The following is a 107,028-nucleotide window of genomic DNA, read 5'->3' on the forward strand; positions in this document are numbered from 1 at the left end:
AACACTCCACGTACCTTGGATATTCTGACAAGATCCCCCTGTTTAAACATTGTCACTGAGTCCCTGCAATATCTGTTGGAGGTAACATCGTATAGATTCTGAAACACTTGAAAGGCATTTTCTGAGGTCACTTCCATTGGGCTCATCTTAATGCTGGTGTGGTAGCTGTGGTTGTAGCTCCTAGTTAAATTTTGCAGGACGTCAATGTACCGCCGGGTGTTGTTAGCAGTAAAATATCTCCACATCCTTGTTTTTAACGTACGGTTAAACCTCTCAACCACAGAGGCTTTTGCTTCACTTGCTGTGGCAAAATGTTCAATACCGTGTTTCTCCATTAGAAGCTTAAAGTTCTTGTTAAAAAATTATTTCCCTGCATCAGTCTGAAGTTTTTTTGGGACCTGACTTTCTTTAAAAATTTATTCAAAAGCCTTTAGCACCTCTGCAGCAGTTTTCCTCTTCAAAACACGTACATACGCCCTCTTTGAAAAGATGTCAATGACTGTTAATAAATAATTGTAACCGTCATTTTCCTTGGCCAGAGCTTGCATGTCACAGAGATCGGCTTGGGACTGTCTCAATGGACTGGTGACAAAAACTCTGTTTCTCGGGAACATTATTCTTGCAGGTTTATGTAGAGTATAGGTATCTTCTCCTGATAAAAAATCTTTAACTTTTTCAACCGCTACCTTCTTCCCCGTTTCATCTTGTATAACCCTCCTCAACCTTTCTAAACCCCCTAAACTTCCAGGATTTGATACGTTGTAATATAAATTTTTCATGATCCTTCTTTCAGACATCCCAGTTTTATGCTCACTCTGACGACTACTTGTTAAATAATGAATAAAACAAACACCTGAGGGTATATTTATACTTCTTTTTTTATTTTATACCCATATTTAATAGAGAAACAGAAAAAAAACCACATTCAGATAATAAAGATCAATTCAAACATTGCAATCTTTAAAAACAAAACCAAAACTGTTATATATGTATACCAGTAGTAAGCTGAGTGAGAATACAGAAAAGACAAAACAAGTCATCAATCATCTGAGATCGGATCGTAGCACTCTGAGACAGAGTTAAGCTGCTTGAGACAATCATTACCGCTCATCTTATCGTACATATCAGTGATTGCACTATGGAAGCCTTGTACCGATTTCAGTTCATATAAAACCGTCTCAGCAATCGTTTTCACTCTGAAGTCATCTGCTTGTATGCATCGAAGTGTCAGAAGTTTCCGAATAGCAGGAAGGAGCTTGGGGTTTACGAGTCGTCGCACGATGCGTTGAAAGTTGACTTGGTAATACTCCTCCTCCAATATCTCCAGGCACTGATGATGTCGTTGGCTCGGGTGGTTCGTAATGCACCCATAACAGGTTTCTTTGACATAGTTCAAACAGGTTATGTTGAATAAATGAAGTATTGCTGTTTTCACCGTATTGATGAGAGCGCTTGAGATCCAGCTGTCAATTTCATCACCCTGATTACTCTCCTCCTCCTCTGGTGAAGGCTGAGGGGCAGGTATCGGGTCTGGAGTTTGTGGGGAGGGTGAGTAGCTGATGGTTGCCTCGTCCTCCACGATCACCCTCTTGTCTTCAGGTTGGATATCTGTGTGTACAGACTCAGCCACGCATAGTGGTGAATAGAGGCCGGGTGAAGGCGGATGATATGATGGATGATATATCCTGTCGGTGTCCCTGAACTGAATAGGGACTCAAAGAGCTGCGACGATGAGGCGGCTGGTGAGTAGAGGTCTGGAGAAGGTGGATGATACGGCCCGGTGTTGAAGCTTTTATCATCATGATCAGGAGAGAAGACGGTCTCTTCTTGCTGGCTGTAGAGGTCCCAGTATGGTGTTTTCCCGTATGCTCCATACATTCTCAAGGTCTGCCGCCCGCCGTTATGAAGAAGAAGAGTCTGTGAGCTCGCAGTTAGACCCTGATATATAGCGCAGGAAGGTGGGAGGGTCCTCAAGAAGGGGAGTGGGTCCTCAAAAGAGGGTGGGTCCTCAAAAGAGGGTGGGCTTTAGATCCACAGCAGGGAACGTCAGGATTATTTTCACTGACATAACATCAATCCAGCAGCGTGAGTTTTCGAAAAGGTTGGAAAGACGCTGTCCAATTTCATTCATCTTCTCAACCCAAGCATCATACGGTAGAGCCAGCACAGTCTTGAATACACTGCAGTTCTGATTGAATGCCTCCAACACAAACAGATCTGAGGGGGTCGTCTGGTTATTCTTGCGTTTGCTTGCCTGAAAAGACCAGCGGCCATTTGCTGTGGTTTTTGACCCCCACACTGCACTAAAGAGAGGTTCTCTCGCAGCTATTTCAACATCGGAAGGACACATTCTCATCCTTTTTGCTGGTCGAGGAGAGCTTTCATCTTCATCCTCCCTTTCGTACACTGAGACTGATTCAGGGTTATCGTTAAGGTGTGGGATTGCCAGCCGTAACACAGCCCAGTCGTTGTGGGTGAGAGTACACAGAGCCAATGTTCCATTAAATACCTCGTCTTGATCCAATTGATACAGGCAGAGCTCTCCTATTTCGTACATGAAAATATACCCCCAGCTACCGCTCAGTCCATATGGTTCCAAAGACCACTCTTCCTGCAGAGTGTCGAACGGAGGCCTTTGTACCTTGCATAGGTAATATGTTGATTTCTTCGGGGCATCCATTTCACGGCGCGTATGCCTGTAGACGGTTACTGGGGTTTCACACAGAAGAGATGTATGTATTAGCTGACCTGAGGCCTGTTTTTCATCCATTGTTGTTGGTGAAGTTGAATCATCATCTGCAGAGTATGTTACGATAGGAATTCCGATAGGTATCTCAGACGAGGAAATAGATGATGTAGATGGTTGTTCATCATCTTGGCACATCTTGCTTTTCTCCCCGGTTTGATGAAAAACTCTCTTAACTCTAACCATTGTTCAACAAGCGTTCTTTTCCAGCGAATGCTGCACGTAAATTGTTGCGTTTTCCGCTAGTATTTAAAACAAACAATGAAGAACGCCCCTCTGTTTTTTAATTTGTTGATTCTAGATTCGCCCCCTAATGACAAAATCCTATTAGCGCGCTTAGTTACGCCCCTTGGCCATACCCCCCGAGACACCTCAGCAACAGCGCAGACGCGTTAATTCATTAAACAGTAGATGTGTATTGTCAGACAATGCTCCAGACTTATAGCCAGGAAAGTGCTATTTTCCTCTTAATTACTTTGTGACTACAGTTGGTGTGAAGACTGTCTGAGACAATGCACACCTGTGGATGTTTAGAGGTCTGCCCATCTATTCATTAAACAGTGGATGTGTATTGTCAGACAATGCTCCAGACTTATAGCCAGGAAAGTGCTATTTTCCTCTTGATTATTTTTGACTACAGTTGGTGTGAAGACTGTCTGAGACAATACACAAGTTGTCTGCTTTAATTCAATAAACAGTGACATGTCTGAGGATTTTATAACCTTTATTTTTTATTTTTTCAGTTTCTTGTTACGTTTTACATAGACATACTGGTTACAACCTCTGGCTCCCACGTGAAATGAGGAGAAAACAGTTTTCTCTAAATCATCAATAACTATTGCTCTAAGATGAAAAAAAAAAAATATATATATATATATATATATATATATATATATATATATATTTATATATATATATTTTATATATATATATGTGTATAAATATATATATATATATATACACACACACATATATATATTTGTGGTGTGGCATGGTTGTTTGTCCTATATGTCTCTGTGTTGCCCTGCAATGGACAGACGACCTGTTCAGGATGTACCAGCTTACCCGTGACTCACTATGGAATAAGCGGTATAGAAAATAAATGAAGGAATATATATACATATCTGTTTGTACAGTTTGTCCTGTGCAACTGTAGTTTTCATTTATATTCAATATTAAAGGACTTTTTTTTACCCCCATCTCTGCATTTAATTTCCTTCACAAGTGCACTCTTACTAGGGATTGGTACCGAATTCGGTAATTTTATAGGTACCGACTGAATTCTGTCTGTACTATCGAGTATTGTTCCATGTTAAATCAAATGGTACCATGTTTTAGTACCTAAACGCATCATTGTGACACTGACAGAGTGGAAGCGTGGGCGATTTTCCATGTTGGACATGAACGCAGCATTGCACGCACAAGGGCGTAATGACGTCAGTAGCTGCCGGTACCGTCAACAAAGCATGGCTGATAGAAAGCGCTCGCCAGTATGGCTCCACTTTTCAAAATACGGTGGAGATTACGTTCGCTGCAATATTTGTAACGCGTGCAAGGCCAGCAGTGGTAATACTTCTAATCTGAGGAAGCACCTAGTTAAGCACAAGATTTTTCTCAAGGCAGTGCATAATCTTCATCAGCCTCAGATCATTGGCTACAACCCCTGCATTCTATGAGGGGTCAAAGTAACAAAAATTAATTTGAAATTAATTGAAGGTGTGAAATGCTGAACATGGTTCATTCAGTGTCGTAAAACCCAGTCAGTCAGTCATTTTCTATAAAGCCTCTTCCATAGTGGGTCGCGGGGAAGCTGGTGCCTATCTCCAGCAGTTTATGGGTGGGAGATAGGGTACACTCTGGACCGGTCACCAGTCCATCACAGAGCAACACACAAACAACCATGCACACACTCATTCACACACCTAATGGCAATTTAGAGTGACCAATTAACCTAACAGGCATGTCTTTGGACTGTGGAAGGAAGCTGGAGTACCCGGTGAGAACCCACGCCTGCACGGGGAGAACATGCAAACTCCATGCATGGAGTCAAACCCAGGACCTTTTTGCTGCAAGGCAACAGTGCTACCAACTGCGCCACCGTGCATTAAATATCAATGTTATAAATATTAAGGTTATCAAATTTAACATTGCCTGTTTGTCAATTTTACCATGTTTAGTACTTCACACCTTCAATTCATTTCAAGTTAATTTTTGTTACTTTGACCCCTCATAGCATTTAGCACTGATAGCATGCCTGCATTTGTTAGCGGCTCGTCATCTGCAGGCTGCAACGTGGGAGAAGAATACAATACAAACAGCTGGATGTTGTTTAGATATGTTTAGTAAAGTTTATATATTGATAAACAAATATGTTAAATTAAAAAAATATATATTTTATTATTAAACAAATTAACATTTATTACCACATTAATACACACAAGAGTACCGAAAACTGGTACCGTTGAGTACCGGTGAAAAGGTGAAAGGTACCCATCCTTAACTATGACAACTTCAGATTTTTTTCAAACAACTTTCAATGATTAATCAAAATACTTGACTATCAAGAAAAAGAAATAGATTTGAATTGGTTTAAGTTTATGGGTATAAAGTGGTTTGTGTACAAGCACAAATTAGAAACAGAAATGGATCAAATAGGAACATGTAGGTACAAAATGGAGTCATGAATTGACCAGGAGCCTTCTTTTGGATGTGGTGCTTTGTTTTGTAATATAGACTATACATTAACAGAAATATCATCTCAGTTTTTTGTTTTTTTTTCCAGAATCATTTGCTATATTTGACCTTGAAATTGTCTGTGGCATCCTGTGGGAATGTTTGTTTCAGAGTGGGTAATTTGCTACTGGCTGACAGAGATCAGGAGTTGATGTGTTTTAAGTTTGCATGTGTGTATTTCTTAGCTGTCAGACTAGATCTGTCTAATTTGTGCTGCTGTCAGGGTAAGGGTAAGCCACCTGTCAATAACCAAGGTTCAATATCAGGAAGCAAAGTCACTTGATTTTGGCGAAATAAAATTGGATGTGGAGCGCAGCGAAGGTTACCACTGTGGGAGCAAGAGTCAGATAATTTAGGATAAAAACTAAATGGACATGGAAATTACATAGAAGGAAAACCTGTACAGTGATACAGTCCTCCAATTCGGGAATGTGATAGAAACCTATCTCAGGCTGAAGCTGTTCCTCTTGAGGAGACAGTCTGCTTCTCCATCCCCAATCTGACCCCCCCCACCCGTAATTGCCCCACCCCCACTGTTTCAGTGTGTCAGTGAAAATGATTTAAGCCTCCTTTTTAAGGGGACATTTCTGTAAAATATCACAATTGTAGTCTTTGCGCTGTTTCCCGTCTTCCCCCCTCATTTTCATCCCTTTTCTAAGCAAGCTCTTTCATACACATCACAGCCTCCCTCATCCTTGTCTCCCCCGTGCCCCCCCACAACACACCACCCCCTATCTCTCTTTTTCTCTCTCTTTCTCATGAATGTCACCTCTGTCACACACACTCACACATACTCTCGGAAGCGCTCGCTGACTTTGAATGGGAGGGTGGAGAAAGGAAAAGAAGGAGGCGAGGGTAGGGAGGGGGGACTCAGTGAGGACTGTGGGAAAAGAGCGTGCCATCCAGAGGCAGAAGAGGAGTCTCCTGTCTGTCTGTGTCCATGTCTCCGCTTTGTTCTGACAAAGACCCCCAGTGTCCCGCCTGCTGCTCTTCTTCCACATCTGGATTTAAATCGGCCGGAATACCACTGGGACTCTCCGCTCATCATTTTGTGCTGCCACGTTTGGATGGGAGGCAAAGTTGGACCTCTGTGGACTGTACGATGGGTGACAAACACTTTGGTTTTTCTTGCGCTTTTAAGAGTTTCCTAGCATTCAGGATGACCTTACTTTTCTTCAGTAAAAGAGTTTTTATATGTAACATAAATTGAGCTTCTTATCTTTGCTTTTCTGTTAAAAGTAGGTTATCTATTTGGGAATACAACATTTCGAACTTGGCTGGTAAGGCATTTCTTGATGTGAAAGATGAGTGGGGAAGAGGGTTAGAAATATTTTCCCATCTTCCCCTTTCAGAAGTTAGTTCTAACCTTGGTCTGAAAATGTGACTGTAGCCAATTTTTTGTGCACTTCAATACGTTTATATTTTTATTTTTGTCCTTGACTGGACTTTTTACAGTGGACTACATCTGATCTTACAGATCTTCCCTCTCCAAGGGAATCATCAAACTAAACTCTTTGCTGTTAACCCACTTAGTTGCCCAATCTCCCCTTTGGGGGCTTCCTTAAAACATCTGTCCTGCTCTAGTTTTCTTGAGGAAAGCAAAAAGACAACCAGCAAAGGGAGCGCAGGGAAGGAAGAGACCCCCCTCCCAAAGGTGTGAGGGGGGCAGAAGATGGCAGCTCTCGCCAGCTCTCTCATCAGACAGAAACGGGCAGTAAAGGATGACCAAGCCAACCGACCGGTCGCCAACAAACGCAAGCCCTGTCCCAAGAGCAACAAGTCCTTGTGCCAGAAGCAGATCCTGGTGTTGATATCCAAGGTTCGACTATGCGGGGGTCGAAAAGGTCGCATCGACAAAAGACCAGGTGAGTTGCTCACGTTGTTTTTTTCTTTCTTGCTAATTGCTTTTCAAATTTGGAGATACTGTATTAATCATTTTAGCTTTAATATGTTATTTTTAATTAGTTTCAAAGTTGCTTTCCAAATATTTGTTCATAAGCCTGCCTGTGGGGATGACTGCATCACTAGTTTAAAAAGAGACATTTGCACTCTCCTTATGCATACAATTAATAATTTTTAGCCACTCAAATGTCATTTTGTCATTAAAATCCCCATACTGCTTTTTGTGTTGATAAAATACTATAATAGACACAAATGTGTAAAAAATACAATGATATTATGTTGCAGTCATTTTTCTTAGATGTGTATAAGTATAAGCACGCTGCATCTGTTTTAGTCCAACTCAAAAATCCATGGCTTTCAGAAAACTGTCTGTTTACATAATCATACCAGATGTTGGCTGGCATTGCAGTGCCAATAGAGGCGGGGTAGGGTGGGGTAAAGAGGGGGGTTCTGTGAACATGAATCAAATGCCTCTAAGCTCACACAGAGTTACTACATTATAGTTATGCTTCCATGAAAATATAAACATCTCCTGGGATGTCCTGTTCCCGTTGTTAGCTGCTGGGGCTATGAGGTGAAAGATATACTGAGAAATACTTGGAGTGGATTTGGATTCCTAGTTGTGTATGGGATAAAAGATGACAAAGAGCTTAGTACACTATGTTGTGGCATTTGCTCATGCGTCAACTATCTGAATTGCATTTCACATTTTATTTTGCTGTTCGGAACAATTGGAAGGAAAATGAAGGCTATAGAAGGCTGCTTAATAAATGCTACTGGATTTAAATGATGACAATTTTTCACAAATGTATTTTATCATGTAATATTAAAAATGATCACATGCTGAATTATTGATTTATGGCATTGCAAAGTTACCTAGTTTTGCAACTTCCCTGAAATAGTTCACTATTTCACTTTTTATAAACTGTTTTAGTAAACTAGGTTTCAGGCACTTGATGTGTTTATTTTTGAAAGATTTAACTTTTCTTCTTAGTTTTCTTTTATTTATCCATATATCCCTATTTGGTAGTAGGTTTTTCTGTCTTCATCTTTAAAAAAAAACAGTGAAATAAAAAATTTATTGTACGATCAATGACACATCCTTTGACAGTAGAAAATATAGTTACTGTATTTTATTTGATATACGTAGATTTATAAATATCTATATCTATCATATATACTATATATATATATATATGTATATATATATATATATATATAGTATATATATAGATATATATCTATATATATGGTAGCCAGGCTACTACGTGATACTGGTGGAGGAAAACGTTTCCTGACTCGCTCCTCCAAAACACCCCAAAGTGTCTCAATAATATTTAGATCTGGTGACTGTGCAGACCATGGGAGATGTTCAACTTCACTTTCATGTTCATCAAACCAATCTTTCACCAGTCTTGCTGCGTGTATTGGTGCATTGTCATCCTGATACACGGCACCGCCTTCAGGATACAATGTTTGAACCATTGGATGCACATGGTCCTCAAGAATGGTTCGGTAGTCCTTGGCCCATCTAGCACAAGTATTGGGCCAAGGGAATGCCATAATATGGCAGCCCAAACCATCACTGATCCACCCCCATGCATCACTCTGGGCATGCAACAGTCTGGGTGGTACGCTTCTTTGGGGCTTCTCCACACCGTAACTCTCCCGGATGTGGGGAAAACAGTAAAGGTGGACTCATCAGAGAACAATATATGTTTCACATTGTCCACAGCCCAAGATTTGCACTCCTTGCACCATTGAAACCGACGTTTGGCATTGGCATGAGTGACCAAAGGTTTGGCTATAGCAGCCCGGCCGTGTATATTGACCCTGTGGAGCTCCCAACGGACAGTTCTGGTGGAAACAGGAGAGTTGAGGTGCACATTTAATTCTGCTGTGATTTGGGCAGCCGTGGTTTTTTTTTTTTTTGATACAATCCGGGTTAGCACCCGAACATCCCTTTCAGACAGCTTCCTCTTGCGTCCACAGTTAATCTTGATGGATGTGGTTCGTCCTTTTTGGTGGTATGCTGACATTACCCTGGATACCGTGGCTCTTGATACATCACAAAGACTTGCTGTCTTGGTCATAGATGCACCAGCAAGACGTGCACCAACAATTTGTCCTCTTTTGAACTCTGGTATGTCACCCATAATGTTGTGTGCATTTCAATATTTTGAGCAAAACTGTGTTCTTACCCTGCTAATTGAACCTTCACACTCTGCTCTTACTGGTGCAATGTGCAATCAATGAAGACTGGCTACCAGACTGGTCCAATTTAGCCATGAAACCTCCTGCACTAAAATGACAGGTGTTCCAGTTTCATTGTCCAACCCCTGTATATACACAATACAACTTACAAAGTAAAGAGCACCATTTTGTACAACCCAAGGAATTTTTGATGATAGGTCTTTGCACATTTTTTTCAGATCATCCCAGTCCACCTCCTGTGCTCTCTTCTCTTCAGCTCATCCGCAGGTTTATCTGTCAGATTTGGGTCTGGGGACTGTGGTGGCCATAGGAAATACACATTAGTTTCAGTTTTCTGAGTCCACCCAATCTTCATTTAAAATCTCTTGGTATTTCAAGGCCTTGGGAAGAAAAAAAAGCCCACAGCTTCACATATCCACCGTTATGCTCAACATTGGGCATGAGGTGCTTAATGGTGTGACATTATGGCCCTGCAAAAAAGTTCCTTTTATTCACACTACTGGTTTTTTAATCTTTAGTAAGAATGCCAATATACCTGGGGGCTAGGAATCAGGCCCCTGCATAGGGTTAACGTGGTATGAAACATTATTTCATGAAAGAAAGCTTGAAACTATACACAGGGTAAAATAAAAACAGATTAGAGATTAGAGAATATTTTTCTTCTCTATACAAGTATCTTCTTACAGTTTGCCATTTGCAAAAGTAATGCATTGACAAGAGGAAATATGATAATATTTTTCTCAAAGCACAGCAAACAACTTACAGGGTTCTACATTTTAAGTAGCAGTTTCACCTGTCATATTAGTGTCCCATCAGAAAGGTGCTCTACTGATAGTTTAAAAGAAATTTGTCCCATATATTTATTATTACCATAATGTGAAAAGCTTCCATAACAGTGAGGACAACCATAAAATCTGCTGCACGTATTCGTGTGTGGCACAAATATGTGATGGGGTGAAATCAGTGACAAAGCACAACACCAGCCTTGTTTTAGATGCTTCTGTCCTCCTCATCAACCTCCACCAGGAGTCCTCTACAATCTCTGTACTTTACAAGGGACCTTTTCAAGGAGTGGCCCTTTCACTGTAAGTGATCTGCAGTGTTGCCCTCTTTTGAGATCAATTCAGCTCATTAATGTATAGTGATTAATCAATAACCCACCTTTTAGTTTGCTCAAGGTGGAATCTGTCTTGTAAAGGGGGGGCATATTGAACTACCTGCACATCTGTATTACCCTCAGTAGCTTCCTTTAGGTGAACACAGTTTATTTACACAAAAATATGTTTGCATTAAAACATCCAACAGTGTCAAAACCTCAAAAAGGCAAAAAACTGTTAGCCGAGTCATTAGAAACCAAAGCAGGCAAACATTGTGCAAACCTAGAAATCTTGCAGCATTGGATGTGCTGTTTGACATGGAGAGGTGCACTAGTATGCCGTAGGAGTAAGCATCCAAGGGTCCAGTCGACAGTTGGAACACAAACATAGGCCCTGCCTGGCGGGCAGCAGACCGGGTTACAAGGAGACATCCAGCAGGGGATAGGATTAAGCTGACCCCAAGAGATCAGGCTGGCAAACTCGCTTACTCAGCAACACCTGATCAGACAATGCAGTGTTATGTAGCTTCCCATCAGAACTTTACTGTCTGTGGCAAGGGTCAGAGAAATAAAATGGGGGACAGGGAGAGAGACACAAAAAGGGACACAAATCTGTGAGGGGTAAAAAAAGCCTAAAGATAATTTTTTTAGAGCAGTCCTCATCCAAAAGTACAGATGGGTTGCAAGGCATCGGATGAGGCAAGTAAGGAGCTTATCAAACCCAGAAAGAGAAGTAGAAGAGGACAGATCTACAGTGCCTTGCAAAAGCAAAAATACCCTTTGACCTTTTTCAGATTATTTCATGTTACAGCCACAAACATGTGTATGTTTTATGGGAAAGTTTTATAATAAACTAACAAAATGGTACATAACTTTAAAATGGAAGGATAATGAATTCAATTCAATTCAATTCAAAAATACTTTATTAATCCCAAAGGGAAATTAAACCTGGTTATTGAATTTTTTTTACCTAATGAAAATACTTTAAGGAACGACTTTTTACTGCTATGACACCTATGAGTATTTAGGTGTTACTTGCTATCATCTTTACATGTCTAGAAACTAAAATGTTCGTCTTTTTTCTTTACAAAATAGCTGAAATTGAGTCCAGTTAGATTAGGAATGTCGGACTGTGACTGGACCTCTAATAGATTTTCTTCCAGGATTTCCCTATATTTCATGTAAAGATCCATTAGTCTCCCATCAACACTGACCAGTTTTCATGTCCTTCAGAATTTTCTGACTTTTATTTGTAAAAAAAAAACATTTTAAAAATATGTATCAAAGCTTGGAGTCTGTAACATTTCATTTGCAGAAAGGGTGCAAATGAAATGTTACAGATTTTTCCCACTGAAAATGTGTTTAAACTAAGGGTTGGATTAAAAAAAAAAACTTTTTGCCTCAGATTATGCTCCTGCAATCAAAGACAAATTTTTTTAAGCAGCTTTATATTCAAAAATAAAAAATCTAAACATTGTATCATTTTCATTTTATTGTATAATTGTGCAAATCTTAGTTGGTATTGTTCATAAAATCCCTATGAGAAACATTCCATTACATTTTGCAAAGCAACATTAATGTATTATAGCTTCAGTTTTTGTGGTAACAATTCACTTTATTCTTACATTGTTGCTCAGACTAATCTGATGCATATTAATAAGTGCAAAGAGCTTTAATATTTCTCTTATATCCCTGTTTAATAATAATTACATTTGTTTAGTGTTAAAATCGCTGATTAACCCCTGCATAACTTCTTCTCATCAAATCTGAAGAAGTACATAAACATCTAGACAAACAAAAGATTAGCACTTGATTGTTGTTATACTCATGCCACCAGCTTCTTAGGAGTTTCCAGCTTTAAGCAACCCTTCACTCACCATGGGGATCCAAACAGTCAGGAAACAGTTGATATAGATGCACACGTTCACGGTGACAAGCAGATGGTGTAGCTCATCACCTAATTTTCTCTCTTAGATGCACCAATCATATTAAATTCACATTGACACCTAAACTTATTTTAATCCTTTGGTGTTCTTTCACATAAGTAAAACCCATGAGAGATGAACAGACTTCTCCATACAGTTGAATGTTTCCACAGCTGGATACCTATGGTTTTCTCATCTGGAGCCAACTGGAAACAGGAGTTGAGCTGTGAACTTTCATCTGTTGACGAAAACGGGTCCCAGTCAAAGCAATCCGGGCATGAGGGATGTGCATAAAATGGACACGATGTTTTCTTATCCTCCCAAAGGTCCCACCGTAACCTCCAACTAATACCCACTAAATTAGATTTGTTGATTCTTTCATTATGGCTGACAAAGTTGTTTGCACTTGATTAACTGATCTTTATTGCTGCTGATGCACATAAGTTATAGGACAATTTCTGATCAAGTTAATCAATCTACAATGGGTGTATTGAGATCTCGAGTCACATGACATCGTGATACTAAAACACCACAATCATTTTATCTATCTAAAGTCATTTTCAGGAAGAATTATCCAGTTGGAGGCCAGCTCCATGCAGAGCTCTAAAATAATTGCCCTGAGCAATCTAAACCGGTCAATAAGCCATGCATCATGTGCCAGCAGGTCACTATGATCTCTGAATAAAAACACTCCCTCTGACGTCTTTCATCCTCCAGCTTTGCCAAAGCCATCATTCCACAGTTACGCACAACTTTATGCAGATATTTATGGACATGTGTGATTGTCTACAACTTGTCCACCATAGGAATCATCAAACTTGGCTTGTATGGAATTAATCTGCTGATCCAACACTATTTTTTTTTTTCAGTGAGAATGAAAGTGCCCCTTAGATTATTCACTTGCATTTTATGCTTCTCAGCGCACAGACCGAGCATTTCCATCTACAGGTGACAGAAACAGAGGAAGTTTCACAGTTTACATCCGACTGAGGTTATTTCCATCAGGTGTGTTACGTTATTGTATGAGGCCAAATGTAATTCAGTTTCATCACTGGTTTAAATCATTAAAGCTCAGACTCATTAAAAAAGCATCACATTTGATGGTCCATGAATTAAATAAAGCTGAATGGAGTCATATTTCAGTGGATTTAGGTAAGTTTTAGTTTTCTGTAGTTTATTATTGTCGCTTAAAAAAGTTTGTGTGGCTTCTGCACATTTTCATGGAAGGTTAAAAGCTTGTGTAGATTTACGCACACTTTCACGCAACGTTCATTTCTGTACATGACAAATTGTGCGCCAAACATTGTGCGGCAAGATATTTGTGCGTAAGCATGCTTCGTACAATGGGTCCCAGGTGAATGAAGTGTAAGCTGTTATTAGAGCCCGTTTAGGAAAGTGTCTGCTTTAAGCTTGATACCATGGTGCCTCTATTGTTAAGATTCTTATTTAAAAATTATTTAAAAATTAAGAACATAACCCTTTCTTGAGTTGGTCTGCTGGGTTACATTCATGCTGGCATAGTTACAAGTCAAATAAAGGTTTGATTTAGGTGGAAAATAAATATTTCTGTCTCTCAATAAACATGATAACTATAGACTTTGGTTTAAATAGTACACAGAAACCACAAAACCTTTAGCACAATATTTTAATAGACAACTGTTACCATGGGGCTGTATGATGTAGCTGATGGATTCGTATTGTTTTGCAGCCATGAGATCCGACTGACTCAAAGTCACTGAGTTTGGCACCAGCTAAACCACTTCGGATATTCTTTAAAATATCTTTTCCCTGGTGTTTGAAAATGTTTTAAGTCTATATGGGCAATTTCATAAAAAAATGCTCCATGCCATACCAGGAGGTGGTGATAAGGTCAGCATCAGTTAAGGTAAAATTCACCTTCATCATTTCATATGGTTTTAAGAAATCTGTGCAATATCCAGTTGACAAGTATGGAGCTTTTAAAAAATCTGGGGTTTTTTTGCTAAAATTCCTGTGTGGACAATGGACATAAATGCAGGTGAACATATCTGGTTTTGCAAATTATCTGCGTTAGTGTGGACCGAAACTTTATCCCCAATGGTGGAAAGACTGAGGCATGGCTGAAATTTGTATCATGCAACAGGACAGTAATCCTAAACAAAAATGTAAAAAGCAAAGGAAAAAAGAAAAACAATGGACCCAGTCAAAGTCAGCCTAACAGAGCTATTTGCTGGGACTTTAAAGCTCTATCTACACTAATGTGGATATTTAGGCTAAAAAAGCTAATGACTCAGAAAAAAGAGTTACCAGAGTCAGATAAAACCCGAACTATATTGTTTTGGCATAATCCAAAGCCTAGCATTGTCACGGTGTGTGTTTTTGGTTTGGTATTTGTTTACGTTTAGTCAGGTGTTTTCTGTTACAAGTGTGACTTATTTCTTGAGTCCTTGTTTCTGCTACCTTATTTGTTAGTTGTTCTAGGTTCTATTCTATTAGTTTTATTCTCAGATCTGTGTTCTGGTTTCCTTGGGTTTGTTTACAGTTTGTCTTGTCTGGCTCCTCATGTTCTCGTCCCTCCCTAATAAGGTTCACCTGCCCCTCTGTCTTCCTGCACACCTTATCCACGCCTGTGTCTGTTTTCCCTGATTACCTGCCCCATTGTTTCATGTCCACCTTCGTCTGTATTTAAGTTGGTCCTTGTCCTTTGTTCCACGTGGTGTCGTTAGTCTTATTTAGCCTGTCTTGTTTAGCGTCATTGAAGTTTGTGCTGTGATCCAGAAACTAGGACTTTTTCATAAACTTTGTTACCTGGATCTCCTGTTAAGCCTGCACCGGCACTTGTAAGTTGGCTTACCTCATTAAAGAGTGATCATCTCACCAGCTGTCTCTGCTTGTCCTGCACCTCTGGTCCACCATCAAACTGAAAGCCATGATTAGGATCTTCTTCTTTTGAAGATTGATATTTCCGTTACAGTTTTTGGTAACTGCTGACGCAACACAGGTATCAGAGAGTTCTAGATTATTGTCCCACAGACCCTGTAGACACAGAACAGTTTTTTGTTTTTAACTATCAATAAATATTATTTACAAAAACATCTGGGGCCTGAAGATTGTGTTGCTCTTCCAGGGAGAAGTTGTTTTTGATTGAGTGATTAAATCATAACAAATACAGGTCCTTCTCAAAAAATTAGCATATTGTGATAAAGTTCATTATTTTCCATAATGTCATGATGAAAATTTAACATTCATATATTTTAGATTCATTGCACACTAACTGAAATATTTCAGGTCTTTTATTGTCTTAATACGGATGATTTTGGCATACAGCTCATGAAAACCCAAAATTCCTATCTCACAAAATTAGCATATCATTAAAAGGGTCTCTAAACGAGCTATGAACCTAATCATCTGAATCAATGAGTTAACTCTAAACACCTGCAAAAGATTCCTGAGGCCTTTAAAACTCCCAGCCTGGTTCATCACTCAAAACCCCAATCATGGGTAAGCCTGCCGACCTGACTGCTGTCCAGAAGGCCACTATTGACACCCTCAAGCAAGAGGGTAAGACACAGAAAGAAATTTCTGAACGAATAGGCTGTTCCCAGAGTGCTGTATCAAGGCACCTCAGTGGGAAGTCTGTGGGAAGGAAAAAGTGTGGCAGAAAACGCTGCACAACGAGAAGAGGTGACCGGACCCTGAGGAAGATTGTGGAGAAGGGCCGATTTCAGACCTTGGGGGACCTGCGGAAGCAGTGGACTGAGTCTGGAGTAGAAACATCCAGAGCCACCGTGCACAGGCGTGTGCAGGAAATGGGCTACAGGTGCCGCATTCCCCAGGTCAAGCCACTTTTGAACCAGAAACAGCGGCAGAAGCTCCCAAAGTACTTTTTTCAGATGAAAGCAAATTCTGCATGTCATTCGGAAATCAAGGTGCCAGAGTCTGGAGGAAGACTGGGGAGAAGGAAATGCTAAAATGCCCGAAGTCCAGTGTCAAGTACCCACAGTCAGTGATGGCCTGGGGTGCCGTGTCAGTTGCTGGTGTTGGTCCACTGTGTTTTATCAAGGGCAGGGTCAATGCAGCTAGCTATCAGGAGATTTTGGAGCACTTCATGCTTCCATCTGCTGAAAAGCTTTATGGAGATGAAGATTTCATTTTTCAGCACGACCTGGCACCTGCTCACAGTGCCAAAACCACTGGTAAATGGTTTACTGACCATGGTATCACTGTGCTCAATTGACCTGCCAACTCTCCTGACCTGAACCCCATAGAGAATCTGTGGGATATTGTGAAGAGAACGTTGAGAGACTCAAGACCCAACACTCTGGATGAGCTAAAGGCTGCTATCGAAGCATCCTGGGCCTCCATAAGACCTCAGCAGTGCCACAGGCTGATTGCCTCCATGCCACGCCACATTGAAGCAGTCATTTCTGCAAAAGGATTCCCGACCAAGTATTGAGTGCATAACTGTACATGATTATTTGAAGGTTGACGTTTTTTGTATTAAAAACACTTTTCTTTTTTTGGTCGGATGAAATATGCTAATTTTGTGAGATAGGAATTTTGGGTTTTCATGAGCTGTATGCCACAATCATCCGTATTAAGACAATAAAAGACCTGAAATATTTCAGTTAGTGTGCAATGAATCTAAAATATATGAATGTTAAATTTTCATCATGACATTATGGAAAATAATGAACTTTATCACAATATGCTAATATTTTGAGAAGGACCTGTACTTTGTGGTCTGTCAGTGTGTTGAGTTTGCTGCTGTGATCATCACACTTTCTGACAGAGGTCTGAAGCCCTTAGCACTGCTGAGGATACCTCTGTTTGTTGGTTCTGCATACATTAAAGGCCCTATTTATGTCCTTGCTGGAGGCTCCGTGAAAGAAAGGGATATGTAAGGGTAGAGGCTGGGCGGACAGGTTCTTGTGCTTCTGTTATATGTATTTTACATGAAAGAAAGTAGATTTTAAAGCGAACACATAAAGGTTGTTCAATTATTTTTTACAATGTGCCAATCACACCTATTTTTGTAAAGCTCTGACCTCCTGATATGGATTTTAACTGCCAATTCCCCCAAAAAACCTATTAGAAGATGAACATACATTTTTCTATCGACTAGAAAACATCATTATTTATGTTCGGAAAGGTCACATGACGATGTGTGTGTGAGAGAGCAGAGAAGATTAAAACAGGGTTTCACAGTTGCTTTGAAAAAGAAATTCTAAATCCTATATTATCAATAAACATAGTGCAGTTATTTTGACAGTGTATCATCACTAAAATATCAGTATCCACGTGCATATTATAATAATTGCTGATGCTTGCCTTAACTGTGAGATTTCCAAAAGAAATCAACATTTCCAAATCCACCATGTGCAATCATAGAGAGACATTTGAAGCTCAAAAGGATTAAAAAGAGAAACCTTGCTGTAACATTCAGCCTTCGTTTTGCTGAAAGTTCTGCTCTCTCTCTCTCACTCCCTCCATGAACCACAGACGTATCTTCCCTCAATAACAGTTTCAACACATAGGAATACTTGACCAGCAAACATTCAGTATGGTGCCGAGATGAAAATATTTGATTTCTGAGTTTTTACCTGGTTAGACTAATAATCTTCACCAAGATGGGTTTGAAAGTCTAGTGCAGTGCTGGTTTGAGCATTTTGCTAAATGTCACTGATATGGTCCTGTCATAATGCTAATGAAGCACATATGTGATTACTGAATGTGTGTCAGCAAATCAGTGTGAGTCCTATTTGCTGTTTGACATGCTCTTGTCAGCACCATTAATAAGGTGCATTAACTCTGACCCAAGTTTGAGAACTGCTACCACTCTCATATTAAATGATTCACGAGGCCTTGAATTCATATTGGGAGGTCATTGATGAAGCCCCTATCTAATCCATTCATATTCTTTCTTTAACCTAACCGAATCCCATTATCCCTCCTCTTCTCCCTGCATCATTTTCTGCCCTCCTTTAAAAATTGTCACAGTGTGTGTCTTTATACCACTCTGGAAATCCATCTTTGCCCTTTATCCTTCCTCCTTCTGTCATTCTCTTTTTTATTGCAGGACAAACACAGAGCATTCCTCAAAGATGTTTGCTAGCTTCGTTCCTATCATGCTGTATCTTCCCATGAGGTTGATAATTACCAGCAGCAGAGAAGAACTTGTGGCCCAGTTTAGAAAAGAGAAAAAAAAGAGAGAGAAACCAGATTCTCATTTTATTTGACACAGAATCAAACATGACACAAGAGACGCAGTCCTTTCATGCACCATGCAGTACAAGTGAACATATGTACATACATGCACCCGATTAAGTTGTCTCTGTGCATGCATGCAGCTAAAAGAGAAGCAACAACAAGAACATAGAGGGAGAGTCCGGGAGTCCTGAAAACACAAACCGAGGAAAACCCCTGTTGTTTGGTTCGGTCGAAGTAAGAGAAGAAAAAATGTCCTTGGCTGCTCAGTCATGCAGCCCCCACCTCCCAGTAATTACCCCTTACCTTATGAGGGGGACCTCAGTTTAGCCAGAAAAAAAAAAATTTGCTCAAATCAAGGAAGAAAAATACCTTAGTGAGACAATAACCAACACAGAGCCATACACTATGCTGATCAGTGGTAAAAACTCTGCTTCTACTTATTTTTCCAGCACAATTACATTGCAGAGACGAGTCTGAATGTCCTTGATGGCAGCCATGAGGCACACGGTGATTAGATCGAGTTCTAATGTGCTTTGACCTCATTTAAACAGAGACACACATAATTGGTGTGTAAAACGGTCATACAGGAAGGCGAGGCACCGTCCCTGCCCCCACAAGGATGCCATTTTGCCCAGTCTCCTTCTTATTGTTAAATTTTGAACATTGACCTAAGGCATGTGAGGCCTGGAGCCCTTTAAATGTTGTCCTGAGCTCTTTTGTGACATCCAGAATGAGTCATTACAGCACTCTTGTACTGATTGTGGAAGGCCAGGCAGTGAGGTTCCCCACTGTTCCAAGTTTTTTATATTTGTGAATAATTACTCTCAGTGTGATTTGTTGGACTCCCAAAGCCTTAGAAATGGGATTGCAAACCTTTTCACACTAATAGATGTTAATAACTTCTCATTTGTTGATGAATTTATTTCCATTAGATCATGATATGTTGGATTTTGAGATCTTTTAGCCTACTTCATATTGTCAGACCGGTTCTATTAAAGTGATTTCTTGATTCTACAGATCTGGCTGAAATCATTCCTGGATTTACCTGGTGAAGTTAAACTTAGCGTTGTGGTTAATCACAGGTAATGCATGATTTATCAAAGGGAGTAATTACTTTCAAGATAATGGCAGGTTGGTTTCAATAGCTGTTTCCCTAATAAACGAAATAATAATTTGAAAACTACATTTTGTATTTATACTTGTTTTTCATCTGTATTATAATTTGTTTGATGATGTCAAACATTAAAATGTGATGAAAAGGCAAAATCAAATAAATTTGCAAGGGGCAAATACTTTTTCATGACATTAAATCTTAGCACTTGTAACAACATACCTGTACATTGCAGCATTTTTGAACAAATATCAATTTTATTGTTAGGTGTGAAAGAAAATTTGCTGAACAATTCACACCTCTTTCAGAGGTTACATAACTTACTGCAAGAGACCACACTCTTTTCTGCATGTAAGCTGCAAATCCCATTTGCCTCTTGTGGGAAGAGGTCACTTGGATACAAGCCCACTGATGAGTCAACATGTTGTCGGAAGTGGCGACAACACCTGCGTGCAAATGCACATAAACAGACGTTGAGCTCTCTTTGACCCACTCTCTGCTACCCTGGATAAGTGAATGCTTTCTGTTACTCATCCCACACTCGTGTCCCCGAAATGATGAATGTAGAGAAATGTATCTCCTCTGCAAGGTAAATACAGAGCCTACACACTGGGTTTCTGGCAAAGCTTTTACACATAGGTTGGGTGTTCATGAAGGGAATAATAATCAGATGGATATATTACCTAGTGTTCAGTTGAGCAACATCACCCAACCGGTCCATATTTCAAGTATTAACATAATGATGGATTTTTGAAAGAATACATTTTAGCATTAACTATAAACCTTTCATAACTCTAACCAAGTGGTTTAATTGCATTAAAACAATCCGAAAGTGATAAAAATGTTAAACTAAAACCAAAAAAAAAAACATTAGTTATGGACAGTTATATAGTCTGGCATATTGATCAATAACATTTTATATTGTCATTTGCATTTTGGATTTTGATCCAAACTTGACTGACTTGACTGTTCTTCTCTTTTAGAGTAAAAAATTATATTAGCTGGTTTATTGGTCAAGCTATCAGCTCAGTTAGCCAGTCTGCAGCCACTTGTAGTTTACTTTCTTCTATTAAACATTTAAGTATAATGAATCATTTGGTGATTTTGAAAGTGTTACTTTCTGAAATACTGGTCTGCCTTAATACCAATTTCTGGCCAATTTCTAGTGTCTAATGACATGTTGGCAGCTTTGGATAGACATAATACATTTTAGATGTTTTTTTTTTTTGTAAATCTAACCGCACACTTGTATTACCTCAACTAATAAGCACGTAATTAAATTGTATGTGTAACTGGATGTTCTTGTATTCCATTACTATAAGCTGCTAACTATCTATTGCTGTTTTGTCAGAGGCTTAGTACCCCCTTGTAGGTCATGTGAAAGGGTATAACCAGGCAGCCTGTGAGAGCAAATAAAATGGACAACCTGTTGTTCTCCATATTTAAAACATTTCCTGAAGCCAGATATTTTTGTGAACTGTTTGGTTCACACCAGAGCTTCACAACACATCAGATTGCAATCAAATATAAGTATGTGTAAAACTGCAGTTGCATTATTTTCAAAGACCATGTATTCATGCTCTTCATGGCAACAATAAATTGATCATTTAAATGACCTGTCTTGATTCTTGATCTACAAACCTAATATAGATTTTACTGTATATGCATATATATATATATATATATATATATATATATATACACTAAGAGTAAGTTAATTATGAATTAAACATAATCAGTATTGTCATTGCGATTTTCAATGTCGCAATTGTGTGCTCAAAGCATGGGTCCTTAACCTTGATCTGATTTTGCTAAATTTAAAACCTATTGCATAGAAAACATGGTTTTGATGCATTTACAGACCGAAAAAAGTGGAGCTATTGTGTTTGAAGCATTAAGAAACAGGGAGAAAAACAAAGAAATTTGGGTGTTTTTGATCACGAGCTAATTGGTTGGTGAACCACTAGCTAAAACATTTCTATCATAAAAAAGCAGTCTCTTGGTTCCTGGTATTGCCTATGCACCGTTCAATTTAGCATGGAGTACTATTCCTTCACTAAATTTTACTACTTCCCTGTTAAATTATTTTTGAAAATGGTTATTTAAACATTAAGATGAGTATGACATGTTCACGTGCTAAGCATCTGAGAAATCCTGCTAAAACCACTGTAAGAGGCACACAAAAAGTTTAGGAAAATACTCTGCTGTATACTTCATGTTTCGTCAATATGCATGTAGTGAGTATGTTCTGTACGGGTAAATCTGAGGAACATGTAGCAGAGATTGAAAACAAAAGGAGAATGACCTTTTTCAAGTATAGGTTTATTAGCTGAGAGCAAATACTATTCAAGCTCAGGTTGGTAAAACTGATGTTAATTCGTTATCCCAAACCCATATACGTTTTGACCCCATTTATGACAAAAAAACCTTAAATAGGCATATGAGACACTTCTATACATAAAAATAAGCAAAGTACCAAAGCATGGGAGGCTGGCATTCAATGTATTGACAGTGTAAATGTGTTTTCTTTGCAATCAGTGTTTCTTATGTCTTGTACAGAAACATGCAGTGTATTTCCTATAGCTTTACCACTGGATCTGCCTCTAGCCAATAGCCACTTATAGCCTAGAACAAATAATGAACCATTTTTGTTACAGCTTAAAGTGCTTAAAGATGTGGTGAAAATGAATTCAGATGCTACAAAAGGATCAAGAAATGCATGTAGAAAATAAAATCATTATCTAAATGAAACAAATTCATTTCTATTATATATTAAAGTCCACAATGAATGTGGAAGATGTCTTGCAGATTTTACTAAATCAGATAAAGATTGTCTACTTAGATAAACTTGGAGTTTCTGAAAACTATTGAGTATTAGTTATTGCAGGTAAGTTTAGTGCTGTTTTGATTAATTTTTGTAGGTTTAAAAGTCCAATATCGCTAATCATTTCCCCCTTGTAGTATACAACATTCTCCACCTTTGAGAAACCATTTTCATTACCAGCTCTGATTCCACTCATGGAGCAAACTGCATGGTTTTTGCTTATGTAAACAACTGTGTGTGTTTCCTAATCCATGCAAGTTAGACTGCTGTCAGAGTGTGTCACTATCTGACAGTTTGCTCCTAAAGTGTGCATAATGAGGAAAAAAACTGACTTGCTAAATAAATTGCTTTTTTTCTACTTGGGGTTGGACGTTTGGAAAAGTTTTACTTCATGCTTAACACAGACAATTACATTTACATGTAGCAAGGAGCGCAACCCAGCTATAGAGCCATTGCTCCCACAGGGATTAAGGAGGGAAGGATCTGAGTTTTTGTATTATCAGAAATGTATGTTTTTAATTTTTATTGATCTATTTTTGTGAAAGAGGCAAACCTGGGGGTAAAACTATAATTAAATATGAATAAGTAATTATGAATGTTTATGTGGGCACTGAGAAACAGTGATTTTGAAGCTAAATGAAAGCTAAACAAAATCCAAATACAGCAGTAAAAAATGCCAAAGATAATCTGTTTAACAAAAGGTCCAAAATAGCAGCAAGATCCTAACACAATCTTGCAAAAGTATTTGAACCTTTTGATGTTGCAGCAACACACTTTAAATCGTTTAATTAATGGAGATGTTTTGTGATAGACCAAAGCAAAGAATTACATAATTGGGAAAGAGAAGGTAAAGCATACATATAAAAATCTGAAAAGAGCAGGGAATTTGTAATAAAAGTAAACACTTTGTAGAACCAACTTTAGCTACAATTACAATTTAATGTACAGTGGGGAGAACAAGTATTTGATACATTGCAGATTTTGCAGGTTTTCCCACTAGCAAAACATGGAGAAGTCTTTAATTTGTATCATAGGTACTCTTCAACTGTGAGTGATGGAATCTAAAACAAAAATCCAGAAAATCACATTGTTTGATTTTTAAGTAATTAATTTGCATTTTATTTGATATTTGATGAAGCAGAAAAACATAACTTCATATTTGGTACAGAAACCATGTTTGCAATTCCAGATATCAGATGTTTCCTGTAGTTCTTGACGAGGTTTGCACACACTGCAGCAGGGATTCTGGACCACTCCTCCATATAGATCTTCTCCAGATCCTTCAGGTTTCAGCGCTGTCACTGGGCAACACAGACTTTCAGCTCCCTCCAAAGATTTTCGATTGGGTTCAGGTCTGGAGACTGGCTAGGCCACTTCAGGACCTTGAGATACTTCTTATGGAGCCCCTCCCTAGTTGTCCTGGCTGTGTGCTTCGGGTCATTGTCATGCTGGAAGACCCAGCCACGACCCATCTTCAGTGCCCTTACTGAGGGAAGGAGGTTGTTGGCTAAGATCTCCAGATACATGACCCCATCCATCCTCCCCTCAATACGGTGCAGTCATCCTGTCCCCTTTGCAGAAAAGGTTCCCCAAAGAATGATGTTTCCACCTCCATGCTTCAAGGTAGGGATGGTGTTCTTGAAGTTGTACTCATCCATCTTCTTCTTCCAAATGCGGCAAGTGGACTTTAGACCAAAAAGCTCTAATTTTGTGTCATCAGACCACATGACCTTCTCCCATTACCCCTCTTGATCATCCAAATGGTCACTGGCAAACTTCAGACAGGCCTGGACATGCGCTGACCCGAGCACTGGGACCTTGCGAGCAGGTCTACTATTTTATCCCTGATGTCCTCACACAGCACTCTGGGTCTTAGCCATTGTGGAGAGGTTGGAGTTTGATTGATTGAGTGTGTGGACAGGTGTCTTTTATACAAATAATTAGTTCAAACAGGTGCAGTTAATACAGGTAATGAGTGGAGAACAAGAGGGCTTCTTAAAGAAAAACTAACAGGCCTGTGAGAGCCGGGATTCTTACTGGTTGTTAGGTGATCAAATACTGATGTCATGGAATAAAATTAAAATAAATTTCTTAAAAATCACACAATGTGAATTTCTAGATTTTTGTTTTAGATTCCGTCACTCACAGTTGAAGAGAACCTATGATAAAAATTAAAGACTTCTACATGCTTTCCAAGTGGGAAAACCTGCAAAATCGGCAGTGTATCAAATACTTATTTTTCCCACTTTATATTTTAAGTGTTTCTATTAGGTCTCTGCGATATTAGGTAATCTTGCAATAGCTGTAATACTGGTAAATATTACAAGGAAAATAACAGGTGGAATACATGCCTATTTTTTTCTTTCCTCTTCTTCTTATGTGTTTCCATCCCTGTGTGACCTTTAGCCTTTTGGGCAATGTCATTTGTGTCCAGTATGAGCATCTACTCCTGTGAGACTCTGTCCAACTGGCTAATATTACATTAGCATGTAATACGCAAGTTCACAAGACTTGGAATATATTAGCCAATGATTATTGTGCTCCAAACAGACCTTTGGCTAATAATATTGCACAGACTGTTAATACAATGATGATAAATCAGTCATGTATTGTGCAGCCTTAGTTCCAACCAGCTTTGCACTTATTGTCCTGTATTTAACTTGATCTATCTGTATATTAATGCCAACCAGCTTCCCTCTCTCCGCTGAAGAAACGCATCCACACAGCATGATGCTGCCACCGCCCTTTTTTATTGTGGTCTTAGGCTATTGTTTAATCACTTAGTCCAGCTTTAAACTTCTCCACAGCTTTATCGCTGACCTGCCTGCAGCGTTCCTCGATCTTCATGATGCTGATTGTTCATGAATGTTCTCTAACAAAGCTCTGAGGCTTTTACAGCACACTTGTGTTTATACTGAGATTAAATTACACACGGGTGGACCCTATTCACCTCTGAGAGCAAATGTTTTCACAAAATTTTATCAAGGGATATTAAAGTGTTTGTAAAGTGTGAAGGTTGTGTTGCTTTCTGTTCCAGTGTAAAAATGAAAATGTAGTTTCATTTATCAGTCTGCCTGTTGTATTTGTTTCAATCATTGTACTTTTTTATATTTCTGTGCCCCACTTTCTACTTTCCTCTAAAGTGACTAAATTGGAGTTTTTCCTGAGATCATGTTTTAATAATTGGCTTCCACAGAAATGTACTATGCTGTGAGAGAAGACCTGTCCTGTTCAGAGAAACACCTGGTTTGGTACCCCTAATCTAACCGTACTGTAGGCTGTCAATTAAATTTCCAACAAATGTTTAACATCTTATACCCTTGCACATTCATCCACCACTCTTAATGACAGTACAATCTCTTTCTCTCTCCCCTCTGCCCTGATCCTCTCATTCCTCTTTCTGTCTCACTCTCTTATCTCTCTTTCGTGCCTCTGTGGGGACGAGTAATGAAAGACGTTCGAGCTCTAAATGGATGATGTATTTTGTTATTAAGTGAGATGAAAAAGAACATAACTCAAAGGTTATGGACTAAAAAAGCCGAGTGCGACCAGGAAAGGGAGAAATCAGTGACAATATTTTGACACGCACTTTTAAAAGAAATAGGATGAGGGGAGCTGCAGAAGCACGCACGTAACAATGGGAGTAGGTCACACTTTCACTGATGTTTCAACCCTGGCACTGTTCCTCTGAGAAATAGTGCTACAGATCTCATCATTTCCTCCCCTGCCACTCGTACCCTCCATGTGCTAGTCCAAGGAAGACTGGTAGATTGAGCTGTGCCCTGTAGGTATTTCTTCTGGGAGTGTGTGTGAGGGCATGGGAGGTGTTTAATTGAGGGGAAACTCCTGGATGACTCACTGCAATGCAGAGTGGAGTGTCCACACTAAACCTCCTCTCCATGTTTACACTCCTTGTTAAAGCAGCAGTAAAATATGACTCGTCTCTTCATTTGTTGGACTAAATGAAATTGTGCTGAGTTGTGTCAGAGCTCAAGCAGGATTCTTCATTGCTTGCAGATGATGACGTTGTTTACCACTTGGTTGCAGGGGCCTCCATCCTGCCGTTCAGCACCCAAATCCCTGCATCATGTATTTTTTATTTATTTAACTTTTTCACATTACTTCATTATTTCATTGTATCTGTGTTATGTGTTTCTGAGTGTTTGAATTCAAGGCATTTGGTCTGCCTTCTGATTCTTTAAGATATTTCCTTCTCACTTCATAATTAATCTTACAATCAAAAACACACATATATATAATTGCTTTTTTTCAGTAACTAAGATATTCCCCAAGATATTCCTGTCAGCACATTTGTATTGGTAATGTTGGAATTGTTTATCCAACTTAGTTACTCACTCTGTTGAGTAAATAACATATTGTTTTCTAAATCATCTTTAGAAGAAATATCCTTACCTTATCTGTAGGATTTCTAAAAGATTTCAACATTTCCAAGTTCAGGGGATTCAAACAGACAACATTTGCTGTTTTCTGTTCAGCCTTCCTGTTATCTCCTTTAAGTTTTGCTTTAAAATAACAAATGTGTCTTGACATAAAGAAGGAAATCCAGTTTCCCTTTTAATTTGTTTCTGATATGTCTGTGCTTCTTCTGGCTTCATTTTTAGACACCTCAATGATGCTGATACTGATTGTTGTTAGCGTGACCTGGTAGTACTGGATGTTCGAAAAAAAGATTGGATTTTTAGGTTTCTGTCCAGTTGGTCACCTGTCAAGGCTGTTCAATGTAAAGATAGGCCATTTCTAGTTAACAGCAGATCTCTAATTTTTAGTAACTGCAGCTTTTGGTATAGAGTACAAATTTGCCTCAGTTTCAAGAAAAACTACTTTTGCATAGATGTGTTCTTGTTTGAGGGCCACTTTTACTACCATCTTGAAACCAGTGTGTCTATGCATATGAAAAGTTGCCTGCTTGTTTAATCTGTTTTATGATGTGTTTATTGATTTGCTTGAAATCACAATTTCTCTGTCAGGGGACAAGATTTACATTAAAGCTTCTTTAAACTTACTTAAAACCTGGGTTCTAATCCAGTTAAGCCTATTCCTTCAAACACCCTCTGAAAACACCAATTTACATTAGACAAAATTAAAATGTTTCTACACATGTGCATGCTACAGTGTATAAAATTTTCAATACTTAACCACACGCCACTACAGATATTTGCATTTGAACTGTCCTTGTAACCTGTTGAGTGGTCCCTCTTTTGAAAAATCCATAATAATCGTCTGTTTTGAATGAGCTTGACCAAAAGAAGATAGCAATATTGCTGAACCATGTTTCTAGATATGCTTTTTAGTGGATACCTTAGCTTTATCCTGAGTTGTAAAAGCTGGAAGGAACAACCTTCACAGACATGGCTTTCTTAACATGTTCTTGAGGCAGTGCCGTAACTTTTCTAGCTGAATCAAGCCTGGTTTTAATGTGTTGCTGCCTGACAGCCAGCAGATGCTGAGATTTGGCTATTGATTTGCTGCTTTGTCCATTGTGAGCAGAATTTCTTAGACTTTATTGACATTCAACTGCATATTTACAGTGTATATTTGAGCAAAGCTCTGAATAAAAACAGAAAACAAGTACAAGAAAGACAGTATAAATATAGGTATATTCAATATAAAACATCCAAAAGAAACAGAACAACAGGAATGTGGCGGCAGGCAGAAATATGACAGCAGACAAAACAAAAATAAAACAAAATATGTACACAAGTATATGTAAGACACTATGAATAGTGCAAGTATCTGTAACAGCAGGATGTATTGTAACAGAGTTCACACTGCCCATGTAAAGTGACTAGTGTTGTATGTATAGGAAGGGGGCATTATTGGGAATTTCTCTGGATGTGCTCTGAAGTACATACCCGTTTTATATGACGTTAATGCAATCACCAAATTATCTGAAAATGAGTGTTTAATGGTACATTACTTTGTAAAATCAAACTGTACCAATCTTTTGATACAAACTGAGACATTTAGATCACCACTTCCTTTATTTAGGGTTGTGTTTTATGTATTTTTATGAATGGGTTACGTTCTGTCAACATGTGTCTGCAGCATCTGTCTAATGTGTTGGTTTATTTTGTATATTTGCAGACCCTCAACTAAAAGGCATTGTCACTCGCCTGTACAGCCAGCATGGATTTTACCTGCAGATGCAGCCTGATGGCACCTTGGGCAGCACAAAGGATGAAAGCAGCGCATTTTGTAAGTGTGTTGGATTTCTGTTTCTGTTTAGTTTAGTCATTTGCACCAGATACAAGAACTAAACGTGAACACAACACCAGATGCAGGAAGCTGCCTTTTTTGCCTATCATATAATTGAAGAAGGGAACAGCTAATGCTCTCATTTGGAGCCTGCTTCACTGTGTGCATAAAACTAAACATAGCCACAGCAGCTGCCTGGTTGTGCAATAGGGGCCTTAAGGCTAAAGAGCTATGGAAAAACTTTGGATTTTCACAGCTCAACTGACAAACGTGTTTAAATTAATACTGTTATTTTTGTCTTTGTATGAGAATGGAATATCTTGCCAAAGTGGCTGTCAAACTTTGACGGTTTACTGTTACCTTACTCCGAAAGGCATGGATCACAGACAGTGAATCTCAATGGCTCTGAATTTCTCTTTCTGAAGGTTATTACCAATAAAAGGCAACGGCATTGTCACTGTCAAGATTAACAGAGCACAGATCCTGACCTTTTGCAAAGAAAATTTGGTTTACAGACCAAAAATTGTTCAGCATTCTTTTCATGTCAGCTTTAATCAATTTGCTGACCTCCAGGACTTACAACTGAAACCAAACATTTACATATAGTGTATAAAAACACATACCCTTTTTTTCTCTTTTTTCATTGATGCAGGGTCTTTTAAAATACATGCAGACAAATTTAAATCTTCTTAAAATGAAACATGAAGTATTAATCTTATTATGCACGAGTTTTTTTTTTTGTTTGTTTGTTGTTTTTTTTGTTGGAGAGGAGAGAATTTTCCTGTTGCTGAGAATACACCAAACATATCTAGATGAAAATAATAGAAAACCATCAACCTCCAAACTTATGGAAATTGTATCCTGTTTTTTTTTTTCTTATGTTTTAACAGGGAAAACAGGCTAAATCTTTTTCTTGTTAATTTTCCCTTTGGTGTAATAAGTCACCTTCCCTCAGTCTGCCTGCAACCTGGTTCCACACCTGTTTCATGTTTTGTCTGATTACTTGTTTCCCTTTCTCATTGGTTCATACTCCTTTACCCTCTGTTTAAAAGACTTACTGGTTTCATTGTGCTTCGCTCGGTCCTCCTGTTAACTTCTCTGCTGTTTCCTGTTCCATATGGCTGTCTATGTTTTTGGAGATTCGTGTAAGTTCCGCCATCTTTGTTACTAAAGAAGAGTGATTCTTAAACTTACCATGCTGCTTCCAAGCATCTTTCTGCACTCCGGCTCCGTTCAACCACCCTTTATGACAACTGGTCTATGGAACTGAAATCAGGGCTTTGTGATGGCCACTCCAAAACATGGACTTTTTTGTCCTCAAGTAATTTTGTAACTAATTTGGCAGTATGCCTAGGGTCGTTATCCATCTTGAAGACCAATTTATGTCCAAACATTAACATATTGTCTTTTGTTGTGAGATGTTGTTTCAATATTTCCACATGATGTTCTATCCTCATGATGTCATCTATTTTATCAAGTCCACCAATCCTTTCTGCAGCAAAACAACCCCACACCATGAAGCTGCTCCCCTCATACTTCACATTTGGGATGGTGTCCTCCAGTCTGCAAGCTTTCTCTTTTTCCTCCAAGTGTAATGATGATCGCTGTGGTCAAACACTTTCATTTTCATTTCATCACACTACAGGGCATACATTGTATTTCTGCAAAGAAAAGCAGGCCAAAATTCCTCTAAATTGATGTACAGGACCTATTGCCAGTTCCAACACTTCATAGCATGTGTTGCCACCAAGGGTGGCACAACCAGTTATTAGGTTTGGTTGACAATTACTTTTTCAAATAGGGACAGCTTGCTTTTGATAGTTTTGTATTCCTTTAATAAATGAAATTCTCATTTGAAAACAGTGCTACTCAGGTTATAAATCTGTAAAGAAGAAATACTTTCACATACCTTATATTTATGATCAGAGATATCTTGTTATTGGGTAATATCTGTTCAACTACTGCTACTGTAACTGTACACATTTACTGTGTTTGCTGTTTTTTTTAGTTGATGCTATTTTAGTTATTCTTCCAGGTTTAGAGGATGTGAAAAACACAATGAAGGTCACATGGTGTATGGTTTCCATACACATGAACTCTGAAAGGTTGCAGCTTTTGGGCTTATGAGAGATGCAGCATAGAGCAGTGACACTGGAGCCTTTCAGCGTCCAACAAAGAACACATAATGTGTTGCTACATGGTACTGCAGTTTGTGTTCACGATCCTCTGACTTTCTCTTATTTCTCTTTGTCATGCTCTCTCTCTGTTTCATACTTTATTCCCTAATTTAGCACAGTTCAACTTAATTCCGGTGGGACTGCGGATTGTGGCAATTCAGGGGACGAAAACAGGGTTGTACCTCGCCATGAACGGGGAAGGATACCTCTATACCTCGGTAAGCAGACTCTAGTCATCTTTAACCATAAAGATCAAAAATGTGACAAAAAAAACAGTTTGCAACCATGATGCTACATCATTAAAAGCCAACTTTGCTGTTTTGACTATGATACGCATTTTCATACTTAGATCTTGATTAATTTGTCGCATTACAGAAGCCATCACCAAGCTGAAGTGATACCTACCCTTTAACAACCACCAAAACATTGTTACCAACCAAGCAAGAGAGTGAAGTACATTGTTCATTGTTTGATAGATCACAGTTGTTGAAAGATATGACAAAAATGAACTTAAACAATTTCAATGCCTGCAGCTATGATGCTTTGAGTGGTCATAAGGCAGCTGCATAATGTCACTCTATGCAAAAAAAAAAGAAACCTATGATGGAGAATATGATATATATGCATGTTAGGTGATGCTTTGCTCTTCTAACAAAAACAATGCGCTCTGTAATATGTAATTTCTATAGTCTCAGCAGTGCTAAGGATTAAAACCTTCAAAGATTACTGAGAAAACTGTTAGTTTAAATTAGTTGTGAGAATAAACTTTTAGACTGCTCTGTTGCAGTGTGTGATTAAACTCCTGGGTTGCACAAGACTAATGTAAATCAAAATGGCATCATCCCAAACAGTAAAAAAAAAAACTAAATATGAAGCAGCTGAGGAATATTTCAGATGGACAGAATCTTGGAGAGAGTTAGTGTCACAATTCGGGACCAAACACTGACGCAGTGCCTTGCAAAACTATTCATTCCCCTTATTTTCACATGTTGTCACATTACCACCAAAAACTGTATCTAGTGGGATTTACAAAAAAACTATGGAGGGAACTTGTAATCAGCCTCCTTCAATCTCATGCCTTTAAATAAAACCAAGTGCAAACACATGTCAGAAGTCACCTAATTTGTAAAACAAAGTACACCTGTTTGTAATTTCACCACAGTGTAAATCCAGCTGTTCTGTGAAAGCCCCAGAGGCTTATCAGAGAACATCAGAGAACATCAAGAAGACCAAGGAACAGAGCAGACAGCTTAGGGAGAGCATTGTGGATACGTTTAAAGAAGAGTTAGGTTATAAAACAATATCGAAAGTTTTAAGCTTTTCATAAAGCAAGGTTCAATCCATCATCTAAAAATGGAAAGTGTATGGCACAACTGCCAGACATGGCCATCTATCTGAACTGGAAGAAGGAGCTCAGAGCTTCATGGTTACTCTGTAGGAGCTGTAGCTTAAGTGGGAGAAGCTGGTTACAGTTTACCTAAATCTGGCTTTCATGGAAAACTGTAAAGAAAAAAGTTGCTGTTGACAAAAAGGCATAGTCCTGTTTGCAGTTTGCCATAACTCAGATGAGACCAAAATGAAAGTTTTAAAGTAAACATTGCAGTGTACATTGCGGTGGGGGTGGCACCATGCTGTGGGAATGTTGTTTTTTTTTCAGCAGCAACAGGGAAACTGGTCAGTTACATATAGTTAAAAATAGGGCAATCCTAAAAGAAATCCTGTTTGAGGCTGCAAAAGAACTGAGACTGGAGCAGATATTCACCTTTCAGCAAAACAGTGATGCTCAACATGCACCCTGAGCTATTTCTGAATGGTTCAGATAAAAGCACATTGACATGTTAGAATGGTCTAGTCAAAGTCCCAACATAAAACTAATTAAAATATCACTGGCTTAAAAATTGATGCTCACAGGTGCTCTCTATCCAGTGTGACCTGGAGACAATTGGAACAATTTTAGTCTTTTGAGTTACAAAGTTTGTTAATGCCCTGGAAAGACCAGCAGTCTTAACTGCAGCAGAAGATTGTACAAAGTACAAAAAATTTTACAAAATTAGGGGGCTGCATACCAATTCATTTCACACTTTTTTAGAATTTCTTTAAAAAAAATTTGTGTATCATTTTTCTTCTACTTCACAGTTATCCAGATATCCATCATACAAAGTCCCAAATTAAATAAATATAAGTGAAAACATTCAGAAGGTACAAATACTTTTGGATTGCTTTCTACATGTGATCAATGTCAAATGATTTGTAAGACTAATAATAACTAATAAAACAAACTTCCATGACAGTGCTCCACAACTATGTTTGCATAACAAAATTACACATGACCAAGCTTAAGGAGCAGCATATCTATATTTATTCTGGTACTAAGTAAGACTGTGTACTTCTGATAATTTTAAACTATATAAAAAACAAACAAACAATAAACCTGTCATGTATAAAAAGACACTCTCAGTGTATGCAAAGGTATTTGTGTGTGTTTGAGGTACAGTAAATCTTGAATTATGGCCCAAACCTCGTCGTCTCCCCTTATCTTGTGAGGAGCTGCTTAGCATGAATAGGCTGTGGTGCCTCGCTCCTGTGAAGCAACAAGAACAGGGATTTTCTCCGAAACAATCATTAGTTAAACTGCATCCTGCACTGACCTTTTATAAAGAATTTCCCCTCATGCACAGTCACACTGCTTAGTTTATGGGTTTGGTATAGCAAAAGAGCGTGCTTTACTATGTGTTTTTTCATGTGTTTGATTTCATGTAGTCATATTATTTTTAATGGTTTCAGTGATGAACATGTGTTGTTGGAGAAAGAATTTAAGGCGGCAGAAGATTCTTCTTTGTTTTTCCCTTTGTACCCAATATGTTTCCTTTTACATTTGTAGCACACAAGGACGCAGGCAACGGCATATTTTTTTAATTATGAATAATTAGATCTGTGTATTTTCTTGTCTTTGTTTATACTCATTGCTCACAGACTTACTGGTCACATTGTTCAACCTCTCTCAACCTGAGGAAATCAACTGTTGCTAAGTCATAAATCTTAGCCACACCAGCCAAATGTCCCTGTCTACAGGTCCTTCTCAAAATATTAGCATATTGTGATAAAGTTCATTATTTTCCATAATGTAATGATGAAAATTTAACATTCATATATTTTAGATTCATTGCACACTAACTGAAATATTTCAGGTCTTTTATTGTCTTAATACGGATGATTGTGGCATACAGCTCATGAAAACCCAAAATTCCTATCTCACAAAATTAGCATATTTCATCCGACCAATAAAAGAAAAGTGTTTTTAATACAAAAAACGTCAACCTTCAAATAATCATGTACAGTTATGCACTCAATACTTGGTCGGGAATCCTTTTGCAGAAATGACTGCTTCAATGCGGCGTGGCATGGAGGCAATCAGCCTGTGGCACTGCTGAGGTCTTATGGAGGCCCAGGATGCTTCGATAGCAGCCTTTAGCTCATCCAGAGTGTTGGGTCTTGAGTCTCTCAACGTTCTCTTCACAATATCCCACAGATTCTCTATGGGGTTCAGGTCAGGAGAGTTGGCAGGCCAATTGAGCACAGTGATACCATGGTCAGTAAACTATTTACCAGTGGTTTTGGCACTGTGAGCAGGTGCCAGGTCGTGCTGAAAAATGAAATCTTCATCTCCATAAAGCTTTTCAGCAGATGGAAGCATGAAGTGCTCCAAAATCTCCTGATAGCTAGCTGCATTGACCCTGCTCTTGATAAAACACAGTGGACCAACACCAGCAGCTGACACGGCACCCCAGACCATCACTGACTGTGGGTACTTGACACTGGACTTCATGTTTTTTTGGCATTTCCTTCTCCCCAGTCTTCCTCCAGACTCTGGCACCTTGATTTCCGAATGACATGCAGAATTTGCTTTCATCCGAAAAAAGTACTTTGGACCACTGAGCAACAGTCCAGTGCTGCTTCTCTGTAGCCCAGGTCAGGCGCTTCTGCCGCTGTTTCTGGTTCAAAAGTGGCTTGACCTGGGGAATGCGGCACCTGTAGCCCATTTCCTGCACACGCCTGTGCACGGTGGCTCTGGATGTTTCTACTCCAGACTCAGTCCACTGCTTCCGCAGGTCCCCCAAGGTCTGGAATCGGCCCTTCTCCACAATCTTCCTCAGGGTCCGGTCACCTCTTCTCGTTGTGCAGCGTTTTCTGCCACACTTTTTCCTTCCCACAGACTTCCCACTGAGGTGCCTTGATACAGCACTCTGGGAACAGCCTATTCGTTCAGAAATTTCTTTCTGTGTCTTACCCTCTTGCTTGAGGGTGTCAATAGTGGCCTTCTGGACAGCAGTCAGGTCGGCAGTCTTACCCATGATTGGGGTTTTGAGTGATGAACCAGGCTGGGAGTTTTAAAGGCCTCAGGAATCTTTTGCAGGTGTTTAGAGTTAACTCGTTGATTCAGATGATTAGGTTCATAGCTCGTTTAGAGACCCTTTTAATGATATGCTAATTTTGTGAGATAGGAATTTTGGGTTTTCATGAGCTGTATGCCAAAATCATCCGTATTAAGACAATAAAAGACCTGAAATATTTCAGTTAGTGTGCAATGAATATAAAATATATGAATGTTAAATTTTCAACATGACATTATGGAAAATAATGAACTTTATCACAATATGCTAATATTTTGAGAAGGACCTGTAAATCCTCCCTAGTATGCTCCATATGCTGAGACACTGTGTGTACTGGAGAAAATAGGAGGGGGCATTACAGGTAAATATGAGCATGTTTTGAGAAACTGCATCTGTTGGATGCAAAGCCAGGTAAAGCAGACAACAAACCAGTTTTAAAAGAAAGCTTAAAGCAGTCCAGGCAAACACTGCACAAGTCCAAAAAGCATAAAATAAATAAAAAATTAAGATCACACAATAACAGAGACACAAAAAGGCTAAAAACTCCAAGTTACAAGGAAATCCATGCTTAGATGTGCTTAATGAAGGACATTAATATTAATTTCTTTGTGACTAAGTAATATATCATTAGTTCCTTAACGTACATTTTCATCACTGTCATACTGAGTCGTGTGAACGTTTAGAATCTAATTAGTATAAAATAGGAACTATTTTGTTTATAAGCTCCAGATATTTTTCTTTGTACACACGATCCTTAAAGGTCTACCTGTTTCTTGTAAACCGGTTCCTAAATCTTGAGGATTTCGAGCACCTTGCTGCTATGTTTGCTTTGTCTGGGTTGCAGTGTTCATGCTCTCCAGCTTGGACGATGTATTTTTAGCTCTTTGTTTTACTCAGTCATGTTTCTTTTTTTTTCTAGAAATTACTTTATTCTTCACAGATGTTTCCTGTTATTAATTATGCGTTTTCTTTGCTGACTTGAGGTCTTGTCTCAGTCATGCCGATGATGGCTTATAACAAAAAAGTTATTCATTCTGTCCACAACTAACATGTGAAGACAGAGTTCCTGTGTTGTTTATGTTGCTTTCTTCAATCTAACCATGTAATGAAGTTAATATTTAAAAGGGTTGAGATGTATTGGCTGACTAGTCTCATTAAGAAGAAAAAAATTCATTGAAAAAGACAAACAGAATTATCATAAAGAAACAAAGAAGCCCAAGGACTCAGAGAAAGATGAATTCATTAACTTGGCAGAGGTTGTCGAGGTAGTTAAAAAGCTTTCTGGCAGCAAAGTGTCAGGAATGGATGAGATTGGCAAGGAGATGCTGAAGATTCGGAACATTGTGAGGCTATCACGGTTTGCATGCCTCTTCAATGTCACATGGAGACGTGTAACAGCACCAGTAAAGAGTGGCAGGCTGTGTTAAATGGACACATATCTTTGAACCAAATGCGTTGACCCAATCTTTGCCCTTACAAAGTTGTTTGGCAGTCACACATGTCTGATCCCTGTGTTTTCTGGTATGTAGAAAGCTTACAGTACAACCATGTCACCTGAGACCCTTTGAAGGGAGTGAAGTAGGAGCATCGAATAACCTGGACTTTAGGTTATCTAGTCTTGCTATCACTAAAAGCAAGATCCATGACCACATTCTCTGTAAACAAAGTAGTTATGGATGTCAGGTTTGGGAACCTCAGAGTCTCATCTTTGCTTTTTACAGATGACGGGGTTCTGTTGACTCTTTATGTCATGACGTTCAACATGCATTGTAACAGTTTGCAATCAAGTGTGAGAATGAGTCAGTTTCTCTTGATCTCAGGATATGGAGAAAGGTGTAATGCTCCCTCTGACCTAGAGGTGAATCAAGCAAAGGAGTTCAATTATCTTGGCATCTGGTGGCCTTGCGTGTGGAGAAGAAGAAGCCAAGTCAAAAGGTGGGGCTCTCAACTTACTTGTGTTATGGATCTTACATGAGATTTTGTTCCCAGAAGCAAGTGACCAAACTACCACTGTTGGTTGGCTGAGGAGCTCCATCAGTTGAAGTGATTCAGACACCTAATTAGGATGCCTTCTTCATGCTTCCCTTTAATACTGTTCAGGGCATGTCTTGCTTGGAGTAGACTCTAGAGTAGATCAAAAGAATTAGGTCATGGTTTCACTCCTGAACCCTTAAAACTCCACCTTTGAGGATGGATGGAAGGATTTCTGAGAAAATGTCATGCCACAAAATCTTGCAGTTTTAAACTGCAAAATTTCTTGTCAAAGAGAAGACCTTCTTCATTTTGATGCTTTATCGAGTTGCTGTCAGCACATGGCTTCATCATGAGAAGTAAGTGTAAGCAGTGCCCACCCAGTGTATAGGTGAACTAAGCTGCTGCTTAGGGCCCCCAAATCATCAGGGGGCTCCCATAAATGATTAAATTTTAACAGAGACTATTGAACTAAAATGTTTATATTTGTTTATTGACAATGATTTTACTATTAAATTTGATTTGACAATTTCATACATAGACAAATTAAAAGATTTTAAAAAGATTTAAGATTTACAAAAGTTCACTTTGTAAAAGTGCAAAGAACAATCTTCATTGTTTGATTGTTGTGTTAATATAGTTATAATCTGATGCTACACGTTTATCCTTTTCTTTGTGTTGAGCTCAGTTTGTTCACAAATTCATCTTAGTTGAAAATAACCAATTATTTGTGATTGCCCAATTAAACTTGCCCTCGCCCTAAGACCTTGGGCCAGCCCTGAGAGTAAGCCATTATTACAGGCCCTGGATATGATATATGATATGGGGGTCCATTAGGTTTCACTTCCTGTTATATTTATGTTTGAGAATCTTATTTTGAAGTAGGAAATTAAGTTCTTGAGTTGCCCTTTTGTGTTGAAAGACTCACCTAAGACATTTGAGGCTAACAACACTCAGCTGGAGATTATTTTAAACAGTTTGACAGCAATAGGTGTCAGCAATTTTTGTTTTAGAAAAAACACAGAATCAGAGCAACCAGAACCAAGCGCATAGTGAGGGTCTGCAGGGAACATCTGGCAGAGCCCTCAGCCAGGGATGTATTCAACTCCCACCTCCGGGAGAGCTTTGATCAGATTCCAGGGGAGGTTAGAGACATAGAGTCCAGGTGGACCATGTTCTCCGCATCGGTTGTTGATGCTGCTGCCCATAGCTGTGGCCGTAAGGTCTGCGGTGCCTGTCGCGTCGGCAATCACCAAACCCATTGGTGGACACCGGCAGTAAGGGATGCTGTCAAGCTGAAGAAGGAGTCTTGTCGGCTGTGGTTGGCTTGTGGGACTCCTGGGACAGCTGACAGGTACCGTGAGACCAAGCGTGCCGTGACCCGGGCTGTGGCAGAGGCAAAAACCCGGGCCTGGGAGAAATTCTGTGAGGCCATGGAGAAGGACTACTGGTTGTACTCGAAGCAATTCTGGCAAACTGTCCGGCGCCTCAGGAGGGAGAAGCTGTGCTTCGCCAACACTGTTTAGAGTAGGGGTGGGGAGCTGCTGATCTCGGTTGGGGACATTATCAGGCGGTGGAAGAAGTACTTCAAGGATCTCCTCAATCCTGCCGTCACGCATTCCCTGGTGGAAGCAGAGGTTGGGGACTCGGGGTTGGATTTTCATCACCCAGGCTGATGTCACAGAGGTGATTAAAAAGCTCCAGGGTGGAGGGCTTCAGGGATGGATGAGATCTGCACCCAGTACCTCACGTTTCTGGATGTTGTGGGGCTGTCATGGTTGACACGCCTCTTCAACATTGTGTGGCAGTCGGGGAAAGTGCCTCTAGACTGGCAGACCAGGGTGGTGGTCCCCCTTCATAAGAAGGGTGACCGGAGGGGTAGGGCTAACCATAACCATAAACCCTAACACTAAACCCACCCCTCCCTATCCTAACCCTAACCCAACTATAGGGGGATCACACTTGTCAGCCTCCCTCTCTGCAGGGTACTCGAGGGTTCATGGGAGTTTGAATAACCGTGTTTTGTGGACCTGGAGAAAGCATTCAACTGTGTCTCTCATGGTGCCCTGTGGGGGGTGCTCCAGGAGAACGTAGTCGGGGGCCCTTTTTTTAGGGGCCATCCGGTCTCTGTAATAGTGGAGCAGGAGTTTGGTCTGCATTGCCGGCACTAAGTCGCACCTGTTCCTGGTGCATGTTGGACTCCGGCAGGGCTGCCCTTTGTAACCGGTCCTGTTCATAACTTTTATGGACAGGATTTCTAGCCGCAGCCAAGGGCCGGAGGGGGTCTGGTTTGGGGACCAGTGGATTTCGTCTTTTCTTTTTCCAGATGATGTGGTCCTGCCGGCCCCCTCTAGCCAAGACCTACAGCATGCACTGGGGCAGTTCGCAGCTGAGTGTGAAGCGGCTGGGATGGAGATCAGCTCCTCTAAGTCCAAGGCCATGGTTCTCGACCAAAAAAGGGTGACTTGTCCTCTTCAGGTTGGAGGGGAGGTCCTGCCTTAAGTGGAGGAGTTCAAGTATCTTGAGGTCTTGTTCACGAGTGAGGGGAGAATGTAAAGGGAGATCGACAGATGGATCGTTGTAGCTTCCGCAGTAATGAGGACGCTGTGCCGGTCCGTTGTGGTGAAGAGAGAGCTGAGCCGAAAAGCAAAGCTCTCGATTTACCGGTCAGTCTATGTTCCTACCCTCACCTATGGCCATGAACTTTGGATCATGACGAAAGAACAAGATCCAGGATACAAGCGGCTGAAACGAGCTTCCTCAGTAGAGTGGCCGGGCACTCCCTTAGAGATAGGGTGAGGAGCTCGGCCATCCAGGAGGGGCTCGGAGTAGAGCTGCTGCTCCTTCACATCGAGAGAAGCCAGTGCATCGAGTTGGCTTGTGCATCTATACCGGATGCCTCCAGGATGCCTTCCTCAGGAGGTGTTCCAGGCACTTCCCACCGGGAGGAGGCGCAGGACACGGCCCAGGACATGCAGGAGGGACTATGTCTCTTGGCCAGCCTGGGAAGGCCTTGGGCTGCCCCTTGAGGAGCTGGAGGAGGTGCCAAGCACAAAAAACACAACAATTAGACCTAAGCTGAATTATTCTACATTGATTACAGGGTCTTTAAAACAGGATGTGATTTCCGAAACCCTCACTCTGTCATTGAAAACAACAAATGACAATTCTTACTTTTCCCAAAATTTTACAGAATTGTCCTGGCTTTTGAGCTAGATGAATCGGGAGGCTCCTAATAATAAATAGATGGATTGACAGATGGTTGAGAGACAAAGTATGTTGACATTTGAATCTATTAAAGTTGATTCATGTACAAATTTATATTTAGTCATACCTTAATTTATCAATTAAACCCTCTGCTAGCCCAGATTCACTATTGAGCTTAATTAATGCCCTCCTTTTAACCAAAAATGAAACATTTATATTTTGAGCGGCACCTGTTCAAAACCCATGTTCACAGAGATAAAAAAAAAAAAAGTCTCACCATTTAACTATCAACTTGCTTTCATTGTATTAAGAGAAAGATAAGAGAATACCACAACGATTGTTTAGTTTTTTGTGTTTGGTCTTGTATACAGAGCAAGAAAATTGTAAATATGAAAAGAAAAGTATATTTGTGACAAAAGAGGAGAAAATGTAAACAACAAAAAAATGTGAAGGTCAATCAGTGACCAGAGCTAGAGAACGAAACAAATTTAGACATGTTAGAATGAGGAAAAACATCATGGAGAACATCCTGCATAAATGTATATATACTCAGGGATTTCAGGACTAAATCTTTTTTGATACATTTATAATCTTTCTTGTATTAGCTTTCAAAATTACTTAAGGCTATATTGGGAAGTAGTGCATGTAATTTGCTGAGATATGAAAAACGAATGGTCCAAAACTAGACGCGATTCTCTAAGTCTCACAACATTTAAAGTTAAGGAGTTTTTGGTAAGCAGTAACATCAGGTACTGTCAGCTCTGAATAGAACCCTATCGACGGTCATCTTTATTATCAATCTGCAAAGCAGTAATATGTCTCTGCACATTATCCTTCACTCTGCTCATGTCATGAGAGCATAATTTGTTTATAGAGCGCTGGGGACAGAGCAAACGTGTAGACAGTATTAACTCCCAGTCTCATACATTGCAAGGTTCTCATATTAAGTACATCTCAGCTTACGTTACATAAGTCCGTGGACTTATGTAATGTGGCGTGTCATAGTGCACCTACATCTGGCTCAACAGCAACATCATCAGCATGCTGTTCTGGAGGCTTCCCTATTTGCCAGCGTTCTGTCACCACACACTGAACCCATGTGTCTGCATAACAAGGGACTGTTCTCAATTAGCTTTACGTGAAACGGCATGCAAAGAGGTCGCCGCAGTAAAAACACAACGCCTTGGTGCAGCTGGGCAGATTTGCCAGCAGCTCACAGATTACTTGAGGACCTGATGGGCCGGTCAAGACACGCAGAAAGTCTGGGACCCCTGATGTCCACACAGGGGACTGCAAATACCTGCATATAATGAAGCAGAAGCATGTTTTGAATTATGGATGCAGAGCTGCATTTTTCAGGGGCAATTTCATTGATTTCACGCTGGTATGTGCATGGAGAGCTGATAGTGAATAAGATGTAGAACATCAGACGCACACAACATTCACGCCTGTTACTTATACACTAATTAGGAAAAGATTTTGGAAAGTCTGCCTTGCCCCTCTCTGTTAGTGGCACTTCCATCGTCTTTGTCTGTTGGTAACTACACTTGCCATTGTATGGTGGCACTGAGAGCAAAGCTTTCCTGTAACAGAATAGATGTAATCAGACATAAGGGGTAAAAAGAGAGGTGGTGTATGTCGGCGGGAGGGTCGGGACGATACTCCGCATCATAAAAAAGGTTCTTCTCCACTTAGGGATTCTAACCACGGATGCTAGATATTATTACCTTTCTTATTTACTTCCATTCAAGTTCATTTTTAGCTTGAGGCACACAGGAGGAAATACAGTGGCTTACCTGAGTCACTCTGAAGATGGGTTTTCATTTATTTCCATTCCAAGCAACCACAATTTACATTCGTTTTTTCCTTTATCCCTGATGTGCAAAAAGTGCAACTCTTAACACAGCATCAGTGAGAATTCATCCAAGCAGGCAGACCTGCCAGTTTGAGGGGGTTCCTTTTCCTGTGCTTCAAGGACAATTGTTGAATTGTCTCTTCATTAGTTGTAATTGCATACAATACTATGAAAAAGATGTAAAAGGACAGCATTGTAGTATTGCATTATGTAGTCTCTAGTCATACAGGAGGAAAAGCAGATAAATTCTGCCAAAGCTGTTTATTATGTTCTTTTTTACTATTAAGGGCTAGTGAGAGTTGGGGGTTGGGGATGCTGCCAATTACCAGCAGTCTTTAAGTGAAAGGCAGGGTACACGCTGGATGGGTTTGTAATCCATTACAGGGCAACATAGGACAAACAAACCGAACAAATTAAATTCCGTATCCCATAAATATTTCACAGAGTTGTAAAGAAATTTGTTTCCTTACAGATTTGAAAGGTGTAAGATGTATGAGATTTAAGACATTTACAGTTAATTTAGTCGACTAAAACTAAAATCACCGCACATGGCTAAATTGCTACTAAAATTGAGTTTGATTTTGTTTAATTTAGACTAAAGTTGAAATTGATTTTAGTTTAATACTATGAGTAAGTCTAAATCACAATCTGCTTACAAAATTCAAACTGAATGTCTTTGTAGTCAGATATGTAAATTAGGTGAGTTGAGTGAATGGGTGTATATAGATGAATGGGTTAACATGATTTAGTTTAGTGTAGTTGATGTTTTTATATAAATATATATTTAGATAAATATATATTTAGGTTTACTCAACTATATTCTTACCTAAAAACCTTGTAGAAGTTCATTTTGTGTCACAGAAAGTGTAATGTATCTCCTCCGCCACTGTTGAAGTATACACCGAACCCATCCTTCAAATCTGGGGACAAGAAGGACGCATTTGTCAGCCGCATTTGGAGAAACCCTCAAAATTGGACATCTTTCGTCGCCTCGCTGGGATGTAATCGGCCTGCAAATGCTGCCTTTGAAGGATGCGATCCCTCAATGTGGACACAACTTTATTTATTTATTGATTGAGTGGTTTATTTGTGTGGGCTGCATGGTGGTGCAGTTGGTAGCACTGTTGCCTTGCAGCAAGAAGGTCCTGGGTTCAATTCCCATCCGGGGGTCTTTCTGCATGGAGTTTGCATGTTCTCCCTGTGCATGTGTGGGTTCTCACCGGGTACTCTGGCTTCCTCCCACAGTCCAAAGACATGCCTGTTAGGTTAATTGGTCTCTCTAAATTGCCCTTAGGTGTATGAATGAGTGTGTGCTTGGTTGTTTGTGTGTTGCCCTGTGATGGATTGGCGACCTGTCCAGGGTGTACCCCGCCTCTCACCCATAGACTGCTGGAGATAGGCACCAGCTCTCCCGTGACCCACTATGGAATAAGCGGTAGAAAATTACTGACTGACTTGTTTATTTGTTTATGGTTTTATGTGTGTCATTTTAGTTTGTATAGTATTTTAAATTAAATAAACTGACAATGTGTAATGTTTTGTTTAACCTAATGTAGTCTAAGCTTGTTAGTTATCTAAATGTTATTGGATTGATTATGTTAAAGCCCATCTATGGAATAGAGTTGAACATTATCACTAACTTTAACGTAGAGCACATCAGTTACATTCTGTGCATTAGAACTATGTTAAACTCTATTGTCTGTATTCTGTTTTTCAGAGAAAAGATTTGAAGGCATTAATACATCATGTCTTGGGAGAGGAGTTATAACCAGTTATTTTAAGAAGGTGTGCTTAAAGATATTTTGCTTGAATGGTGTCTTTCTTTCAAAGATCTGCATAAGTGTTAGATCCAGGGGTGCCGGTGATTTTAGACCTCATTGCACCAGCATGTCTATTTTCAGTCCTTGTATAGAAGCAGGTCTCTCTTTACTTTGATCCACTTTCCTATCCAGAAAACCCCATCATTCCCCCTGAGTGATCTTCTGCTCTCCTTCCTGTTTCTCCTATTTTTCCCCTCTGGCTCCTGCTCTTCCTAATCCTCTTTCTCGCTCTGGCCTGATTAATAATGAATGAAGCAGATCATCTATCGATCCCATCCTCTGTGTTAGCACAGCAGAAGATGTCAAACCTGTCAGTAGATCTTAATAAAACTCTGCCATGTGAGGACAATGGTGGCATTTGTTGGGTTAAGGGTAGTTTTTTTCTTTAGATAGAAGAAGGTTTTGAAATGGCAGGACAGGAGCGAAGGAAAGCGGACCTAAAGAAGGATGCTTCCCTTTTGAAGGAGAAAGGGGATGATCTGTGATAGGTATGAAACCGGCATCTCACTCTCCTTCTGGCTCTTTATTAAAGCTTGTCTATAGCGAGCTGTGAGCCTTTAGACCTCCTGTGTTGTCCTGATTCCCAGAGAAATTGTGTACTCAGCCATTTCTGCCCTGCTGCTCTCACTTAATCAATCCAGCAGATTGGCTTTGCACCCTGACAGAGAAAGGACCCTGTCGAGACCCTGATGGAGGCTAACAGAGATGTATGTCTGTCTCTGTTGGTTAATATCACCAGTCAACATTATGCAGGGTTCAGTAGCCGTTATGTTGAGGACAGAAAGGGAGGGGTATAGCTGCTGGAACATGATCAGTTTTTGTGACTGGATTTGGTCCAAGTTCTGCTAACTTGATTCTATTCTGCCTATTCAGATTTGGCCTGTCACAAAAAAAAAAAAAAAAAACAACTGACAGAACCCAAGTGTTTTCTATTAATTTTCTTTTGGGTAATTGGAAAATGATGGATTTGAGCTATGTGAGCTGTGCATCGAGGTGGTGCAATCCAAAGACGTTCAGTGTATTCTAATGTGGTCATGAGTGGGACCACGCATACAGCGATGGTCCAACATGCCCAACAGCTTTTGCCCAACACCAGTTTTCATGGGATGTCCTCACAATGGATTAGATATATAATAAATGGACTAAACTTTGTTTCTGATAAAGACAGAAATACAGTGGCTCACAGTGTTTTTAATTTAAAGTCCCAAATCACAAGTCACCAGGGTTTTAAACCAACCTGCCAAGTGTTTTAATTTGAGTCATTTACATCAACATTCACTGTTCTGGCATATGTCCAAGGCTACTTAAAAAGTTGCAATCCAAGCCAAGACCAATCTGGGATACAGTTTAGGATATGATTAATGTATCATCTTAATCAGCTAACTGAATTGGCAACAACTTTTTATAACCAAATGATTGTCAAAATATGTAAATCACAATTGTCAAGAAACTTACTTCCAGAATCTACTATGTGCTGGTTTTTTAATTCATGACTGACTGAAAGCATATCAATATGACAATTTTATGAGCATCAGGATTGATAATCAATTTAACCTTTATTTATGAACACTTTCTCCATTATGTGTCCTGTGTCTTTGACCAAGGTGCAGAGTTCAGTGCACAGTGTTTTTTTTAACTATATAAAACCTGGCATGAAGAAATTTGAGGTGCACAATGTAACCACAGCTAATTCAGTAAATCAGTAATATAATCAATCAAATTAATCTGGAGACAAACATTATAGAAACACTGAATCTACAGTGTTGTGCAACAATGTCAAGTCACTCCTCATTTCTTTATATTTGGCTTTTTTGTGATCTTCTCAAGTGATCTTTTTGGTTCTCCAGCCTTTCTAAAGGTTCTTAAAACCTTTTCTTTAAAATTCGGCAACTTTTTCACTAATTTTAAGAAAGGGTATTTTTGTTGTTTGTTTATTTGGTAATCAAGACATTATAAAAAGTTAATATCCTGCAGTAGCTTTGATGGTGCCTTTATTTGAATTAGTCAGAGAGGGGGCCATGACCAACACAGACTCCAGCTATCCAAAAAATAACCCCAGTATCAAAACTGTCATGTTTAGCCTTTAAAATGTTTATTTTTATTTTACAGCCATAAAAATAATTATTTAATGGGAAATAGGGTGGGAGGCAGTGTGCTACCAGTGATCTTCCTGTGTTAAACTCCATGATGTAACATGTAATGTGCTTCCCATTAAAGTAATCTATATGGAAGTAAAGTGATGTGAACTCTGTTTTATTGATTTGTACACTGCTGTCTTTTATATCAGATATTTACCCTGACCAGAAATGCTGTATATGTCTCAGTGTTCTACACATGAAAATCATTGGTGGCACACAGTCCCTACCTGCATTTCCTGTGTGAACAATTAAAAGCTTCTGTGTAAATAACCAGCCAATGCAAACACTCGGAGGTTAATAAAACAATGGGCCCATAAAATCTGCGTTGGTCTTAGCCCAACTCGGACTAACCATCAGCTTCTGCCTCTGGGACAAAGTAAGATTTTAACTCCTGTGTTGGATCATTGGAACCTCACTTCAAAAATCATTAACTATTCCTTTAGCTCTGACCTGTAAATCCTTCATTTATTAAAAAAATGCTCTCAAACTTTGACACGACAACAGGCATTGCAAGAAAAACTGTTTTAATTAAAAATATTTGTATACAGTTTGTTACTGTTCTGCCACAAAGACAGTAATTGCTCACATTTGTTTAATTAATCCACAAACTATACCAAAGATAACGTAGTTTGGCAAGCATAAAATAGAACATTAGCACCAACAAGATGTTTCCAAAGAGCCATTAACTGAAAACCTGGCACACAATAAATAATCATCTCTCAAGTTCTATGTCAGCTTTTTGCTGGGTTTCATCCTACTTATAGACATTGTTTTCAAATTATTTTTATCTGCTGTGGATAGTTTTGACATTTTTGTTTGGTTGAACTTTTCCACATTTCTAATTCTTAAAGCACACACTGTTCGAATAAGTAGACAGAAAATTGGGAAAAAGCAGACAATGTCCAAGGGGAACTCTAGTGAACAACTTGCTTAATAAAGAAGATCCACTGTCCCACAGAGGCGACACAGCTACGGCAACTGTAGTCGCAATTGTATGTCTGATTTCAGATTCTTCATCCCCAATGTTGATGTATCCTCTTTGCAAGTGTTGGGACCCACAGCCATGAGTTACAACAGGAAATGCGGTCCGGACTTTTCTGGAACTTTCAAAATAAATTGCATTAACCTACTTCCGGCATAACTTAGGAATCGGGGGTAACTGCAAACTTCCCATGATGCCACTGTCCACATAAAAGCCCCACTTCCCCCACAAGTCTTTCTCTACCATCCGGACTCTGTGCGAGGCTGGCTGGTCAGACAGCGCGCTAATGTCTCTGTGCTGGCAAAAAGACAAACTCTTCAAACTGGATCCAAGGGTGTCATAAGATCACGCGATCATATGCAAAAGTTAAGTACGAGTGAATCACTGTTTGTGAACCCGGTGATTTCATTCATAAGGAGGGGAAATTAAGGTATAAGCATTGCTTTACTTTGTCTCTGAGGCCTGCAGAAGCAAACTGTTCCAGAGAATCTCCTGCAGAGACGCTGTCTCTACAAGCCGAGTCTGAAAGGACAACAACAGGAGCCGCATCATCGTGGTTACGGTAATGTGCAGTTGGTTGGCGGACACAACGAACCGTCTTTCATCCACAGCTACGGAGGTTAGCTGGAAGCTAACCGTTTGTTGACTGTGGACGTTTCTTCAAACTTCGTCATCGCCCGGACAACTCCTCAACACGTTCATACGAGGTTTGGTGTTTGGGCAGAGTAATAGAGAAAGTTTTAGATTGAAATGATCCAAACGTTTTCCATTTTATGAAGTTTGGTTGTGCTTGTGTGTTTATAAAGTTAAGACAAACTTTATTTAAAGGGTGATTTTAAACAGAAGATCGGCCATATGGCCGTCCGCGCTCATGCATTTTAATCCTTTTATTAACGGTATTTTAAAGGTGTGTGTTTGATTCTTGTGCTAAGCTATCAACTTCCTTTGTTGACTTTCACTGCTAACAAGCTAAGAACATGTGCTTGCCTGCTAGGGAACATTTAACAGAAAGGTTGTTAGTTTTCAAGCTAGTAAATAATAGTCCCTAAACATGATTTTACTAAATCTGATAACTAAGTAAACACCATTAAGCCCCATTTCTCCTTAATAATATTTCTTTAAATATTATTTTAATAAATAAAAGGCAGCTAATGAGACCCCGTTGAGAATTGGTCATCCAGAAGGTTGGTTTTATTCAGCAGATCATTCTTAAAACATTATTTTATTAAAATAATATTTTATCTGATCTTGCATTGTGAATGGTTGTCTAAGTTAGTTCAAAGACTAACTTCACATCACTTCAAGATTCTTCAAGATAATCTTTGGTTCTCAAACATAAATAACATTGCATGTGTTACAGGCCTCAAAAGAGATCTGTGTGTGTGTCTGTGTTTTGCAGGAAAAAGAACAGACGACACGTTAGATGCGGTCTGTCGGCAGTCAGGCTCTGCTCTGCTTTATTACCAGAAAAATCATAATAATAGACAATGCACCTCAATCTTACTTCACTTTCACAATACTTAATGCCTCTTAACATTTTCCCAAATTCCAAGTCACTTCTTGGTTCATTCTGGTATACAGAAATTATTATGGTTCCATTTAGAGTTTACTTTCACTTAAGTTTGGAGCATTTCTTTCACTCTAATAACGTACAACTTAAGAATACGTAATATAAATGCATCACATTCAGTGCCATGATTTACCTGCTCCTCTAAACCAATTACTGAACAACTCTTAACAACATATAACCCATCTGTTTACAGCAAACACATTCACAGCTACAATACATAAAAATATTAACTCAATATTACCCAAAAACTCCTAGACTCTTGCCTGTATTATGATACTCACATCAAATCAAATATTCTAAAAGTAACACATGTCGTGGAGCCATATTTAAACTAAATGAAACATGCTAGGGTCCGCCATCTTTACCAATACACATTAATAGTAAATCACACTCGCTAATACAGGACACAATAAGTCTCCTTTTCTAATTTAATAACTTATCTTCAGGAATAGAAGTCAGCACATTCGGAACTAAAGGCGTTCTTCAACCCTTAGGAGTGATTTGGAACCAACATACCCATGCTACTAACCTGTGTTTTGCAGGAAAAAGAACAGATGCGGTCTGTCGGCAGTCAGGCTCTGCTCTGAGCTCCCAGCAACCGCCACAACCAGCACACACCTCTGGGAGCAGCTCCCTCTGCTGGCGAACTAGGGGAATTGCAACTACAGCCCAACTAAAATCAGGACCTTCTTCATTAATAAAAGAACATATTAAATTATTCCATAATGTTTCCACCTTGGAGGGTATCACACATGGTAATATTGCATCACTCTTTCGATCATGGTTTTCAATCATCTTTAATCAACTTGTTTATATCGTACATAGCCCATTAGTCTTTGTTATTCTTTAATTCTGCTTGGTAGATTAGTTGGATTGTTTTAGCATAGTAAAGAGTTTGTTGATTGAAATATGTTTGACTTTGAGTTGACTTATTTTTGTTCATAAATTCTTGTATTTTAAGAAATTGTGTGAATTAATTTGATGTGTGTGCAGAGTTTTGCTGTTCAATAATGTCAGAGCTTGTCTCACACCTTTCTATTTTGTCCTAATACCATCGCCTTACTAGGCAAGGCGCAAGGCAAGGCAAGGAAAGTTTATTGATATAGCACATTTCAGTAGCAAGACAATTCAAAGTGCTGTACGTGAAATAGAAGAAAAAGAGACATAAAAGGAAAAGTACATTGCAGTGGCATAAAGATGATTAAATAATTAAAGAGAATAAAAAATGTATAATTAAAAAGATGGTAATAAATAAATAAATAAAATGTAAAATTAATGATAAAATCATTGAAAAGAAAATGAAAGGAAAGTTGGACTGACAAACTAACTAATAATCTTTAGATAGCACAGTCAAAGGCCACTCTAAACGAATATGTTTTTAATCTTGATTTAAAGCAACTTAGGGTTTCGGCGCTTTTACAGTTTTCTGGGAGTTTATTCCAGATTAGTGGACCATAAGAACTAAAAGCTGCTTCTCCATCTTTGGTTCTGGTTCTGGGTATGCAGAGTAGATTTGAGCCAGAAGACCTGAGAGGTCTGGGTGGTTGATACACTGACAACAAGTCTGTAATGTATTTTGGTGCTAAGCCATTCAGTGATTTATAGACTAACAGAAGTATTTTAAAGTATATTCTTTGAGATACAGGGAGCCAGAGTAAGACATTTAGAACTGGAGTGATGTGCTCTACCTTCTTAGTTTTAGTTGGGACGCAGGCAGCAGCATTCTGGATCAACTGCAGCATTTTGGATCGACTTTTTAGGCAGACACTGTTGCAGTAATCAATTCTACTAAAGATGAACGCATTAATTAGGTTTTCAAGGTCCTGCTGAGACATTAGTTCTTTAATCCTGGAGATGTTCTTTAGTTGATAGAAGGCCGACATCGTTACTGTCTTCATGTGTCTCTGAAGGTTCATGTCTGAGGCCATCACTACACCCAGATTTCGAACCTGATTCGTGGTTTCTAGCTGTATTAACTGAAGCTGTGTGCTAACATTTAAATGATCTTCGTTTGGTCCAAAAATTATTACTTCAGTTTTTGTTTTGATTCAGTTGAAGAAAATTTTGGCACATCCATGCATTGATTTCTTCTTTCCTTTAACAAAGTGCTTGAATGGGTTCATAGTCACCCAGTGACATTGTAATGTAAAGCTGTGTGTTGTCTGCATAGTTGTGATAACCTATGTTGTTGTTTAGTATAATCTGAGTTAGGAGGAGCATGTAGATAATGAATTGGAGGGGCCCTAAGATGGACCCTTGGGGAACGCCACATGTGACTTTTCTGGTCTCTGATGTAAAGTTACCTACTGACACAAAAAAGTCCCTGTCTTTTAAGTAGGATTTAAACCAATCGAGTTGATGTGGATGTGCTGACAGCCCCTCTGATCTTTTGGGTTTTTCAGTGAAGAAATTAGCAAATTCATTGCAGGCCCTGGTAGAGTGGAGTTCAGATCCTACAGTTACAGGAGGGTTTTTTAATCTGCCGACCGTGGCAAATAAGGCATGAGCATTATTAATAGTTTTGCTGATGATCTCAGAGAAGAAAGATTCTCTCGCATCATTCAGTTGTAACTAATATCTGTGGAGTCTCTGTTTATAGATGTTATAGTGAACCTGGAGTCCAGTCTTTCGCCACCTGCATTCAGCTTTTAGACACTCCCTATTTTCACTTCTGACTGGTGGAGCAATTCTCCATGGAGACTTTTTCTTCCCAGAAACAACCTTCACTTTAATTGGAGTAACTGAATCAATGATGTCTGAGATTTTAGAATGATAGTAATCTACCAGCTCATCTACAGTGTTACAGGGCAAAGTGGAGGTTGAAGAGTAAAACTGGTTAATGGTTTCGGCAGCACCGTACTTAAAGATGCGTTGATCAAGTCCAAAATATGTCCCTGTTTGTGCGTTTGCTGTTTAACATGTTGAGTCAAACCAAAATTTCTAAGAGTGTCACATAGTTCTGTTGCACTTCTGTCTTCAGGATTGTCCGTGTGAATGTTGAAGTCTCCCACAATAATTAAACAGTCATAATCAACACATATCACAGATAAAAGCTCATTAAAATCACTGAAAAAGTTTGTTTTGGACTTAGGAGGCCTGTAAATATTCAAGAACATGGTTCGGACCGGGCTCTTTACCCAGTCCGAACCATGAGCCAAATATTCAAGAGTTAAATTTGCCAATGAATACCTTTTTACACTTTAGTGAATCTTTAAACAAAGTGGCCACCCCTTCACCTTTTCTTTGCTGTCTCCTCTCACAAAAACAATTGTAGTTCGGAGGCGTCGACTCTATCAGAATGGGTGCTTCATTAAATCCATGTAACCATGTTTCTGTTAAAAACATAGCACATAGCATCAAGATTATGGTCAGTAATGAAGTAATTGTTTAAAAATGATTTTCCTGACAGAGGTCTAATGTTCAATAAAGCCAGTTTATATGACTTAGTGGCTGATATTAACTCTGTGTCTTGTTGTACCTGACAGTTTCAGGTATAACCAAGTCCTGTCTTTCAGGTCTCGGTTGTAACTGAAACAAGTTTGTTCAAGTCCTGATTGAGGTTTGCCACACATTTGCCTCTACAGGTCCTTCTCAAAAAATTAGCATATTGTGATAAAGTTCATTATTTTCTATAATGTAATGATGAAAATTTAATATTCATATATTTTAGATTCATTGCACACTAACTGAAATATTTCAGGTCCTTTATTGTCTTAATACGGATGATTTTGGCATACAGCTCATGAAAACCCAAAATTCCTATCTCACAAAATTAGCATATTTCATCCGACCAATAAAAGAAAAGTGTTTTTAATACAAAAAATGTCAACCTTCAAATAATCATGTACAGTTATGCACTCAATACTTGGTCGGGAATCCTTTTGCAGAAATGACTGCTTCAATGCGGCGTGGCATGGAGGCAATCAGCCTGTGGCACTGCTGAGGTCTTATGGAGGCCCAGGATGCTTCGATAGCGGCCTTTAGCTCATCCAGAGTGTTGGGTCTTGAGTCTCTCAACGTTCTCTTCACAATATCCCACAGATTCTCTATGGGGTTCAGGTCAGGAGAGTTGGCAGGCCAATTGAGCACAGTGATACCATGGTCAGTAAACCATTTACCAGTGATTTTGGCACTGTGAGCAGGTGCCAGGTCGTGCTGAAAAATGAAATCTTCATCTCCATAAAGCTTTTCAGCAGATGGAAGCATGAAGTGCTCCAAAATCTCCTGATAGCTAGCTGCATTGACCCTGCCCTTGATAAAACACAGTGGACCAACACCAGCCTGACACGGCACCCCAGACCATCACTAACTGTGGGTACTTGACACTGGACTTCTGGCATTTTGGCATTTCCTTCTCCCCAGTCTTCCTCCAGACTCTGGCACCTTGATTTCCGAATGACATGCAGAATTTGCTTTCATCCGAAAAAAGTACTTTGGACCACTGAGCAACAGTCCAGTGCTGCTTCTCTGTAGCCCAGGTCTGGGGAATGCGGCACCTGTAGCCCATTTCCTGCACACGCCTGTGCACGGTGGCTCTGGATGTTTCTACTCCAGACTCAGTCCACTGCTTCCACAGGTCCCCCAAGGTCTGGAATCGGCCCTTCTCCACAATCTTCCTCAGGGTCCGGTCACCTCTTCTCGTTGTGCAGCGTTTTCTGCCACACTTTTTCCTTCCCACAGACTTCCCACTGAGGTGCCTTGATACAGCACTCTGGGAACAGCCTATTCATTCAGAAATTTCATTCTGTGTCTTACCCTCCTGCTTGAGGGTGTCAATAGTGGCCTTCTGGACAGCAGTCAGGTCGGCAGTCTTACCCATGATTGGGGTTTTGAGTGATGAACCAGGCTGGGAGTTTTAAAGGCCTCAGGAATCTTTTGCAGGTGTTTAGAGTTAACTCGTTGATTCAGATGATTAGGTTCATAGCTCGTTTAGAGACCCTTTTAATGATATGCTAATTTTGTGAGATAGGAATTTTGGGTTTTCATGAGCTGTATGCCAAAATCATCCGTATCAAGACAATAAAAGACCTGAAATATTTCAGTTAGTGTGCAATGAATCTAAAATATATGAATGTTAAATTTTCATCATGACATTATGGAAAATAATGAACTTTATCACAATATGCTAATTTTTTGAGAAGGACCTGTATATAAATTCAGTCCATTTACAGTTTCTTAAGGAACACACCAGACAGATCAAGGTAATAAGTTCCAGAGACATTTAAAACAGTGAGATACATTATAATCAATATCCCAAGTTTGGAACATCTCACAAAGTGATGTCCAGCTAAAGTGAAAGGTTAGGCAAGGAAAACAGTGATCAGAGAAGCAGGCAAGAGGCCCCAATTTGAATCTGAGGGAACTTTAGACATCCACATCTCAGGTGGGAGAACATGTTGACTAGAAAATTATTAATTCTGCACTCCACACATCTGGTTGTTATGAAAGAGTGGCAAGAAGAAATTCTTGAAAAGTCCTGATTGAAGTTTGCCACACACCATGTAAATTGTACAGTAACAAATTTTTATTTATGTATAAACATTTTGAAAACCATGTTTTATCAGGGAAATTCACTTAATTACTGTGAATCTCTCTATGTCCATGTTTTTTTCATTTTTTAAATGTGTGCTAACATGCATTAGAAGTATCCTTTACAGGGAATTGCCAGGTTTTTCATGATCTCTGAATGTTTTTCTTCCTTCTGTTTTCTTCTAGGAGCACTTCACTCCTGAGTGTAAGTTCAAGGAGAGTGTGTTTGAGAACTACTATGTTACGTACTCGTCCATGCTCTACCGCCAGACCCAGTCCGGACGCTCCTGGTATATTGGCATTAACCGGGATGGTCACATCATGAAGGGCAACCGGGTGAAGAAGACCAAGGGAGCTGCACATTTCCTGCCAAAAGTCATAGAAGGTTTGTCTCTTAGATGTTTTTGTCTGTAAATATTAAAAACGATGTCTTTTTAATAAACATCTTCATTTTTTAACACAGTCGCAATGTATAAGGAGCCATCGCTCCACGAGCTCGCCAGTGAACCGGTGAGTCCTCCTCGGAAGACAGCGAAGACGTCAGACTCAACAACGCTCAAGAATGGACGGAAAGAGCCTCCCCAGACTGATGCCTCATAGCACAGGAGATCGAGGGTGGGACAAAACATCAAAAGTAACACTGGGAACTCAGTTGCCCTTAATGTACTGAGCATGGCTGAAGAAACCGCACTTACTGGCCACCATGTTACAGAATTTCACTTACAGATGCTGAGAGTTAAAGGGCCAGCATTTTAAGACCAAGAAGGCCTGGAAGAGGTGTCCCCCCCTCACCTGATGCCACATAGAGCAAGCCCAGGGTCTATAACACCCCCTCAACTTCCTCATGTATGTCTCACTCCCTCTCACTATGTCTCCTGTGACTTCTTAACACACAAGTTCCTTTGTTTTTTAGCCAGACTCAAACTTCTTTTTCTGTTTTCTCTGTTGTACTCAATGTTCATCCCTCACAAATTTCCCTCCTGACTCAGCAACATAATCCTAACCCATGGGGAGCTCCTTTTGAGCCTCAAAGTTGGTGACAGTGTGGCTCTGCCTCAGCCAGCTCTCCACCCACCATCTGCCCACCAGCTAAACTAATAACCAGGGTCTTCTACAGCTTAAATCGAGTTGAAACGGATCAGAGAGGAAAGCAATCAGCTGGAAGTCTGAATCAGGTCATACCAACAGGCCAACATGAGCAAAGCTATTTTACAACATCAAAAACTAAAACAAGTTGTCATTGCTTTTTTTTTCTTATTATTCCTGTTAATCTCACAAAAGTTCTAATTTATGATGAATTCTACAGTTCAAATAGATGAAAGATGATAAAATTGCTGAGTTTTTGAAAAAAAAAAGTTCTTAAAATAAAAAAGATGCTATAACAATGCTAAAAGTTAGACAGAATGAAAAATACAATTAAAATAAAACAAAATCTAAAAACAATAATGAAAAGTATATCAAAAAATATTTATGATTATTATTTCTCAATAAATTTAATAAAAAAATATCAAAATTAAAAGGAAAAAAAAGGATGAAATTTCCCTATCCCTTCTGTGATCGCTACCACATGATCTCTAATTACTGCACACGCTCATCAAAGGCTACAAATGAGCAACCTGGATGCCAAGTTAAAGCCAGGGCACATCTGAGTTCAGACGCATGGAAAAGGTGCAGTAATGTATACAGTCAGCATCTGCTGTCAGCATAAAACCGGGTTTGAAGCCCAACATCAAAGCCAGGGAGCCTGTGAGCCAGAGCACTTGTTATTCTGAGGATGTCTGGCAGCTTATCCACTCACACGCTTTATCAAATCACCTTGGAAGAATTGCCCTCAAAAAAAGGAAAAACAAATTGAGTCATCTGAGTAAATGTCTTGGTGTGACAGTGTCTTAACCCCAGTGAGTGGATGTGTGCAGATGGACCGTAAGAGTTTGTGTGACTGTGTGTGAATGAGAGCCTGTGCAGGGGCTAGACGGAGCTGATGTGGGTAACATCTTCTATGTCCTTCACACCGAGCTCAGCCTTGTGTCTTCGATACGTCGGCTCATGTGAGTAAGTGATACTTCATCTGTCTTGTGAACCATTCACAATGACTCTTGCCCCATGTATGTTTTAAAATAGCGTGGTTTCAGGGCCACCTCTTAGGGAATTTGCTTTAGACTGAGAAATTGTATTTGGTACGATTAAGCCACATTTTGCCAATTCTGAGAAAAAAAATGAAGCTTTAGGCTATGAGAATAGTCATCAGCGTATATTTTTACTGGCCATCCCGTTAAAACCACTGATGGAAAAGACATGCTACACAATGTTCACTCCGCAAACCCTTGCTTTGTCAGGCAAATAGATAGTGGTGGTTGTGGAGGACAAACTAGAAAAGATGCTCATCATGTATCTAACTCAAGTCTAACAAAATGGGAAGAAGGGTTCAAAAATGTGATGTACAGGATTTCTGAATGTGTATTACTGAGGGTGAAAGCAAGTCTGCAATAAAAGAGTGAAACTGTAAAAGAGGTTACGTCACACAGAGGCGGTTAGTTAGGAAGAATGAAGGATTAGCAGGTGTATTCTTGGGGAATGTCGATAAGGAATTTATGCCACAAAGGAAGCATAAGAAGTTCAGCTGTCGTTTGCAGCATGTTGATATGATAATGAACGTGGGACAAAGAGGCATGTAAGGCACTCCATGACAGGGAGCAATTGGAGAGAATTAGTTGCAAGGCTACGCTTAACCCTCCCCCCTAACTAAATTTGAATTTTGTTGGAGTTTGTCTAAGAGGGCAATCCCTCACTTTGTTTTGGGATATCCATGTGGCAAATACAGTACCATAGACCTTTAAATCTCTATTTGCGTATTATCCCTGGGGAATTTAGCATACTCAATCTCAGTTCCAGCTGTGCATCACTAACCACTGTATAATATCAAAGTGTTTGCACAGCAGTTAGCTCACGGTTGTATATTTCTAAGATGCCCATAAGCCTAAGATATGAAAGTATCTGGAAGGACAAAGCAGTGACATTAAAAGATTTGTATTAGATATTTACTCTTAGAGCATACAGAATCGCTGCAAATATGATAATTACGTAAAAAGTTTGGCGGGGTGTGGGAGTGGAGGGATCATTTACAATTCCTTATACTCCAATACTCTATAGGATGAAACTTGCATCTAACCTACTATAATCTGTTTTCTTTAAGTTGACTCTTCCACTTACTGGGGATCTTATAGAAGGATGATTAAATTAATTCCATGCATTCATTCATTCATTCATCTTCTATACCACTTATTCCATAGTGGGTCACGGGCAGCTGGTTCCAATCTCCGGCAGTCTATGGGCGAGAGGCTGGGTACACTTTGGACAGGTTGCCAATCCATAGCAGGGCAACACAGAGACATACAGGACAAACACCCACGCACACACTCATTCACACCTAAGGGCAATGTAGAGAGACCAATTTTACAACATTAACCAGGGATTAATCACATAATAATGCTGCATCATGGATTCCAACGATGTTTTATTCTTACTTCATATAACTTTATATAACTTTCAGATTAACAGCAATTATACAGAGTAACATGTTTTACAAGAGTAACCGTTATATACTTTTGCAGTTTTGACTGTTGCACACCTGACTTTTTGGTGCCATTTATTCCACAAAGTTGGCTATGTTTCAATTTGTACCCACCGGGAGGATATTGGCCGACCTACTTGGATAGCTGTCTGAGTGTTTAAAGAAATGTTCTTTTGTTTACTCCCAGTTAACTGTAAAGAAATATGATTATATGACTAGAAAAATTCTGCCAGAGGGAGTTCACTTTGATTCCATTTAGTTTGATCAGGACTCATAATTTGCGATATTTTATGTCAACTCCAAAATAAATGCAAATAGGGTGTTATTTAACGTTTTTTAGATCATCATCTACAATTTAATCAACCCATACATAAGGTTTGAGCATTTTATATCCATTCATTTTCATATTTATTGAAAATGTAAGGTTGAATGAAAAAATAAAAGTATACCCAGTTTTTTAAATGAGTGGGTGTGCAATAGTTTTCTTATTGGTAGGAAATGGAAGTGGGAAGAGATGAAATGGCAATGTATGGGTAGAAAATGGGGTTTTTAATTGGCAAAGGGGTAATTTGACATGGAGTTGAGTGGAACAGGTAATTTAAAAGAATTAGAACAACACACAACAAACAGAGGTATAAAGCACCCATCGAATTTCAGCTTAGGAGAGAACAGTTTCCAATTTGATTGGTAATAAAAGGTTTAAGATGACTTGAAAACCATACATTTTTCTTCATAAATTTTCGCAAATTGAAGCATTAGCATGACAACCGAGATGACATCTAATTGTGTTTGCAATTGTACATCAGTAAAACGGTGGAATTTACTCATTTTCTGCACGGTAACCAGGCTAACTGCAGCATTTATATTGGATTTTGGTTGCAAAGTTGATAATAACCGAGAGAATACTTTCAAGTCAAAATTACAACTTCAGTGTTTTTGTTAGTTGATTTTCCTGACTTGTAACTTGGTAATTCGAAATATCATGTGAAAATCATATGTAGCATTTGCTTTATAGTTCATAAATGTTGTCCTCTATAAATGTTTTTTATCACTGCATTTACTGTGCTTGCCAACAATACATGTGTGTAGACAAACCGGTGGGGCCTAACCCAACAAAAAATGTGCATGCTCCAAGAAAAATAATGCATGAGAAGATTCCTGACATCTTTGGTTGGATAATTTGTCACTCAGAGAACAAAAGGCACATTAACTGTATTATTCCTTGTGTAAAACCACATTTTTCATTTTCCTTTTCTTTTGATTTGGCACATTGTCACCACCTACTGGGAGGAAATGCAGACTGCAAACAGTTGAATGGAACTCTTGGGTGCAGCTGACCTAAAAACAGGGTAAAATGAAAGTGAACAGGCCTTTAAGACCATAATGGCTTACACATGGGTAGCATGCTGAACCCTGAAGAGCAACCGCTCCTTGCCTGAGCAATAGTGAAGAATGTTGCAGTAAGTTGTTTGTAGGTGATTTTGCAAGTAGACAGATGGGAACACAGATAGTTGGAAAGTAGGAAAGGAGAGGAAAGGAAATGAAAGGAAACAGTCACTGAATGAAAGAGTGGTAGTTTAAAAAGGAAAAGCACAAGGTTTTCTGATGGGATGGCATTGTAGGTGAGAGAATAAAAACCAGCTAAAGTATTAAGGTGATAATTGAGGTTTGAAGAGATCTAACAGTATCGTGAAAATACATTAACTGGACAAAAACAAATAGTGAGGTGTTAACAAGGAAAACAAAAACACTTTAGCTCATATGCCCACACATGAGCTTTTTATCTCCTGAACAGCACCATCTACAACCCATTAACTCTCTCTTCAACATTATGTTGCCTGTGTAGGCGTATACTTACAGCATCTTTATAAAGCTCTGTGTGGTTGCGTGCGTCATTGAGTAATAGAAGGGGGAAACAAAAAGAACGGGGCATAAAAGTGACAGTCATCAACAGAATGAATAACACAAAAATTAAGAAACTCCAAATCAAAAAAAGAGCAAAACGTTTTTAATTAAAATCAAGTTTTCATCTGTTGCAAATAAAAAAGGGTAGAGAAAAATTGCACTTTACTGCGATGAAATACTTCAAAATACATGCTGAAAGGCTCCTTAAAACATTGTTACTTCATCACAATGCAGTGGGACTAACGGGCAATAATGAATACTACACAATATAAGTGCTTGAGAATCCAAAGCTATATTGCACTAAACAACTTCCAGCATCCAGGGAACTTTCTAGAAAACACCCAGGTCTTTGATTTGAAGTGCATCATAAACAACCAACCAGACATTCTAATCACATAATAATGTTGCATTAGAAAATTCTGGTGCTTTTTGTGCACATAGTAAAACTCGTCAGAGCTATGCAGGTTTTTGATTTAAATTACTTAAGACTGTTAATGTTCTCATTGATCTGTTGGGTGAACTGTCTAAAACTCATGGAAAATCATGACCTAACTGGACCATTGTGATTAAACAGCAGCTCCTCTCCTTGGACACATGGTTCAATATTCAGTTTTATTATATTTTTGCAAGAACGTCTGTTAAACACTTGGTTTAAAATCTTCTATTCAGGTATAGTGTAAAAGTATGCATGACTAGCTCCCCCTAATGGTTGGAAATGGTGGCTGAAGTAACAAAAAACGACACACCGGTTTAATTATGAAAAAGGTGGGGGTGGTTATTATATTTGTTGCACTGAGAAATGTCTGTCATCAGAGTTTCACTCAGAGCAAATCTGACAGCGTAACATCATGGCAGCAGCTATGATGCTTTGTGTTTAGACACTCATGTTGGGTTTAAATCTATCCTAAAACACTTCATTTTACCACTACAAAGTATAACATAACTACATTCTATGCTACATGACAATTGCAAATACAATAGCTATTTACTGAAAATTGAGAGAAAATTGTATGAACTAAAAAATGGAAGACAATATGGAGTAAAGTTTCACAAAATTACATAATTGTATGGTCACAAAAATAACTTGAGGGCATTTTAAGGCAACTGAATGAGCAAATATCAGACAAATACAGTATCTGTCCTGGAATACAATAGGTGATACTTTGTTGCTGGGTTGCTTCTGATTATTCTTATAAGTGTACTTAAGCATTCTCAAAATATGTGGAATTCTGTTTGAGATAAAAGTGTGCTTTGTGGCAACAATTCCTGTCTTAATGTGTAAAATGAATGGAATGCTGCTTGTTCTATTAATACAGTACTTGTGTATGTAATGTACTTTTTCCTCTGTCTTTTTTTAATTCTCTGAATGAGCTTATCTGTGTTGTCATTTTTCTGTTGAGAGGTTTTTGTTTGTTTTGTCTCTGGTCATGCAAATCTCACCGCAGAAGGCAGGAAAAGCTGCTTTTTTTTTTATCATTTATGAATTTGTTTAATGTGTTTGGTCAGCACTGTTGTATCCACAATTGTACGAAATCCTGAGTGTTATTCATCCAGAGTGAATCCCACAGTGTGAGTAAACTGTGTTTTAAATGAAAGATGATAATTGTTGTGGGGCCTACACTTTGCCTAACTGTGGGTGTTTTTCCCAAAATGCAACACCCCCCACCCCCATCCCCAACCACTCTTTTGACTTCTCTCCTTCTCTCTCAGACCAATCGTACTGTCTTCCAAAAACACTAACTCCTACTTTTTTATTCAACAAACCAACAACAAAGCCATGACTTTAAACAACAGGCCTTGACTGTGGTAAGAGTAGGCCAGACTCATAAGGCGCCTTCTGAGTGTAACCAGGGATTAAGCCACATGTCGGACTGCAATCAGGAAGAGCCCAAAGAAACACCATGCTACTCATGTACTGGCTTTCTTGAACATTCCCAGTGGAAGGGAAGCATAAATGAAGACCAGCAATATGCAACGAGAACTACCAGCCTGCACTCAACGAGACCAAGCAAACTCATAAGGCTATCTAACAATCAGTGGTGTGCAATAATAACAAATTTTTCAGACTCGCTGTTTTGTTTTTCTTAAGCATGCATACAACGGCTCTTTAAGGATGACTCCCTCTCAGTATCTATAGAGACAAGCCCTCGAATCACCCTCTCTCCATTTTGACCTGTGTATATTTCTACAACCTCTACATGAATCAAAGGGAAATGTCTTATTCTGATATATTAATCAATAAAATAACATATATTTGTATGATTGTAACTGTTTTGGATAATATTTTATCTTATTTTTCAGTTTCCTTTTAAACATATTATTAGTTTTCTCTGCAGGCAGTACTCCCTCATTTCATCCTTGCGGTCACCCACTGGGCTCCATGCTTTTTAAATCAAAAGGCTAGTTCATGTAACCTAGTCAAATACATAAGTAAGGAAAGATTATTTTAAGAGCCTGTTATGTCTAATTGAAAGCAATAAGGAGATGTGTCTATAACATAAGTGATGGAAGATGCCAGCTGAGCTATGACAGGCAGGTGAAGCACTTTGCATGCTCGGGAAGTTGATTTGCAATGGCTATATTATTCATTGTTTTGCCCTCAGGAGACAGACACAATTACGCTTTGCTTGAAATTTCAGAAAGTTACACAAACGATGTTTTTATTATGAACGTTTGAACGTTTCAACCTCTTGCCGCATTTCAGGCTTCAAACATAAAGATGTTAAATTAAAATCTTTTGTGAAGAATCAACAACAAGTGGGACACAATCATGAAGTGCAATGACATTTATTAGATGTGTCAAACGTTTTTAACAAATAAAAAACTGAAAAGTGGGGCATGCAATATTATTCAGCCCCCTTGCGTTAATACTTTGTAGCGCCACCCTTTGCTGCAATTACAGCTGCAAGTCGCTTGGGGTATGTTTCTATCAGTTTTGCACATCGAGAGACTGAAATTCTTGCCCATTCTTCCTTGCAAAACAGCTGGAGTTCAGTGAGGTTGGATGGAGAGCGTTCGTGAACAGCAGTCTTCAGCTCTTTCCACAGATTCTTGATTAGATTCAGGTATGGACTTTGACTTGGCCATTCCAACACCTGGATACGTTTATTTGTGAACCATTCCATTGTAGACTTGACTTTATGTTTTGGATCATTGTCTTGTTGGAAGATAAATCTCTGTCCCAGTCTCAGGTCTCTTGCAGACTCCAACAGGTTTTCTTCCAGAATGGTCCTGTATTTGGCCCCATCCATCTTCCCATCACTTTTGACCGTCTTCCCTGTCCCTGCTGATGAAAAGCAGGCCCAAACCATGATGCTGCCACCACCATGTTTGACAGTGGATATGGTGTGTTCAGGGTGATGAGCTGTGTTGCTTTTACGCCAGTGACTAAATGTACATCCTTCAATCAAACAAGGTGTGAAAATGTTGACAGGTGGGCGGGATTTCCGGTGGCTGGGACATCCTAGGGCGGGACCTCCGGTGGTAGGCCTTCCTGTGACGTAACCGGATATCATCATTAATCGGATGTTGTCATTAGCCGGATGTGGTCATTACAAGGAAGCAAATCTTTCTAATTGTATGTTTTTAGATGTTTTTTACATCTAAAAACAAAACATGTAGTTTATCCACTTTAAAAGGTCACTCAGGTTAATGCAGGCACATCACACGAAATTCTGATAAAAAGGGAGAACCTGACAGAATTGTAAATTCATTTTGTTTTAACACAGGGGTTATTTAGATGGATGTTTTTACATTTAAAAAACAAGGAGACAAAAAGTAGATACAGAACCTTCCTTCCTCTGCTCAAATGTTTGAGCAATCTAATCTGCACCAGTAACTTGTAGAGATGATCTAAAAACAGAGAAATAAATGAACTGAAAAAATAAAAAATAAAGGTTATAAAATCCTCAGTCACTGTTTATTGAATTAAGGCATCCACAGCTGTTTCTTGTGTATTGTCTCAGACACAGTCTTCACACTGACAGTGCTCTTTTCCTGGCCCAAAGTCTGGAGCATTGTCTCAGTCAATACACATCCACTGTTTAATGAATAGGTGACCAGACCTCAGACATCCACAGCTGTTTCTTGCATATTGTCTCAGACACAGTCTTCACACCAACTGTAGTCAAAGTAATTAAGAGGAATGTGCTCTTTTCCTGGCTATAAGTCTCGAGCATTGTCTCTGACAATTCCCATTCCCTGTTTATTGAATTAACACGTCTGTGCTGTTGCTCCGGTGTCTCGGAGGGGTGTGGCCAAGGGGCGTAACTATGCGCGCTAAAGGTAGCGTAGTCAGTCATCCTGGTTCTATCGAGAGATACAGCGCAATCTTTACTGGGAGATCGGCTTCAAATCTGGTAGCTAAAAGTTTATTTTTAACCAATTACACTGAAATATTTTTAGAACACTTGTAAGGAAAAGCAGAAAAATAAATGTCGGAAAATATTTCAGGAAATGAAGAAGGTGGTGAACATTCTGCTTCTATCGAAAGATACAACGCAATCTTCAGTAGTAAGTATTCATCTTTAAGAATTCTTTAAGTGCTTGTGAATGCTCGTTGGATAATAATAATGTTTAATTTATATTCTTTAGAACCCACGAGTGACGAGCTGGATGGTATCATTTTTACACAGTCTGACTACGGTAATTATTAACTGCAACAACATCTGGTTTAGTCAACTGGTGAATGCTATTTTGTGATTTAAAAAATAAATGAGATAAATTCTACTTACAGATTTAACAAGAGACGTATTCCTGAATGTTGGAGAGGTCAGCGTTTGTAACCGTCTGCCTCCGAAAAAATCAAAGTTGAGACGGAAACTTGTCTTTAAAAAAGGCAATCCGATCCCAGCGAAACATGAAATAGAGGGCAAAGCCATTCATGCGCCACAGTCACCTGACCATGCGCCGGAAAAATTAACAGCTCCGGAAGAGGAGAGTAAGTAAAAAAAAAAAAAAAATATATATATATATATATATTTCTAAGCATTTGTTTTCACAGGTCTATGCAGACTTGATTTAACCCCTGATAAAATATTTTACAGATATGTCGAATGATTTAATCCAGAACCCAAGCCTGGATAACATTAAGCAGAACTGTACCAGTTCAGTGCAGGAAGAGCTGGAACCGCCCGGAACCGTTCAAATACCGCGTAAGTTATAGTTATATTCAAATTCTGTTCTATCCAAATCTTCACAGAAACCAGATTTTTTTTTTTCAAAAGACCTGCATTGTAAGGTAACTTTATTTTGTTTCACAGAATATCTTAAATTGAGGAAAAGACGGCGACTCTGTGCTCTTTATACCAGGGCAAGGCTTGTTAGAGGTTTATTGAATGGTAAGTTTAATTCTTCTTATACTCATTTACCTACTGAATTAATTTGTATATTTAATTAATTTATTTTTTTCTTTATCTTTCCAGAGGCAACGTTGATGGTGGAGCAGATTTTGTGTAGTGCAGTGGAACTCCAGCAAACATGTCATCTCTCCCCCAAGCAAGGTAAACAATGTGTTTATTGCAGCATTCACCACCGCTTATGCGCGTTTAAAACTTCTCAGCAGCATGGAGCAATTGCAGGACAGATTGATTTGTATTGACACGGACAGTTTGATTTATGTGACAAAAAGTGGTGAAACTCCTCTGGAGTTGGGGAATTATCTGGGTAATCTTACTGACGAGCTCGCGGGAGACAGCATTTCGGAGTTTGCATCAACAGGACCCAAGAGTTATGCATATCAAACCAAAAACCAGAAAAAGCTAGTGATACGTGCTAAAGGTATCACTCAGACGCATGAATGCAGCGAGAGGGTCAATTTGGGCAGCATCAAAGGGCTGGTCGAGGGCTACTTCAGGGGTCATGTGAGAGTGTTATTGAAATCCCTCAGCACACGATCAGGAGGGATAAAAAGAGATTCCTCTTAAGAAATGCTGCATTTGTTAAAAGGTTTCGGTTGGTGTATGACAAGAGATGCCTTTTTTCTGATGGGACAACTCTGCCTTTTGGTTATTAGAGCATAAGAAGAAGAAGAAGAAAGATAAAATTAAAAAAAATAAAACATTTTGCATTCTGCCGATTTACAGGAGGTTGATTTTGATCCTAGATTTAGAGCGCCTTTCTCATGTATGATAATAGGACCCAGTGGTTGTGGAAAAACCTTTTTTGTAAAAAGTGTTTTGCAGAACTGTAACCATGTCATGGATTTTGTTCCAGAAAATATTGTGTGGATTTACACATCTTTTCAGCCGATGTATGCTGAATTGCAGAAGATGAATAAAAATATTAAATTTGTGGAAGGATTGCCTCATTCTTTTGAAGATGAAAACCTGTTTCCTCCTGATCAGAATCATCTGATTATTCTAGACGATGTTATCGCTCAAGCCTCAGATGATGAAAACGTGATGAAGGTCTTTACCCAGTTTCGTCACCATCGTAATATGAGCGTCATGATGCTGACTCAGAATGTTTTTCACCAGGGAAAGTTTAGTCGCACTATTAGTTTGAACTGTAATTATATGGTGTTGTTTAAAAACCCGAGAGATAAACTGCAGTTGAATATACTAGCGCGCCAAATGTTTCCATCGCAAAAGGGTCTCTTCTTGGAGAGTTTTGAAGACGCAACGAGAGAAGCTCATGGTTATTTAATCATCGATTTCATGCCTACCTGCCCAGAACATTTCAGACTGAGAACAGGCATACTTCCTTACCAGTGGCGTGCTGTGTACGTGCCCATAACAAAGTAAGTCATCATGTCTGCACGTATAAAAAGGAATGTCCCATTATTCGGAGCTTTGTACCAGGCCTGTCCACAGAAACGTAAGGATATTCTCGCACACTGCTCTCCCGACTTTCTTCAGGCTCTGTGTGAGATTTCTCTGAATATTTTAAAAGGTAACATTAAACTAGGGGCTGCACGGTGGCACAGTTGGTAGCACTGTTGCCTTGCAGCAAGAAGGTCCTGGGTTCAATTCCCAACCTGGGGTCTTTCTGCATGGAGTTTGCATGTTCTCCCTGTGCATGCGTGGGTTCTCACCGGGTACTCCGGCTTCCTCCCACAGTCCAAAGACATGCCTGTTAGGTTAATTGGTAACTCTAAATTGCCCTTAGGTGTATGAATGAGTGTGTGCATGGTTGTTTGTGTGTTGCCCTGTGATGGACTGGCGACCTGTCCAGGATGTACCCCGCCTCTCGCCCATAGACTGCTGGAGATAGGCACCAGCTCCCCCGCGACCCACTATGGAATAAGCGGTAGAAAATGACTGACATTAAACTATCACCCTCTCAACACCGGAAATTGAAGAAGCAAGGAAAATTCATCAGATTGTTGGCTGATAAAAGAACGGGTATCAAGCGGAAACAGCTGGCACTCAAAAGTCAAGCAGGTGGTTTTATTCTCCCCATCTTAACGGCTCTTGCTCCCTTGATCGGTGATCTGGTGGGTGGTATAATCAGGAGATAATGTCTCTCAGAACATCGCAGAAGATGTTTCTCATTTCACCTCATCAATTCAAGCGTCTGACCCAGTCAGACAAGTCCATCAGACAGACGGCGGAGGAGAATTTGGATGCTGAAATGAGAGCGATAATAAACGAGCTGGGTTTGACTTCTTATGAAAAAATCAAGAAATACGATGCGCTTTTGCAAAGGTATCTGACTTTACTCAAGCAAGGTGTGAAAGAAGAACAGTGGGTGAGCTTGACGCTTCAGCGTGACACAGAGGTTCCTGAGCATGAGCAGTCCCAAGAAAAACAAGGCCCGGGGCAGGACCAGGTTGCTTCGGATCAGATTGTTACGGATGTACTGAAAAGCCTACCGAAGCATAACCATAAAAATACTGAGTACATTTTGAAGAAATGATCCGAAAGAAGTGAGAGTTGGACTTCGCGAGGTGAATTTGTATATAAAGGGAATGTTGTAAAGGGGTCCCACATGATTGACATGTTGAAAAATCTCATCCTTCCGTTTAAAAAATCTGGAGCATGGCTACCCCAAGGGTGGTCAGACTTTCTACATACCTTGTCAGAGGTAAACATCCCCATATCTTCAGTCATTAACCCTTATGCTCGTGATGAATATAGACGGTTCAAAACAGAGGGTACATCTATTGAAAATGGGGGGACACCACCCAGCGTTAAGCAGAGAAGAACAAGAAGAAGAAGGCAAATAACTCATTCTCCCCATTGGTCGAGATCCGAGCTGGAAGATCCAAAAAATGCTGATGGGAGATCAAAAAGGTCTCTTCGTAAGACGACACTACCACCCCGATGGTTTACATTTTCACCATAAACCGTTATAAGAAAATGAAACATGTAGCCTATTTCTTTTATTCAATAAAATATTTATTGATTATATTTTCATGTCTAGCTTCGTTCTCTACTTCACACACTAACATATGATGTAATTACACAAATATTAAATCATAAGAAAAAAACAAACAATGAAAAAAAAAAAAAGACAATTTAAATTCCATAACAATCCAGAAACATCTCCAAAGAGCATGTTCCGTGAGTATAAAATGTACAACTTTGATTAATGACATATTTCTGATATTTTTTCACAAAGTTAGATACCATTAAATCATTCTTAATCACATCCCCGGTGTATTTTGACAACACTTGCTGCAGTGACAATCCACACGCTCTATGACATAGATAAAAAATGCAATGGTGACCGCACACAGTGGACAAAGAGTTTTGAAGCTGATTATTATGATACAATATTTTTGAGGATCTGTCTTCTAAAAATGTTACGATGCTTGACGGGTAGAACTCGAAATCCGGAGAGAATCCATAAGAGTCAAAAAAGCTGGATTGACCATTCTCATCCAATGTCAGAGCTAGCCAGTGTTCTCCAGGCATGTGTGAAGGATGTGTGTTCACAATAAAGTAGGCCGGCCCTGGGAATTTGTCAGCCAGCAGCGGGAGCTGGTCACACGGCCATACACCACAAAACAAATCTCCCAGCAGATGGTGCAGCAGGTTCTCAATTTTATGATTATTCATGTCTGATTAGATTAATAATAATCCACCAGCACACGCATCTTTGAATCAATCTCTAAAATAGAGTCATAACAAGCGTAGATGATCAGCGTGGTGGTATGAGGCAACGGGTTTCTGAAACGCATTTCCAATCTTAAATTCCCACTGGAAACTGGAGATAGAACATCTGTGTCCTCACCCGGGTTAAGATTAAATGCGAATAGAGAGTATCCTTGATTAAATTCCTGACGTGTTATACACAGCGGAAGATCTTTTAGAAGTCGTCCTGTAGCCGTAAACAAGTTGTAATACTCTCTCACTGAATGACCTTGGTTAAAATTGGGCTGGAAGGCTTTAGCTGGAATTTGTCTGCCATCCTTACACAAAGCTAAATATTCCATATCAAAATGATTAAAGTCAAAGGGATTGAGATTGCGTGTTCCTGTAAAAGCGTCATGATCCAGTAATGCAATCACCACATACTTGGGAAAGACGCCTTAGAAAAGATTCTCATACCTTGAATTTTCAGGGATGGAATATGTTTTTACATTCACACGTGAAAGTGGATAGAGAGCATTTGCTTTCATTAAAGCTGAAGCGTGCCCCAGTCGTACAGCTGGAGAGAAGGTAACTTTTTTGATGAAAAGAGATGCTCCTAATATCCTGAGTTTGAAAGTGGAGTCTCTTGCGGCCATGAGACAAAAAGAATCATTGGCTCTTGTAAGTTTAATTTTGAGGTCAACAGAGTTTAAAAGAAGTCTCTCGCAGAAATAGATGCAACAGCGTATCGTTGAGATCTAGATACTTTTCTCCGTCTCCCGGAATGAAAAACTTGATCGGGCCTCCATCAGTGATTGCTGATAAAGGCTGAATCTCAGTGTAAATTTTATCTTCGATCGATAGGTGCGTCATCGGGGCAGAAAATAAGTCCTACTCTGCCAGCGTGCACTCTGATGATTTGTTATGTAAAAGAGCCATTATTTAAATATATCAAAACTTGCGGATGACTTCCTTCCTCTTCATTTGTCAGCTGCGACTGATCTCCTTTTTCATGTTTGTCGTTGTTTTTTAACCGTCCTTAAACGATCACCAGGGGGTCTTGTTCTGGGTCTTTTGGATAAAACCATAATTCCTGAACCTTCTTGACCTTCGGTGCATGTAGAACCTCTCATTTTACTCACGGCTCTACCGATGACATCCGAAGCGATATTTGATGCAGCCGTTTTAAGATGGGGTTTTGCAATAGCAAATCCTTTTTTAACCAGAGGGGATATGAAGCGGAATAATTTTGAAAATAATGATCCGATTCCGCGTCCGTACATGACCGGGGCCCCATAAAACCCTGGCAGATTACCGCCTGATTGACTTACATAGTAATTTACAAAGCAATTTGGATCACGTCTCAGACTTAGTTGTGCCATGTTCTCTCTTGCCTGCTTGATGCAGTGTTGAAGGACCAGGGTAATATGAATGATAATCATATTACCACATCCTTGTTTTTAACGTACGGTTAAACCTCTCAACCACAGAGGCTTTTGCTTCACTTGCTGTGGCAAAATGTTCAATACCGTGTTTCTCCTTTAGAAGCTTAAATTTCTTGTTAAAAAATTATTTCCCTGCATCAGTCTGAAGTTTTTTTGGGACCTGACTTTCTTTAAAAACTGATTTAAAAGCCTTTAGCACCTCTGCAGCAGTTTTCCTCTGTAGCTCATGGTTGCCTCGTCCTCCACAATCACCCTCTTGTCTTCAGGTTGGATATCTGTGTGTACAGACTCAGCCACGCATAGCGGTGAATAGAAGTTGGGAGAAGGCGGATGATACGATCTGAGGTTGTATCCTGTCGGTGTCCCTGGACTGAATAGGGACTCAAAGAGCTGCGACGATGAGGTGGCTGGTGAGTAGAGGTCTGGAGAAGGTGGATGATACGGCCCGGTTTTGAAGCTTTTATCATCATAATCAGGAGAGAAGACGGTCTCTTCTTGCTGGTTGTAGAGGTCCCAGTATGGTGTTTTCCCGTACGCCCCATACATTCTCAAGGTCTGCCGCCCGCCGTTATGAAGAAGAAGAGTCTGTGAGCTCGCAGTTAGACCCTGATATATAGCGCAGGAAGGTGGGAGGGTCCTCAAGAAGGGGAGTCGGTCCTCAAAAGAGGGTGGTGTCCTCAAAAGAGGGTGGGCTTTAGATCCACAACAGGGAACGTCTGGATTCTTTTCACTGACATAACATCAATCCAGCAGCGTGCGTTTTCGTAAAGGTTGGAAAGACGCTGTCCAATTTCATTCATCTTCTCAACCCAAGCATCATATGGTAGAGCCAGCACAGTCTTGAATACACCGCAGTTCTGATTGAATGCCTCCAACACAAACAGATCTGAGGGCGTCGTCTGGTTATTCTTGTGTTTGCTTGCCTGAAAAGACCAGCGGCCATTTGCTGTGGTTTTTGACCACCACACTGCACTAGTATTTAAAACAAACACTGAAGAACGCCCCTCTGTTTTTTTAATTAATTGATTCTAGATTCGCCCCCTAATGACGAAATCCTATCAGCGCGCATAGTTACGCCCCTTGGCCACACCCTCCGAGACACATCAGCAACAGCACAGACGTGTTAATTCAATAAACAGGGAATGGGAATTGTCAGAGACAATGCTCGAGACTTATAGCCAGGAAAAGAGCACATTCCTCTTAATTACTTTGACTACAGTTGGTGTGAAGACTGTGTCTGAGACAATATGCAAGAAACAGCTGTGGATGTCTGAGGTCTGGTCACCTATTCATTAAACAGTGGATGTGTATTGACTGAGACAATGCTCCAGACTTTGGGCCAGGAAAAGAGCACTGTCAGTGTGAAGACTGTGTCTGAGACAATACACAAGAAACAGCTGTGGATGCCTTAATTCAATAAACAGTGACTGAGGATTTTATAACCTTTATTTTTAATTTTTTCAGTTCATTTATTTCTCTGTTTTAGATCATCTCTACAAGTTACTGGTGCAGATTAGATTGCTCAAATATTTGAGCAGAGGAAGGAAGGTTCTGTATCTACTTTTTGTCTCCTTGTTTTTTAGATGTAAAAACATCCATCTAAATAACCCCTGTGTTAAAACAAAATTAATTTACAATTCTGTCAGGTTCTCTCTTTTTATCAGAATTTCGTGTGATGTGCCTGCTTTAACCTGAGTGACCTTTTAAAGTGGATAAACTACATGTTTTTTTTTTTTTTCAGTTCATCTCTACAACAGAAGCCAATTCATCCTTCTTTTCTAAATAACATCTAAATAACCCCTGTGTTAAAACAAAATGAATTTACAATTCTGTCAGGTTCTCCCTTTTTATCAGAATTTCGTGTGATGTGCCTGCATTAACCTGAGTGACCTTTTAAAGTGGATAAACTGCATGTTTTGTTTTTAGATGTAAAAAACATGTAAAAACATACAATTAGAAAGATTCGCTTCCTTGTAATGACAACATCTGGCTAATGACAACATCCGGTTAATGACAACATCCGGTTAATGACAACATCCGATTAATGATATTATCCGGTTACGTCACAGGAAGGCCCGCCACCGGATGTCCCGCCCTAGGATGTCCCAGCCACCGGAAGTCCCGCCCACCTGTCAAAATTTTCACACCTCGTTTGATTGAAGGATGTACATTTAGTCTCTCTTACGCCAAATATATCGTTTTGCATTGTGGCCAAACAGTTCGATTTTGGCTTCATCTGACCAGAGCACCTTCTTCCCCATGTTTGTTGTGTCTCCCAGGTGGCTTGTGGCAAACTTTAAACAAGACTTTTTATGGATATCTTTGAGAAATGGCTTTCTTCTTGCCACTCTTCCATAAAGGCCAGATTTGTTCAGTGTACGACTGATTGTTGTCCTATGGACAGACTCTCCCACCTCAGCTGTAGATCTCTGCAGTTCATTCAGAGTGATTATGGGCCTCTTGGCTGCATCTCTGATCAGTCTTCTCCTTGTTCGAGATGAAAGTTTAGAGGGACGGCCGGGTCTTGGTAGATTTGCAGTGGTCTGATACTCCTTCCATTTCAATATGATTGCTTGCACAGTTCTCCTTGGGATGTTTAAAGCTTGGGAAATCTTTTTGTATCCAAATCCGGCTTTAAACCTCTTCACAACAGTATCTTAGACCTGCCTGGTGTGTTCCTTGGTCTTCATGATGCTCTCTGTGCTTTGAACAAAACCCTGAGACTATCACAGAGCAGGTGCATTTATACGGAGACTTGATTACACACAGGTGGATTCTATTTATCATCATCAGTCATTTGGGACAACATTGGATCATTCAGAGATCCTCACTGAACTTCTGGAGTGAGTTTGCTGCACTGAAAGTAAAGGGTCCGAATAATATTGCACCACCCACTTTTCAGTTTTTTATTTGTTCAAGTTTGACACATCCAATAAATTTCATTCCACTTCACGATTGTGTCCCACTTGTTGTTGATTCTTCACAAAAATTAGAATTTTATATCTTTATGTTTGAAGCCTGAAATGTGGCAAAAGGTTGAAAAGTTCAAGGGGGCTGAATACTTTTGCAAGGCACTGTAGCTGGTTTCAGAAGGGCTTAACTGCAATAGCTTTCAAACAGTGAAGGGTTTGGCAACAATAACTGGACACAAAAATGTAATATTTGCACAATATTGTGGTTTAGAGGGACTGATGAATTGGAGCACGTTATACATTAAGTTGCTTTTTTGTTATGTGTTTGCCCCAAAGCCATAACAACAAAGAATGCAAGATACTGTGTGGTGGAAAGGCTACGTCCCGTCATCCTGAAAACCCCATCTCCATGGTGACCCTTGTGGAGGCATCATCGCGCTGTGGGGGCTTTTTTTTCAGCAGGGATAGGAAAGCCGGTCAGAGTTGATGGGAAGTTGGGTGCAGTTAAATGTAGGAAAATCTTAGAATAAAACCTTTTAGTGGCAGGTGGAGGTCCACCTTTTAACAGGACAACTTTAAACTTACACTCAGAGTTACATATTTTCACCTCAATCCACACCTACAATCCATAAATACAAAAGCATAATAAAACTTCTGAAATTCTTTCATGGGCTTGGGTTTTGGTGTGTCTCCCCAAGAGTGTAAGCAGTCCCCATCTGTTCATTCCATTGAAAACCATCTGAAAACGCCCTTGATATAAACTCAAAGCAAAACAAAAAAATGATAAAAGTTATAGCCTATGCTCAAAATTCAAAAACAGTGCATTTTGAGCGCACTATTTCCAATTTGATGATGAAACGTTTATTTCCACATTGTCAAGACGAATGTAAATGTGAAGAAGGATTGGAAAAAAGCTTTAGCTATAAAACATATTTTTTAAACCATTGGGAAATTTGTTGTCTCAAATTAAAGCCATTTGAGATGAGAAATACTTATCTAATGTTGTAAATGTTTGACTCTATCTCTATGCTTAGTAGCTCAGTAACTCTCCTAGAAACTGTGTGTTCTGTGGTGTTGTCTTACACTTTGAAATTAACTCGTGCAAACATCAAAAGTGAATGAGCAAATCATGCAGTGAATGTTTGTTTAGGACTATATAAAACCAAGGGATTATTTGGAGCTGCACAGGAGAGTCATTCTCATTCTATTTGTGCCAATAAGTGTAAATCTCTGGCAGGTCAAAATACTTCTACTGATCCTAAAATGATCCTAAGAGCGATCTGATCAAGACCACATCTGCTGTTACAGATTAGGTGGAGATTAAGCAAGGATTATTTCAGAGGCCTCACTGATGCAGCATTGTATTAACAAATGGTTAAAACATGGGTAGTTGGTACAAAATATTGAAATTTTCCAACATAGCCAACATACAGCAATTTAAATTTTTTTTATCACTTTTTAAAACACTTTCTTATTTTATTTTAAGCCATCATTTGCCCTTTGCATGATTTGAATTAAATCAGTAAAACATGTATGAAACAGTTTTATGAAAAGCATACTGATGACGCTTATCAAATTTAGTTTAGGAGATACATTTTTGATAAATGTATTGAGCATTTATCACCCATTTCTTTGGGTGTGATTATATATAGAAAGAATGATCATACAATCTAAGCCTCCAAATTCAAATTCAATTCAATTCAAAGATACTTTATTGATCCCCGAGGGGAAATTAGAATTCCAGTACAACCCATCCAAACATGATCATTTTATGTTTCTAATTGCATCTAAATTAGCTGAAGAGCTGCCAAATCTAACCCATACACACATAATATTAGAATCACAATTAGAGGAGACTACATTAATATCTTGATTCAGTCAGAAAATTAAAAACACACTTTACAGCGTTATAAAGCACTCATATCCATAGAAAGCACCCACGGAAGAGTGTGACAGAATGTTTTAGTAATGTGAAGAAGACTCGTCTGATTCATCCAGACAAAATGAGAAAAAACAGACAATTAACCACAAGGGTCCAGATTTATCATGGACCTCTTGGCTGCTTCTCTGATTAATACTATCCATGCTAACCCTGTCAGTTTAGGTGGACTGCCATGTCTTGCTGGCCATACTCTTTCTATTTTTGGGAGTCCTACTGTTTCATAACCCAAACCCTAGAAGTCTAAAATATATTTTAAACTTTTCTACAGCTTTAGTGTTCCTCGGTCTTCATGATGCTGCTTATTCACTAATGTTCTGCAACAAACCTTCACAGAACAGTTGGATTTTTACTGAAATTGAATGACACAAATGGACTCTATGTACCAGGTAGGCAACTTCTGAAAGCATTTGGTTGCACTGGCTTTTATTCAGAGATACCGGAGTCAAGGGCGATGAATACAAATAAACGGCATGTTTGTTCAAATGTTTTTTTATAAAAAAATTTGAAAACCTACCACTAATTTGTGTTGATCTGTCACAAGAAAAACCCAATAAAAGACATTGAAGATTGTGATTTAACACAAAAGCAGAGGTGAAAAAGTTTCAAAGGTATAAATGCTAAGTTTAGTTGATGTTGACTTAATACAACTAAGTTTACTCACTAAAGACAAAAATTAAATATGTCATTAAAAATTTTTAAATTAAAGACCTTCCAAACCATTACAAAGGAGGAAAACTATTAGACTCAATAACTGTATTGTTTCAATATAGATAGAAGTCTTGTTTAACAGATCACATTCCCTCCTAATCTGTTCATCTCTATGTTTAAATTGAATGTATGCCTAACTTTGCAAAATATAACAATATTGTATACATCATCTGGCTGCCATGATGTTTGGATAAGTAGTCACAAATTTGTAGAACTGATTAGAAAAGGAGAATTCATTCTGGACAATTTATTTATTTATTTATTTATTTATTTTTTGATTATTCAGGATTAACGAACTCACATCTGTCTCATCTACCAAAGAGCAATGGATCTTTTCAAAGAATTGTTTAAGCAGAAAGTATAAGATAGATGAATGGCTCCATTTACATCTTTGTTTTGCAACCCGGCAGTCGATTAGACGTTACAGTCGCTCAGTGACAACGATGGCAAATCGATGTTTGACAGGCAGGATAATTATGCTTCAAGTCTTTCTGCAGAACGAGCTGAAATTGAGCTGCATGTGATGCGACAGATTATCATGAGCTTTGGGCTGTTGCTGTTTATACACCGACTTCTCCTTTTGAGACGTGACCTCGATCAGGGTCAGACAGCCCTCTTTTTTCTCGTTTGATCCTCCTTATACTTCTCTGCGCCATCTCAAATCTCATGGAAGCATGACTTCTGCATTTGTATGAGATTATTCGCAGTGAACTCACACAGAGCGAAGCGGTCCGCGCTCAGACTGAATTGAGCTTTATGTTTCCTAATGCAGCAAATAAGGATTACAGCATAAACCAAATATAGTTCTCTGAAAAGCTGGAAGAACCAATTACTCTCAGTGTCTTCATGTTTTTTATCGAAATCTATATGCTAAATTTACTAGATGTGGGAAAATCACATCCTTGTGTTAATTATGTTTTGCAACGCCCCAAAAGCCAGTAATCTTCTGTCTATACCTAATTCATCTTTTACAATGCCTGCATTAATAACAGCAATGATCATCAAAGTTTAGGGTTAAAGTAGATGAAGGTACTAAAAACCTAAACTATAAGCCAGTGTTGTTGCAGTTGTGATGATAAACAAACTGTGGTTAAAAAGAATTTGTTAAAGATAGGATGGGGAGGGATCTGGTACATAATTTATCCCTTAAAGTGTCAAAAAAAGAATGCAGAAATTAAAGTTAGCTTGAGAAAGAAACACTCATAAACTATTATTTTGATGACTGAACATAAATCTTTATTAGAGGAAATACATCACACATTGTGTCTGTATTTCTGGAAGTTAGAAGTCAAAGACATAGATGTTTTTAACAAAGTGACTGATTGCACAATTATTGGTACCCCTGTTGTCAATACTTGCTTAATGCCCTTCTGCCAAAATAATATTTCACAAAGTGGGAGAGGTATCTTTGACTATTACTCTCTCCACAATCTCTCTAGATCGGGCCGAATCCTGGGTCATCTCTTATGCTCTCTTCTCTTCATTGTAGATATGTTTATACTTTTTAATTTGTATTGTATTGCACTGACTACGCCAAAACAAATTCCTTGTATGTCCAAAAACGTACTTGGCAATAAAGCTTTTCTGATTCTGATTCTGATTCTGATTCAGTTTAACTCCACAGTATTTAGCTCCGAGTACTGAGATGACCATGGAAGAAGTTGATTTGTTGTGTGGTGAATTATTTCTGTGTTGACCTGACCATATGCCTTGGCTCATTATGCTTTAAAAAGACCCAATGATAACCAGTTTTCAGTTTACTGATGGAGACATAGGTAATTCATACACCTGTCCAGGGTATACCCTGCCTCTTACCCAATGGGGATAGACACCAGCCTATAACAAAGCTCAGTCTAATTCTCGTCTGACCAAAACCCACAGTACCAGTTAAGGTCCCGTTAGAGTTTACCGCTCTACGCGTTTGTGATGGTTGGACTTTTACTGGCATTTCTCTTAAACAACTAGTTGCATGTAGATAAGGTTAATATGGAGATGTCATCACCCCAAGATACCACTTCTCTCTGCAGTTTATAAAATATGAGCTTTGGATGTTTTTCTACACCTCTAACCGTCCTGCTCAGCGTGTTTGATAGCAAGATAAGTATTGGTCCACATTACTCCTAGTGGCCAGTGGCTGAAAAAAATGGGCCTCGATATTTATATACCAGGGGTACATAAAGTCAGGAATTATCATTAAGAAGATAGTAGAAACTCTTATCGACCTAAAGTAAAGCATAAATTAAAAGCTTTTTAAGGGATTGTTAGGTGTACCAATAATTCTTTCCCTGATGAATTTGTTCAAATTATTATTTTTTTCTTCCCGCTGAATAAAGCATTACTCAAATTGAACATAGCATTTTTCGATATTTTCCAGTGTGATAGTATGCTCCTGCAACAAAAGATTAATTTATTTTAAGGCCTAAAAATGTGGCCTGCACCACATATTTCAAATTTCTAACAGGTTTGTTTAATACTCATAGTGACCTTTAGATGGCAGCCTTGCACCTCAGAGTTGTCCTGATTTAGTTTAGCCTCGTGTAATCCTTTGTTACCTAACATGTTCTGTAGTTTGACGGAACAAAATGTACTCAGAGTTAAAGGATTAGTCAGAAAGGTAAGATTATGGCAGTGTAAGATTGTGAGGTTTAATCCAAACCAAAGTGATAGTCGTAAAAAAGTAATTAACTGCTAAATTGTGAACTTCAGTATATCAAAGAAACTAAAAATGAAAGAATTTCAGGTGGGAAAAACTTGATAATGATGTGGCATCACCCCATTTCTACTACCAAAATGATCAAATAGAAACTCTACTTTACTAATCCATTTTGAAGGAGCCCTTTTTTCCAGAGGCCGAAATCCAGAACCAGTTAAACAGTAGGTCACAACTCAATTCAAGTGAGCTGTTTTGGTATTACTGAAACGGTTAGAGAGGATAGAGACAGCTGATCCAGAGACACGCCCTGGAGTAGGACAAACAAAGTTAAGTTGTTCCATTCACTGTCATTCACTGTTTCACTTGAAATGAGTCATTAGGGAAGTGAATATTTTCAACATGCTCCTTATCTCTATGCTGCGTGATGACTCAGAGAGTGTTTTTAGTATCACCTTAAAAAACCATAAGTGTTACGGAAGCTGAAACCCAACAGTTACCATACATAGTATGTAATGATATCATCACAAAAGTGTTTAGAACAAGGAAAAATAAAAATAAAAAATGGAATTCACACACCCATGCATGTTGTAGTTGCTTGTGTTAAGAATGGGATGTGAATGACAGGTTTAATGTTTTCTAGGATGAAACTAATTTGACCAGTGAAGTTATAATGGAATCAACCACAGTTGTAACTTTGAAGTCACAGTTTCAGCACTAAACAAGTTGGTAGAAACTGAAAAAAACTTTTCACTGTATAAACCTTCTTAAAGCAATTCTAACTGCTTAAGATAAATGTTTTTTTTTTTTGTCTGAAATAAGGAAATTCATTCTAGAACCATGAAAAAAAAAACACATAAGAAGCCTAACAATAAAATAGCAATTAATAAAAATTGTTTTAGATTACATTATATAAAGGCTGTGCAAGTATTAGCAGCTGAGCTCTCAGAGCGAAATCTAGAATGTATTAAAGTTATTTTAAGGCTCACTTGAGTTGAAATGATGGATGGGGTCTGTTTTAGAATCCAGGCTGGTGGATAATAATCAGCCCACCACCCAAAAGATCAAGCTTTCAATAATTTTCATATTGTCATTTTTTTATGAGCAGAACAGAAGCACAGATGAGATGATGGGAAACTGCAAGACCAAAACAGGTGATAAAATCAAAGTTTCAGGTGAACAAGACCGAACGAAAAGAGTTTCTCAGGTCCTCACAGGAAGAGGTGATCAAACCGATAAAAAGGTAAAAGGCACAGTTTAGGATTTGAATTTGTGATTAATCACCACACTCCCATTACTTAAGCAGCGAACAGTGACAACAAAGAACAGTGAGAGCTTATGTTGAAAATGTCAGCCTACAAGCCAACAACTGATCATTTTAATCTTAGATACTTAAATATAATTCGTATCTAAACCCAGGTTTTAAGATCTTAAGAATTTCAAGTTAGAAGATGTTAACAATCTTAAATAAATAATTTTTTTTATTTGCACATTTAAACAAAACATTCAAAGACTTATAATTCCCCAAAGTCCCTATTCTACTGCAGTCATAAGAACATGTCATTTGCGAGCACACAGTTTTCTCGAACATGAGATGGGAAGAAAAAGTAAGTGAACTAAATTCTTTTCACATTGTGTCATGTTACAACCACAGACTTCAATGTATATTATTGACTTTTTATGTGATACACCAACACCACATATTTGTAAAATGCGTAACACAACCAGTGAATATGTTAAAACGTTTTTTTACAAGAAAGGTGTGACATCCATATGTATTCAGTCCCCTCCCCAGGTCAGTAATCTGTAAAACCTCTGTTCACTGCGTTTACATCTAGTCTGTAAATACAGCTACAAGTCTTTTTTTGGTATGTCTCTACCAACTTTAATCATAGAGACTGATGTTTTTCTCCCCATTCTTCTTTCCAACATACCTTCAACTCAGTCAGATTTGACAGAAGCCATCTGTAGGTCTTGCTGCAGATGTTTACATGGATTTATGTCTGGACTTTGACTTGATCGTTTTTGTACATGGACATGCTTTGATCTACGCCATTCCAACGAAGCTCTGGCTGTATGTTCAGGGTCTATGAACCCACTAGACATGTTGTGCTGAAGTGTGCCAAGACAGGAAATCATCCTGGACTTCAGCCTTGAATGACAAGGATAGTTTTATTATTAGCATTGTTGTTCCTGAATAGCACAGCATTGGCCACAAATTGAAGGCAGCTAGTGTGGGTTGTTTGAAAAAAAAGATAAGGATCTTTTATGTGTCTCACAGTGCTGATGTGCATTGGCTTTTACAGCCTTTATTCCCGAATTTCCCTGCATTAAACTCCACCCATCTTCCCATGAACTCTGAAGTACTTACCTGTCCATGAACAAAAAATCTGACCAGAACACCTTTTTCACATGATAGCTGTGCCTCCCACCTGAGATTTGAATCTCTGAAGTCCCTCCAGAGTTACCTATGCCTCTTTCCTTTTCTGGTCCTTTAGTTCCTTTAGATCCTTTAATTATCAGCCTCCTCTCCTGTGGAACCAGCTCCCAGTTTTAGTTAGGCTTAAAACTTTCATTTTTGATAAAGCTTATAGTTAGAGTGGCTTAGGTTATCCTGAGCTTTCTCTGTAGTTATGCTGCTATAGGCTTAGGCTGCTGGAGGACATAATGACCACTTTCACTCTCTCTGCTACATTCTCACACTACTCTCCAATTCTGTATTATTTGCTGTTATTTCAGCTTTTAACTTTGTTCTCTCTCTTTTCTCTTCCTAGAAGCTACACCTGGGATGACTCTGTATCTACCTGTGACACCTTTCTGGAGGGGAGCATCGTCCAAGCTTCTGCTGGAAACAACTTAATGCTCACCTTCTATCGATGATACACTTGGACCTGTCTTTCAGTGTTTAACCCTATTTTCCTCCTAGACATAGCTACTGACTGAGTTTTTAATGTAACTAACTGTATATGCTCTCTCTCACACTCTAAACTGGAAAACTGGCTCAGAGTTTATCTGTTTTTTCTTCCTAGATGAAACCACTAAAAGAGCTCCATCCATTAACATTTACTTAGAAAGTACTAGGATTAGTACTTCTGTGTTCTTTTTGTGTCTCTGCTCTGTTCTCTCAACCCCCCAGTCTGTCTTGGCAGATGGTCACTCAGCCTGGTTTTGCTGAGCCTGGTTCTGCTGGAGGTTTCTTCCTGTTAAAAGGGAGTTTTTCCTCTCCACTGTCGCTACATGCATGCTCAGTATGAGGGATTGCTGCAAAGTCAACGCCAGTGACTGTCCACTGTCTCTACATGCTCATCCAGAAGGAGTGAATGCTACAAGTCACTGACTCGATGCAATCTGCTGGGTTTCCTTAGATAAAAAAAACTTTTTATATAATTTGAATAAATAACTGGATCTGACTGCACTGTTCAATGGTTAGTATTAAGTGGAATGTATGTACCTGACTTGAAATCTGTATGATTCGACTGAATTGACTCAGCCCATTTTAAACCTTTCACACCATGCAAAAGGAAACAACACTCTCCAATTATTTTTACCTCTGCCTTCCTCCCTCCCTGTTGGATGGAGTAAGGGGGATTCAGGTTTATCCAAACCGGCTCAGTTATGGTTGAGGTGCAAACACACCCTCCATTTCTGCTAGCTGTATGACCCCTTCTCTTTTCCAATGGTTATAATCAGTCTGACAGAGAGAGGTATCCCCAATCCTTGTGGTTTTTAGTATAACAATGACCATCAGTGGGCTCTACATGGACAAATTTTATCAGTTTATTATTTTACTTAGTACCCCTACACATAGCCCATTCTAAAATGGCCAAACTCTAACACTCAGTAGTTTAATCTAACCTCCCCAACAGCCCCACACTATTCTAAACCCTTTTTAAAGTGCCTTGAGATGACATGTGTTGTGAATTGGTGCTATATAAATAAAACTGAATTGAATTGAACTGAACTGAATTGGTCTGTCACATTAAAGGGGTCGGAGGGTTGGGGTATAGATTACATGTCTTGGTAGGTTTGCAGTTGAGCCATACTCTTTCGACTTTCATTTAACGGATTGAAAGCTTGCCATATTCTATTGTTCCATAACCTGACCCTGCTCTAAACTTCTGCACAACTGACTAGGAAACTCATAAAGAGTTACAACAATGATTTACAGAGAAGAATTCTCTTTTGTTATCTCTTCTTCTCTTATATTTAGTGCAACAGAGCAGGGAAGTCTAAAAAGGAAGTAACAGTTGCACATAATAAAAGCAGTGCCCCCTTGTACAAATGATCTGTTAGCAAATCAGCAAAGGTCATCTTTGCCATCATGTAACCATTATTCTCCAGGTAGCATCCGGAATGTCCAAAAGGGTAGCTGCAAATTTCAGTTAAGCTTCACACTCTCTTGCTGATGGCAGTCCAGGATGACTTGGTAGTTGCTGTTTTGTTTACTGTTAACTGACTTCCTTTCATCTGAAGGTAAACATTTTGTCAGATGGTTTACACTTGGACATAACGTTGTGTTCAAACAGAAAAATCATCCCAAAAGAACATCCAAACTGGTATTGAAACAATAAGTAGGCTATAATTAAAACGCTGAAATGTCCTCTCAAAAGTCACACCTTCAACCATGTTGAAAATGTATGGACAATGCTTAATAGCCAGGTCTGTACCAGGAAATGAACAAATTTATACAAACTGTACCAATTCAGTAAAATGTATTGCTCAAGTATCCAGTCAGAAGTATGCCAGATGTTTGTTGATGGGTCCAAAGTGTGATTATTCTGCAACTTGTTAAGGGACATTGGACTTAAGATAAGTGAGGATGTATGTACATACTTGAATCTGTATGTATAACTTTGACCCTATGTCGGTACGAGAAAATCATTTGAAGTTGTGTGTTGAATTATCATTCCTTCCACCCTTGAAAAAATCCATCTGAATACATCCTTAAGAGCCCAAATTAATATGAGATATGATGAATGCATGTGAACTTCTCACTGTTACCCTGTCCTCCAAGTCAAACATGAAACTCTTGCTTTCATGTCTTGAACTGTAGCTGGTTTTGATTTTTCAGATATCTGAAGAAGACTCAATAAGGCAGATATACTGATGTTGTTAGATGTACATTAGTATTCTCTTTGATTAGTATTGGCATTTGTTTAGTGGGCTTTTTAGTCACTGTTACTGGTAGAAAAAAAAGTTTTATTTTTAATAAGGCTACAATTATGGAAAACAATCAGTTGTTTAACTTTGAACAAGCAGGGAAAGCATGGTCTTTGAGAGTCATTGCCCAAAGTATTAGATTACAAGACACACAAGTTGTCTCTTGGTTTATATATATATACAGGGGTTGGATGATGAAACTGAAACACCTGGTTTTAGACCACAATAATTTATTAGTATGGTGTAGGGCCTCCTTTTGCGGCCAATACAGCGTCAATTCGTCTTGGGAATGACATATACAAGTCCTGCACAGTGGTCAGAGGGATTTTAAGCCATTCTTTTTGGAGGATAGTGGCCAGGTCACTACGTGATATTGGTGGAGGAAAACGTTTCTTGACTCGCTCCTCCAAAACACCTCAAAGTGGCTCAATAATATTTAGATCTGGTGACTGTGCAGGCCATGGGAGATGTTCAACTTCACTTTCATGTTCATCAATCTTTCACCAGTCTTGCTGTGTGTATTGGTGCATTGTCATCCTGATACACGGCACCACCTTCAGGATACAATGTTTGAACCATTGGATGCACATGGTCCTCAAGAATGGTTCGGTAGTCCTTGGCAGTGACGCGCCCATCTAGCACAAGTATTGGGCCAAGGGAATGCCATGATATACGCTTCTTTGGGGCTTCTCCACACCGTAACTCTCCCGGATGTGGGGAAAACAGTAAAGGTGGACTCATCAGAGAACAATACATGTTTCACATTGTCCACAGCCCAAGATTTGGGCTCCTTGCACCATTGAAACCGACGTTTGGCATTGGCATGAGTGACTAAAGGTTTGGCTATTGCAGCCCAGCCGTGTATATTGACCCTGTGGAGCTCCCGACGGACAGTTCTGGTGGAAACAGGAAAGTTGAGGTGCACATTTAATTCTGCCGTGATTTGGGCAGCCGTGGTTTTATGTTTTTTGGATACTGTTAGGTTGAATGTATGTATATATTAATGTTCATTCATTATTATCACTCACATGTACTTTCTGCTGCATTCTAAATGTTACATGCAGATGTGACTCAGTGTCCAGGAACAGCCTGTACTGAAATTGTTAGTTTGATCAGTATGCAATTGCTCCTGTACTCCCTTGCTGAGAATCTCTAAATGTCATACACACTCCCTTTTTTGTAATCTAAAATTTTTGTTTCTCTTCTATATAATAAACTCTGTTGAGAGATTACATCTCTGTAGCTTCACACATTACAGCTGGTGTCAGTTACCCTCGCAGCAAGTAGAAAGAGTCTGTGTCTCACTCCTCTGTTTGTCAACTGTGGACTGAACTGATCACTCATTTCCACCCCAACAGATACAATCCGGGTTAGCACCCGAACATCCCTTTCAGACAGCTTCCTCTTGCGTCCACAGTTAATCCTGTTGGATGTGGTTCGTCCTTCTTGGTGGTATGCTGACATTACCATGGATACCGTGGCTCTTGATACATCACAAAGACTTGCTGTCTTGCTCACAGATGCGCCAGCAAGACGTGCACCAACAATTTGTCCTCTTTTGAACTCTGGTATGTCACCCATAATGTTGTGTGCATTTCAATATTTTGAGCAAAACTGTGCTCTTACCCTGCTAATTGAACCTTCACACTCTGCTCTTACTGGTGCAATGTGCAATCAATGAAGACTGGCTACCAGGCTGGTCCAATTTAGCCTTGAAACCTCCCACACTAAAATGACAGGTGTTTCAGATCTGTTGACTGTGAAGGCCATTTGAGTTCATTGTCATGTTCAAGAAACCAGTCTGAGATGATTCGTGCTTTATGACATGGCGCGTTATCCTGCTGGAAGTAACCATCAGAAGATGGGTACACTGTGGTCATAAAGGGATGGACATGGTCCGCAACAATACTCAGGTAGGCTGTGGCGTTGACACGATGCTCAATTGGTACTAAGGGTCCCAAAGTGTGCCAAGAAAATATCCCCCACACCATTACACCACCACCACTAGCCTGAACCGTTGATACAAGGCAGGTTGGATCCATGCTTTCATGTTATTGACTCCAAATTCTGACCCTACCATCCGAATGTCGCAGCAGAAATCGAGACTCATCAGACCAGGCAACGTTTTTCCAATCTTATATTGTCTAATTTTGGTGAGCCTGTGCGAATTGTAGTTTCAGTTTCCTATTCCTGGCTGACAGGAGTGGCACCCGGTGGTCTTCTGCTGCTGTAGCCCATCCGCCTCAAGGTACGACATGTTGTGTGTTCAGTGATGCTCTTCAGCATGCCTTGGTTGTAACGAGTGGTTATTTGAGTTACTCTTGCCTTTCTATAAGCTCGACCCAGGCTGGCCATTCTCCTCTGACCTCTGGCATCAACAAGGCATTGCGCCCACAGAACTGCCGCTCACTGGATATTTTCTCTTTTTCAGACCATTCTCTGTAAATCCTAGAGATGGTAGTGCGTGAAAATCCCAGTAGATCAGCAGTTTCTGAAATACTCAGACCAGCCCGTCTGGCACCAACAACCATGCCACGTTCAAAGTCACTTAAATCACCTTTCTTCCCCAATCTGATGCTCGGTTTGATCTGGAGCATATTGTCTTGACCGTGTCTACATGCCTAAATGCATTGCGTTGCTGCCATGTGATTGGTTGATTAGAAATTTGCGTTAACGAGCAGTTGGACAGGTGTACCTATTAAAGTGGCCGGTAGCATTGGAAGAAGAGGGTCTCCCTATACTGAACTTTATAAAAGCTTTTAATGATGAATGAAACTTTTAATGATAGATCATATGAACTGAATTTATTTTTAAAACAAAACCAAACAATAAGTGAATTTATTTAAGCAGCACTAGCTGTCTAAACGTATTATTTATTTAAACACGTGCAATTCCAAATGATGACCCATGTGAATGAGTCATTCAGGCTTAATTTATTGGTACACATTTGAATCAGTCACAACAATAAAAAGAAACCTTGCTATTGAGTAATACTGGTTGAAGAATCTGCCACTAATACTTGTTTATCATAAGGCTTCCTGTGGTTTCAGTTATACGATTATGGGTAATGTAGGCTCTAAATGCGTTTACTTGCAGTTTCGGGGTTCAGCAAATTTAAACAGTGTATACACTAATCTTCTGTCATATTTTAATTGAAGGATACATCAAGAAGATATTTTGCGCATCACTCATATCATAATAAATAATATAAAATCAACCACTGAACAAAAGGTTTTAATTTTGAAAATGTACACAATGAAGAGCTGTCAGCAAAAAGTTTTAGTTTTAGTCCAGATTTCCCATTTTAAAAACATTTAACGACGTTTCTGTGTTTCTGTCCGAGGTCTGGTAGACGAAACGCTTACATCATGAAACTTCAGGTGTTCGTTCTTACGCTGATAAGTCGAAACTGCGTGCGCGTCCCCCCCCACCCGCCTCAGAAACCGCCTAAAAAGCTCACTCCCGCTGTTCACTCCTTAGTCAAGGTGCGGCAGACGAACAGGTGCGCAAGGATTCACCGAGACTTTTTAAACTCAAATATTGCTCCTGTGTGTTACTATTTCACCTTCACAGCGCAAAGGACCGGTTTAATCAATTAAACAAGGATAACTTCGTAAAGAAGCAAGCAGAGTTAGTTTGTTGGGATTACCAGTTTCGCAGCAGGTAAACGTCGCCTTTTTTTTTTTTTTTTTTGATCTGAAGTCGGGTGAAAAAAGAAACATCGAAATGGCCAACTCGGGTCTTCAGATTCTGGGTTTCGCTCTGGCTCTTCTTGGTGTGATTGGACTGATAATTGGCACCATTTTGCCCCAGTGGAAGATGTCAGCTTTTGTTGGATCCAACATCATCACGGCGGTGTCCATGTACGAGGGACTATGGATGTCCTGTGCGTTTCAGAGCACAGGCCAGATCCAATGCAAAGTGTACGACTCCATGCTGCAGCTCACCGGTAAGTAACAGTTATTACGCACCCTCGTATGTTGCGGTTGTGTGAAAATTGGTGTCATTAATTAACCTTGAGAGTTTGACGGGGTTAACCTAAAAGATGGACCCCTCCCTTCTTGAAACTTTTTTTCATGTAAGGTTCCTAGAACCGACCCACCCCCACCCCGTTTATAATAAATGTCGTAGTTAATGCACCTGTCCTACCCCCTCCCCCTGCGTTATATATTCAGTTGGCGCTTCACTGCGTCTATGGCCTTGACAAACAAGTTTTTCTTCTGAATTAGTCGTTGGATTCTCTTTGAGTAACGTTAAACGTTTAGGTTAATTCAAATTTGGGATCTCATTACAAAAACTTCTTGAAACAGTTGCTAGAAATCAAAATATTTCAAATTTCCACTAGAAAAGCGGGGATTTGCACACGACGGGCTCGACAATGGATTTTCCCTCATTATTGTCCTGTAAAGGAAGTACAAGATGCCACTGACCCACCTTGTGTGGAAATGTCCTCCTTAATGTGTCTTTACACAGCAGATCTAGTTAAAGGTTAAACACCTGGGTAAGCCATTGTTTAGTCAACAGACCCTATAGGATATGTGTCCGGAAGGGGGTCCTTAAAGTACAAGGCTATGATAATAAAAAAAAAAACTCAATTAAACAATTAAAGTTGGAATATAATTTAAAACTTAAATTCGCTGGTTGATAATGAAGTCTAGCAAAATAAGGTGTAGGATACAGAACCTTTCTGCGAGAAAGGTCTGACTGGGTCAATGGCCGCTTTTACTTCCTGGTTGTTGTTTTTTTTGGGGGGGTGGGGATTCCAGTACTTTTTTATGTTTGTATTTTTTTTTTTTTTTATAATCAAACATCCAGGAAGTTGATCTCTCCCATTTGAATTCACCTTTACAAAATTTCAACCAACTGTGTTTCACACAAAAAAGAAATTGATCTTTATCTAGAAATACTGGCTTCAAACAGGAGCAGTTGAAAGTAAAAAGGCAGGCTGTGTGTAGCTGGAACTGGGTGTGTTTTACTACCAGAGAAATCTGAAACCTGGTCAGACCTGTTTTAGAGTCTCACGCATGCACACCCACACAATCCAACCCCCTCCTGATTTTCTTAAGTTTCCTGCTGGAGCCGGTTTCTGGTGCGCTGCCATTTAATGGCATAAGATGGCAACTGTTCTGTCCCAAATGAGCTTGTTCAGACCACTTTTTACCAAATGGGGATGTCTGCATGCACACGAACAAACAAGATTGCAACAGTATCACAGTTCATTGTTACATTTTTTTTTTTTTGCCACACCTGTAATCATGTGTACTGCTGTTAACAAGTGTTTGCTTTGACAATAACTGCTGGACTAACAGACTTCTTATGTTCCCCTTACTAGGTCCCCTTCAAGCAGCGCGCGCCCTCATGGTTGTGAGCATTATTGTTGTCGTAGCTGGACTGGGTGCCGCCTGTATGGGAATGAAATGCACAAACTGCGGAGGAGACGACAAAGTGAAGAAGTCCCGCATTGCTATGACTGGTGGCATCATTGTTTTAGTTGGAGGTAACAAGCCTTTCCCTTATCTCAAACCAGGATCTTTTTAGACTAGTGTGCATTAAAGAGGAATGTATCAAATAACAATGCATGTTCTCCCACAGCTCTGTGTGGCATTATCGCCTGCTCTTGGTACGCTAACGACATCGTCCGAGCCTTCTATGACCCTTTTACTCCCGTCAACACAAAGTGAGTTTCTCAGGACTTTTGGTTATGAATACTTTTTGTATCTGCAGAAATAATGTAACTGACCCCCCTTTCTGTCTCTCTGAAGGTATGAGTTTGGCTCTGCCATCTTCATCGCCTGGGCTGGAGCTTTTCTGGCTATAATTGGAGGTGCCATGCTGGCAGCATCCTGCACAAAGGAAAAGCCTTCACCCAAGTATCCCATCTCCACTAGGCCCCCAAGTAGCTCTAAGGAATACGTTTGAACAGAATAGGAATTGGTTACTGTTTGAAAGAACATTTTAATATTCACCCTGAATCCCAACTGGCAAAATAAAAATAAAACAATTGGTATCCATGGAGTACTGGCTTTATATTAAACTGCCTTTTTAGTTTCTGCAGGACTACCCTTGATGTTACTGTAATATTTTACTAAACTCTTGGAAAAGTTAAATTTTTTTTTATACTGGATGTTTACTTCATAACATACTGGTCTTGCCCTGTTGGAATCTGCAGGTTATGCTTTATGTATACTTTTCAGTGTACTGTGTACGAAAACTGAACATTCTAAAGCACAGAGTTAAAATATGGAGAAGCTTGACAAGGGAAGCCCTTTTTATGTGCTGTACATTTGAATGGATCATTTTGGGTAACATCTGTTCTGCTGTAAGGTACTTTAAAGATCAGTAACACTGCAGACCTTTTTTTTTTAATGTATTGGTATAAATTGTAACTAATACCATGACTTATACTCGGATTGCCAATTTTGTTATTACTTGTGAAACAGAAATGTTGTGACGCTCTGACAGTTTAAGATCTTTATGCGAGGGAGTTTGGCTTGTACTAGCTATTTGTTATCTTTTTAAAATTGTTTTTATGTTGTAAATAAAGTTTAAGCAAAAATCTCTTCTTCTGGAAACTTGATACACTTCATAGTTTTTAATAAAATCCAACTTCATCTATATTCATAATTGGAGAGTAAATGAAAAATATGCTGGCCCTTCCAGAAATGGCCCCTCTTATCATAAATGTAGGCAGGTTTTCATGCAGGAATTAGCATGTTTTAAAACAGCCCATACCCCCTTTTTTTTTTTAGAATTTTAAGTAAACTATATAAAGCTACAAAATACTTTTCTATTCTGGTACAAAGTTTCACTGTGGCAGGAAGTCCTCTTCCTTCTGGTGGATAGGTACAATGCAGACCAACAGCCTGGTAAATTAACTTTTCTTGTGCTGCCTTGTGGGGTAAACGATCCCTTCTCGGTGGGCAAACCTGCATGAATCACTTGCTAAATACAGTATTTAGCCCAGTTTGTTACATGTGGGAACAGCTCTACTTGGTATTGACAGTGTATCTGTAATGCTTTCAAGAAATTATGGACCCTAAAGTGTGTTAGAAGGTAGAATCTTTTATTTAATTTCATTCCATGCATTGTTTCGGGTCACTGGTCCATCTTTAGAATATTTTGGGATCCTGTATTGTCTTGCTTAGTTCTACTTACAATCTGTATTCATTTTAGCTGCCAGACTAATGATTAGTCTTCTCCACTGGTCATATCGTTAACAAGTGGCTAAACTCTGTGACCCGACTGCTCCAGTTTCTTAAAGGTTCAACATCCAATCTATAAGTATGTTGAAGACAGAATGATTAAGTTAGTGTACTCTTGTGCTGCAGTTCAGTTTTTCCTGGAAAAGATTGGCTTGCATCAATTCCTTCCCCAACACGTTTGTAACACAGTCAGCATTATCATAAAATGACTGATCAACTCTATGACTATAGAGTCATTACTGCAACTCTAGGTTTCCTTAAAACATCCCACGGGTTGTTTCTTTTGGTAGATGGCTGAACACACATCTATAAAAATGTTATATGGCCAAGGGTCAGGAAAACAGGTTTTATGCCCTACATCTGCCTGTCTGAAAAACAAGACAGTTGCTAACCCTACCAGCTGAGCACAAAAGGTTTTAATAAACTATTTAAAATAAGGCCAATACACAATAATCAATGGCAGGCAAATCATTGTAATATGTAGTCTGACCAGTGTGTTTCTATTTGATTTTAGATCATATTCTTAAACATCACTGCATTATCACTGCTGGTACTCAGGCTTCAGCTATTTACAAGATAAAACCAAAAGCATACGCTAAACATTGTAAGCTGTGATGTAAAAACATGGGTCTTCTTCAACCAATGTTCAAAAGAGAGATGCAGCAGTTTAGAATATATGAGACCCTCTATTAGAAACTGTGTATGATGGCGAACCAGGAACAAATGCCTTAAACCACTTCACGTCAGAAGTCGGGTTTGTAAAAGACATGCGCGCCAGATTGTTGTGTCCAGATGAACTGCTTTAGTAACATGTTCATTGACAGAGTTCGTTAGCTCCGGCTTTTGCAGAAGCAGTCAGTGGAACAGCTGCCACACATGAAGTTAAAATCAGGCAACACTTCTCCAGAAATGTGTGATCCTGATGCATCAAAAAATGTGAAGGCTAATTTATTTCAAAACTCACACTGAGAATATTCTGCATTATCAGCAAGGTTTAATTTTACAAGCAGTGAGAACTATGACTTCAATCATGTTGAGACAGTTCTTTTGCACATATACACCATCATAGAGGTCCATCAAACAGATTCATGGCTTTCATGACTCAATGTATTGATGTCAAATACAATCATCATTTCACAGATTCTAAGATGTCATGAATATGGATGGTTTTGATGAGATATAAACCAACAGAAGCAAAGTGTGTGTGGTGACTCTTAAAAACTGACTCCAGCCACAGTCCACCACTTTTGAATCTACAGCAAATGTTTTAATGGGATTTGCTTCAAAGTTCTTTCAGGGCTAAGGTCATTCATGTTGTTTGCGCAATTTTTTCTACCACATAACGTTCCATCAATGTTTTTTGTGGCTTACCCTTCTGGAGGGTTTCAGCAACATTCTGCTAGACAGCACTTCAAGAACAGAGTTTAAATGGTCTTAAATAATATGATCTTCATACAAAACAAATTTTAGGTTTTCATAAGCTGTAAGCCATAATCATCGCAATACAAGGAATGCTTTTAATATAATCAGTGTGTAATGGGGCTACAACTTTAATTAAATCTCATCAATTTAAAGACATTTTCAGATTACAAGGCTGACAAAAGCCTAAAACATAAAAATCAAGACATATTCATTAACACATTTTAAATTTGATGTCACCTGTTGCTGCAAACACAAGGCAATAGTACCAGTAAGGTGAAACAAACCAACTCATCTCTTATACCAAATTCAAATCGTAATATCATTGAAAAACAATGAAGGTACTCATTGCAGTAAGCACAGACTTCATCGCACTACTGAGACTTAAGATTCCTGCTGTAAACACAAATCGGAACTTTTCTGGGAAAGAAAAAGCCTTCATAAAAACAATTATAGCATAAGATAAATTGCGGGGTGTGTGTGAGGGGGTGGCATGTACGATACCCTGCAAATAACACCAAGTATCATTAAACACACCTCCAAAGTAACTGAAAAGACATTTTTTTGTTTATTTTAATAGCAAGTTGTTTCAAATAAAAAAGGAAACACTGCAAAAATCCAGAAACCTGGGCACATTTCTTACTCACAAAAAGAACACTGAAAAATAGAGCCACACCTTATGGTTATAATCAATTTGGAGACAATAATTCAAACCCACAGCAAAGGATAAAAAGCCTTAAAATATCAACGGTTGACAGCATGGAATGGTGTCATTTACCAGGCCTCCTACACTTTCATTTCACAGTCAAATGAGCATTGAATTTGGACCTTTGAATCATGAACAAACATGTGATCACTTAGAAAGATACATTATGTGCAGACTCCCTAAGACATTAAATATTTCTCAAGGTACACAACCTTTGGCCTATGGGCCGTCAATTTTAACACCACCAAGCAAGCCGGATCTTTTACAGAATTGAGACGCAACAGATGCTTTATTTGATTCAACTTGTTGCTTAAAAAAAAGGTTTATTGGACGGTTAAACATGGGATGATTTTTAAACAAGTTTGTCATTATGGTGGATATTAGATGATAGTCAACATTCAGACAATAACCCAAGCTGTGTGCAAATTGTTTCAGGTATGTGACTGTGGGTTTTATGAACTTTTCAACACTGTAGTTTACAAGGCATGAATTCAGTATGAGGTGATTTGCTTTCCACAGATTCTAAATGAGATCTTAACTACAGATATAAGCAGAAACAAAACGACACAAGGCTTTTCAGTTCAACTTTCATTTACAAAAATCTTTGAATAGGCTTCAGTTTATTTAACAAACTAGTTTATTTGTCTAAAGGGGAGGGTGATACAAACGCACCAGCAGCTCACCGTCATCATATTCAGTCTCTACATTCAGAAAGGCAGAACGATTTTATGGAAAACTGAGACAAAGACTTTGAGAGTATGAGAGAGAGTATGGGGATGATGGAGACATAAAATTGTTAAAACTACAGTCAGCTACTTTTCGTCCTTCAGTGACTGTCGCCACTTCCACAGCTCTGCAATGACCTGGAGAAGGAAACAAAAGCAAGTCAACATAACACACCCATAAAACAAAAAAAGAGCCTCAGGAAAAATATCGTTTAAGAGCACCAACTAAACTAAATGCGTCAAACTTAAATATTTGCCATAGTGCCCTCTTGTGGCACCATAAACAAAAGGCAATATTTCAAAACAGATGACTATGAATCTACCCAGGTTATTTCATGTTTTTAAATGTTTACATCAGCAATATAGTGTGAAAAATCTTTTGATTACTTGTCATGAAAAATTGGTAGCAGCTAAGTTTTTACCTTGGGGTCAGAAACGTTGTGACCATGCTTCACAAAGTTCTCAAACTTGGGCTGGGCTTTAGGTAATGTGATACCCTAGAAAGGACAAAAGATTAAAGCCAACAGCTTATAGACATTCATTCTTCCGTTATCACACGGAAATCAACGTTCAACAAGTTGAGCAGATTCAGTCTTCTTTGTAAGGACACAGACCTTCTTCACTGACTCCATCATCTTGGCTTTAATCTCAGGAAGGGTTAAATTCACTTTGGGTGTTGCTGGTGTCTTAGGAGTCTTCTCACCTTTCCCTTTCCCTTTGGGGGTCTTCAACAAAAAGAAAAACCTATATTAACATTTTACATAGGAACAACATCTTCTTGCATTCATCAATGCTTTGGTATAGACTCCCTAAATGTGTTTTAGAAATTGTGTTTGTAAAAACCATCTAACCGGCTTTGAGGCAGGTGTGCTTGGTGCAGAGTTCTTGCCATTCTGAGCCGGGCCTTTTTGTTTGGCTGGGGTTGCTTTGGGCAGGGTTTGTTTAGCCTGTGATAAAGAGACAGCCATTAGAGGGAGAGCATAATTAAAACTGAACACAAACCCTCTGAATGTTTGCTTGCCTTAATGGGTGATTCTTCGCCTTCACTCTCTTCTTCCTCATCATCTTCCTCGTCACTGGGGTGGTGGTGGTGGATGTTTGACAAAAAAGAAAAAAAAAGAAAAACAAATTCACATCATTATGGACCACCTAGTTGTGATGCAACTGCAATCTTGGCACAAAGATCAAAATATCTAGTGTATGCAAAACATGACAGTAACTATTGACCAAAATAAACAGCTCTAAAGCAAATTGAAGTGCATTATGCTTGAAAATCTCTTGGAAAAACCACCTGCTTCACAGACAGGAACCTTCTGGAAACTATTTTTATAACATGAAAATCATAGAACATGATCCAAACTCAAAACTGTTTGCAAATGTAAAACCAACGACTGTGAATACAAGGCCGGTTAACCTAGTTTACCAAAAGCACAGGAACATCAACACGGTCAGGGTTCTCAAATTGTGGTAGAAAAGCGCTATCTAGTGGTACTTTTACATCATTTTGTATTATCTGTAACAGGGTTGGGCCCCCATATGTGTTACAGTCCAGTGTTTTTCCAACCCTGGTCCTCAAACCACACTGCCCTAGATGTTCCCCTGCCTTGAAGAGCAGGGTTGAAAAAAAAAACAAACAAAAAAAAAAAAACACTACATCCAATACCCTATCTGAGTTAGATAAAACCAAACTTCATTCTAGTAAATAAAAACAAGAATGTGTGGAGGGTTAAGTTACAAATCCAGCACATGGCCTACCAAAGAGGTTTAGAAGGGGAAATTTACATCTCAGTCCTTGCTGTGTGGACATTGTGAGACTAACAAGCTATAAAATAGTGGTAGCACACTCAAAAGTTTGGGAACCACAGCAGAACAGCTTTACCTCAGGGGTCTAGAAAGCAGCATTTTGTTCTGTTAAAGAACTACAGTCTCAACTCTCAAAACAACCCAGATGTGTGTGGTGTTAAAAATCAGATACTTTTAAATTATTCTTTGTGAATCTAATTCTGCGAAGATCTTAAATGATTCAATACTAGCGCTACAAACAATCGATTTATAATTAATTGTAGAATAATGTTTAATTAGAATTAAATTATTTGATTCATTTAACGGATTCGATTAGATTGGTTAGATGGACATTTCAGTGTTGTAGTGTGGTCACCATCCAGAAGAGGGCGCCACTGCTCATCTTTAAGTAGAGCCAAAAGAAGAAAACCAAATTTTTTGTTTATTGTATTTAATTCAGCTGGCACAATAAACTGGTGGTGTTTCTTTTTTAAATTCAGGATACTGTATAAAATGTAGCTCTTTACATTACCGAAAGAGCCTCTTAATACAAGAGAAAACCCGGGTTTTTAAGAAAATGGCCGCTTGTCAATCATTAGTTGACTGATAAGATCAATCAACTTTAGACTACCGTATTTTCCGCACAATAAGGCGCACTTAAAAACCATTAATTGTCTCAAAAAATGACAGTGCGCCTTGTAATCCGGAGCGCCTTATATATGGATCAATTGGTTAATTGGTTGATCCATATTGGTTGTGCACGGCGCTCTGTCAAAATGTTTCAGTACGACTGGTAAACTACAAAGCCGCACCGCTTGCAGCATTACGGCTACCGTAGTCAGAGGTGTCGCCGAAGTAATAGCGGTAAACACCTGTACTGTGCTTACTCCTAGTCCAACACCACTTGTGTGTGTATAACGACCCCAAAATTGCACTTTTCAAGAGACACGCTTACGATGCTGAGTTCAAACTCAAGGCTGTCAGCTACGCAGTTGAACATGGGAATAGAGCAGCAGCGAGAGAATTCAACAGTTAACGCTACTATATTGTGAATGTACTAACGTTTGATTTAGTGCATCAAACTGTTTCTTTTACATGTTTACTGAATCAGGGAAAAGTTCCCTTTCACGTTTTAACTAACGTTTGATTTCAACTTCAACTTCATAGACTCCAATGCATTCCTAACGTGCGGTTGGCTCTATTCAATAGAATTCTATGTAGAGGAGACCTTACCATGAGAGTGAATGGAGTTATCAGAACGCTGGTTTGTAGTGTATTAATAAAGTTTGACTGACTGACTTATCTGACTGTTTTGTTGACATTCTCTTTAGCACAGCTCCATCTAGTGGATGCATAACGAAACCCCAGTCAAACGTTAGACTGCAGTAGCTTCTATTCTATGCGCCTTATAATCCGGTGCGCCCTATATATGAAAAAAGTTCTAAAATAGACCATTCATTGAAGGTGCGCCTTATGATCCGGTGCGCCTTATAGTGCGGAAAATACGGTAACTCATTAATAGATTATAATTTTTTTAAATAAACATGTTTATGACAGTAAAGTGAAGCATAATTGGAAAAGAGATACTCACTCGTCATCCTCATCATCCTCTTCGTCCTCCACGTCCATTTTCATTTTTTTCTGTAAACATCCAATCAGGTTTTGTTCATTCAAAGAAGAAACCGGGAGGTATGTTAAATGAACAAAACCTACCTGAGACTTGGCAGCAGGGGATGAGGCGGGTCTTTTCTTTGTTGCTTTAATGTCTTCTTCCTCCTCCTCCTCCTCCTCATCATCTTCGTCGTCATCAAAAGACTGGCCAGCCTCCATCACTTTAGGGAAATATTTAGAGATTTGCCATGAGCCAGTTGTATTTACTGGATGCATGTATATTTACCCATTTTTAAAATAGGATTTCCAAACAAATAATGGTAACTTCTGGGTTCATTACGCACTGACGAGGTGTTGTCCACTAATGTGAACCGGACCTGAACCCGTCTTCAGACGAAATACAGTTGGGGGTGTAATTGTGAACCCACCAAGGCAGACCTGCAGTCCAAAAAACAGCCAACAGCAACTATTTAGATTTGTCTGACACGTTTCATAAAATATCAATCACAATCAGTCAGCCAAGTTTTTGTTCAAGCCATAAATGCATTACTGAGAAGATGTGTGCTTACACTTGGCAGGGTAGATGGCTTGAGTGAAACTAGTGCTGCCTTGACTTTCTGACCCTCTGCATCCTGTCCTTCAACTTCCACCATGTGAAGTTCATCTTTTGTGCTGGGGTCCACACATGCCTGCAGGAGCAAGAAGAAAAGAGAATGTTGGGTCCATCTTTAGGCAGATTTTAAAGTCGTTAGCCTAGTTCCTGGAAGCTCAGCTGCGACGTTCCTATTAGTCCAGATATCTGCAGAAGCAGCCTGCAGGTGAGTGAAAGCGTTATACAAAAGTTAGGTGAAAATTTCACGATGAACCAAACAATGCACTAAGCTTTACAGGTGAACTTAATGTGAACTCCAAGCTATTGAATGCACATGTCCAACTGTTCAATGTTCACCTCCAACTTTTGTTGTCTAGCCGGGAGCTTAATAGCAAAATTCACAACAAGTGTTTGATCCATGAATCGACCAATAAATTTCCTGGATCAATCAGAACTGGTGTTTAAACACTCCTCCTCATCATGCTGTTCACATTTTGACATCATGAGACCAAGACAACGCCTAACAGTACCTCCTCATTGCAAGGCTTCAATCAGGATGTTCTCAGGTGGATGTAGTCACTGAGCTTAAAGTGTAACAGAGTGTCATCAGCAGGTTGCAATAGAGATACAGAGAGACTAGTAGAGTCACAGAAAGACGCAGGAGGGGACGTCCTTTGGCCATATCCCACACTGATGACCGATTCAACTTCAAGCACATTGAGGGTGAGAAGCACCCAAGTGTCACGTCAGACCACTCAAAACAGTTTACATCAGCATGGTCCGGATGCTAGACGACCTGCAAGGGTACCTGACCCACACCACCAAGCACAGGCATCGTTGTCTTTCATGGGCCAGGGAGAATTTACCTGGACGAGGGACCAGTGGGCCTCAGTGCTGTTCTCTCATGAAAATTAAATTATGTTGCACAGAAATGGTGGCTGCCAACAAGAGCGCTACGCATCAGCGATTGTTGTCACCAGACGAGCCTTTGGTGGTGAGCAGCATGAGACACTGAAACCCCCTCCACTGTCGTTGGCTTTCGTTTCAGTACATTGAGATGAGGAAATCCCCATTGCATGTTTTTACCCGACTGCCCTATTTTCATGATGTAATATCACTGTAGTGTGAAAGTTTTACTTTTTTCCATAGATTTCACCTGAAAGCCATAAATCCCTAACTTTTTGTGAGTACTTTGTATATTTCAGGTAATTTTAGACAGAGGTTTGTTGTGAAACTTAAGCAGACAACATTTCTTTAAAGCATGTACATAAGGGGCAATTGATGATACCAACTATAATAACTTGGTAAAACACAGCTATAGTTCAAAACAAAGACAGCGGATAAAGAGTGATTATTGTGTAGACAGCTGGATTATAAAGAGTTTTTAAAGTATGGAAGTACAACTAGTTGGGCATCGATAAATGGGGGGTTGGACACTCTGAAAGGATTGGGTACAGACTACAACAACATACTTAACTCCTGAATGAGCCTAATGAAGTTAGAAATGATGTCTGGTACATGTTCCTCCAAATAAGTGTTAATGGAAACGTTTAGCCCAGTGGTGTCCAATTCCAGCCCCCAAGAACAGGTGTTCTGTGTGCGTGTCCCTGGTCCAACATAGACAATTCAAATGCTTGAGTTAGACCCTCAACATGGACAGCAGCGATTGAGGACTGGAGTTGGGCATCCTGGTTTGGATGCATTCGATTAAAACGGTCTACGAATGTTATTGTCCAGACTTGTGCTACTGACCAAATCAACTTTCTTCCATCGTGATTTAATCACATTTAATTGTGTAGATACTGTCAATATCTCAATGAATCAAAATTTCAAACAAACTCCTAAAACACATAATTAATAAATACCCGTCATCAGTAAGTTACAGAGCAACTCTTTCTGATCAAGAAATTGGTCGACAGAGAAAAAAAAAGTTCCTACATGACCGCATACAAACCCAGTTAGAAACTGCCATCCTGTGACCTTGTAATAATCAATACAGTCCACTATGTGGATGCCTCCAGCTACGGAGCTACAGACTGCATGTGCAGACTGCAAGGCATCCGGACTGAAACATTAACACAAGCTTCTTTAAAGTGTCCTCAAAATAATTTGGCGAATGGAAGACAAGTCAACCTGACACCAGCGTGTTACGCTTGTGGCCTGGGAGTAATTCATGGTACTCACCATCCTCAGATCTAGTTGATGCTCCAATTCATCGTCATCAGGATTAAAGACCACCTCCTTGCCGGCTTCCAGAACACACCCTAATATAAAATGTAAAGAGTTTTTTTTATTAAAATCAAGACTTTGCTTAGTGCAGACAACAAAAGGTGAAAAGCAACATCAGACTCTGGCTTCTGGCCAACCTGCAACAAAGAAATAGTTTGGCTTTCACGTGTTATGTTGAAAGTTAACACAGGAGGGCGCTCTTGAGTCCATAGAAATCAGTGAAGATTAGGCACGTCCAGGAAAGGTCCATGAAGTTATTCAAAACACTGTTCTGCTGGTTAAAATTCTACCATTATATGAACTTTAAAATGCGTTTATTAGTCTGGGTTTTGATCAACTTCCGGTGCTTTGAAACAACTGTTTTAAAACAACTTTTATGTTTAAGACATATTCCAAAAGGTTAAGCGATAAACTACCCAAAACCGATAGACCACTTAATAAAAACCATCAAGTTACTAATAGCGATTCCTAAAATCAGAACTTTATTAGAATTTGGAACTTGAGTTTAGATACATGATGAAGGGCTCTGCATATAATTAAAAGAAACTAAAATGTGGCGCTTTGAACTACTGAAAATAGGCTCAGGACCAAATTAGATTAAAGATTGTATAACAGATCGGAGATAAAAAGGTGGAACCTCCAAACTACTTTAAGTGGTTTCTTCAATCTGCGCGGTGGTTGCAGTCTGCGATATGCCCGCTTGAAGCCACGTTGAGCCGTTTTTATCCTCCGCTCTAAAAAAATCCTCATTTAATGGTTGGCCTTTAGAAAGCAAACACTGATGACTTCGAGCACATTTTGAATGAGTAAACCTTTTCGTGTGTCGTAGGTTAAGCATGCCTAAAATTTAAAGCAGTTGCTAAAACACGGGCGCCGCCATGTTGACTACAATCAGCACGTGTGCAGCAAACTGGACTCGACACCGAGTTGTTCACCAGGACTCGAACAACTCTTATTTCATTGTCGTAAAACGTCAAATACAAACGGTTTTAATGTTTTATACAGTTCGAAATTTGTTGTTAAATAGATTTTAATTCCAAAGGAGCGTATGCAACCACAACACCGGCCTAAATGTAAGCGCCGTCCTCTTTAACAGTTAAAATGAAATGACACCAAAACACAGTCAAGCTGTGGGATTTAAAACGTTTTCTTACCGTAAAGGAAGGTCTGTGGTGCCATTGGATCGTCGTTTAACCCGTTCATTTTCTCAGATGGAAGGGACCAGCTGCCTGCCTGCTCTGCAAATGTGAAGTGAAAGGCTCTAACGTGGGGCGTTCAACTTCTTCTTTTTTTTTTCTTTATTGGCGGATCGCAAACAACTTCTAGTGGCATACCGCCACCTAGTGTACATGAGTGTATAAAATCCACTACTTCCACCCATTAAATTCTGCTTTTCAGTTTTGTTTTATGTAGCTATATGAACAATACTTTTCTATTTCGATAGGTTTTCTCCTAGTTACCTTCACTTCCCCAATACTCCTTCTAAACTTAATTCTCGTCGCAAGCTTTCTCTTTTAGTTGAATACAAAGTCAGAGTTCAACAATATCGTTCCACATTTTCTTTTCTCCATATCCTTCACATTTCTCACTTCTTTTTTTCCTACATGCCTCTTATTTACCTCTACACTTCTTTTGCTATTAAATGTAACTTGGCTAAATATATTGAAACAAAATGTGCTTTACCGAGGTTAAAATATAAACATCAGACATTTACATCAAAATGTCTGAATTGATTAGCGAGGAAACAATTGTGATACAGTACAGACCAAAAGTTTGGACACACCTTCTCATTCAAAGTATTTTCTTTATTTTCATGACTATGAATATTGTAGCTTCACACTGAAGGAATCAAAACTATGAATTAACACATGTGGAATTATATACTGAACAAAAAAGTGTGAAACAACTGAAAATATGTCTTATATTCTAGGTTCTTCAAAGTAGCCACCTTTTGCTTTGATTACTGCTCTGCACACTCTTGGCATTCTGTTGATGAGCTTCAAGAGGTAGTCACCTGAAATGGTTTTCACTTCACAGGTGTGCCCTGTCAGGTTTAATAAGTGGGATTTCAAGCCTTATAAATGGGGTTGGGACCATCAATTGTGTTGTGCAGGAGGTGGATACAGTACACAGCTGATAGTCCATCTGAATAGACTGTTAGAATTTGTATTATGGCGAGAAAAAAGCAGCTAAGTAAAGTAAAACGAGTGGCCATCATTACTTTAAGAAATGAAGGTCAGTCAGTCCGAACAATTGGGAAAACTTTGAAAGTGTCCCCAAGTGCAGTCACAAAAACCATCAAGCGCTACAAAGAAACTGGCTCACATGAGGACCACCCCAGGAAAGGAAGACCAAGAGTCACCTCTGCTGCGGACGATAAGTTCATCCGAGTCACCAGCCTCAGAAATCGCAGGTTAACAGCAGCTCAGATTAAAGAAGAGGTCAATGCCACACAGAGTTCTAGCAGCAGACACATCTCTAGAACAACTGTTAAGAGGAGACTGTGTGAATCAGGCCTTCATGGTAAAATAGCTGCTAGGAAACCACTGCTGAGGACAGGCAACAAGCAGAAGAGACTTGTTTGGGCTAAAGAACACAAGGAATGGACATTAGACCAGTAGAAACCTGTGCTTTGGTCTGATGAGTCCAAGTTTGAGATCTTTGGTTCCAACCACTGTGTCTTTGTGCGGCGCAGAAGAGGTGAACGGATGGACTCTACATGCCTGGTTCCCACCGTGAAGCATGGAGGAGGAGGTCTGATGGTGTGGGGTGCTTTGCTGGTGACACTGTTGGGGATTTATTTAAAATTGAAGGCATACTGAACCAGCATGGCTACCACAGCATCTTGCAGCGGCATGCTATTCCATCCGGTTTGGGTTTAGTTGGACCATCATTTATTTTTCAACAGGACAATGACCCCAAACATACCTCCAGGCTGTGTAAGGGCTATTTGACCAAGAAGGAGAGTGATGGGGTGCTGCGCCAGATGACCTGGCCTCCACAGTCACCGGACCTGAACCCAATCAAGATGGCAAAAGGTGGCTACTTTGAAGAACCTAGAATATAAGACATATTTTCAGTTGTTTCACACTTTTTTGTTCAGTATATAATTCCACATGTGTTAATTCATAGTTTTGATGCCTTCAGTGTGAAGCTACAATATTCATAGTCATGAAAATAAAGAAAATACTTTGAATGAGAAGGTGTGTCCAAACTTTTGGTCTGTACTGTATATGTACATTCAATGAGTAGAAAGGTAAAATGCGAATAATGACAATAAAGTAAATGTATAAAACAGTGAACTTTAGATCATATATATCAAACATAAATAAGCACAGTAAAGAACAATGTTTTTCAAACATCTTTAACAAATACAATTCCACGATATAAACAGATAATGCAAAAGTTACTAAAATTCAAATTAAATAATGAGAAATATGAACGAATGAATGTTTGAATATACGAATGAATAGCTATAGACTTTCACAAAAATGAGATTCAGCAAACAAGGAATTTGACTCCGATACACTTTGCACTCAGTGAAGATTTTTTTTTATTTTATGTTTTATATAATAAAAAGAAATAGTAAATATATTTTTAAATGTACATAATTATACACACTTACGTTTACATGCACAAAATTTCACGATCGGATTAAAATGTATTCGGATTAAAAACCAAAAAATAATCGGATTGTACCGTTTATGTGGACATAAGTAATCTGAATAAAACGGCCAATTGTACTGAAATGTCAGGTAAACTTGTCGATCGGAATATTCTTTTAGCATCTAGCAAGAGCGTCTAGCCACTCAAGGCGGAAATACGTCACGTTGATGCGGGCCGCACATGCGCACTCAGGTCAGTTTGCCTCATTTAGAATAACTTGATCCTGTCGAGCGTTTACATGCATGCCGATCGGATTGGCAATCGGCCTAAACCACCCCTCTCAATCGGATTACAATTTTATTTCGATCGTACCGAATCCGATCAGAATGTTCCCGACAGACATATTTACATGACACATTTTTAGTCTGATCGGCTTAGTCTGATCTGATGTATGTCAATGTAAACGTAGCTAATCTGAGATCAGTCCAAGAATGCATGGTGTTTTTCTGACACCCTGACTGTCAAGTGTTCATCAGAGAAACGGCCTGGGGGAAGAAACTGTCTCTGTGGCTGCTGGTTTTAGCAAACTGTGCGCTGTAGCACCGACCTGAATATAAATCTGAACAGTTTATGTCTGTGGGGTCAGCACAGTCTTGGGTGCCTTAAGTAAGTTCAAGGTGGTTCTGACCACACCAGTGTACCAGCCGATCCACCTCCTGTCTGTATGCAGACTCATCACTGTCCTGGATCAGTCCAATAACAGTGGTGTCATCTGCAAACTTCAGGAGTTTCACAGACGGTCCGCTAAGGTGCAGTCATTTGTGTAGAGGGAGAAGAGGAGTGAGGAAAGAACCCCTGGGGGGCGCCGGTGCGATGGTTCTTGCGCAGGAGAAGATGCTCCCCAGCATCACCTGCTGCTGCTGGGCCTTCAGGAAGCTGGTGATCCCCTGAGGACAGCGGAGGTGGAGGCTGAGACTTTGAGCTGGGTGAACTTCTGGTGGAGGATGTCTGGGCTGTTGGTGTTAAAGGCCGAGCTGAAGTCCACAAACAGGATATGGACGTCCCTAGGTGGTCGAGGTGTTGCAGGATGAAGTGTAGCCCCAAGTTGATTGCATCTGCCTACTCGTTTGGCCAGTAAGCAAAGTGCAGGGGGTCCAGCAGAACATCCTTCATGACCACAGATGTCAAGGCAACAGGCCTTTAGTCATTTAATCATATGATGGTGGGTTTCTTGGGTACTGGGATATTTGTGGGGTGTTTGAAGCAGAAGAGAACCTTACACAACTCCAGTGACTTGTTTAAGATCTCAGTGAAGATGGGGGCCAGTTTGTCAGCCCAGGCTCTCAGGCATGATGGGGAGACATCATCGGGTCCTGAGGCCTTCCTTGTTTTCAGGTGCTGAAAGAGCCTATTTACATCTTCCTCTGAGACCCTTAGTGCAGGGAGGGGTTCTGAAGGTAGGGGGATGGTTGGTGTATTGGAAGAATTTGTCTGAAAAGCCAGACCAAATTAATGTGTCTTTTGTTTGCTTTTAAAAACATATAAAATCTCAGTTTCCCTCAGGTCTACAGGAAGGCTGTTCTATAGCTGAGGGTAACAGCTAACAGTCCCTATTGAGCCGAATGTAAATTTGTGCCATCCATCACTTAATATCTAAAATATAGTTGAAAAAAAGTCGATGGGTCTGGGGTCACCAGGAGACAAGGCAGCGTAGAGCTCTGTGTCTTCAGTGTAGCTATGAAAATTCATGCCATCTCTCCTGTTGGTACCACACAATATCAGCATATAAAAGTGTCTATATAAAAAGAGTAGGAAGTAAAATTGAGTCCTATGGAACACCATAGTTTAGATCATAACATTCTAATGTGGGTTGATTGCTTAAAATGATTCTGGCATTTATTTAGGGCACACCCTAGTTTCTGTAATATTTCCAGGAACTAGGATGTGCCCTAGTGTAAATGAGTGTCTCTCTGTGGTGTGCTCATCATTTATTCATTTATCCAGTGTGTGCTGCAGAACACTTCATATTCCACTTTTCAACGCAATAATGTGCAGGGCTTGAATGTTTAATAATTTGTGCCATCCATCACTTAATATCTAAAACATAGTTGAAAAACAAGTCGATGGGTACTGTGTGTAGGCCTGACATAAAGAGGTGCAAAACATAACACAGTTAAATTAATTTAAACATTTATTGTTAAATTAATCTTCTGCCTAAATGATATAACAACTTTGTTTCAATAATGGATTCCATACAGCAGCGGCTGAGGTGCCACACAGAAGAAGCACAAACCAAAAAGCTGCTCCATTGATTGCAAAATGAAAAATGGTTAATATTTCAGTGATTAAAATGCTGTAGTCTTGTGAGTTTTCTATAATCTTTTAAAGACAGCAAAACTCACAGAAACCATAGGCAGGAAACAGATGCACTGTTCTGTCTGTACTTTAAGTGTAAAATCATTGTTTCAGGTCAGGATCACATGTTCATTATGACAGGACATATGATATTTCAAAGACATTAAATCTGACTTTTGATAACTTTCTCCCTGCTAGATAAAAAAAAAATGGCTTAGCCACTTTAATCCAAATGCTGGCCTCTGCACCAATATCACAGGAAATGTTCAGGCTTTTTGAGGGTTCTTTTAAGGTAATGGCTTGTCTGAAAGGGTCCAGGACTAAATCAGAGCGCCTTAAACAACTCCAATTTCAAAAACATTATAGTGGTTTATGTGAAAGATATTTTCTGAACCTTTAAACTTTTGTCCCGTTGCCATTGGGTGGGTATTTACAGAGAAATAGAAATTTACAAATGAAATTAAGGTAGGAGGCAGTGTGCCACTGATGATCTTTCTGTGTGAAACACATGCTGGGAATGAAAGATGTGTTTCCAGTCACAGTAACTATATAAAGGAATGCTGTGTCATAAAAACTCTTCAAATATCCTTCGCTTAAACTCTTTTTTTGCTTTTTTATTTACTTTGCTTTTCATTTGCCTTTCTATATAAGACAGTTGTTGTGACTAAAAAAGCTTTACATGTTCCTTTCTCAGTCTGTGATTTGGACAGGAAGATCATTGGTGGTGTACAGCCCGTGTAAACAAGGATCAGCTTTCTGGGAAATGACCTTCCGATGCAAAGACAATAAAGGTTTAAAGGTTTGTAAAATCTTGTTCGCATGGCCTATAAAGTTGACTGTAGAAGTTAATTTGGTTTTTGACACTTGAAGTAGCTGGTTACTTCAGCCTCCAAGA

General features: G+C 39.3%; 3 protein-coding genes across 3 annotated transcripts; 2 read left to right on the plus strand and 1 right to left on the minus strand.

Annotated features, from left to right (window-relative positions):
• Positions 1-6,330: 6,330 nt before the first annotated feature.
• Positions 6,331-62,340, plus strand: fgf11b (fibroblast growth factor 11b). Its single transcript, XM_047379877.1, has 5 exons — positions 6,331-7,344; positions 28,846-28,956; positions 31,248-31,351; positions 54,783-54,981; positions 55,060-62,340. The coding sequence occupies exons 1-5, from the start codon at positions 7,152-7,154 to the stop codon at positions 55,194-55,196; spliced, it is 744 nt and encodes a 247-aa protein (XP_047235833.1). The 5' UTR covers positions 6,331-7,151; the 3' UTR covers positions 55,197-62,340.
• A 25,038-nt stretch (positions 62,341-87,378) lies between these two features.
• LOC124875953 (claudin-7-B-like) lies at positions 87,379-90,466 on the plus strand. The gene is made up of 4 exons (XM_047378395.1): positions 87,379-87,855; positions 89,239-89,403; positions 89,499-89,583; positions 89,669-90,466. Exons 1-4 carry the CDS (start codon positions 87,633-87,635, stop codon positions 89,823-89,825), a joined length of 630 nt encoding a protein of 209 aa, XP_047234351.1. The 5' UTR covers positions 87,379-87,632; the 3' UTR covers positions 89,826-90,466.
• Positions 90,467-93,076: 2,610 nt separating this feature from the next.
• Positions 93,077-101,482, minus strand: npm1a (nucleophosmin 1a). Its single transcript, XM_047379898.1, has 11 exons — positions 101,327-101,482; positions 100,128-100,207; positions 97,921-98,040; positions 97,696-97,789; positions 97,454-97,572; positions 97,332-97,381; positions 94,980-95,034; positions 94,810-94,905; positions 94,573-94,683; positions 94,381-94,455; positions 93,077-94,096 (listed from the first exon to the last, which is right to left on the minus strand). The coding sequence occupies exons 1-11, from the start codon at positions 101,373-101,375 to the stop codon at positions 94,046-94,048; spliced, it is 900 nt and encodes a 299-aa protein (XP_047235854.1). The 5' UTR covers positions 101,376-101,482; the 3' UTR covers positions 93,077-94,045.
• Positions 101,483-107,028: the final 5,546 nt, after the last annotated feature.

The sequence above is a fragment of the Girardinichthys multiradiatus genome, chromosome 11 (genome assembly GCF_021462225.1).
Source record: "Girardinichthys multiradiatus isolate DD_20200921_A chromosome 11, DD_fGirMul_XY1, whole genome shotgun sequence".
In the NCBI taxonomy this organism is placed as follows: domain Eukaryota; kingdom Metazoa; phylum Chordata; class Actinopteri; order Cyprinodontiformes; family Goodeidae; genus Girardinichthys; species Girardinichthys multiradiatus.

Bases quoted from the DNA above. Each gene is read 5' to 3' on its own strand.
- fgf11b (XM_047379877.1), top strand. From the start codon at position 7,152: ATGGCAGCTCTCGCCAGCTCTCTCATCAGACAGAAACGGGCAGTAAAG. The intron at 31,352-54,782 runs GTAAGCAGACTC...GTTTTCTTCTAG, and splicing joins AAGGATACCTCTATACCTCG to GAGCACTTCACTCCTGAGTG. The intron at 54,982-55,059 runs GTTTGTCTCTTA...TTTTTAACACAG, and splicing joins CCTGCCAAAAGTCATAGAAG to TCGCAATGTATAAGGAGCCA.
- LOC124875953 (XM_047378395.1), top strand. From the start codon at position 87,633: ATGGCCAACTCGGGTCTTCAGATTCTGGGTTTCGCTCTGGCTCTTCTT. The intron at 89,404-89,498 runs GTAACAAGCCTT...GTTCTCCCACAG, and splicing joins CATCATTGTTTTAGTTGGAG to CTCTGTGTGGCATTATCGCC. The intron at 89,584-89,668 runs GTGAGTTTCTCA...GTCTCTCTGAAG, and splicing joins TTTACTCCCGTCAACACAAA to GTATGAGTTTGGCTCTGCCA.
- npm1a (XM_047379898.1), bottom strand. From the start codon at position 101,375: ATGAACGGGTTAAACGACGATCCAATGGCACCACAGACCTTCCTTTAC. The intron at 98,041-100,127 runs GTGAGTACCATG...TTGCTCCTGCAG, and splicing joins ATCAACTAGATCTGAGGATG to GCATGTGTGGACCCCAGCAC. The intron at 97,573-97,695 runs GTGCGTAATGAA...ATTTCCCTAAAG, and splicing joins TAGTGGACAACACCTCGTCA to TGATGGAGGCTGGCCAGTCT.